At 36.2% G+C, this 144,179-nt stretch overlaps 2 protein-coding genes across 7 annotated transcripts; both read left to right on the top strand.

The window, feature by feature from the left end:
* The first annotated feature begins 31,310 nt into the window (after positions 1-31,310).
* LOC134537946 (4'-phosphopantetheine phosphatase) lies at positions 31,311-142,844 on the top strand. Of its 6 annotated transcripts, none has more exons than XM_063378943.1 (16): positions 31,312-31,522; positions 35,565-35,665; positions 52,285-52,484; positions 58,961-59,144; positions 67,002-67,094; positions 68,125-68,296; positions 89,819-89,925; positions 90,974-91,133; positions 97,604-97,814; positions 98,613-98,765; positions 108,905-108,992; positions 114,413-114,617; positions 115,562-115,716; positions 117,511-117,680; positions 131,802-132,045; positions 141,687-142,844. In XM_063378943.1, the coding sequence occupies exons 1-15, from the start codon at positions 31,417-31,419 to the stop codon at positions 132,037-132,039; spliced, it is 2,343 nt and encodes a 780-aa protein (XP_063235013.1). In that variant the 5' UTR covers positions 31,312-31,416; the 3' UTR covers positions 132,040-132,045; positions 141,687-142,844. The 6 variants fall into 6 exon arrangements, with proteins under 6 accessions (XP_063235014.1, XP_063235013.1, XP_063235010.1 ...); XM_063378940.1 differs by having other exon boundaries at positions 97,601-97,814; XM_063378941.1 differs by having other exon boundaries at positions 97,601-97,814; positions 132,810-142,844.
* LOC134537947 (uncharacterized) lies at positions 117,688-131,781 on the top strand. Its single transcript, XM_063378946.1, has 2 exons — positions 117,688-123,250; positions 123,375-131,781. Exons 1-2 carry the CDS (start codon positions 121,858-121,860, stop codon positions 123,632-123,634), a joined length of 1,653 nt encoding a protein of 550 aa, XP_063235016.1. The 5' UTR covers positions 117,688-121,857; the 3' UTR covers positions 123,635-131,781.
* Positions 142,845-144,179: the final 1,335 nt, after the last annotated feature.

Below are 144,179 nucleotides of genomic sequence, written 5' to 3'. Positions count from 1 at the left end.
TTGGAGCCTTTTGGAGACATTTGGAGCATTTGGAGCCGTTTGGAGCATTTGGAGACATTTGGAGCTTTTGGAGCCGTTTGGAGCATTTGGAGCTGTTTGGAGCATTTGGAGCATTTGGAGCATTTGGAGCCGTTTGGAACATTTGGAGCAATTTGGAGCATTTGGAGCCGTTTGGAGCATTTGAAGCAATTTGGAGACATTTGGAGCATTTGGAGCCGTTTGGAGCAGTCAAGCATTTGGAGGCTGTCAAGCATTTGGAGGCCGTTTGGAGCATTTGAAGCCATTTGGAGCTGTGTTAAGCATTTGGTGGTTATTGGAGCATTTGGAGCCTTTTTTTGGAGCTGTTGGAGCATTTGGAGCCTTTTGAAGCATTTGTAGCCATTTGGAGCTAAGAAGTAGTCGATGCACGTCTATGCAGGGCTAAATGTTTATAAGATTGCTGGCTTTCGCAAGTGATTCTGTAGTAGGATAGAAATTGTGTAATAAATATTATGTTTGTAAAAGACTTTGAGGTGTTTTATTTCTCGAACCTTACACTTTTCTGGTACTTTTTTAAAATTAAAGTTGATTTGTATCGGCCAGGGATCGAACCAAGGACCTTAGTCGATTTAATCAATCAGTATATAGATTACAAATTTATTAAATGAATTTTGAATTTTTTCCCGAATCTCTAGCATTAAAATTACGAATTTCCAATATGGTGGTCTTGATGTCTGATAGGATGGTGGTCGTAGAGGATTTAGAGGTTCTTTAAATATATGATGAACATGGTTTATTGCAATTATTATTTTTTACATAAAATTAAACATTATTGCATCGATCGGGTATCGAACCAAGGACAGGAGCGGATCGAATCAATATGTAAATTAATGAGCTATTTATTTAATGAGTTTTGGAACTTTTCCCGAATTCCTAGCTAAATAATTACGGATTTCCAAGATGGCGGCCGAATTTCAAGATGGCAGGTGTCACAGTAATAAATGATTACTGCACTCTAGCGGATAAGAACTAAACTAACATGTTATCAGCGCACTCTCGCCGACGAATACAAGATGGTGGTCTCCAGCAACGAAGACAAGATGTCGGACATGACGTCATACTGGGTGACGATATATATGCTTTAAGAATAGTGGTGGGAGTCAGTCTGCCAAAAGTCACCACGGGGGGAAGGATCGGTCACCATTTTTATTTTTTTTTGCGCTCGTCGGGTTCGAACCGAGGACTCCGAACTCCGTGTCGTAAATGTATGTTTTTTTTAAATATTTTATTAAAGTTTTATTATTTAATTTTTTTATAATTTTTTAAATTTTTTTCATTAAAATCGTATAATAAATAAAAAAGTTAAAGATGGCGGCCGTAACGAAAATTGCAACGGTGACGTCATCATCCAATATGGCTGCCATGGCATCCTAATTTTCAAGGTCATGACCTCGACGGCTTAGAGCGGCTAGCTCTTAGGAGTTTTAAGCCGCTTTTAGGAATTTGGGTTCTTTCTAGGGTAAAACGACTTTTGAGGATTTTCGAAATCCTGATTTTTGAATTGTGGAATTTTTTGAGATTTTTTGGCGGAATTTTTTTCCACAGAAATGGAAATTTTGGCGAATTTTGAGGAATTTTGGACAATTTTTGCCCAATTTTGGCAAATTTTGGCGATTTTTGAGGATCAAATTCAAGGTCAAGGTCAAAGGTCAAGGTCAAGGTCATCCAAGATGGCCGCCGTGACGTCACAATCCAAGATGGCGGACGTGCCCACACGCTCCACAGCCAGAAGCCATGTTCCAGAACATACATTCGTATACTACTTTTGTTCGTCGTGAAATTAAACGTAGAATTTAATAAAAATGCCCTAGCAGTTAATAAAATAAGTATTAGTAAGTTTAAGAAAGAATTTCGGCTTTAATCTCCAACCCAGACGCTCGTGGAGCGCTGGGGCCGAGATTAAAATTCGTCGAGAATATTTTACGTTTTTATGTCTTCCAGTGCTCAAAATGATATGCAATTGTGGCCCCGGGCACGAAATGTTATTTATAATTCATTAATAATAACGCTTCTCGCGATAAACAAAGGAAAATATGTATTAACGAGTGCCTGGTTACCACGGAAGCGGGTAGATAGCACGATTCGTTCGGTTCGCGTCCGTCACCATAGATGACAGCACCGTAGGGGAATAATTTAATTTCTTTTTTATAATACGATTTTATAAAAAATACGCATCCCAAATACACCAAACTTATTTATAATGTGTTACAATATTTTTTAAACCTTGTGCAAAAGATCCCGGGAGTAATTTGAATTATTATGTGTAACTGTAAAACACCATTATTCGTACAAAAACGTATTTGAAAATTCAATATTACTTTTAAATAACCGTACCGATTGTGCTGAAAATCGGTGGACGATCGTTAAATTACATAATATTAATAATTCAAACGACGAAAACGTGATTGAAAAGTCAAATCGATGGTTGTTCCAATCGAGTGGAAGAGAGATGCGGCACAAGCGTACAATGAGCGTAACGGGACACATCGTAGTGGGACAATGTGCGTTACGGGACACTTTTTCGTGCGTGCAATCGGCGTTCATCGATTTATTAGACGTTTTCACGTCAAAAATTAATCTTACACAGGAGTTCTGGAGATTCTGAAGTCGTTTTGCTAATTTATCAGTCAAATCAGGAAACAAAACATCGCAGTAATCAAAGTGCGGCATAATTAAGAATTGAATAAGGATGGTTTTAATGCTGGGAGGGGTGGAAGGGGGAGGGGAGAAAAATGTATAAGCATCATAAGCAATGCACGAAGATCTCTATTTTCTTGCTAATTTGCATTACCTGATCCTTCCAGGTTAAAGTTGAATTTATCATAACTCCCAGGTTTCTCACAACCTAAGAGAACTGAATATGTATTCCTCCAAGCGTCAAGTTATTACGTTTAAAAGAAGTTACTTTGGATATCATGAGAGCAGAGTCGATTATTATGGCCTGTGTTTTGTCAATATTCAACATGAGTTTATTGGCACTTACCCATCTCAAAATAGAAGCAATATCATAATATACAAAACTAATCGACTGATTAATATCAGTTGCTTTGGTATGAAGATAAATCTGAACATCTAAACATCATCTGTGTGCATGTGATATTGGCAAGTAATGAGGCATTTAGGTAAGTCATTAATAAAAATTGCAAATAAAAGTGGACCAAGAATCGAACCCTGAGGAACTCCCGCTTTTACAAGGAGCCAGCAGGACAATTCACTATCAAGGACGACACATCGGCAAAGAACGTTAAGATGGGATTCGAACCAAGCCAAACTCTATGAGAGAAGTTGTAGAGAACTGAAATTTTACTTAGTAATAGGGCATGGTCTGCCGAATCAAAAGCTTTACTGAGGTCAAGCAGCGTTAAAATCGTTAGTACCCGCTTATCAATAACACGACGTATATTATCCATAGCATTAATTAAAACAGTAGTGGTACTGTGACCAGGTCTGAAACCTGACTGGAAAGTATCTAAAAGATTTCCTTTTAATAGGTATGTACATGTTTACTGATGCACCAGGTGTTCAAGAGCTTTGGAAACAGCAGGTAGGATGCTTATAGGGTGGAAGTCTTTGGATTATTTTGGAGATTTAATTTTTGGAATTGGTTTAATAAACGAGTACTTCCATATAGTCGGATATTGACCTGTAGTAAGTGTTGCATTAAAAATGTGCTCCATAACAGATACAACAAATGGTGACATTATATCCAGCATTTTAATTTTTTTTTTGTCATTACAGACCGCTTCACTTTTAATGCGACGCAGGGCCTTCGCAACATCTAAGCACGACATAACCGCACGTTTTCTGTGTGATGCACAAGGTTTGCAGCAGAAAACTTTTGATATGTTACTAAAAAATGTTGATTCTACCACTGTTGAAAAAGGCAGCGTTTATATATTTTTTCTTACATTAAAAACCTTAGTTTCCTAAGACCGAAATTTGCCCCAACCCGAGCAACTTTAGGTTCCCGCAGTACAATACACACTACGTCGCTCGGAACCTTTCACTGGTCAGATCAATTGAGTCAGAGCAATATACCATTTTAATGCTTAAGAATCATGCAACAATCTTTTCTAACGTCTTTTAAGTCGGTCCATTCAGGTTTATGTTATCTGTATTTTCATTCATTTGATAATTATATTTCATAATATGAAACATTTTTCAATTATATCACGTTGAATAATATATTTAGATAAATTTTGTTTGGTTCACTACAGTAATAATGTTTACGGAATGCAATATTGTGGAGCACTCAAGAAGCTATTATTCAAAGTTTTACTTTACGTTTTTGGTGTAAAGCACAAGGTTTGCGGAGGTTAATTTAACATGTAACTAGAAAAAGATGATATTACAACTGTACCAAATCTCAGTTTGGGGTGAATATTTCATAGGTTACAAAACCTCGATTTCATGGGAGCGAAAGTCACCCCAGCCTTTGCAGCTGTAGCACTGTCGCAATACGTACACAACAATGCTACACTCGGATCGCTCTAGCGATTTAATCAATTACTCAAGCCTCTTCAAATATATATCACATTTTAGCTTACGAAATATGCACAAATTTTTTTTTTTTTAACGTAATTATTACATCGGACCCTTTATTTTAATGTGATTCATATTTTTATGTCATTGACTGAGATAAAGAAAAAAACACTTTTTTTTATTACTTCATCGATTTATATCAAACCTTTTATACTAATATTTGGCACATGTTTTAACATAAATGTGTGAAATAGTGTTTCTAGATTATTTTGATGCATTTATGGAGAGGCTATGTTAAAAACTGCGTAAATAAGAAACATTTTAATGGACTGTTGTGAGTCGCTGTCATCTAGGACGTAACTGCACGTTTTCGGTGATACGCTAAATGACTACAGCGGTAAACATTCAGTATATATTTAGCATAGTTGACTCTACCACTGTGCAAAAATTCATCTTTGGGCAAAGTTTTCACAAACTTTTGTTTCCTGGGATATAGCTTTCCTGTAGCCTTGTCTGAACCCAGTTAACTAGCCCCGGGGGGAAGGTCAGTGGGTGGCCCTGAGTGAATAGGCGATCGTCGCACGAACAATGAGTGACGCGACTACAATGACGGACTGCGAGGCCCCTTCCACGAGCGAACAGCCGGTTACCATGGTCGGGAGGTCTCTACGACAGACAGCCCCCCTCCCTCCCTAGTGACGAGGGGCACCAGTACCCGCGGGTCCCAGGAAACAAAGGTTTCAACCTGTGAAAAATTTGTCCAAAGCTGAATTTTTGCACAGTGGTAGAGTCGACTATGCTTAATAACATACCGAAAGTTTACCACTGTAGACCTTGTGCGTATCACTGAAAATTTGCAGTTAAGTCCTAGATGACAGCGACTTGCAGCAGTTCATTAAAATGCTTCCCATTTTCGCACTTTTAACCGTAGACTGTCGATAGCTATATGAAAATAATCTTAAAGCACTACTACTCACATTTATAATGAATAAAGTTCTAAAAGTTAATATTAAAGGTAAGAAAAAAATGTTAAATTAATGAAATAAGTTTTTTTACATCAGTCAAGGCAATAAAAAGACAATTCACTTAAAAATAAAGGGTCTTACGCAAATATTTCTTCAACAAAAGTTGTTGTATAGTTCTTAAGCTTTACAGGGACATATCTCTCAAAAGTCTAGCTTAATTTATAAGATCACTAGAGACTCCCGAGCTTATCAGTGTCGTCTACGCACTGCGACAGAGTCACAGCCGCAAGCGCTGTGGCCACTCTCACTCCCACGAAATCGAAGATTTTTAATCTTTGTAAAATTTGCTCCTAACTGAAATTTAAAACAGTGGTAACATTCAAGTTTTCTAGCAACATTTGAAATGTTTACCTCCGCAAACCTTGCGCGGAACACCGAAAACGAGAAGTTAAGTCCTAAATAATACTTTATTGACCACTCAACAATATGGCAACATAACGTAATTACTATAGTATACTTTCAGAAAAGCAAACCAAAACTTACTCAAAACATTATTCTCAATGATTAAATTTAAAAATCTTTCACTACGTTTGACTAAATATGATATTTATTCAATAATATTAGAAGAGAGGTGTTCTGAAAAAAAGGGCACAAATGAAAATACGTATAACAAAAACACGTAGAGCCCGAAATGAAAACATTAAATAAAAGTAGTTGCAAAGTTCTTAAACTTTAAATTAGTTTATTTGTTGAGAGCTTGGTACAATGTGTCTGACCGCTAAAGCGATCCGAGCCACGAAGTGTATACTACTGCGAGGTTGTCGAAGTAGGCTCGGGTCGGGACGAATTTCGCCGTAAAGAAACAAAGGTTTTTAATACATGGAAAATTATCCCAAAGAAGAAACTTTGTACAGTTGTAGAATGAACGTTTCTTAGTAACATATCAAAAGTTTACCGATGCAAACCTTGTGCGTCACGCCAAAAACGAGCAGTTAAGCCCAAAATATCAATTTTTTGCAATGATCCACAATAATGGATATTGCAAATGCAGTTTATGGAGTAGACTGACAGTATGGAACCCAAAATAATCTAGAAATATTGCCCTATCTGAGGATAGTGATAAAAAGTACAAAGTTTAAACATCTTTCTATAAAATAGACAATTTAAACCATTAAAGTTAACGAATTCACTTTCGTTCAATTTTTAGGAAATATAAATACATTTTACATAAACTTAAAGAGCCCAAAATGGAAATCGCTTAGAGTAAACGTTGTTGCATATTTATTCATCTTTAAATTGGTATATTTGTTAAGTGTCTCATACAATTAGTCTGACCGCTGAAGCGATCCGAGCCGCGTAGTGTATACTACTGCGATGTTGTCGAAGTAGCCTCGGGTCGGGACGAATTTAGCTGTAAAGAAACAAAGGTTTTTAATACATGGAAAATTATCCCAAAGAAGAAACTTTGTACAGTAGTAGAATGAACGTTTCTTAGTAACATATCAAAAGTTTACCGTTGCAAACCTTGTGCGTCACGCAAAAAACGAGCAGTTAAGCCCAAAATGTCAATTTTTTGCAATGATCCACAATAATGGATATTGCAAATGCAGTTTATGAAGTAGACTGACAGTATGGAACCCAAAATAATCTAGAAACATTTCCCTATCTGAGGATAGTGATAAAAAGTACAAAGTTTAAACATCTTTCTATAAAATAGACAATTTAAATCATGAAAGTTAACGAATTCACTTACATTCAATTTTTAGGAAATATAAATACATTTTACATAAACTTAAAGAGCCCAAAATGGAAATCGCTTAGAGTAAACGTTGTTGCATATTTATTCATCTTTAAATTGGTATATTGTTTAAGTGTCTCATACAATTAGTCTGACCGCTAAAGCGATCCGAGCCGCGTAGTGTATACTACTGCGATGTTGTCGAAGTAGGCTCGGGTCGGGACGAATTTCGCTGTAAAGAAACAAAGGTTTTTAATACATGGAAAATTATCCCAAAGAAGAAACTTTGTACAGTTGTAGAATGAACGTTTCTTAGTAACATATCAAAAGTTTACCGATGCAAACCTTGTGCGTCACGCCAAAAACGAGCAGTTAAGCCCAAAATGACAATTTTTCGCAACGATCAACTATAATGGATATTGCAAATGCAGTTTATGGAGTAGACTGACAGTATGGAACCCAAAATAATCTAGCTACATTGCCCTATCTGAGGATAGTGATAAAAAGTACAAAGTTTAAACATCTTTCTATAAAATAGACGATTTAAATCATTAAAGTTAACGAATTCACTTTCATTCAATTTTTAGGAAATATAAATACATTTTACATAAACTTAATGAGCCCAAAATGGAAATCGCTTGGAGTAAACGTTGTTGCATATTTATTCATCTTTAAATTTGTATATTTTTTAAGTGTCTCATACAATTAGTCTGACCGCTAAAGCGATCCGAGCCGCGTAGTGTATACTATTGCGATGTTGTCGAAGTAGGCTCGGGTCGGGACGAATTTCGCTGTAAAGAAACAAAAGTTTTTAATACATGGAAAATTATCTTAAAGAAGAAACTTTGTACAGTTGTAGAATGAACGTTTCTCAGTAACATATCAAAAGTTTACCGTTGCAAACCTTGTGCGTCACGCAAAAAACGAGCAGTTAAGCCCAAAATGACAATTTTTTGCAACGTTCCACAATAATGGATATTGCAAATGCAGTTTATGGAGTAGACTGACAGTATGGAACCCAAAATAATCTAGAAACATTTCCCTATCTGAGGATAGTAATAAAAAGTACACAATTTTAACATCTTTGTATAAAATATACAATTTAAATCATTAAAGTTGATAAATTCATTTTCATTCAATTTTACGGAAACGTTAATACATCTTACATAAATATAAAGAGCCCTACGTGAAAATCGCTTTCAATAAACGTTGTTGCATATTTATTCTTCTCTAAATGGGTATATTTGTTAAGGGATTCATACAATTTGTTTGACCCCTGAAGCTATCCGAGCCGTGTAGTGTGTACTACTGTGAGGTTGCCGAAGTCGGCTTGTTGTCGGGACGAATTTCGCTGTTAAGAAACATGGAAAATTATCCCAAAGCAGAAACTTTGTACAGTTGTAGAATAAACGTTTCTTAGTAATATACAAAAAGTTTACCGATGATCCCTTGTGATCACACCAATAACGAGCAGTTAAGTCCTAAATGATAATTTCCCAAACGATCCACAAAATTGTGTTTCGTAAATAATTTAATAACTCTATAAATACTTTTTTTAAGTAGGCTCCCAGTATACAGCAAACTTGTTTTGTCCTCAAACGCCATACTACTACGGTAATAGGAATATGAAATCACTATAGACAAGATTTTGTTCCGTTTACTATGGCGAAACCAGAGCTAACCGAGAAATGACCGAACGTCCCGGAAAGTTGTGATATTTGACGATATTGCGCGAGTAGCACACCCGTACGTGACTACAGAGAATGGATAGTTTCCTTAACCGTTAGAATTTCTGGTACGAACACCCTCTCACAGGTAGGGTCATAAAATATGGTCAAACTCTCGCAAAAACATCCACCACCGCTCTTTGCCACTAGCAATCCTACGACGTCAGCTAGGCGCAGCACTCAAATACATTAACTTATTAAAAAAAACTGAATATGTAATGCTACCTATACGTTTTACAACACAACTCGTGTTTTATATATTTTCTGGAAAAAAAAACCTATTATTATAGGAATTATGTTGTAAAAGTGAAAAAAAAAACTTAGTGTGCATTTACGATGTATCGTTTTATTCAATTTTTATGTAGTAAACAGATTTTAAAGAAGTAAATATATAATTTTTCATTTTGTCGAATACAGGCTACATTAAAATTTTGCATTGTTCTGATCGAAAATAAAACGATGTATCAGAAATAAAAAAAAATTTGTTGCTAAAAAAATAATTTTTTATAATAAAATTTTTGAAACAGAATAAGTCCATGCAGATATAAAACCAGAGGTCCTCTAGAGTTTTTCATTTACAAGTTCCAAGCAGAAATCGTTTATTGTTAATTTTATTGTATCTAAAAACATTCATATAAGAAAAAAAAAATGCATATCTCATTACATGTAACATACACCCTCTCATATGAATTAGCTATGTTTTAAGTAATCCCTAAATAAGACCCAGTTGAATGAGTGTCGCAGTACGCAGTGTGTCGCAATGCCGCGGCGGTGGCCGTGAGAGATCAGTACGTCCGCAGTACACTGCAACGCTCGAGCCGCTTTAATGAGCCAACTAATTACGTTAGACTCTTTATAAATATACCGTCTTAAAGCTAAAGGTATAACCAAAAACATTTATTTAGACATTTTTCGCATTGGATTCTTCAAATTGGTGTAAATATTATTTTTATCTGAGTGGCAAAGATAAAAAATAATATGTCATGAATTAATCGCTTAATATCACATCTTTAATATTAACAATTTATGCTTTTTACAACATTAATAACTGTATTAGAGTCTCAAGATTATTTTGGTAGTTTTATGGACAGTCTAAATTAAAAACTGTACAAATGGGTAGCATTTTAATGGACTGATGTAATCACTGTCATCTAGGACTTAAATGCAAATTTTCGGTGATACGCACAAGGTCTACAGCGGTAAACTTTCGGTATGTTATTAAGCATAGTCAAATCTACAACTGTGCAAAAATTCAGCTTTGGACAAATTTTTCACAGGTTTGTGGCTTTTTAAGTCTTGGTTTCCTGGACATTTCATGCGCTCAAAGGAGCACACGTGCCAAAACCGCTTTCGTCACGGCTCCATCGCCGAGTATCACCGCGCGGCCAAGGCGCCCAACACTCGGGCCCCCTGTAGTCCAGGAAACCAAGACTTAAAAAGGCACAAACCTGTGAAAAATTTGTCCAAAGCTGAATTTTTGCACAGTTGTAGAGTCGACTATGCTTAATAACATACCGAAAGTTTACCGCTGTAGACCTTGTGCGTATCACCGAAAATTTGCATTTAAGTCCTAGATGACAGCGACTTACATCAGTCCATTAAAATGCTACCCATTTGTACAGTTTTTAATTTAGACTGTCCATAAAATTACCAAAATAATCTTGAGACTCTAATACAGCCATTAATGTTCTAAAAGCATAAATTGTTAATATTAAAGATATGATATTAAGCGATTAATTCATGACATATTTTTTTTATCTTTGCCACCCAGATAAAAATACTATTTATACCAATTTGAAGAGTCCATTGCGAAAAATGCCCAAATAAATGTTTTTGGTTATACCTTTAGCTTTAAGACAGTATATTTATAAAGAGTCTAACATAATTAGTTGGCTCATTAAAGCGGCCCGAGCGTTGCAGTGTACTGCGGCCGTACTGATCTCTCACGGCCACCGCCGTTCCAGCGCTGAATTGCGACACACTGCGTACTGCGACACTCATTCAACTGGGTCTTATTTAGGGATTACTTAAAACATAGCTAAGTCATATGAGAAAGTGTATTTGTGTTACATGTAATGAGATATGCATTTTTTTCTTATATGAATGTTTTTTGATACAATAAAATTAACAATAAACGATTTCTGCTCGGAACTTGTAAATGAAAAACTCTAGAGGACCTCTGGTTTTATATCTGCATGGATTTATTGTTTCAAAAATTTTATTATAAAAAATTATTTTTTTAGCAACAATTTTTTTTATTTCTGATACATCGTTTTATTTTAGATCAGAACAATGCAAAACTTTTAATGTAGCCTGTATTCGACAAAATAAAAAATTATATATTTACTTCTTTAAAATCAGTTTACTACATAAAAATGGAATAAAACGATACATCGTAAATGTACTCTGAGTTTTTTTTCACTTTTACAACATAATTCCTATAATAATAGGGTTTTTTTTTCCAGAAAATAGATAAAACACGAGTTGTGTTGTAAAATGTATAGGTAGCATTACATATTAATTTTTTTTAATAAGTTAATGTATTTGAGTGCTGCGCCTAGCTGACGTCGTTGGATTGCTAGTGGCAAAGAGCAGTGGTGGATGTTTTTGCAAGATTTTGACCGTATTTTATGACCCTACCTGTGAGAGGGTGTTCGTACTAGAAATCCTAACGGTTAGGGAAACTATCCATTCTCTGTAGTCACGTACAGGTGTGCTACTCGCGCAATATCGTCAAATATCACAACTTTCCGGGACGTTCGGTCATTTCTCGGTTAGCTCTGGTTTCACCATAGTAAACGGAACAAAATCTTGTCTGTAGTGATTTCATATTCCTATTACCGTAGCAGTATGGCGTTTGAGGGCAAACCAAGTTTGCTGTATACTGAGAGCCTACTTAAAAAAAGTATTTATGGAGTTATTAAATTATTTACTAAACACAATTTTGTGGATCGTTTGGGAAATTATCATTTAGGACTTAACTGCTCGTTATTGGTGTGATCACAAGGGTTACATCGGTAAACTTTTGACATGTTACTAAGAAACGTTTATTCTACAACAGTACAAAGTTTCTGCTTTGGGATAATTTTCCATGTTTCTTAACAGCGAAATTCGTCCCGACCCCAAGCCGACTTCGGCAACCTCACAGTAGTACACACTACACGGCTCGGATCGCTTCAGCGGTTAGACGAATTGTATGAGACACTTAAAAAATATACCAATTTAAAGATGAATAAACATGCAACAACTTTTACTTTAAGCGATTTCCATGTTGGGCTCTTTAAGTTTATGTAAAATGTATTTATATTTCCTTAAAATTTAATGAAAGTGAATTCGTTAACTTTTTTGATTTAAATTGTCTATTTTATAGAAAGATGTTTAAACTTTGTACTTTTTATCACTATCCTCAGATAGGGCAATGTTTCTAGATTATTTTGGGTTCCATACTGTCAGTCTACTCCATAAACTGCATTTGCAATATCCATTATTGTGGATCGTTGCAAAAAATGGTCATTTTGGGCTTAACTGCTTTTTTTGGCGTGACGCACAAGGTTTGCATCGGTAAACTTTTGACATGTTACTAAGAAACGTTCATTCTACAACTGTACAAAATTTCTTCTTTGGGATAACTTTCCATGTATTAAAAACCTTTGTTTCTTTACAGCGAAATTCGTCCCGACCCGAGCCTACTTCGACAACCTCGCAGTAGTATACACTACGCGGCTCGGATCGCTTTAGCGGTCATACACATTGTACCAGACTCTCAACAAATAAACTAATTTAAAGTTTAAGAACTTTGCAACTACTTTTATTTAATGTTTTCACATCGTGCTCTTCGTGTTTTTGTAATACGTATTTCCATTTATTCATTTTTTTTTATATATATAACACCTCTCCTCTAATATTATTGAATAAATAGCATATTTAGTCAAACGTAGTGAAAGATTTTTCAATTTAATCATTGAGAATAATGTTTTGAGTAAGTTTTGGTTACGTTATAGTACCATATTGTTGAGTGGTTAATAAAGTATTATTTAGGACTTAACTTCTCGTTTTTCGGTGTTCCGCGCAAGGTTTGCGGAGGTAAACATTTCAAATGTTACTAGAAAACTTTAATGTTACCACTGTTTTAAATTTAAGTTAGGAGCAAATTTTACAAAAATTAAAAATCTTCGATTTCGTGGGAGTGAGAGTGGCCACAGCGCTTGCGGCTGTGACTCTGTCGCAGTGCGTAGACGACACTGATAAGCTCGGGAGTCTCTAGTGATCTTATAAATTAAGCTAGACTTTTGAGAGATATGTCCCTGTAAAGCTTAAGAACTATACAACAACTTTTTTTCAAGAAATATTTGCGTAAGACCCTTTATTTTTAAGTGAATTGTCTTTTTATTGCCTTGACTGATGTAAAAAAACATATTTCATTAATTAAACATTTTTTTCTTACCTTTAATATTAACACTTAGAACTTTATTCATTATAAATGTGAGAATTAGTGCTTTAAGATTATTTTCATATAGCTATCGAGAGTATACGGTAAAAAGTACGTAAATCGGAAGCATTTTAATGAACTGCTGCAAGTCGCTGTCATCTAGGACTTAAATGGTAATTTTCAGTGATACGCACAAGGTCTACAGCGGTAAACTTTCGGTATGTTATTAAGCATAGTCGACTCTACCACTGTGCAAAAATTCAGCTTTGGACAAATTTTTCACAGGTTGAAACCTTTGTTTCCTAAAACCCCGACCGACTTTCTCCAGGAGGAATTCACAGCCCTACGACTATCTGTCCATAACTTGCGGTTTCTGGCAAACCGCGGGACCAGGCAGAAGAGCGAGGGCGCCTCAGGCCTGCGATCCTGAGCGCATCCGCGCCCTACGCGAGCTCGCAGGCGGCTCATAAGAGTAGACGACTACAGGCGTCCGGCGCCACACGCAGTGCAGCAGGTGCCAGCGCTTCGGCCACTCACAATAGAATGGACTCGAGCTAGTTATTATTTCAACCATAACAATACAAACAATTTAAACATAATTTCCAACATGGCCTGCATTCCCTTTCTCTCATGTTTACTGGCGACTCGTTGGCCACTACTCTGGTAACAAAATAAACTCAGTTCAGGCACGAGTAGGAAAAAACCATACACTGCTCCCAGTCCACGACAAATCTCTCTCATACCTTGGCCATAAGATAAACACAACAGGTCTTAAAGAACAATCATCCTCGGTGAGCTATTTATTAAACCTAATGTGTAGCTAGTATTAAAATACATAAACCACATGAAAATTACATTTATAACTAATATATTATTACGACAGGCTGCCCTCTGAACACTAACAGTCCTAATAATACAGGCAGCCTCAGTCCTTTTTAAGTTCGCTAGTTCACGAAGAGACCAGTCAGTCGACGCCAATATAGGTACTCGGGCAGGCAATGGGTACTACTGCCTCTCGGTCCGCGGCTCAGCGATATGGCCGCATCTCCAGGCGATTGTTCATCTCGTCCAGGAATGCCTGAGCTCCGCATCTGGGTCCTGGGCGCAACCCCAGGATCAGCCACGACCAGCGGCCTGGACTGCGACTCGCTCGCGGCTCTGCTACTCGCTGGTGACCCGGTACCAATTCCAAACCTCTCCCTGGACTCCGGGTCTAGGGTACCCACTGCTGATCAGCAAACAGCGCTTTAAGTTGTGGTACTCGCCTTGGTCCTCAGGCGAGTAGGGACTCACTAGGCAGGTGGGTAGTTGGCAGACCTGGTTCCAATCTCCAACACTCGCTCAGTCTTCTCGGTCGCTTTATCACGGCCGTTAGGTGTCACATGAAACCAAGCCTCACGTAGCCAGACCCACCGACGCTCGTGCAATGTAACTTAGCCTCACACTTGAAGCTCAGTGAATCACTCCGACGGCAAGTAACTGTCCAGGGTAATGATGTGACCGTAGTTCAAATCTTACAAGTCTGAAAGAAGACGTAAGTTATAAAAAAAATATTTAATAGCAAAATAATTGGTTAAATTCACTGTTTATTTTACAGTTTATTTTCAGTGGTTGTGCACAATAGATTTCTCTCAAAACCGCTCGCTTGAAAAGAGACTTATTATGAAAGCAATTATTTATTTAGAATCGTTAACTTGCATTAATGACTTCGGTTGTTTCCTAAAAATAGTTACATATAAGTCCAACACTATAATGATTTTCAATATTACACTTTGTGTCTTGCAACTGTCGTTGCTTATAATGTGACGAAAAATACTAAAGAACAGCTGTCGGTATTTATTCAGAAGATCTCACGGCCCAGCTTAAAAATGTGGATGGTACAAATTGTAAAGGATACCTTTAGCTTACATTGGAATAATGTGTTATGTTCGGACAATCCTTAGTTTGACCCCTATGAATTAAAATTTATCATACAAATTTGGAATGCAATGGTCCATGTTTAGCTAGAGATTTTTTAAGTACTTATTTTTCAAACTTAAATATTTTCTAGTTTATTGCAGAGCAGAACTTTCAAATTTGTATACGTATTGTAAAACATTTCTTTCTCGGTTGAGAATGAAGAAAAAAATTATTTTATTTAAACACATTTCGCGCAGGCTACTTCAGTCATTCGGCGCACTTTTTTGTTGGTAAAAGTATATACAGAAGATCTCACGGCCCAGCTTAAAATTGTGAATGGTACATATGGTAAAGGATACCTTTAGCTAACATTGGAATCATGTGTTATGTTCGGACAATCCTTAGTTTGATCCCTATGAATTAAAATTAATCATAAATATTTGGCTGTCGTGGTCCATGTTTAACTAGTGTTTTTTTAAGAACTTATTTTTCAAAAATAAATATTTTCTGGTTTATTTCTGAGTAGAACTTTCAATTTTGTATACTTATTGTAAAACATTTCTTTCTCGATTGAGAATGAAGAAAAAAATTATTTTATTCAAGCCCATTTCGCGCAGGCTACTTCAGTCATTCGGCGCACTTTTTTTGTTGGTAAAAGTATATACAGAAGATCTCACGGCCCAGCTTAAAATTGTGGATGGTACAAATTGTAAAGGATACCTTTAACTTACATTGGAATCATGTGTTATGTTCGGACAATCCTTAGTTTGATCCCTATGAATTAAAATTTATCATAAATATTTGGCTGTCGTGGTCCATGTTTAGCTAGTGTTTTTTTAAGAACTTATTTTTCAAACATAAATATTTTCTGGTTTATTGCTGAGTAGAACTTTCAATTTTGTATACTTATTGTAAAACATTTCTTTCTTGATTGAGAATGAAGAAAAAAATTATTTTATTCAAGCCCATTTCGCGCAGGCTACTTCAGTCATTCGGCACACTTTTTTGTTGGTAAAAGTATATACAGAAGATCTCACGGCCTAGCTACAAATTGTGGCTGGTACAAATTGTAAAGAAAGCCTTTGGCTAACATTGGAATCATGTGTTATGTTCGGACAATCTTTAGTTTGATCCCTATGAATTAAAATGTATAATAAAAATCTCGCTGCAGTGGTCCATGTTCAATAAGTGTTTTTTTTAAGTACTTATATTTAAAACTAAAATATTATCTTGTTTATTGTTGAGCAGAACTTTCAAATTTGTATACGTATTGTAAAACATTTCTTTCTCGGTTAAGAATGAAGAAAAAAATTATTTTATTCAAACACATTTCGCGCAGGCTACTTCAGTCATTCGGCACACTTTTTATTGGTAAAAGTATATACAGAAGATCTCACGGCCCAGCTTAAAATTGTGGATGGTACAAATTGTAAAGGATACCTTTAGCTTACATTGGAATAATGTGTCATGTTCGGACAATCCTTAGTTTGATCCCTATGAATTAAAATGTATCATACAAATTGGGAAGGGAATGGTCGATGTTTAGCTAGAGTTTTTTTTAAGTACTTATTTTTCAAACTTAAATATTTTCTTGTTTATTGCTGAGTAGAACCTTCACTTTCGTAAGCTTATTTGAAATATTTTTTTTTTTCAGATTGAGAATGAAGGAAAAAAGTATTTAATTCGAGCACATTTCGCGCAGGCTACTTCAGTCATTCGGCGCACTTTTTTGTTGGTAAAAGTATATACAGAAGATCTCACGGCCCAGCTTAAAATTGTGGATGGTACATATTGTAAAGGATACCTTTAGCTAACATTGGAATCATGTGTTATGTTCGGACAATCCTTAGTTTGATCCCTATGAATTAAAATTAATCATAAATATTTGGCTGTCGTGGTCCATGTTTAACTAGTGTTTTTTTAAGAACTTATTTTTCAAACATAAATATTTTCTGGTTTATTGCTGAGTAGAACTTTCAATTTTGTATACTTATTGTAAAACATTTCTTTCTCTATTGAGAATGAAGAAAAAAATTATTTTATTCAAGCCCATTTCGCGCAGGCTACTTCAGTCATTCGGCGCACTTTTTTGTTGGTAAAAGTATATACAGAAGATCTCACGGCCCAGCTTAAAATTGTGGATGGTACAAATTGTAAAGGATACCTTTAGCTAACATTGGAATCATGTGTTATGTTCGGACAATCCTTAGTTTGATCCCTATGAATTAAAATTTATCATAAATATTTGGCTGTCGTGGTCCATGTTTAGCTAGTGTTTTTTTAAGAACTTATTTTTCAAACATAAATATTTTCTGGTTTATTGCTGAGTAGAACTTTCAATTTTGTATACTTATTGTAAAACATTTCTTTCTCGATTGAGAATGAAGAAAAAAATTATTTTATTCAAGCCCATTTCGCGCAGGCTACTTCAGTCATTCGGCACACTTTTTTTTTGGTAAAAGTATATACAGAAGATCTCACGGCCTAGCTACAAATTGTGGCTGGTACAAATTGTAAAGAAAGCCTTTGGCTAACCTTGGAATCATGTGTTATGTTCGGACAATCCTTAGTTTGATCCCTATGAATTAAAATGTATAATAAAAATCTCGCTGCAGTGGTCCATGTTCAATAAGTGTTTTTTTTAAGTACTTATTTTTAAAACTAAAATATTATATTGTTTATTGTTGAGCAGAACTTTCAAATTTGTATACGTATTGTAAAACATTTCTTTCTCGGGTGAGAATGAAGAAAAAAATTATTTTATTCAAACACATTTCGCGCAGGCTACTTCAGTCATTCGGCACACTTTTTTGTTGGTAAAAGTATATACAGAAGATCTCACGGCCCAGCTTAAAATTGTGGATGGTACAAATTGTAAAGGATACCTTTAGCTTACATTGGAATAATGTGTCATGTTCGGACAATCCTTAGTTTGATCCCTATGAATTAAAATTTATCATAAAAATTTGGAAGAGAATGGTCGATGTTTAGCTAGAGTTTTTTTTTAAGTACTTATTTTTCAAGCTTAAATATTTTCTGGTTTATTGGTGAGTAGAACCTTCACTTTCGTATGCTTATTTGAAACATTTTTTTTTTTTAGATAGAGAATGAAGGAAAAATATTTAATTCGAGCACATTTCGCGCAGGCTACTTCAGTCATTCGGCGCAATTTTTTGTTGGTAAAAGTATATACAGAAGATCTCACGGCCCAGCTTAAAATTGTGGATGGTACAAATTGTAAAGGATACCTTTAGCTAACATTGGAATCATGTGTTATGTTCGGACAATCCTTAGGTAATTTTTTTCCCATGAATTAATATATTTATATGATTTCATTTTCAAGATTTTTTATTTAGTTTGACCATTATCTCTTAATTATTTTAATAAAAAAATGGTTGCGGGTTTTAGTAATTATACTACGTGCTTATTAAATGATTTGCCATTTTTTTTTTATTTTTTTATCATTTTGCTATGATGGTTTTGGTTGCGGTAGTATTTTTCTCTGCCCATCACCCTGCGCCATCTTGTTTCCGGTGTTGGTGTTGGTATATACAATATAGAACTTTACCGAGCTAAATTTCTAGCACACCGCAAATGTACACAATTGTTTTGTTTTTGGTTTTTGTTTTTTTACTTGTGGTCTCCAGCAGATAGCAAACGACAAGGACTTGAAGAATATAGGATTATTGAAAAATGCACTGAGATACTACTAAATAAATATTCGTACAAATCTAACGCAGTCTGTCGGAATAGAGGTCGAGCGATAAAATTTTCTAAGAAAGCTCCGATGAAAGTAAGGATGACTGAAATGATATGGATATATTGCGACGGTGGAGAAAGTTGGATATAGCGCGGTAAATAGCAAAAGGAGCACCTATTAACATATCTGTAATTTCATTGCGAATGGTAGTCATAACTCTTTTAACTCCTGTAACAAACTTGTTCTATTTGAAAATTGTGGGCATTCGAACAAAAAATTATTAGTATCGGCTGACTGCGCTCCATGATCACATATTGGATTTTGTATAATGTTTATTTTAGCAAGATGGGGAGATGTATAATTATGATTGGAACAGATGTGAAAATAAGTACAATAAGTGTATTGATCTAAAGAGTTGGCCTTTCGGAAGTGTTGAGGGTCAAATGTCGGGTGTAATAAAGTATATAAAGAAGGGTGTGCTTCCCGGTAACTGATACAATCCATTTTCCATTTTTGTAAAATCAAATGTTGAGACATGTGTAAAGACACATGATAGAAATATCATGAGTTAATTGGCCACTCCGCGATGCTATCTTAGCTAGTTTGTCAACAGTTTCATTTCCATGAATATCAATGTGACCGGGAACAAATAATTTTTAAATATACGACCCTAATTATACTGTTGTAAACAAACATTTTGAATCTCCCAAATCAAAGGTTCCGTTGGAGGAGAAAAGAATAAGAGGGATTGAATGAAACTGGGTGAGTCTGTATGACTGTATTCACCAGTTCCTGTTTAACGCAGTATTGAACAGCTTGGTAAATTGCGGTTGTTTCTACCTGGAATATGGGGCTGTAAGAAGGCAATTTGTAGAGTCCCAATTGTTTTTTTGAAGGGAGATGAAAAGGCCGAACCCACTTGTTTGCCATCTATCGAGGCATCTGTGAAAATTCGGTGCAAACCAGGCAATGAGTTTCCGTCGCCCGGGTTCTCGTGTTCGAGACTCGGCGGTGTTCCTAGCGGGAAGGCTGTTCTGTTGCGAGGAAACGTGTCCGGGAGGGCGCCAGGCTAACACGGTGGTTAGCCACGAGGTGGATCGTGAGGTTCGGAAGCCCCTGCGTGGCCCGCTAGGAACGGCGGCGGTGGTGATGATGCTAGGGATCCTTAATGCCTGTTGCCCCACTGGCCCTACACAGCATAGGACGCTGATCCCTAACTGGATTGGTGAGGTTCAGAAATAATATAAACGGCTTTGCACTGTCGTTCACACGTCGCGCACGGAGTGTTCGAAGTGGACTTTTAATTACGATGGCAAATTACACAGCACTTACAATCACACGAATTCCCTAACATAAAGTACATTGTCAATTACACACGAGGTGCTCTGACCCGCCGTCACTAACGTTGTACCCTCACGCCAGTTTCAGTTGAGGGAGAGTGTTTGATTAAAGTCGGCTAATCCCGTAATTGGTAATCTGCGATACGCTGGCCCACCTATGTGGACCGCGGCTCGCTATTAAATTAAGAACACGTTTACTTTTGGATGTAGCCAGTGCCTGTGCACTTGGCAATTAATTAAAGGTCTGTGGTGGCGGGAGTCGGCCCGTACCGTATATGGCACGGCCCCACGTAATGCGTTGACGCCAACCGCCGGTGCTCCCTCTGGTCCGCAAAGGTCGTTATGCCACAACAACACTGGCTCCGAAGTGCGACGAACACGCCCGAGCGTGATCTTCACAAAGTGTAAGAAAGTGCACCGCAACGAACGCCGCGACGACGACAGCGCCCGGCCGGGTGTGGCAATGCGCCTAATTAAACTCTTGATTATTTTGTTAATTAGAACAACCAAATTAATAACAATTTAAAAGAAGGGTTCATGTAAGGGTAATTATGTCTAATTGTCTTATAAGCATATGTCGTGTAATTTGTTTCTAAGTCCAAAACTGGTCGGGTCGGTTTTCCCGCGTTCCACGCGTTTAGGCGCGAGGCCGCCGGGCGGTCTCGAGCAGTCTTCGTCGCGGGCTCTCCGGGGTCGGACGCTCCGCGAACGTCGGGCCAGCACTTCTAGTTTCTCATCAACATTTCAGCAATAGTGTAAGTTTCTACAAACCTTTCAATTAGCTCGGCGCCGACCCCACTTAAGTCGCACGATACTTCGTGCGACATTTAACTTAATATTTAATTCCCTTTAGGGATTTTTAACGTAATACGTAAGGCCATGTCCAGTTTAAGGACCGCGTAATATTGGCACGCAGTTTTCGGCTCCAGTAGCCCATTAATTGTTATCGTCGAGAATCTTGTGAAAGACTGAATAACTTTCATATTGTAACTTTCTTCATGTTTTAGTGTAATTGGCAACGTGTGTTTTAAGTGACTATCTTGCCACGCATTGAGACTTTACGCGTACGTCGCTCACTGACGTGATTGCATAACTTTTCGAGTCTGTAGTTTTGTCGCAGGCTAGGCTGCAAACCACCCTGTTTTCATAATGTTACTATTTTCATAATGCACAGAAAGTTATGACTTATTTTAATGATACTATTATTTATAAAGTCTTATTATTTTGATTGTTATTATTATTATTATTATGAAATTTTATTATTTAATTTGTATATTGTTCGCCCGCAAAAGTTATTTAAATATATTTTTATTAATTATGTATATCTACGAGAGCTATGCTCTATGACCTGAAATGGACTTATAGGGACAGTCAATTGAGTATACCCCTCTAAGGACTAATGAACTTAACGAATTAACGATGATTTTATTCGGGGTATTACTTAAAGAAATTTTCATTGTTGGAAATTTTCGTTTTAAATTTACCGCAATTTTGTGTTTTCAATTGTATTAATGAGTGTTATTTACGGTATTTATATTGTAAATTACGCTAACCGATTTTGGTTTCGGCCAATGAGAGGCCGTGTTTTAGATGTGAGGCGTCTAGAACGTCTTAATTAATAAGAGTTTGGTTGTATGAAGGCGTCTGATGCCGACGCAAAGGCGCGAGGCCTATTTTAAATTTGAAAGTTAGCTAGCTAGATTATGCCATCCGACACTCAGGATGAGCTTAAACGACGTATAAATAAATAATGTGTAAGATTATAAGGGCATATTCTGACGGATATGTTATTAGGAGTGAAAATCTGTAAGTAAAGATCTTGCATTTTGTATCGCCCATAGACATACCCAGCTGTATGTAATTTCGTCGTAAATAACTCCGATTTGACGACAAACTGATTTGTTTTCACATAAAAGGTGTCAATTATCCTGAACTACGTCATGAATTGTTAGTTCCAAGATTTAAATTATTATTTTTATTTTGTGATACCCAGAGGTGAAATGGGAGTACAAGTTTCGTGTCTCTACCATATAAACTGAGTTAAGCCAAGGCAAATACGAACCCAAATATAAACATAAATAGTAATCATACTAATTAATTGTGCTATGATTTCAAACATTTTTCTGTTATGTAAGAATGCGTCCGTAAAAATATCATTTGATTGATTTTCTGAACTTACACTAACGAACTTTTGTGAACGATTCATGTGTGCTACGTATTTTCCTGATGTTTAATTTATATAAGCGCATATCCACGAGTCATGTTCAGTATCGTTAGGATTGTTTTTCTGTGATTTTTATCTAATTATATCAATATTGATTTTTATCTCTACACCTAGGTTAGTTGTCCCTGATGAATAGCAATTTTTTATTATCAATAAAAACCTGAATTCTATCCCTATGTGTTGATACATGTTACCTAGCTGCCTGTGTCCAAGAGTGTGGGTTTTATGATAAATAACATTTTTTTTGCATGTTTCTAATGGTCAGAGTACAAGAGCATAACAGTACCATTGACACATATATATATGTATATATATATTTTGAAAAATAGTGACAGCCAGTGTATATCGTCCCGACAACACACACACAACAAAAGGGTCTATATATAAATAAACGAGTACTATTAATGGTACTGGCACCAGCAGTAAGAACACACCGAAGAAGTTTAGCAGCAGTATAGTATATATTTAATTCCCTTTAGGGATTTTTAACGTAATACGTAAGGCCATGTCCAGTTTAAGGACCGCGTAATATTGGCACGCAGTTTTCGGCTCCAGTAGCCCATTAATTGTTATCGTCGAGAATCTTGTGAAAGACTGAATAACTTTCATATTGTAACTTTCTTCATGTTTTAGTGTAATTGGCAACGTGTGTTTTAAGTGACTATCTTGCCACGCATTGAGACTTTACGCGTACGTCGCTCACTGACGTGATTGCATAACTTTTCGAGTCTGTAGTTTTGTCGCAGACTAGGCTGCAAACCACCCTGATCACAGGGACTCCGCTACTCGTTAACTTTTCTGTATAATTTGTCGCGTCCACAATTCCGTGACTGTATGCTAAATCTTACTCAGAGACACGTAGCCACAGCTTCAGCCCGTCGATTCACTTTGCAACCTATCCTGGTCGTGCGTATTATTCGCCGGCGTTTACGTGTGTCACAGCGGTACGACAACGGACGCGGCCAGTAAAAGGACCATCCAGTGTATCGACGTTGAATAAAGTGCAGTGTTCTGATAATCTGTTTATTAATTATTTTCAAGGCGTCCTGGGTGGCCTAAACAGCCCAGGTAATTTCTGAACGTAATTTTCAAACTCCGAGACGCACTCCTGCCTGCAGCCACGAGGCCGAACCCCCGTTAAAAACCCTGAGATATTTTACAATACTAATAATTAATTAAAAGCTAAAACCAGGCAGCGGGAGTGGCGTCAGAGTTGTGTGGGGCGTGTTAAGTTGATGCGGCTGGGTTAGGCCCTACACCGGTAAAGGACCGGGCGCACACGAGTAGTAATTAAAAAAAAAGGTTTCGGGGTCTGACTATAATTACCAGATTGAAGTTCGACGGAGACAAAGAAATGATGGCTCCCCGTGGGACGTGCGTCCGTCCCAGTCCGCGAGTCGCGCTGTACTGGCGTCTGGCCCTGGCGGGAGGTGTGAGCCCCCTGTCGCGCCAGAGTTTCTAAAATTCTGTTATTCGTAAAAAAATAGATTAATAATAAAAAGCAAGTGGCTCTAAATTCATACAATAAAACTTAATGATTAACTTAATATCTATATATGTTATAGAAATGACATTTAATAAATTGGTATAAAATAAGTTTGAATTATTAGAGTCATACTGGAGACTGTCTTTTTCTTGATAACTACTCCAGTGGCGAATGATAATGCTAATTTGGGGTGGTTTGAGTTATGTCACATATTACACTATTGAATTTAGGCTGAAGGCCGCAAGGGTTGCACTCATAGCTGTTTTAGTAGAAAGCTACACGTTAGTGACCCGGGCACTCCTGCGTCGCACTTGTGTTGCACGGTGTTATTAATTCAAAGTGGCGGATTCATTAAAGTTTAGTGAATTTACTGTGTACATGCCTTGGTTTGTCTTGCCAATTCATGAAGGGTGTTGAAATACCTAAGTTCCGCGGCACTCGCCTGACTCGGGTGGGCCATGGCTAGGGGCGCGTTCCGTTAGCGGGGTCGGATACTGGCGGTTGCAGGTCGGGCTTTAGGGTGGCCTTCAGTCGGACGATGTCAGAGTGGAGGAGTTCAATTTTCTTTGTTATATTTGGGTTATGGAATTTAGCTCCAATATAGATACACTCCAGGGTCTTAAAAAAATCACTTCATATGGTGAATAATACCGATTATGATTAGAGGGAGTGTCCATAGTATAGGTTGGCATTATATAGGCAATTGAAGATGGAAGTGGTAATAATAACTTGTCGATCACTCGAGTAGTGCAGATTTTTAGTTCAAAAATATAAAGGTATGGTCCCTTCCAGCAGAAAGCATGAGATTTGGCATGCATGTAGCCTATATATATGCTATAATGTAGAAGTACAAACACGTCGGGAATTGAATTTCCCCCCCCCCCCCCCTTCATCATTCTATTGGGTCCCAATCGTGATTTTTTCAATATTTAATGAAAATGGTTAAAGATACAATAAAATTTCCCCGAACCAATATGTTCTACATTAAATTATCTAAAGAAAAGTTCTTGGATGTATGTTGATAGGATTTATGGTTTTCAAAATATGACTGCATTTGTTCCAAGGCTCAATAATTTTTTAAAGCCTCGCATCCAAGACGTGCCCGATACATTCATGAAGTCTCGCAGCTGCCTTGCATATTCTATCAATGAACGTGTATGATACATATAAAGCCAAAAAACCAGATACACACATTGACTTCGAAGGATGGAAACAACAATTATCCGAAATTTCAGCCGCATTCTAATACTGGAATATGATTCTCAGTTTAGAACTGACGAGAGCTACGTTTGTGCGTTCTGTCCGCACCTCAAACTTTGACCTATATGTTCAGGCCTTAAAGTCGATGGCTCCATGGTTTTATTGCTGTTAATCATACAAATTATGCCCGATGGATACCAGTGGACATTCGCGATATGGAATTATTACCCATTGTTGCTCCTGAAGTGCACCTTGCATTCTGTTCTGGAAAATTCACTGTCACTAAAACCAATGCGCGTTTTTCCTCGATTGCACTCGACTAGGGCCATGAACAGGAGAACAAATTAGTGAAGAGCACATGAGGAGCAGTAGGACTAACAGAATATGCAGCTGCGTTGAGGCGCTGTATGATTGCTGGGCCTGAGATAACTTACATACTGCGAGAATACGAGCTATCACACGAAAATTCTCTTGAAAATAAGGGAAACATTGAAAAAGACCACCACGAAGAATCAGAGAGCCACCAAAAAATATTTCAGAAAAATGTTAACGCTCTTGTCTCTACAATCTTGGAGATGGATAACTCACTGTTGGATGATGAATTACAATCTTTAGATACTCACATAATTGTTGGAGAAGTTGCTGAAGAACATATGCGATCATTAACAAGTCTTGGAAATACCCAATACACTGAATTCGTGGAGCACCGAATAATTTTAAGGGATGTTTCTATCTTCAATCCTATCAAGAGAAACAATGTCAACATATTTGGCGGTATAGCTTCTTGTAAGTCAAAACAGACCACAAAACTTGCAATGGCAAAAAGTGACGCTGCCATATTTTCCAAAATATATATCACCTGTCAACATAGGCAAGGGGATATGGATGATTTTTTTAAACACAACAACCAACCATTTCCTCCATCCCTCTCGGAGACAGGACATATAAGACCTGTGGCGAAATCTGAACTAATAAAATTTTTAGAAGACAAAAATGAAAATTAAAAAGATGAAAATGAAAGTTGTATAAACGAGACAGATAGCCAAGAACGCGTAGACTGCACTGCATCATTTCTGGATGGGTCTGCTGTCGTTCAAAGGATAAGGCCGGGCACAAACATTACATTTAAAGATTACCGCAAATATTTTATTAGGTACGTTACGAACCAGAAGGGAAATCGAGTAGATGCAGTTTTTGATGCCTATCATGACGACAGTCTCAAGAATTTACACGAGAGAAGCGAGGAACAGGAGTTCGTCAAAGGGTCACATCAGCAGGTAAACTTCCAACAAACTGGCAAAAATTTCTTCGTTCATCGGATAACAAAGTTGAACTATTCAACTTCTTAGCTGACGGGCTCCAGCAGGGGCAACATGAGAAAATGATTGTTGCTACCAAAGGGGAGGAAGTTTTAAGTAATGGTGCCACAGATATGTTTTTCCTGAAGTCGATACAAGAAGAAGCTGATTCCAGACTCTGCCTCCATATCTTACATGCTGTGCAGCATGGTCACACTAGCATTATAATCAGAACTGTGGATACAGATGTAGTCATTATTGCAGTTTCCCTATACGGTGTGCTACAAAAAAGTAAGTTAAAGAAACTTTGGACATCGTTCGGTGTTGTAAAAGCTTCGCGTGTTATTGCTGCCCACCAACTCATGAATACACTTGGTCCAGACAGATGAGTGGCATGTTGTTCTTCCATGCATTTACAGGCTGTGATACTGTATCTGGATTCAGTGGAAAGGGAAAGAAGTCGTTCTGGAAAACATGGAATTCCTTCCCTGAAGTCTATAAAGTAATTCAGGAATTGTCACAGCCTGTAAATACAATTGAACCCCATCAGTTGGATCTTTTGGCGAGATATGTTATCCTTACATATGATAACACAAGCAATGCAGAAGACATCGATCAAACAAGAAAGTTCTTATTTATCAGGGGACGGGCTATGGATAGGCTGCCACCAACATTCGGTGCTCTTCTACAGCACACAAAACGAGCTTGTTTGCAAGCTGGACTGACCTGGGGTCAGAGCTTGATAGCAAAGCCTGAATATCCTAACTTCGAGGATTGGGGATAGGAGAAAGAAGACGGTGTTTGGACTCCATTATGGAGTACGAAAAAAGAAACCTCAGCATCTGTGAAAGCGTTGACGAAGTGTTCCTGTCGCAGCTGCATTACAGGTCGATGTCTATGTAAGAAGTCAGGGCTTCCCTGCACTGACCGCTGTAAGTGCGGAGGAGATTCCTGCGATATGAATTAAAGAATTAATATTTTCTTTGGACGTAGGAGTGCCCAGGTCACTCACGTGTAGCTTTCTACTAAAACAGCTGTGAGTGCAACCCTTGCAGCCTTCAGCCTAAATTCAGTAGTGAAACGTGTGACGTAACGCAAACCGCCGCAAATTAGCATTATCATTCGCCACTGGAGTAGTTATCAAGAAACAGGCAGTCTCCAGCTTGACTCTAATATTCAAACTTATTTTAGACAAACTTATTAAATGTCAATTCTAAAACATATATAGATATTAAGTTAATCATTATGTTTTATTATGTGAATTTAGAGCCACTTAAATTTAGTTAATTATATAGATTTTTACGAATAACGGAACTTTAGAAACTCTGGCGCGACAGGGAGCTCACCCCTCCCCTCGCGCCAGAGCCAGACGCCAGTACAGCGCGACTCGCGGACCGGGACGGACGCACGTCCCACGGGGAGCCAGCATTTCTTTGTTTCACCGAACGTCCATCTGGTAATTATAGTCACAACCAAAACCTTTTTTTAAATACTCCCCGTGTGCGCCCGGTCCTTTTCCGGTGTAGGGCCTAACCCAGCCGCGTCAATTTAACTCGCCCCACACAAAGCATTACGTGGGGCCGTGCAGTATACGGTACGGGCCGTCTCCCGCCGCCCCAGAACTTTAGTTAATCGCCCAGTGCACATGCACAGGCTACATCCAAACTTAAACGTGTTTTTAATTTAATAGCGAGCCGCGGTCCACACAGGTGGGCCCGCGCGCTGCAATTTACTGATTACGAGATTAGCCGACACTAATCGAACGCTCTCCCTCAACTGCGACTGGCGTGAGGGCTTAATAAGTAAACACACGTAGAGCCACCACGCAGGTGTCCCTCTCAGATAACGTGTGGAGTGTAATCGTGTACGTAAGAGCACCACAGGGTGCCGTTTTGTCAAGTGTAATTGTAATAATAGTGTAATCAAAACTTCTACGTGTTCCGACGCCTCATTGGCAGTCATGTACCGCCGAGTAGACCTCGCGCCCAATGTAATGAACCAGTGTAAATCGTGAACAATAAAACGTCCACCCCGCACCTCCCGTGCGCGACGTGCGACCCGTAGAACAACCAGAACAGTGTATGTAAATTAACCTAAACAACCCAACTTAATCAGGAAACAAATTCCATCACCGCCGACGGTTCTAGCGGGCCACGCTGGGGCAACGAACCCACGACCATCACACGGTTAGACCCTGAGCTAGCCTGGCGCCCTCCCGGAACAGAAATCCCTAAGAAAGCCAGCCACCCCGCTAGGACCTGCGCCCGACCTCGAACACGAGACCGCGGCGGACCGCAGATCCTTAATGCACATTTCGCATAATTTTATTACATTTCTAGTGTAATTTGGAAAGAAATCACTGTGTGACATATTATTTTTTTTCTGCAGTATTATATGGAATGAGGCATTAAAAACTTATCCTTTACAGGCTATGTACATTAAGGAATAGAACCTAAAGAAAATAATAATGTTTGGACGTTTAGTTTCTTCACAATTACGAGATTATTTTATCGCGGCATACTGCTTCCTTGGCCAGGCAATACTAGCTATATCTTAATCCTCCAAGTGACGTCAGATGCCTTCAGCCAATGAATGCACATTGAACATTAATGACCTACCTTATATATTCTAAATACCTTGTCGAGTGTCTAGATGGAGTGCTTCCCGTATTCTGTGGAGTGGAGTGACTAGGGATGCAACATCGCTCTTAAAAACATCGATGTTCAAACGAAAAAAGCATCGATGTCAAAAAACATCGTTCTGACAACCGATACATCGATGTTTTAACCGATGTTTTTAAATATCAGGAAAAACATGCCAAAATGAATTAAACTATAGTATGTAGCCAAAAACCATAACTACTACAGATTCCTGACCACAATATCCACAACCTAATTACAATCGAGTCTCGTGCAGAACAAAAACATGTATTAAAAGCAAATTCTGCTACCAAAAACTTAAAAATCCGCATGAACTACTTGACCAGCTCTCAGTAAACTTCAAAGAGTTGTGGACAAATTTAAATGACTACAACTTCACAACATTAGCAGAAGTGAAGGTAAACATTAAAGGGCATGTCCATAATGTAAATGTATGTAAAGCTGGCCGTCTGTTCGGGGTTTATGTGTGTCAGTGAGGCGGGATGATAAGCGCGACGCTCGCTGGTGCTTCTAGCGCAGTGTCTCCTCTGGACTGGCGCGCAGTCTTCTCGTCGTGCACAGGATAACTGAGAGAACTGAGCGGTGACCGTGACATTATATGGCCGAGAAATGAAGATAAATGTGTACTGCACTGCCCTTAAGTGGTTTCAAGATTCTGTATCGGTTGTTTTATCCCTAATAATTACTCCGAAAACACGCCTTTTAGCCATTTTCACTCTACTAAAAACACATTTTAAAAACTTAATCCGAATTCAAAAGTACCTTTCGGCATTCAGCGAACACTTAAATGCTTTTTGTAAACAGACCCCACTCCGATATCTTGAGTAGTTTTCAAATCACGTTGGTTTTCCTGAAGCTCTGCTCACCATGTGTGCCCCCGGGCAGACTGCAGCCTTAAGACACAGGCTTACTTAAAATAAAATTACCCTAGTTTTTTATGTTTTTAGTTATCATTTCATGAATATATTGTAAATAGTACACATCATGAGAGATCTATTTATCCAAAAACCATTGCAATACGACATTTAGTTTTCAAGAAACTTTCTCTTTAATTTTCGATACTTATAAAACTTACATTTTTAAGTATAAATAAATGTAGGTAAATGCTAAACCATTTTTGTTGGTATCCATATCATTTTTTCCCAGTATTTTAAGAAGTCCAAAATCATTTAAAAAATAACTGTTTTTCTACACAATTTATTTTTAATTAAAAAAATAGGGAAAAAGCATGTAGTGTATGTGCAGGTTTAAAATATAACATTAATTTTATCGATAGAGCTAGCGAGACCGTATCAGTACCAGTGGCGTAGCCAGGATTTGTGTATGGGGGGTGTTAAGAAGCATGGCCCCCCCCCCCCCCCCCCCGTATTAAAGCGGGTGGTCCGGGGGTCCTCCCTCGGGAAAATTAGGATTTTAAGGTGTAAAATAGTGCTATTTTAGCAGTTTTCGGTTCTTAAATTTAAATATTGTAATGGTAAAATTTTTATTAATTTTAATATGAAATTTGTTTGAGTGATGAATAATAAATAAATTAAAGATTTGATGCTAAGGGGGGGGGGGGGGTTGAACCCCTACCCCCCCCCCTGGCTACGCCCCTGATGAGTACCAATCATTAGCTTGTATTTACAACAAGCTATGAAATTGTCCATAAAGTCTCGCTGCTTTTTCCCTATATTTTTCAAAATTTTAAAGAAAATTCTTATGTAAACAAATTTTTTTAACGGTATTCATTTTTTCCAAATGATTTTACACATCTTAAAGTACTGGGAAAAATTTATACTGAAATCAACTAAATAGTTCAGTTTTTACAACATTTATGATACCTACCTACTTAAAAATGTATAGAAAGTATAGACAGTTAAAAAAATTGTATCTTAAAAACTAAATGTCGTATCGTAATGTTTTTTTTATATATTCAATAAATATTCATGAAATTATAGCCAAAATATTATAAAAAACTAAGGCAATTTTAATGATGAACGATGTTGATGTTTTTGGACTTTTTCGTCGATGCATCGGCGATGTATCGCTCTTCAAAACATCGATGCTAACATCGATGTTTCATGAACGATACATCGATGTTTTCAAAACATCGATGTATCGTTTGCATCCCTAGGAGTGACGGCTGGCTCGGATGTATGTGACGGATCATTGAGTTTGAGGACACTTCGTATTGGCAAGTTTCGAGTGCGCGGTTTGTTTAGTTTGGGTCTTGGAACGTGCTTTAAAATGATGAGAGAAAGTAAGAAAAGGCACCCGAAAAGTATAAAATTGCCGGATTCTGTTGAGGTGTTTCGTAATTTGAAGAATGCCAAACGATTTGCAATTGATATAGGTAAATGTGCGGAAGCCGTACACAATATTTTTTGCTATTATCTAATATGATTTATTTTTAATGGTTAATTTGTTGCATGTAGATAATACTAAAAAAAGAAAAAAAACCTTAATTTGAAATGTTAATATAACGTAATTATCATTACCTGTAATGTAAGTCAATATGTGATTTTTGCCTATTTGTATTTTAGGTACCTTTAAGATAGTACGAGAGGGGCGTAACCTAAAATAGTTTTTTTTTTAGATCTTGATTCTGTGGGATGGTTTTGTAATATTTCAAGCAGTTTCAGGTAAATCACAGTACATTAAAAATACCTTAAAGTATGTGGGCAGCTGTTGAGGTAAGTTAGAGTTAGAATAATGTAAAATTGTGTTGATGGTTTGTTAGATTTGGTTCAGGCTCGGGACATAATCTTCATAATATCAAAACGCAGATAGTTAAATCGCTAAGCTTTTACACAATTACAAAACCACCACGGCAGCCTGGCTACATTTGCAATTGCATACAAACAACTTATAAATAGCATAATTGCACATTTACAGCTACAGCACATAAGTCTAAGCTACATTCGCACACACCAATTCAGTTTGAATCATTCCAACATATATTATTTTCAGAAGCAGTTTTTACCTTAATCAATTTAATATAGCCATTTTTTTTTTTTTTTTTTTTTTTTTAGCAATTCAAAATAATTGGTTGTTGAAATGCACTTATCAAAACAAGTTAGTTATTGTATGTTGCTGACATAATGTATGCTGATTAGCTGTATACAGAAATCTGCGAACAGCGCAGAGAGAAGTTAGAAAACTTTATGTGCACTGTGTACGTGCAGTTTTACTGTACACTGTAAAATGTAGCTGCTGCTATCTGTTTTCGTACATTCTACTTCCGAGCATATGTGCTTTACACGTGCTGGTGTGAATGTAGCCCAGCCCAGCCTATAAACTTAACCCCATTCTTTTGTTTATTATAGTAATTTTATTCTTATACAAGTTAATGCTGCTGTAGTTGGTTGTGTATAATCATAATCATAATTATATATATATATATATATATATATATATATATATATATATATATATATATATATATAATAGACACACACACACACAAACATGTATATATTTACAGAATAAAATCAAAGTAAAGTAAATGTTGAATATTACTATTTTTCTGTAAAAAGGTTGTTTAAAATTCCAAAATGCATCTGATTACTTTGTAACATGTTTTATAATTTTTCTGTAAAAGTGCATTGCATTTGAACAAGTGGTTCATCCATAGTAACCATTTTAAGTAATGGTTAGTTTAGGGTAGCCACATGCTAAAAAAAGGTATTTTTGGGTTGATGGTTGGTGTAAAACTATTGTGAATATTATGTGTAATGTAAATAGTAACAAAAATTATTTTGTGCTTTAATAGCATGGTTGAAACTGTTTTTCACAAAAAATTGTCTTGATTCTGATGTCACCACCCTACTGTTTTCTTTATATCACCTGAAACTATATGCTGTGGTTCTCCAGTGATCCTTAGGAATATACTGTAGCTGAGACTGTGTTCAAAATTACAGTTAAACCTATGTTAGAAAGTTTATAAATTAGGATGTTAGGATTTACAGTGTGGAAGGCTTTTGCTAAATCCAAATAGCAAGCATCCACCCGAACTCGTGTAATAAATTACACATAAATAGGAATGAGAAATATTAAATTTGTTGCAGTAGTTTTACCACTTCTAAAGCCATGATGACTGTTCAGTAGTCTATATTTTACTTTGATAGCAAGATATTTGAATATAATTTTATCTAAGACTTCAGCAAAAACATTTAGTTTGGATATGGGCCTATAATTGGTTTATAATTTAGTTTACTACCTCTCTTGTGAATAGGAATGACATTAGGAGTTTTCCATTGGCTTTGATGGACACTACTATTAATACTGTAATTGAAGATGTATTTAAGAATGGGAACAAGTAAATCAGAACAACCTTTTATAATAAAATTAGGAATATTGTTAGAACCAGTAGAAATTGTAGACTTAAAGGTTTTAATACTCAAAAGTATATAGGAATAGAGAAATCAGTAACTTGTGGTATTCTGATTATTAGGGTTGTATACAAAACATTAGAGAAATATTCTGCAATGTTATTGGGAATAATTAACCTTTAAGATAGTTGATTTGATAATCTTCTCTGATAATTTTCACATACCACCAGAAATTTTTAGGCATTGGTTTGATTTTGTTGTTAAAATTTTGAAGCCAAAATTTTTTATCTTCAAAATGAGATGTTTCGCCTCAGTGCAATATTGTGATAACAATGTATTAGTAAGGTTCAGATTGCGCTTTTATAATTTATGATTATGTTTTTTGGTTTTTAATGTCCATAGTTTAGAATACCAATCCAGATAGATTGATGGCTTCTTTGTAATAACTGGAATATAGCAATTAATATATTCACACATGGTAAAGGTAACATAATCAACCATACTATTTATGTCACTAAAATTAAATATATCTGACCAATCATTTTTTTGGATTGTGTTATATAAGCTTAGACAAACACCATTCTTGTAGTTTCTAATTGTCGATAAGATTTTCTCCTTTTTAGTGAGTTTGATGTTCATATTTAGTGTTGGATGCGGCAATTCTTCTTTCTCTAATGGATACAGTGCTTCAGTGACTGAGCACAGTTGTAAATTGGTAAAATAATGGTTAATGAGGTGATTTGAGGCCAAAGAGTAATTGAATTGGAATAAACCTAATGCTGATATGAAATTATCCAAAGTCTGTGGTTTGGATCTGATACAAGTGACGTATATTGGATGTATGTCTATATGTCCAGTCCACACCAGGTACATTGAAGTCACCCTTTATTAAAATATTATCTAGATAGGTAGTTCACAGAGATATTCAAAGTAGGAAAGATTAGTTGCAGTAGTAGTATTGGGGGAATATAAATGTTTCAGAGCTTTAAAAATTTACTTTGAGTTATTTTTATGTTGACCCATACAGCTTCAATTCCAGGATAATCATATGTATTTGTTTGGCAAGACCATTATAAATTTACTTTTATATATTGCAATTATTGCACTTCCTCCTCTTTCCTTATTGTTAGAGCAGGATCTCTGTCAGTTCTAAAGATGTGATGGTTTTCATTGATGTTGTGATAATTTATACTATAGTTATTAAACCATGTTTCAGTGAGCCAAATTATATTTTGATCAGAGACCTCTAAATTCAGTAGCTTTGGGTCTTAGGCCTCTATAAGTTTGATTTAGTATATCAAATCCCATTCTAGTTTAACTTTATCATTCATTTCACTAGAAATACTTTTCTATCTCTCTTATTCATCTTGCTTAAATTGTGCCGCACAGAAATTTCTTTCCCCAGCAGGTGTCGGTACTGTAGGAGTTTGTAAATATGAAGGTATTTATTTAACATTTTGATGACAATGGTTTTGCATAACACGAGCACAGTGTTTGTTGGTCGGCAGTTGTACGAGATACAGGAACAACTCTCCTCATCTTAAATATGTTTGTGTGATCACATACAATAGTCGTACATTCTTAGGTATATTTTGTGAGAGATGACTGAAAAGAACAAAAATCAGGTACTTAATCATGTTTTAAACTAAGTTATACATAAAATAGTTAATAATGTCAGACAAGTTAAAAATTACATAATTTTCTGTAGTTTTGATAATGTTTAAGGTCATTGAGTTTGAGTTTGAGTAAAACAATGTGAAAGGTTTTATTAAAGTTATAACTTAAGTTACTATTTTTTCATGGTTTTAAGTTTTAACTGTAAAATGGCAATAGCTGGGAATACAAAATTCATGTTTGGAACAGGATGTAGCCTGTTTCATATGTAAACAGAAAACACTAAATACTTGGTACTGAAAAAGTATCATTTGAGAAGCATAAGTTTAACAGATGATATGGAACTCGGTGCAAGGATCCAAATCACATTTGGCAGATTTATTTGAAATGTTCTGTTGGATTCTGTATTTATTGCCCTGTCTCATGTGTGACACTTTACTCTATTTGCAGGTGGCTCATTAACGAAGATTGCCTATTACTCGACTGTATCACACCGAAAAGTATCGTACGAGGCGGACAAAGAGGATGTCGCTTCTCACTCTGCAGAAGAGGTAAGGCAGGTTTGGATCTGCCCTATTTTGTTTCGATGGACAGAAAATGATTTTGTAAATGGAATTATAATTAAATTCCTTCATAATCATGGTGATAAAATCTTCATTGATTTTAATCAGTGACAAGACTTGTCCACTGTATAAATTCAACATACACAGTGTACAATTAGTGGCCCCAAATTGTGCAAGACCTATCACGAGGTTCAGTACAGTTAATGTTTGATTTTTTTTTACTACCTTGCATATTTAACATGGGCATGTATTTTTTGCCATGTGTGTTAAAAAACTAGCATTGTCTGTGTTTCATAATTAGTTGAATTTCCTTTTGGTACATGTGCACATTGGACACACGGATCACAGCAATGTCTTGTGAATTCAATCGCATCCTAATTGGTCGGATGAAATAAGGCATTGGCTTCTCTCGCAGACGGCCACCAGTTACAAGGAAGAGACCACTGTTGCTGGCATGCCTTATTGCAGTCTAATGAGCTTTTTTTTTTTTTTTTTTTGCGAAAAATATTTGCCACATATCTATATATAAAAATCAATTGCTGTGTGTTAGACTCACTAAAACTAGAAAACAATTCAACCGATTTGAATGATTTTTTTTGTTTTGTTCGTCTCATTACAGGAATGGTCTAGGGGAAAAAAAAAAACATTAGGAAAAATCCCAAAGGAACAGCCGAAAAATAGAAATAATTGAATTTGGTAATTTTGTATGGGAATTGCCACTTTGAATTACTTTTGAATGTTTCTATGTTTATCCTCTATTCGCTCCTAAACCACTGATCTGATAACTCGATGAAATTTTGCACACTTGAACTTGGAAACACGAGGAAGGTCACTGTCTAGGTGAGATTACGATAACGCCAACACTTATAGCAGAATTTAAGGTGGCGCGCGAGTCGTAAGGATAGTTACCTGTAAATATTTTATAGTATTTCCTCTTTGCTATTGCTATATTGGCGGCGAAAAACCAAGATGTCGTTGATCTCAATGCGTCCATTCAAAATTGCATTCCTGGACAGAATTTTTCCTTCAAATTGGTGACACAGTTTTCAACCAGGGTGAGGTAGTCAACTATCCCACGGAATTATTGAATTCGCTGGAATTGCCTGGTTTACCACCTCACAAATTGCAATTGAAAGTAGGCTCAGTCATTATCATGTTACGTAACATAATCAACCTCTACTATGCAATGGAGCTAGACTGGCTGTGAAAAAGCTTATGAACATTATCATAGAGGGAACGATTATCAAGGGAAAGTACAAAGGAGAGGATGTTTTGATTCCACGCATCCCGATGATCCCAACCTTGCCATTCAATTTCAAACGGCTGCAATTCCCCATGCGTCTAGACTTCGCGATGACCATCAACAAATCACAAGGGCAGTCGTAGGAATTTTGCGGAATTAACTTGGGGTTTCCGTGTTTCGCGCATGGACAACTGTATGTAGCGTGTTCGCGTGTCGGAAAGCCATGTTTTAAACCAAATGGATTTTATAAAGAAACCAATGTTTTTTTTAATAATTTATTTCTAAATAGAATATTTTAATTATTTTTATGAAAAGTTTAACTCTACTCTAATAACTACAAAAGTTTGCTCATTAATGTATCTTGCTTTGAATCAATAACAGGGAGAAACAGACGGAAGCAGAGATGCTATTTTGCCCATCAATAAACAGTCAGCACTTTTCCTGTGCTAGTACCACAGTTATTGGACAAGCAAAGAGCCAGTATGAACTTTTTGCAATTACTTACTGATACCAATATCAACATTATCATTGATTCTGTAATTCACTACAAATAATACAGACCTTCTTGTAGCCAGAGACATAAATCCTGAGGGATGGGGGAGCCCGAATTCCTCCCCCCCCCCTCCCCAGAATTGAGAAGCCCCTCATTGGAGGGGCGCCTGCTTGGGTAGGCTTGCAAAATGTTAACTGTGAAAGGGGAAGGATAAACTTAATCCTGCGGGTCCTATCTGGAAATCCAATAGATGTAAAGACATAAGCAGGACTTCTATATTATGTGTAAAGAGTCAAGCATAGAAATGAAGGAACATGTCCTAACATCTAGTCTTTGTGGCATGTATCAAGAGGCTAGAAGATGCTTTGTAAATTAAAGAAATTTGAATTATATCAACTAAAACTTGGTTTAGTAAATTGCTTATAGCTCTTATGGAAACTAAACAATCTCTCGTAGTGACTTTAAATAAAACAAATTAAATTCAAAAAAATATAACAAAGTAAGACCGGCTGTTAGCAGTTTAAAAGTTACTGTACTGATTGCTGGCCGTGGAATCATTCAGTATGAATTAATTATTTTGACTACACTCTGTGGGAAGACATTCACAAGAACTATATAGTAAACAGATTATCCATGATCTGCGTAATGTATCTTTAGTTTTACATTGAGAGTTTGTCTCCATGCACAACATCATGCCATGCATCACAGTGTTTAATTTGTGGGAATTTTTTACAAGCATTAGCAGATTAAGTAATACATTAGGGATTACTTAGTACCCTTAGTATCACTGGTTCCTTCACAGCAGTTGCTCTTGGCGAGACGCCAAAAGGCTGCGTTCACAGCAAACACATCAGTCCATGTTGTGCTCTAGAGCAACCTCGAACCTCGCCTGACCTGCGGGCCTTACCCAGCCACGACTCTTGCAAAGATTCACAACACACGTGGGTACAATGCAGAAAATCTAACCACCAAGCAAGGAAGGCAAAGCGTCATATTTCACACCCACTAGCTCCTGTCCACACGCTGTGCGATTGGGAGACGTGATGCCATCACTGTTTCGCATTTGGCTGCACACATTCTATGGATCATAGAAATCTCTGTTTTCACTGCATTTTCCTAGCCTTATCTAATTCAATCGTGTGTTATCTAAATTTTTTTATTTTTTTATTTTTTTTCATGTTCACAGGGTCTTTAATTTAATAGCAATATCTTTCTGTGGTTACCAAATGAATGATGTAACTTAAAGTGATACCACAACAAATATTTTTGCAAGGGAAGAATATGTTCTCCGACAAAAATATCTTGCCTTCAATTCTTGTGGATAAGAATTAGGTACAGACAAGTTTATTGTAAAATTAGTGTATTTTTTAGGACTTGTGTCTTTATTACTTTTGTACCAACCAGCTGTATATATTTCCTTTCTCTCAGTATTTTAAACTTGGTCTTCAATGCGGTCGTCAGTTGACTATTTTTGTAGTCTTCAACACTATGTATAGATAATATTGCCATTGAATATAAATATCCTTATAGTATTCGTGAAGCCATTACAAAATTTCACTGTACTTTTGAAGCTAGCAGGGCTGCCTACACGAGATGGTATTGTAATTGCATTGTCAAGCTGGTGGCTCTGTTTTGCAGTGGGCAGGGAAAGTAACAATTCGTTCATAGTCCCGAAGTTGTTTTTTTAATCTTAGAAATAACCTTTCCTGGTATGATTGGCCCTTGAGGAATCAGACCACGGAACAAGTCGCCCGTGTTCTCCTCGGGGTATCTGAGGTCGTGTTGACTGGCTTGAGATATGATGGTTTACTTTTTGTAATTTACTTGATACCTATAACAATAACACATAGATAACCTTTATGCTTGTAACCTGCTATTATTACTGTGCTTGTTTTATCCTGACATTGATTCAACCTAACTAATCTATTAACTGGGCAATGAAAACTTTGAGAACAAATTTCATCATGAAGCAGAACAACCAAAACTTTCTACATAGAAATCCAATAAAATATTAAATGAAAATATCTCATTACATTAGTTTTCATTTTAGATTTAAATCTTCTGATTATACAGATTTTGTGGCTGAAGATCTCATTACCTGTAATTCGAGAGTAGAAAATTTGACTTGGCAAACACAATCCAATATCGAACAACTTTTAAAAGTAATTATCTCAGTTATGATTTTCAGTGTAAGAAATTTGTTATCTTGTAAGCTTTATAATTTTAGACAGTTTTGTTGGGTATTGGATGTTATAGCCAGGCACAATAATGCTGACTAAATGTCACAAAAATCTTCTGATAGTCAGACAGAGTTCTCATTTTTTTTTGCGAAAAAATATGAAATTTTTATATGTTTCTCAATACTTTTTTTGCACTAGTTTATTAAGTTTGGAAATATAATTGATAAGAAGGATGTTTCCATTAACGGGAATATCAAGCGTGAAAATGTGAAACATAACATGCCAGAAAAAAGAAAACACTATACTGAAATGAAAACCCAGTAATTATGAACTCTTGAGTATATTAAAAATGCTGGCAGCTATGTCAACAGCCAGAATCGACTGGAAAAATTAGAATGAAAGAAGCTCAATTTGTGCTCGATTGCAGCATTACCTAGCCTAACCATACAATGTGGGATAAAAGCCCTTTCACTCTATTTACTATGCATGAGGTGGTATTATGTTGATTTGTCAATAATGTAATTTTACGGGGTTACACACATAGCCATTATGATGTAATCGTAAGCTGCTCTTTGTTTTATTTGGTGGTTGTGCTATTAATGTAGGACAGTTGGGATGTGAATGAGGAACAGGATTTGAGAGTATGTGGCAGAGTAAACTGGGTTGAGATGACTAGCAGTCTCCTACCCACCGTGGTTGTGGTTAATGCACTGTGTAGAAAACAAAGAATAAAACAATGTCGCTGTTATCTCTACCCAAAGGCATTGTGAAGAATGGAACATTATATGGCGTAATCACTCAATAAAACCTCCCACAGACAATAGTTTGATAGCTTAAGGAATTGAAGGGAAGTACGTTTTTAACACCCACGGTTTTCATCCAAGGCAAATGGAATAATTGAAAGTCTTTGTATATTTTTATGCATATATCTATTCTGTGTGCTCTGGGTACAAATCATAAAATGATAAAATTCATGGAAATACTTGATTTATCAAAATTGCTTTTGCCCGGCAATATACCACCACAGGACAGAGAAGAATTAAAATATTCAGTGAAGATTGAAATGGACTAATATCATACATGTAACATTTAATTATTTTCCTTAAATCTGTATAAGTGTGTCAATTTGTGTTTAGGTAATTGTTTAGTAGCATAAAGAATGCATTCACTTTATAACACTATTCTAACCTTGAATGGGTGATTGACTGACTATAATGTTACGAAACGTAAGCAGGGCCGCGGCGCGCTGGTTGGGAGCTGGCTGGCGGCCCAGCACGGCCACTGACGTCACGTGGCCGCCGCAACGTGAGACCTGCCGCGCGCACCTCATGGATTACAAGGGTCGTCGCTTCCCCCCTCCTTCCCTCCGCTCCCCGCGCGGCGCCGTTAACCCGACACCTTGTAGCTGGGGAGATCCCCGGGCCGACACGCGAGCTGCAGACACCTTTCTCGATAATTCTGACGTCGGGTCGGCGCGGACTAACGCGACTGGCCCCAGCCGCGCTCGTGAATTCTAGAAGTAGCGCCTTTGAATGCCAAATATATTACTATCAACACTTTCTTGCGAATCATTTGCGAATTCAATGATACTGTGATTATAATACTTATCACACTAACGAGCAACCCAATAGTTAAGGGTATGACAGTCTATGCTTTTTTTCTATTGTTTCCATTACAAATGCAATGTCCTTATGTATCTTTACACACTAATGTGGAAAATTTATGTAGATTCGGTAGAGTTTGGATTCTTGGTCGTCAGGACTACTGGTATTTTCCCCAAGATGATCAGGATACAAGCTGTAGAAGGACTTGTAAACTACCACTGCAACTCGGGTTCTGGAACAGGAGCTGGATACTGTAGATTCTCCAGGCAGCTGTGAGGTTGTATATAATGGAACTAGCTCACCGAGTCTGTCTATAAGTATCAACACTGTTTAGATGCATTAATAATAGCACATTTCACCGAATACAAGAATGTATTTTTCACCACAATAAAATGTGAGCAAGAATACACAATCGCCATCTAGCTACACTAACTTTTTTTACCCACAATGAAAAGTACTACAGACAGTTAGTTAGCATGATTAATGAGAAGAAGTGTCTATCTTCAGTAAATATCATGCATATGTGAACATACCACTCATCAGAAAATTTCAACAATTTTCCAAAATTAACATACATAGAAACTTGATACTAAAACCAATTAACAAAAACATAACAATTCAAAAGAGCTCGTGGTTTTGTCCAAAATGTTTAGGGTTTAGGCGAAGGGCAGATTTTTGTCACAAGCCTCACAAGTTCACCACTAGAGGTTTTTAGAGTGACGACTCTTACGACACCATATTTACCTGGATGAGTTTTCGTAACTCGGTCAGTTCTGGAATTTAAAGGTGGCAAGTTTGAGTTCTGCACTAACACTAATGCATTCTCCTCCACATTGGGAACTGCAGTATTCCACTTCGCCCTCTGATGGAGAGTGAGGAGATACTCTGTACTCCAGCATTTCCAGATGCACTGCTTACTTTGGTGATGAGCTGCCATCTATCCAAATGATTTTCTAGAAGGTGGGACAGATCCTGTTCTGGTATGCCAAAAAGAGGAGCACCAATCAGAAAATGCCCAGGAGTCAAAACATCAAATTCTGAGGGATCTGTTGACAGAGGGCACAATGGTCTTGAGTTTAAAACTATTGAGACTAGTAAAAAGTGTGGCCAGTTCCTCAAATTTGAGTGTTTGATTGCCTATAACCCTTTTCATAGACCTTTGCCGACTTGACAGCTGCTTCCTGTAGACCTCCAAACTGTGGGCCAGTGACAGGATTGAAGTGCCACACAATGTAGAGGTCAGCTAGGTGATATTTAGCATCTGCCAGGCAGGCTCGGTAAACAAGGCTTGATGAACCTCCTTCATGTGTTTGTCAACACCAATCCAATGAAGTTTGTACCTTGATCTAAATGTATATCAGATGGTGTTCCCCTCACAGATACAAATCGCTTTATTACAGCTAGGAATGCTTCTGTACATAGTGATGACACAACCTCTAAGTGTACTGCCTTACTTGAAATACACAAAAAACAGACACAGATAACTTTTTCTAACTGGGACTTTACATGCTTTGGTGGTATTGGAAGAAAAAGGTCCAGTAAAGTCCACGCCAACCTTGAAGAAAGGACGGACTTGTGAATATCTTACAACTGGAAGCTTCCCCACGAGAGGTGCAGGAGACTTTTCAGTCAACCTGAAGCATGAAATGCACCAATGAATACAGTGCCGAATTAGGTGTCGAGCAGCCACAATCCAAAATGGCATTTGAATGATGGATTAGCTAGCTTGTTGTCCTGTATGGAAATATGTAATATGATAAAAGCTTACAATAAGCCTTGATAGATGACAATTTTCAGGAAGCAACATTGGGTGTTTCGTCTGTTCAGGCAAACAAGCATGTTGCAAGCATCCGCCCACCCTGATAATTCCTAGGGGGTCAAGAAATGGATGTAAACTCCGAAAAATACTGGGACATTCACGGTGCTCCAGGAGTATTGATTTCTTCCGTAAAATACTGTTGTTGTACTAAATGGATCCAAAACACCAGTGCCGACTGCATCTCCTCACACCTCACAGTGAGGGTGTTTGGTGAACACACTCTTGGCTCTGAGAATCCATGCTGTTACTCGCTTAAGTTTTGAAAGTGATGAAAATGTTTCCAAAAATTCCACCAATTCATTTTTTCTGTCCTTTTGCACTGCGAGGACCTAAATATTGTTACGATTTACCGCGGGTTTGTAAAGGATAGCCCAATTAAAGATTTTATTACACTACACAGTTTTATTTATTGCCACTACTTATGTCACTTACAAAAATCTTCTAAAATGGCAAATAATTAATTATACTTAAAGAAAGGTCTATTCCCCAGTCACTCGTTCCACACACCTCGCTGGGCCGCACCTCTGGCGCAACTCTCGCCGCAGCACCCCTCGTGGACCTCCGTCGCGGGACTCCGTCGCCACACTCCGCCGCTGCCGACGCACTTCCCCTTCGCCAAGGATCCGCTTGACTCCTCGCTCGCAACTTCGCTCGAGACTCCGCCGCGCCCTTGACTCTATCGCCCGGAAACTCCACCACGGGAAAACTCCCGACTCCACTGAACTCTCTCACTCCCTGCCCTGGAACCTTCGTGCAAGGACTTCGCCACTCTGCCGCACCCGCGGCACTATCGCCCGGAAACTCCGCCGTGGGAGAACTCCCGACTGAACACTCCAAACTCACTCAGACTCACTTATATAGCCCTTGGGTTCCCGTCCAGAACAATCGGGCATGTCTCCGAGATATCGCGTGACCTTCGCCGTCGAAATGCCCAGAAACGCGTCGTGAGTCCTGTCGAAGGACGCGGCGGCTGCTCAAAGAACGCCGATAAACGCAACAAGCATCTGGTTCCCACAAAACGCGCCGATAAACATGTCTGAGTCCTTTTATGCAGCAGTGCGGCCTCTTAAGTAACTCGATCTGAGGTAGGTGTGCGCTGCGAAGGTCAGGATGTCGCGAGATAGTATGACACGAGATACCAGGGAGAGGATGCGGGTGGAAGGGGGCGCAGACAGGCCGAATGAGCGCGGCGACGCCAAGCACTGCAGCCAAGCGCGATCGTAACATTATGTACGGTGTTGCATTCTGGGAGATCAGTGAAAGGTGACACCTCAAATTTTTTTACAGGCCATTTTGTGTCTGACTCTGCCAACTAATCTGGACCACGAAACTATAAAGAACGCTTAAACAAATGATCAGGATACAAACCACAGGATGTTAAGTCAGCTGGGTTGCAGTCAGAGGGGACATAGCACCAAATTCTGGGGGGTGTGATGGTCTGAATCTCTGACACACAATTTGCTGCAAAGGCTTTAAACTTGTGGGAAGATTATTTAAGCCATAACAAAACTGTTGTTGAGTTGACCACATGTAAATGATAAAGTTGTACGATTTGCTCTCAAACATTGTGTTCACATACAACCACAATTTTGCAGCATAGCACCAAGTAACTCAAGTCGGGGAATGGACAATCTCCTTAGCAGGGCCACCTTTGACTTGGTGGTTACAAGATGGCTGGAGATCACGCCAGTATTGTCAACAAGTCTTGCATAAATCACTGCAACATATACCTTTTCAGAGGCATCACAGAACCCATGGAACTGAATTCTGCAAGCATGCAGAAAATGAATGTATCGTGGAATCCTCACATTAGTCAGGGAAGAAGGTGATGTTCTGAAGTGTGACCGCCATTGAGCAATCTCTTCAGTGACTGGTTGATCCCATTCTAATCCCAGTGTCAGAGTCTGGAGCAATATTTTAACCAAAATTATAACGGGGGACACCCACCCACATGGATCAAACAACGTAGCAACGGTTGAGAGAACTCCTTGTTTGGTGACTGATAGGTGGGGTACACAAACTTATCAGTGACTAGACACCAATGAATGCCAAGAACCTTAACTGCTGGGCTTGTGTCTTTGTCAAAGCTTGTTAGTCTCTCACTGTGCTGCTACAGGCAGATCATACAACATACTGGAATTGTTGGATGACCATTTACTTAATTGAAAACCTCCGTGAGCTAACAGGGCTTAAATTCACACTTAAGTTGCACTGCCTCTTCTACAGAATTTGATCCAGTCACAATGTCATCAACAAACACATCTCTTAACAATATTTGTGTTGCCTGAGGATACTGCAGGGCTTCATCCAGAGCCAACTGCTGCCAAGTTCTCAATCCTTGGTAGGGAAATGATGCTAAATCATAGGTTTAAATGAAATGATACGTAGGAAGTTGGGGTTTCTCACCGTAACAATTAAATATAATTTTACAATTTATAACACTTAAAAACTTCTATATACATATGTTTTAAAACTAATAATAAAAATGTTCGAAGTATAAAGTCTCGTACATTGAATGAAATGATAAAAAAAAAAGTATTGGTAATAGCCTTTTACATTATTGAATTCTAAAATGTATAGTTTTTAATTTATTTATCTTTTTATGTGCTTGTTCCAGCACCAATTAAAAACTACTTGACAGATTTTGATAGAATTTTTTTTATTAGTAAGGTGTTTTGCTAATTTATAAACTAGGCTGTATATAATTACAATATTCCACCCCTAAGGGGGTGAAAAAGGGGTAAATGTGGTTTTAAGAAAATTAATTATGTCTCTGAAACCAAGCAAGTATAAGAAAATAAATTGGGTACTAATAATAAACATACAAAAACTACCAACTGCAATTTTTACATTTTGCCAAATTCAAGCCCTAATGCTGGAATCACAATGCCCTGTCGGCCCCGACAAAACAGGCCGACAAGTTCAATAGCCAATGAAAAACAAGCTTGCCGTGACGTCAGCCCGACAAAATACGCACCCCGACGGCCCGCAAGGAATATATTCTATTTATAATTCCGTCGTGTCGGGCTGCCCGACAGAAAAGAAAACTGCAACGGAAAGGAAACAGTACAGAACTAAATTTCAAAAATATTTACCTACTTGGTAAATCTTTTTGCTGAAAAGTGAAATTTTGTTTTACGTGTGGGTGAATTGAAAAATTTGTAGCTTTGCCTTAGTCTGTTTGTATAAACATAAACAGATATCATCGTGTTTATGGTTAAAGACGTTATTTTAGAAACCATCTTTTAACATTTCGTTTCTTTTTAATTCTTCGCACAGCTAACATCAGGAGTATTTTTCTGTCCCTCACTGACATATCTTTATCTTGTTTCCTTGTAACTATAATAAACTACTCTTTGATTTACGAATCAACTTAACCTTACTTCGTATCGCAGACAACTAAATTTTTTTTGCACTTCAACTGTCAATAATAAATAAAAGAGCCTACTTTGTTTTTAGCGTATTCTTTAATGCATTTTAATTTAAGTATTTAGCTTGGCACGATTTGCCAAAGGTCAAATTGAAAATCGTCAGGTTATTTTTGTCGTGGTATTGTGACCCTACACTTTTAAATCTGTCGTGCTGAGATCACAGAGTATATATCTCCTCTGTGCTGAGATGCTGCACGACAGTTAGTCGGACCCGTCGGGACATTGTGATTCCAGCTCAAGGGGTGAAAAAGGGGTAAATATGGTTTAAAGACTAATTATATCTATAAATAAATAATAAATAATAAAATAAGCATAATAAATGATTTTGGCTACCAATAATAAACATATGAAACATACCAACCACAATTTTATCATTTTGTGAAATTCAAACCCTAAGTGGGTTATAAAAATGATTATTTTACTATAGCCCGTCCCACTCTTAGATTGCAGTACATGGCTTCTGGCACGCGCTGTTGCCAAATCTCTAACACAGTACGAATTTCAGGAGATGCGTGTCTTTGTAATTTGGATCGAACAAGAAGCATTTTAAGAAATCATATCGTAATTTATAATATTTTATACTATTACACATATAAATTTGTAATAATGCCACTTTTATGTAAATTTAAAAAAAAAAACTACCTATTGTAGACAAAATTTTCTTATAGTTTTCTTTTCTGTTCTAAAAATCCCATATATATCACATTTTCATGGGCCCGATAAATGCCTAATTTTTGGACAAGTCATGTCCAAAATGATAAATAAAATACGGTAATGGAAATTCTCGGTCGAGTAAGTTATAGGAAAAATCCGAACAATTGGTTCGAAATGGGGAAGATTTTTTGAAAAACAGAAAAATCGCAACAACTCCCATAATATGAAAAATATCAGATCCGTTTTAACGTATGATAACTCGGATTACCTAATGCCGAAAAATGTTTTCTAAATACATTTTTGATACGACCAGCCATAACTGCATGGGTTCGAAAAAAATTTTCACAGGACAAAAAAATGTAACTGCCTTAGTAGACACCTTATCAAATCTGTTTAAATTGTTTGTAATGATATCATAATTATTTTCCAAAACTTTGTCTAAAACAATGTTTGATAAGATGCTTGGTGAGAAGGATAGAAAAATAATTCAAAATTTTGTACCATGATCGCTATTAAATTCCTTCGTATTTATTTCATACATTTTACATATTATGTTCAAGAATCGATTATAATATTTTTTGTTGACTAAGGAAGCCATGTATTTGAAATTGCTTGTAGGACAGAACTCCACTTATCTAAACACACGACCCTGTTTCCTCTTACGACGGCAGCGCGCGCTCTTGTACTAATAAGACACATATTTAACAGCTATTTCCACGGAAACTGTAGAAGCAATTGAGATGGAGCTGCTTTTAAAAACTAATTCAATTCATTGTGAACATTTTTCTCGCTTTCGTCCCCCATCTATCTTTAATAGAAAAAAAATTTTTCCGCGGGTCAACTTTTTGATGTGTCAGTTTGTGAGAAAATGCATTTCAATATATTAAAAAAATTATTTAAGTGAAACCTGTACAGTTTGTCTTAACATTTGTTCGGTGGCGTCCTAAGGCATTAATTTACTAATAAAAAATATCTGAATGAAATACACATGTAGGTTTTCTTTTTTTGATGTGAAACATATCGGAATACTTCAAAACAGTTCGCAGCGAATAAGTTATGTTTTTTAATTTTTTCGGACACTTAAAATATTGTTAAGTATTCAAAATAAGCATTGCCTGATGCGTATTTTGATTCCATACAATATGAAAAAAAGCTTGGTCCAAAAATTAAAATTTTAAATTTCGTTTGATTTTTGGCAACAACGCACGAAGAAACAAGGACAGTGCTAACGGCAATCGGCGTGTGTTTGAGAGAGAAAGAATGTGCCCATTTACTTCCACACTGCAATCTAAGAGTGGGATGCTCTATAGTACTTGGCAAGATTCTGGCCGTAAAAGGAGTTTGATTTAAAGAAAAAATGGGTATATCCGAATCTACGTGATCTAAGGGTTAGAAATTCAAAGTGAACAAGCATATAGAGTTTTGAATTGTATTTTTTCAACTTTCCAGATTTTGTCATTTAAGGGTGTGAACAGGAAGTAAGTTTTGTTTTATCATAAAAAGTTTATCTCCATAGCAAATAAAGCCTAATGTAAGAAACTTAGCATGGAATAAATCTTATATCCAAGCAAAATAAGAGCAAGAATAATGTAAAAATTATGATTTTATTGCATGTATTTAACCTTTATCATTTTATATATTTAATCGCAAAAGGGGTGAAAATACATCCTTTTTCTCTTTAATATTAAAGTACTATCTCTGAAGCTAATGAAGCGAGATGTAAGTTATATGGCATGATTTATAAATATGCAAAATCTGCCAACTCTTTTTTACATCTTTCTGAATTCCTACTTTTTAAAAGGTGAACTATTGTAAATATGGTTTGACATTAAAAAATATCATCTTATCAAATTAAACTTATTTAAGATACTGGAAATTATTAATAAACATACCTTATACTGCCTTACTCAAGATTCTCTTACTCAGTGTTTTCTGGAGTATCACCTCTTAAGGTGTAACAAGGTTTAATATTGTAAAAAAAAAGTTTGGAATCCGGGTCATTCCATTGTTACGGACGGGACAGTTAGACCTTAAAAATAATGTTGCACACTGTCTCAAAAATATTATTTAACTATTTTATCAATATCTGCAGTTAGTCACCCTTAGTACGTATTATACAACTTCCAATTATTGATGTACGAGATGATTATTAATTTTGATCCTTGAATTATACATCTTTTTGGTATTGTTACGGGCGGGACACAGTTTGGACAGGACGGCAAAGGTGAGTTTTTCACCGAATATTTTCTGTGAATTATGAAGTGATTTACATCCAGTTATTACAATACATGGTATAGTAGTAGTTAGTTCAAACATGCATAACCTCCTGAAATCAGAACTTAGTTTTAATAACCATCGATAAAATATTTAATTGAGAAAGTGACACGTTACGGACGGGACATTACGGATGGGACAAAAGTCTGAATGACAATAACACTCTTAATTTAGTACTTTGGCTTAATTATTTTTCTTAATGAACAGAACATTTTTTATCCAATTAATTTACTATTTAGTATCTAGATAACGAAAAGTTAAAAGTATACTATATACTGACATAAAAAATTAAGTTTTAAGCAACAGTTAAAATGTTTGTTAGTGAGTGCCCTGTTACGGACGGGACATGACCTGGGACAAAATATAATTTACAATACCACCTTACTGAACATAACAATTTGGTTTAAAAGTTACTCCTTAATGAACACAACAGCAAAAATTCTAACATTATCAGTCATTTCATTATCGTAAATATTTTTTTAAGTTCAGAAAAGCAGATTCTATATAATCGCAGGAATTATCTTTTCAAATTTGTAAAAAATCCTATCTCCAAGCTGTTTTAACTCAGGTTCTGGAAGTAAACCTAACACTTCTGAAAAGTTTCTTCCTCGTATCAGTTTTAAAAAGAATGTCCTGGCATGCATCGCGTACAACCTGCTCCATGTAGAAAATCTCAATGCTGCCATCATCTTCTACTCCGTGGCTCACCACTACATATTTATGTTTACCTACTCTGCCCTACTTGCTCAATGAGTAGGTACTGCCCTCCTTGAACATTGTTCTTGGTAAGCTTCTGCACAACACACACTCTTCATCTGTCTCTGAATCAGTGTACACTTTATGTTAATATGAAATTCTGTTCCTTGGCTTCAACTCTCAAAGTAAAGATTTTTGTACATTACATGCTTCTAAATTTGTTAATATTATTATAGAAATTCTCATATGAATGTTGGTTATTAGCACATGTTTAGGTAAATTTGCAATAATTTACAAAAAAAAAAAAGATTATATATTATAATAAATCTTAAAAAGGTTACAGACAGGACAAATCTTAAAAAAAGTGATTTATTAGTCCAGAAAATTAATAATCAACATTAAACTTTGAGGTTCTGTTAACATCTAGTTGTAGTATCAAGTCATGTATGATAAACAATTACTTGATTAATATTTTATGTGTATAATAAACTTTCTTACTTTTTTGTTACGGATGGGACACCATCAAATAGGTCTTCAAAAACACTAGCTGAAACCTCTGAAAAATAACTTTAAACCACAAACACCATACAGATGGAAGCCAAATGAACTGGTCTTTTCCCTCCAAAAAACAGCTGTTAAAGAAAAAACATATATAGCCAATGTTAAAGGAGCGCCAACTTGACTTGTTTATATCATAATACATGGTAATTATTAGGTACCCATTTTAAAATGAAAAGTTAAGTATGAAAAATTAAAAATAATCGAAAAATGTATACATTTCTGGTTAATTAAGGATATGTTGGGTAGTTATAGTCTTATAAAAACATTTTATGTTATGTTTTAGTTGTACACAATTTGGTCCTTTTTGGCATGGAATGGCCGATCCACTAATTCAATATTGGAAAGAAAAATTTAAACTTAATATAAATGTAAGTTTATTATAATTATTTAGGAGTTAACGTATACGGAAAAAGGAAAAAGGGGATTTATTTGGTTTTTGTTTGGTTAATGGATATAACCATATTTACCTAGTTCTTAATTTCTATATTGGCATTCATGTGGTAAAAGAGGAGAGTGTATAAAAATTGGGGATTTTATTTAAGTAATACCAAACAAACTAAGCATCAACTAATTTGTTGGAAAGTAAGTTTGATATCTGTACTCTTTATTTCAAATAAAGAGGTAACTGTATCAAATATCCTTAAATAATGGGAGGTTTTGTAATAAGGTGAAATTATTTATTATTTAAAGCATATCTTTAGCCATAGTAAATGAAAGTGTTAGTATAAACGATGGCATGAACTTAGTTAAAACGAAATAAATGCATGTTAACAATTTTTTTTTAAATCGCCTACCTTATGAAATGAAAAGCAGGTAGGTGTGGTTTCGTCAAGGTAAAATATATTCTTAAACACTGTAGAACAGAAGTTACAAAATCATATATTTAATCTCTACTAAAACTAAATACACCTACACATAACCACTTTAAAAATTATCATTATTAAATGGTTTTCTTATGAATAATATCTTTTAAGCACCTGAAAATTTATTGTGTTTATTTATTTAGTAGAATTGTTTGGAATTAATCAAATACTTTTCTTTCAATTGTAAGATATCAACAATACTCTGATATTGCATATGAAGGCATGAGGTTATTAACTGGTGTGTGTACTTAAGATGCTGAATTTTGTATTTGGAGTAATATATTTGTAAATAACAAATTTGATTAAATATTTCCATAGTTTGGTTTAAACATACCATAGTACATATCTTAATAAAAAGAAAATTGCCAGAGTATTGTAATTGTTGGGTTTTTATGAATGGCCATGTATTCATTGCCGATAACTGGGTAATCCAAGTTAGCCTCCAGTCCATCATGGATTCCTGCAGAATAAAACTTGGATGTTCCACATGTGTTTCACTGCCTGAAATGACACTCGCGCTGATGTAGCTTACCAGTGGTGACCGGTTGGTGAATTGAGACCAGTGCTTAGAAGTGACTATCTCTATTAATAGAAAGGGATCCTGGAAGTTTCTTCCCGTGGAAAATTTTAAATCCTGTTGCTTAAAATGTGGTAGTTTTACTTACATCATTCTCATAATATTAGCGTATTCAACTGTTAAATAGTTTAAAAGTTTGAATAAAGAATAGCGTAAGGGCGGCCAGAGTGCGGAAGCACGGAGGGAGAAGGAGAGAGTGGTCGGGTGTGCAGGACCACCGCGTGTACGAGGTGTCGGAGGCCGCCCGGCTGCACTTCGTCAAGTTCGAGACCAAGTACATCGAGAGCTGCCTGGACTTTGTGCAGGCCAACCTGGTCGCCAGCCGGGACAAGATGGTGGGGAAGAGCATCAAAGCGACAGGTGGGGGGGCGTACAAGTACACTCAGTTGTTGCAGGAGAAGCTGGGACTGTCGTGAGTTCGTAGTCACTTTATTATCTGTAAGCTAGTGTTGCCCTCGTGCTAGTGTTAAGATCACTCGCCTCGTGCCGAGGAACGCGATTCGGGCTCTTTTTCTGTTGGGGCCAAGCCCGTATTTTTCATTATATCCTCTCACAAGTGCATTTCACCTTTGCTCCATGTCATGGCGGGGCCTCTGTGGCAATCCGGTTTCCATTCCTGGAGAGGTTCGATCTGCACTTTCCACAAGTGGACATGGAAAACTTTGCAGTGAGCTTTTGTATACCCGTGCATTCTGTCGCCTTCTGTGGTGACCCTGATCTCAAAAGGACGTAAAGCCTTTGTTCATTCACAGCAGCAGTGCCCCATGATGCTTGCCGCTTGCGTTGAAACTGAGTGTGAACCTGCTGGGTATCTAGCTCGGATCCCTTGGAATGGAACCTTATACTCTGATTGGTCTGGCTACAATACCGAACCTGCCCCCTATGGTATGTGACAAGGAATGGCAGAAATACCTTAAGCTTAATGCAGAGGCATTGATAGTAACCAACACTATTGTAGATTGTGTTAGTGAATGAAAAAATACAAACTTTTTTTTTTTTTTTTTTTGTTGAGAAAATGCATTAAAAAGCAATCCTATCAACAAATAATGTGTTAATGTTATTCTCGCAAATTTTCGAATGTTTTGAAGTTTTTATTTTTGTGATTTGGATTAATATTTTAGTAAACTAACTTGCATTTAGGTATTATGAGAATTATATTTATTAATTTCCATTTCTCTGCAGTTTTGTATATTAACTCATATTTTGGTGTTATTTATGATTTATTGTAACTCAACACAAAATTTTGTCACTAATTATGACACATTCTTTAGAATATTATGTTTGTAATCATTGAAAAGAGCTTTTCAGAATTTAACATTCATACATACAATCATCATCATCATCATCATCATCCACCATCATCATCATCATCATCCATCATCATCCATCATCACCATCCATCATCATCATCATCCATCATCATCCATCATCATCCATCATTATCATCATCCATCATCATCATCTATCATACATCATCATCATCCATCATCATCATCAATCATCATCATCAATCATCATCATCAATCATCCATCATCATCCATCATCATCATCCATCATCATCCATCATCATCATCCATCAATCATCCATCAATCATCCATCAATCATCATCCATCATCAATCATCATCTATCATCATCATCATCCATCATCATCATCCACCATCTTCTTCTTTTTCATCCAGAACACTGAACTTGCATAGTAAATGATCTTTTTTTCATCTCAGTCCAGCCATATTGATTCCAATAGTCCATGACTTCCCGAAATTACTCCATACAAACACAGGAATAGTTTCTTACTGCAAGCTACGGCTATTTCCTTCCTTTGCTGTCATATTTTCATTTATAATGCCCTCAAATTAAATGAAATATGACAATTCTGGGTCATCTAAAGGTCTACTCAGAACATTAACCCTCTAGCATCTTCTGTCTTCACACAGATGTCATCCCCCCCCCCCCCCCCCCCCTTATTTTCCTTGTATTCCTTAACCATCCTCTTCTTAATTTTGCTTCTTTCTCATTCCCTTTGTTCACCTCTGTCTCATTATTCAGCCTTCTATTTTAATATCCATATCATCTTTTTAATTTCTCACTGTATGCCAGTTTGCAGGGTTGCCAGCGGTCTCTAAAATTCCATAAAAGTTCTTATTTTCAAGTAAGTCCCTAAATGGTCTCTAATTTGCTTTCATGTCCCAAAAAGTCCTTTTTTTTCTTCCAACTTTGTCAATAGTTAATGTTTTTTATTGACCACCTTTATTAAGTTTGTAATAACACATTTATAAAAGACGTGACATTATTTGCTGAAGAACAAACAATTATTTTGGATGGTTGCTGCATTTGGAATAGTGTAACATTCATTGCTTGCAGGCATTAAAATATAAGTAAAAAGTATACAATACATTGAAATTAAAGCAATAGTGTAATTATAAAGCATATGGTGAGGTAAGGATGGGTGAAGGGTAGGAGGCAGTCAGTACTGTCATACATTAATCAAATATTTATTCTAATATGTGTTTTTGTTATATATAATGCGATACATCCTTTACTTAAAATTTTCTTCAAGTATGGATCCACAGACAGGAAAAATTCGGAAAACCGAGAATTTTTTGGAAATGAAAAGGTGCCTTCAAAACCTGGAAAACATAGGGAAATTGACAAAATGTAAGTTATTAATTACCAAACTAGATTAATAAATTGTAATACAAGTGTGCTTAAAATCGGTCTTTTTTTTTTTTTTTTTTTAAATCACAAATTCGTGTGTTACCAAAAACCCATCTTTTCATCATTATTCAAAAGATAAACAATCAATGAATCAATTGTGTTTATTTAATGATATGAAGCACAAATATATGTTTGTCAGTCATTCACTCAGTCCTAATCATTAATGGATTTTTTCAAAGTTTGATCAAATAGAGTGGGTTTACATTACAAACTGATTGCATTGGCTGAGTAGCATTGATTGAAATGATAACAGTAGATACTGCATATACGGTTGTTCAACATGTTATGTATGGTTGAAATGTAATAAAGATTACAGGCTTTCCCGGTCATTCTTGAGTTGCTTGGCTAATGGGTCGTAGCTGCGTCGAAGGGGAACCTACTTTGGTAACTGCTATCCTGATGATTGGTTAAATCTTACGGCTACAACTCAGAAGCCAAGCAACTCCATGGTTGAAATGTGTTGTGATACATGTTTGTATATACATATACATATTTATGATATCTTGCAAGATTGATTGAAGAGGTAGGGATAAAATGTTTGGTTGGACAGGGAAAAAGAAGGAAAACTCAGGGAAATTGTCTAGAGTAAGAGTGTGGGAACCCTGCTCAAGGCTTGTGGGGTCTGCAGTGGAATGCGTCAGGCTGCAAATGCTTCCCACGACAGACTATGTTTGATTCCTGGTGGGAACAACGCTGAGTCTTGCAGAATGCTAGGGACAGTATGCAGGCATTAAGGTGCCTCCCATTTCACGAAATAAAAAAATATATACAGCACATACGTTTTGCATAATTAGCTGCCAAAGTTACATTTTTAACTTTTTTGGGTTGTACAAATAAGGAGAATTTAGTTTATTGCAGAACTGACAATTTTTCGGTTTAACTGCAATGTCACTGGCTACTTCAAAAAATGGTTTGAATTTTTTTCAGAAAATATTAATTAATTTTACCTGGCATTTCAAAATTCTCAAATTTGTTACGATTTTGACAGCCAAGAAACATGAAATGAGTTTTTGTGAGAGAAATGCAAACCATATCATGAAGTAGCCAGTGGCATTGCAGTTAAACCTAAAAAGTTTCAGTTCTGCAATAAATTAAATTCTCCTTATTTGTACAACCCAAAAACGTTAAAAATGTACCTTTGGCAGCTAATTATGCAAAAAGTATGCATTGTAAATATTTTTCATTTCGTGAAAGTTAAACAATTGAAAAAGTCAAAAAGTTGATCAGTGATTAATATAAATATAAAATCATGACATGAAATGGGATCCCCCCCTTTAAGAATTGTATCGCTGCAATACCTCACTAAAGAAGCGGTAGTACCGCTATATTACTCGCACCTTCATATACCGCTGTTTCTTGACCACGACCATTATGTTATTCTGCTCCAGTGTATGTTAACCTTTAAGCTTTTTACACAGAGGTCACAATTTACAGGTAGAAGTGGCTAGAAATCTAGTTTATTAACTCTTTTGGCATTTTTGATTAGTACGGTGTAGTGACACAATGTTTCATTAAATGTATCCTGTTATTAACTATGATGTTTGATTTTTGTATTTAAAACATAATAATGTAACAAACTAAAGTGTTTATTCCTAAGAAAATGATAAAATAAATTTGCCACAAGTAGCTATGAGGACTATCACAGTAAGTTTCAGTTTACTCGGAATGGGTGCCTTATTTTAAGAAACTTGGAAAATTATCTCAAATAATTCAGTTGCGACATTATTAATTATATGTTTTTAGTATTATTTCGTGAACAACGTATTTTATATTCAGTGGTTCACAAAGGTATTTCCAACAGAAAATACAACATATTAAGTTGTAAATAGAGATAGTTTGTGTCAGAAATACTAATGAATCCAAGCATTGCACGATTCTGTCAGTTCCAAAATTAATCTTAAACTGTTAATCTCAAAATATGAAACTTGTATTCTAAAATAAATATAATTGCATGCTCTGGCTTAGCGCAATGCTTGAAGAGCTGCTAAGTCTAAATTACTAAAATTTATTTGTATAATTAAATTAAACAGTGTTTTATTCAACATGTAAGAATAGAATAATCTTGTCAAGTTAAATAGTTATTTTAATCAGTTGGCAATGATTGGTATCAAAAAGATTTGATTCAACCAAGAAGTTAACAAATGACAAATTCATTAGAATTTAAAGACATGAATTTAATTTAACTTGGACATTAGGACAGTAGTGCATAATTACCTTAAGGAAACTGATACCTTTACTGGTACCTTTAACATTTTGATATGGAACAGAACTATTCAATGCTCCTGAAGAATAATGCATGTATCATCAGCTTCCAGCAGCAATTAGTACTCGTCACGAACCACAATCCTATTCCGGTTCCTGGGGTGGTTTCGACTGGTGACTCGACAAACTGGGTTCTAGGTTGGATTCAGCTGTAGATGGCTCTCGAGATGGTCATACAATGTCGCTTCCTTCCTTCCTTCCTTACTTCAGCCCATGTTGTGGCCTCGTTCTTAACTAATGTGCTGAATATCTTGATGTTGTAGTTATTCTTCTAAAACACCATTAATATTAATGTTCCAGGTATTGTATTGCATTTAGTTCACTTGTAGGATAGTAGTTATATCATCTCTTGATTTGAAATATACTATCAAAGTTATATTCTGGTCTTCTCACGAATCCATGCGGTGATTCAAATGTTCAATAATCTTATTACAATCCATGAAATATATTTCTTCATGAATTATCATGGAATTCTTCAGTAAAGTCTTATAGAACATTTATTAAATAATCATGTATTAATTAATCCTTAAATAAGTTTATCACAATTAATTATAATTGTCAAAATAAACTTCTGAACTACAGATGGTTTTTTAGAGAATGCTTTTGTTTTGGAACCTTTTTGTTGATTTCACATCAAACATAACCTATCACAAAATTGTTTCCTTACAGAAACTGTTTTCATTTAATTAAAAATTAATATATACAGTACATATAAATTTTACACCACCACTTCCTCTTCAATCATAGATTTAGAAAACCATATATTTAACTATCCAAAAACAAAAAAAATAAACCATTGAAAATAAACGTTTTACACAATTTTTCATATGTCGTAGAGAACACATGAATAGATGGGAAATGTTACCAATTTTTCATATGTCGTAGAGAACACATGAATAGATGGGAAATGTTACCAGTAAAATTGTTTTGAAAATTTAGCCTTATGTAACAACGGAATATTAAAAAAATATGTAACACTTGCGATTACAAAAAATTAGGTTTTTATAAACATGGGCGAGATAAAAAATCAGAGATAATTATCTGCAGTGATGATGAAAATGATGATGATGATACTAGGTGTTTATTTGTCGTTACTTTTAAGTTTGAACAAATTTTTACAGGATGTCCACATTTTTAAAGCCAGTAAAGATCTGGGCCAAGTCGGGACATTGGATTTGATCAGGAAAAGTCAGGGAATTTACTTGAAAGCATGGGAATTCCCCAGTGATAGTAATTTAATGGGAAGTTATGTTCCAGTCTGCCATCAAACAAAATGTGAAAGTGCGTAAAAATACTCACTATAAAATGGAGTGTGCATGGTTCTGTTTTAATTTTTCCAAATAAAGAAATCCAGAGAGAACTATGCCAGCTATGGGAATGGTGGTGGCTTTTTTTTTTTTTTCCGTTTATTTCTTTCAGGAAATTGAAAAATATGTGAAATTTTTAATAATATTTTTGTCAGGGAAATTTGAAACATTGGTCTGTAAGAATTCATGGATATCTTATTATAGATTTGTGTGAACACCCTGCCAAGTCAGAGAAGTAGAAATTGGTCAGGAAATTTAATTTAAAATCTTGTGAAGTCATGGAAATTTCTCATTGATAGTAATTTGAGGGGGAAATTTCATGCTCCGTCATGCCATCACCCAGACTGTGAACACAATTTCTTTTCCAGATGGTGTTTTTTGTGCATAGTCATACACGCTGTGAAATGGCTTATGCGAGGGTCTGTTTCGAACTAGCACTGCTATAGGGATGGTGAAGGCTCAGTTAGCTTTATTTCAGAAAGTTGCAAAATAGGTAAATAATTATAAAACAGTTTGGCCGGGAATGTGATGGGAAGTGTGGGTATAAGTGGTGGAGACTCCCTCGGCCACCGGTGGATGAGCAGCTGTGATCGTGCCGCAGGGTGGACAAGGAGGACGAGATGGACTGCCTGATCAAGGGCTGCAACTTCCTGCTGAAGAACATCTCGGACGAGGCGTTCGCGTACCAGCGGCACGGGGAGCCCGAGTACCTCTTCCAGTCGGCCGACCCCAACATCTTCCCCTACCTGCTGGTCAACATCGGCTCGGGCGTCAGCATCATGAAGGTCGGCTGCCCCGCATCACCTTGTCGCGTCGTCCTGGAATCACCCCAGGCAACCGCTGCCAGTTCCTTCTCTGATTTTCCTTCGTGTTTGTTGACGATATTAATAAAGGTGACCTGCTATTCACACCTTCATTTCCTTCTCTTATTGATCAGGGTAGGATGGTTCTGCAAACCTGGTGCTTTTCTTTCAGAAGTTAATTTCACATTTTAAGTACTGCATTGAAAACATGTTCTTACAATTCCTGTATTTATATATATATCTTTTTTTAATATTTTCGATTACTAATTCTGTGTGATGTGAAAAGTATTTATTTGTAAAATGTATTTATATTTTAAATATTGAAATACATCAGGAAATATACAACTAAAATCAATTCTTAAACTATGTATTACCATTGTTAAATTTTAATTAAAATTTCAACCAAAATTTGGCTGGTTGCATGAAACTTATTAAGTGTGAAGTAAAAAAAAAAAAAATTCAGTAATCTCAGACATGAAAGCAACAGCCTTAATTAAATTTAATGAATGGAACTAAATAATTATGTACGTATTGCACATTCTGATATGTTGGGACTTATTTAGAACTTGTCATTTACAATAGAACCCAGCTATTACAGTTTTCAAAGTGAAAAGAAATACAGATTTAACCATGGACAAACTTTTCAGAAAATCTCTTGTATTTTATTTTTTATTAATTTTTTAAATATTTATTTTACAGACAATTCTTTAAGAATTTATACTGTTACTGCTTTTCAATCTGTCCAGCTTAATGCATCTAAAAGTGTGTATGTATATGGATCTCTTACAAATTTAATATTTGGTGTCAATTACTAGCAGATCTGTTTATGCTTTGTACGTGTGCATAAAAGTTTTTTTTTAATTGCCAATTGATGGTGACTTTTTTTAGAGTTCAGAAGTAGTATGTAATAGGGGCTCCTGCACCAGGGTTCAGGGTGAGGTGCGAGGTGCCGAGCCACATCTCTGACGTCACGTCAATCTCTGACGTCACGACGGCCATCTTGGATGAGCGTAACGGGACACAGCGTAACGGGACAAGTAGTACCGTGACCATGACCTTGACCTCTGTGGCCATATTGGATCCGCCATCTTTAAATCGAGCGCCCCATTCATTATGATGAAATTTTCTTCTCTGTCGCCATATTTATTTTTTTCTGTTCCACTGGAGGCCGCCATATTGGATACAGTCGGCTTTGTTTCAGCTGTTTGTTCCTAGATAGCACCAGCATCGCTCTTGACTTTTTTCTGTTCCACTGGAGGCCGCCATCTTGGATACCGTCGACTTTGTTTCTGTTGTTTGTTCCTAGATAGCGCCAGCGGCGTTCATGTTTTTTTCTGTTCCGCTGCAGGCCGCCATCTTGGATACCGTCGACTTTGTTTCTGTCGTTTGTTCCTAGAGAGCGCCAGCGTCGCTCTGTCTCATCAAATAAGGTCGATGTTCCATTACCTACCATAGCTATTATGATCCTTATCAACATTTTAAATTTAATTTTTTATGAAAAATATATTGGAAACGCTGTGATTCGAACCATCGTAGCTCTGATCTCTAGGTTGGAAAACATACGCCTTTAACCGCTCGGCCATCGAGACATTTACCAGACTGAAAATTAAGTAAGGTATATATAAAAATAACATGCATATTTGGACTTGTAATTTTTTTAAATTGAAAGTAATAATAGCACCACCTGTTCGAGACAGAACCACCATCTTGTATTAAGATGTAACTATTGTAATTATCGTTATGGTCGCCATCTTGAAAATCATTATTTTTATGCTAGAGATGCGGGAAAAAGTTCAAATTTCATTAAATAAATTGACAATAAATATAATGATTGATTATATCGATTCCCGTCCTTGGTTCGAAACCGGTGAGGGCAAAAATAAAAAAAAAACATCAGATACTTCCTCCACAGAAGCCACCTACAGACTGATCTACCGTCACCAATACCAAGGTTTATATATCGTCAGCTGTTATGACGTCATGTCCGCCATCTTGTCTTGATACGCTGGAGACCACCATCTTGTTTTCGTCTGCTAGAGTGTGCTGATACCATGTTAGTATAATTATCTGGTCACCACACCTTTGACCTTGAACCTTGACCTTGAAATTTGACCTTGAACTCTGACCTTGACCTTGAAATTTGACCTTGACCTTGAAATTTGACTTTGTCCTTGAAATTAGACTTTGTCCTTGTCGACCATCATGGATCCGACATTTTATGTTCAGTACATGCTACCAGGAGCTACCACCTGCTGGAGTACACCATATTGTGTGTGTACTTGTATTATAGAGTACATTTCCATCTGGATAATTTTATTCTAACCCGCTACAGTGCAGTAATAATTTATTACCAAGGTGCCCCCGCAATCTTAAAATTTGAGCGCCATCTTGAAATCATGTAATAATGTAGCTAGAAAAGCGGGAAATAATCCAAAATTCATCAAAAAAATCACTCATTAACTTACATATTGATTCAATCCGCTCCAGTCCTTGGTTCGATACTCGATCGATGCAATAATGTTTAATTTTATGAAAAAAATAATAATTTCAATAAACCACGTTCAACATTCTTAAAGAGACTTTAAATCCTCTACTACCATCATCCTATCAGACATCAAGACCAACATCTTGAAATATTCGTAATAATTAACCTAGAAATTCAGGAAAAAGTTAAAAATTCATTAAATAAATTTGCAAACAATATACTGATTAATTAGGTCGACTAAGGTCCTTGACACGATCCTGGACGAAGCTAAAATAAATTTAATTTAAATACCAGAAAAGTGTAAGGTTCGAGAAATAAAACACCACAAAGTCTTTTACAAACATAATATTTATTACACAATTTCTATCCTACTACAGGATCACTTGCGAAAGCCAGCAATCTTATAAACATTTAGCCCTGCATAGACGTGCAATGACTACTTCTTAGCTCCAACAGCTCCAAATGCTCCAACTGCCTTTTCTTTCAACAGCTCCAATGATATTGGGCTACAATGCTACGAGTCTAAGAGACTACGAGGCTACAAGGCTACGAGTCTAAAAGGATCTAGCTGGTTCCGAGTTATACATGGCTGCGAGACTGCATGACTGAAAGACCGCATGGCTACGAAACTACATGTCTATGAAGCTACATGGATACATGTCTACTCGGCTCCAACACGCAATGTACACACAGTACACACAGGAAACTGAACATACTCACAGTACACACAGGAAACGGAACGTATACACACAGTACACACAGGAAACGGAACGTACACACAGTACACACAGGAAACGGAACGTACACACAGTACACACAGGAAACGGAATGATCACACATACAGTAGCGGAAACACACAGGCTTAGTTGGAAATCAGAATACAAGAAATAAAAACATTAAATTTTTACTTTCGATATTTAATTACTTCTCATCATTACACAAATACAAGTAAAAGAAGCCATTATTGTATGTAGCCCGCTTTCCTCAGTTCTTTGAGTATGAAGGATATTTCTTTGATGCACGAATAGTTTCCTGCACAAAGCGAGCCATGTAGAAGTCTTAGCCGGTCAACCAATATGTTTGGATCTTTCCATGATGTGTAATCAATCTCTTCTACCACCATCTTACTTGCTCGTTTATTATAAATACTTTTAATATCACAATCGTCCCAGTGATCATAATAAGCATTATCATATTTATTTATTATAACACGACTTTTCCATCGTTTCGGTCTCAGGACATCACCACATTCTTCGATCTTGTCAGCTCTAGGTGTTTCATCACAGTCTATGCCATTGTCAACAACCTCAGAGTCACTGTAACAATCACTGTAGAAGACATCCTTTTCACCCAGATTACCGTATGAATTCGCTATCGATGATGTTGAAGTGTCTTCATTGTCTTCATCTTTCCTTTTTAGGAGTCCATCATTTTTACAAGGAATGGAGGATCTACTGAATATAGGCTTGAATGTATTCTCACTTTTCACGGTGTTGATACTTCCATTAGTTTCAGTCTTCCCGAAGCCATTAGCATCCTTCAATTTATGTTCTTCCTCACGATCGGGTGAGCTAATACCATCACGCTCAGGACAAGGAAAATTATTGTCGTAATGCAGATCACTCTTCTTTAGTCTAGTGGATCCATAGGTGTCCTCTATGCCGTAAGTAGTCTTGACTTTACATGTTCTACCATTCCTTTTTAAGCTGTCAATTCGTGTTAACAACCTGCTTCAACGATTACAGCTTAACATGTTGCGTAGTGGGTTTCTAGCACAATCATTCTTCTCATAACGTCTAGCATTCCTTCATATGACAAAATCCTTGCCACAGTATCTACAGCGGCTTCCTTCCGATTCAGCTGCAGATAACAAACCATGATCTATGGTAGCTTCTGTGACTAATGTTAGATACAAACTGTCAGTTTTCTCCAATTGGAACCATTTCTTAAATAGAATTTTTTAAATATTTCATCAGCGAGAGTTAAGTTATCTAATGCAAAACAAATTGATGCAAGTAGTTCTGGCTGTCATCAACAGATGTCGCCACGTGTTGCTTGCAGGTAAATAATATCTATTTCATTAATGCGGGATGCGGAATGCTCACTATCGATCGCAAAGGAAGGTTGGCTTCGCTAGACTCCAAGGAGAAGGAAGTTATTCCTTCCTGTTAGTGCTTCTTAGATTTCTCAGAGATTATTATTATTCGACTTAGTAATTATTTTTTTTTTTAAATTTCCACCTGATAAAAATATTACAAGTGATGATTAAGTAGCAGAAGTTCACTAATTAAATGCAACCTTGAATAAAAATGACATGCCTCATTAAGTAAAAAAATCCTTCATGCAGAGATCAATTCCTCATCAGTAACCAGAAGCACTCGGAGAAAACCATCAGATGTCTAGTCAGGAATAATCAGAAGCACCCAGAGAAAACCATCAAAATATTGTCAAGAATAATCAGGAGCACACTGAGAAAACCACCATAATATTGTCAAGAATAATCGGAAGCACACGGAGAAAACCATCAAAATATTGACAATAATAATCAGGAGCACACGAAGAAAACCACCATAATATTGACAAGAATAATCGGAAGCACACGGAGAAAACAGCCACATGTTTTCTTTGATATCATAAAATTACAAAAAAAAAAAAAAAAAATAATAAAAAAAAAATTCAAAAAATGGTTCTGCCGTACTAGAACTCTACAAGCTTGCAGAATGTTTATACTATCATGGTATCAGTACACTCTAGCAGACGAAAACAAGATGGTGGTCTCCAGCGTATCAAGACAAGATGGCGGACATGACGTCATATCAGCTGACGATATATAAACCTTGGTATTGGTGACGGTAGATCAGTCTGTAGGTGGCTTATGTGGAGGAAGGATCTGATGTTTTTTTTTATTTTTGCCCTCACCGGTTTTGAACCAAGGACGGGAATCGATATAATCAATCATTATATTTATTGTCAATTTATTTAATGAATTTTGATCTTTTTCCCGCATCTCTAGCATAAAAATTACAGATTTTCAAGATGGCGACCATAACGATAATTACAACAGTTACATCTTAATACAAGATGGTGGTTCTGTCTCGAACAGGTGGTGCTATTGTTACTTTAAATTAAAAAAAAATTACAAGTCCAAATATGCATGTTATTTTTATATATACCTTACTTAATTTTCAGTCTGGTAAATGTCTCGATGGCCGAGCGGTTAAAGGCTTATGTTTTCAAACCTAGAGATCAGAGCTACGATGGTTCGAATCACAGCGTTTCCAATATATTTTTCATAAAAAATTAAATTTAAAATGTTGATAAGGATCATAATAGCTATGGTAGGTAATGGAACATCGACCTTATTTGATGAGACAGAGCGACACTGGCGCTCTCTAGGAACAAACGATAGAAACAAAGTCGACGGTATCCAAGATGGCGGCCTCCAGTGGAACAGAAAAAAATCAATATGGCGACAGAGACGAAAATTTCATCATAATGAGTGGGGCGCTCGATTTAAAGATGGCGTATCCAATATGGCCGCCGAGGTCAAGGTCATGGTCACGGTACTACTTGTCCCGTTACGCTGTGTCCCGTTACGCTCATCCAAGATGGCCGACGTGACGTCAGAGATGTGGCTCGGCACCTCGCACCTCACCCTGAACCCTGGCGCAGGAGCCCCTATTACATACTACTTTCAGAGTTCACCTAATCTCCTTCCAAAAGTTACTTCGTATTATTTTATATTTGATTTTGTACTTTGTCTTTTTAAATAATTATTAAATGTAGGTTATTAATGTAAAGTGTCTTCATTCCGGTTGTTGTTATCTTTTCTTCAAGGTGTGAGACTATTTATTCAATTTTAGCTGTCCAAAGTCACTGTCTTATCATTATCTGTTTGTGTTAATATTTGGACTCTGTAAACAAGCTGTTGTATTCAAGGCTTTGTGTTGACACAGTCATTAAATGTATCAGTGAGGCCAAATTTTCTCATTTTAAAACTGTAGAACCAAGCCCTGGTTTATTTTATCAGCTAATTGGTTTATTTTTATCAGATATACAGGATATAGTAATGTGATTCTTTTTCTTTAAATAAACGAAGAAACTTGAACTTTTATGATATTTTACTTGAATAAAAACTTTTATATGTAACAGTAACATCATATTGAACTTACACAATAAATGTAAATCTATTAGAACATGAATCAAGCCTCAATTGATAAGATCTGTCAGATCAATGATTTCCCTGTCTGTGCACTAGACAAACCAAATTGGACAAATTACATTTTGAGTTTTTGAGTAAACTGGATCCTTCAATGAAAATCTGATAAGTAGTTAAAAAAAATTTTGTCTTCCTTATAAGTTAATTGGTCACATGTTATTTGTACCATTATTATAGCACTATGCATTTTCACAATACAGTCTCTTTCCTGAGAAAGTTTTTAGTATTTTACATTTATAGGCATAGCTTCACTGCTGTAACTTCCCTGAATCCCAGTAAGTCATGGAAACAAGTAGAACTTGTGTTTAAAATGCTCTCGTGCACTTCTTTCTTTTTTTAACTTTACAAACAAAATATTTTTTTCAGCCAGATTCAATAAATTCATATTTTCTTCTCAAATTAATTTTACCAGAACAGTTAAACCTTGTCGATCCGGATTAACTGGGACCAAAGGTAATCCAGACAATCAATATAGTCCAGGTACTATGGGTAATAAGCAAAACAAAATCTTTAAATAAGCAGATTTACCATTTGTTACGATAAAAAACTAAGTTTTTTACTTAGACAAGACATTAAAAAATATATAAAAATAACTTTTTACATAATTTCTTAAAGAATTGGTTCACTTCTGTTTCCAACACATATGGCATTTGAATGAAGCACGGTCAAGCAAACGCTGTATCATTAATATTTCAGTTGGAGTGGTGTTGGGCAGACGATGTTTGTCGCTGTTGCGCTTTCGCAAACATTATACTATCATAATAACATCTGTACAGGAACTGTACATTGAATTTAACTAGAAAGTGAATATTTTGGTGTTGTGTAAGCAGCAGAGACATCATCATATAGTTATAGTTTATTTTTTTATTTTTGCAATTGTTGTCTAGCTTCAATCATGCCTCTCAGAAAACATTTTTTGAAACAATTTTGAATATAGTAATTTAATAAATCTTGTTCTTGTATTGCTTGAGCCAGTTTGTGTATGGTTACCAGTTAGTTAATTGAATCAAGTATGAGATGTTTAAGGTTTAACTGTATGATATAGAAACTGAAATATATTGGCGTGATGTGCAATTGATTTAAGTTTTCCAGAGATAAATGCATATATTTTAGACCATTTGTCTCAAATTTGCAGGTGGAGTCTGAAGATTCCTACGAGCGGATTGGTGGAACGGCTACTGGCGGTGGTACCTTTTGGGGCCTGGGTTCGTTACTGACAAAAGCTAAGGTAACACACAAATCTTAACTAAAAAAAAGTTTCAAAAAAAGGGGGGGGGGGGGGGGGGCGGAATTTTTATAATACTATTCACCTATTCAGTGATATTACATTTGAATAATTTTATATTTGAATAACAATAGCTATAGATTAATACTTATGTATACTTGCAAGTAAATAAAGTTTTTTTTATCAGTCATCACTGTATAAAACTAAAATAAGTGTTATCAAGTGTTAAACATATACTTACCACAGTATATTTGTTTTTAAAAATACAATTACATAGCTTATCATCTTATAAAACAATACCTGCTAAGAATATTAAAAATAATTTTCTCTCTCAACTCTGGAAATATTGGTCTTTTAAACCATGAGTCTGTGAGTTTAAATATTGGTCCTGTTGTCCCAAATAATCCTTAGATGCTCTATGAACATTGTCCATATTGCTGATTCTGAAAATTGATTATTAATGAGTTTAAAATTTGGTTTAAATTTTTCAAAGTATAAATGTACTTGCATGTATGTACGTAGTAGTGTATTATTTTATACTGTAATATTTAAAAACATTTTTGACTTGATAACGTCTTATTAATCGATGAACGCCGGCTGCACGCACGAAAGAGCATGACTCATTGTCACGTTCCGCCTGAGCCGAGCTTGCAAGAACCAGCCAACCACCGTGCGAGAAAATCTTCTATAATATCAAACGGGTTAAGGCGGGCTTTTTAAAAGCAGCAATTTAAAAAAAATTTGATTTGTTTGTCCAATTTCGTCATTTAAAATCAACAATTTAGTGACATTGATTTCATTTCAGTTTATTTCTATAGCCAATTGTTCATGATTATATTTAAACAAATTATTGAATTTAAATTTTGCAAAAACTGTAAATAATATTTGAAATTTAAAAAAGTATGAAATTTTTCATCAATGTTTTCTCATGACGTTATCACGTAAAATGATCGTCCGTAGACAGACTTGACAGTATTGTACAGTAATGTGACACGCACGCAACAAGGTGAGAGGATGAAGTACGTGCGTCCAGGGCTTCGACGAGCTGCTGGCGCTGGCGGAGAAGGGCGACCACCGCCACGTGGACATGCTGGTCCGGGACATCTACGGCGGCGACTACGAGATGCTGGGCCTGCCCGGCGACGTGATCGCCTCGTCCTTCGGCAAGGCCATGCTGTCCCGCAACGACCACAACTTGAACCAAGGTGGCGCTGGTGTTCTTATTGCTTCCTACTCTGGAACTGTTGTGGCTGTGGTGGCTCAGTGGTCAGATGACTTGACTCAGTTAGTCTGGCACCATTTTGACATATCATTTCATTTTCTTTTGGTATCATGTAAGAAAACTCAGAAATTAAGTTCTGTTTAAAATCTTTTATTAGAGCACGATTTTTAGTTTATCCATTTCAAATTATTTAAGTATTTTACATATCCTTTTTTGAATTAATTTGCATTTTTCTACAAATTATTAGGCGACTACGTACTTAGTTGGAAGAAAATCATTATCCAAAAATAATGACTTATATTTAGCATTTTCAAGCTTACTTAATGACTTCATAAGCAGTAATCATTAAACAAAGGAAATTAATGCCTTGTTCTTACAAAGAAAATGCTGGGTCTGTAAAATAATGGTGTTACAAGCAAGTAAATGTTACAAGCAGGAACCATGTAACAAGAGTTATAGTGTAATCTGTTTCACTTCCTGCAAAAGTTTTTTTAAAAACTATTAAACATGAAATCTAAACATTTATGAATTTCTACTTGCGAGTAATCATACCAAATCAGTTTGTTTTTGTTAACTAAAAGGGGGAAAAATAACTGTTCAGCTTATTTTTGTTGCATATGCATGAATAATAATGATTTTGCAAAAAAAAAAATTGTTAGTGTCATTATTGTAAAAGATGTATAATTATATTGTGTAGTTATAAACAAATAAAATTTGCATTTTAAATATCTTGAGTACATAGATAGACTTGCAACCAAAATTTTTTTAAGTATGTACCAGTATCAGTTAATTATAATTAAGGATATAAATAACACAATGAATCTGATGTTAAAATTAATTTTTAATTATGCTTAGCTCATATATTTTACCATTAACTACTGTATTGGTCCGAAGATAGGCCGACCCCTTCTACAGCCCACTCAAAATCAGGGAACAATTAATTTTAACAAACTAAAATGATTATCAGCAGCATATTACCACAGTAACACTTCAACTAAGTTAGTATTTATTGAACTGACAAAAATATGTGAGAAATCATATTTCCGTTTATCTTCACATTCATTTGTAGTGGTGCCAACATTTTACATGGCAATGGCTAAATTTTCTAAGTTCATAAAAATTGTGACGTAAAAACATTTACCGTTACGTTTAATTTTGACGTAAAAAACCCAAAATGATTTCATGTAAAACGTGTACGAATCAACCATAAAACAGCCAATATTGCAAATAGGTTTTATTGTTCTTGTTACTGTTGGTATGTAACGGTATTTGTTTATTCGTGTCGCAACTACAAGTTGCCAACGCTGGTGCCATTTTGTTTTTCCTGTGGTAGAAGAGTAAATAAATAAAGCATACTACGGTAAATAACCGTACTGCAAAATTGCTGTATTTACTAACTGTTTACTGTCAATACCACATTTTACAAGCAAATAAAATTACCGCAGCCTGTTAAATACAGTTCAAAAATAACCAGACAAGAGCTTTTAAAAGCTATGTGCTACAAGTGACCATATCTGTGTACTTAACTTAAAATATGATACAGTAGAATCTCATTATAGCGAGCACGGTAATAGCGAGAACACGGCTATAACGAGGTATTTTTGAGGAATTTACGGCGTGATCGCTTGAAGCGCGCTTTTATTTGTCTGCTTTTATCTCCACCCCTCTCGCTCGCCACTAGACATCTTGCCGTTGACGCCTGTCACATTCTTCAGCCTTGTAGTCACCACCTAAGTGCGTGGCTTTAAAAATAGAATCCCGTCCTTTCTTTCTTTTATCAAACTTCCGTTAGTTATCTGTGCCGTGTGTAGACAAAGTTTGAAATTGGAACAGAAAAAACGTAAGAAATTATTTTTTACAAATTAGAAATATGTATGTTTTTGTTTTTATAATCGCGTATTTTCAGGTTTTTTTTGGTTGTTATCTTAAAAGAGATAATATTAAAAAGCTGCTGTAATGAGATTTAATTGTTTCTTGGTTAACAAAAACTATTAATTATGAAATATTGTTAATTGTTTATATTCTATTTATTATTATTTATGCGACGTCATACTGTACGCACGCGTATTCAATACGACTGGATTCGTTGCTGCAACATAACATAGCATGTTATGTGGTATCAGAAGTAACAAGTAACGTAACGATAGTAAAGAGCACTAATTGTTATAGTAACGAATACATACGGGTACACATTTTTTCGTTACTTTTACACCTCTAGTAGGCACTACCGTATTTATTTCCGAATCGCTAGGGCAGTTTTCTTGGAACTTTTGTTTCTGTCAGTTGTTGGGGTATCTGTCCGGGAAAGGGGTGGTGATGGTTTGAGTTTAATCCCAAATTTATTTTCTAAAAAAGTTGACAGGTTTCATTAAATGAAAAAAGTATAGTTTTCCAGCGACTATTTCGTTTGAGGCGTACGCATTTCCCTCCTTGTTCTGTGGGCGTACGTGCGTTGCCGCAGCCGCACTCCTGCTTTTTTGTAAGGAATTAAATTGTCACCTGTTAGCAACATCCCGAACCAACATGGCCACCAGCAGACAGCCCGTGTCGACAATAGATAGCAGGACAATGCTGCGTCGGCCGCGGGCTGAGATGCTATACTTACGTGGCGTGGTAGGGTATTCTGGTGGTTTTGACGCAATCTGTGATCGCATCCGTACTTATGGGGTATCGTTTTAAAGAGAATTCACACATCTGCTCACAGAAATTAAGATTTCGTTAATATAACCTGTTATTTTCCAATTATACAGGTTTAAACACAATTTTTATGCTATTTTCGGTAAATTTTTATTTTTTGGGGGCCAAAATCTGTTCAATTCGGTTATAGCGAGGACACGGTTATAGCGAGGATCAAACCCGGAACCGTGACACCTCGCTATAACGGGACTCTAGTGTACGTTATTGGGGTTAAGTGTGTTTACTAAATTTCCAAGTTGGAAAAATTACTAATTTTACGTAAGTACGGCGTAATTTTAGATCAATGAATTGTATATATGATAACATTTTTATGCTATAAGTGATTCTTCTTGAAATGTATGTGTTTAATTATACTATTTTGGCTAGTGCCCCATTATAGGCCGACTCTAGATTTCAAGGTTGACAAAACTGGCAAAAAAGGTCGGCCTATTTTCGGACCAATACGGTATACTACTTGCTAAAATAATTACCTTTATTGAATTTTAAATGTTAGTGATCTCAGTAAAGTTTTGTCTGTGCTACATTATATTACATGACTTTAGCGTTTGCTCTTTGCAAATTACGGTGCTTTATGTTGTGTTGACTCAAAATTCTATTTTCATTCAATTTTATCTCAGCTGTTATTGATTTCACTGCTGTTACTGAACAACATTGGAGTCAGTGCACTTTGATATTTATTTTCTTTCGTGTATTGGTTATCTCTGTTAATACAGTAATCTGATTGATAGCATGTATGTACATAGCCTTGTGGACTTTAATGATTGTGTGGTTATCTTTCGTAAATAATAATAGTAGTAATAAATCCCACCCCCACTGCCTCCCAATATATTTGTGGCCAAAATGTTTTCGAAATGATTTTTATACTACGTTCTTTTACAACATGTGTATTGTTTCTTTGCCTGCCTTCTCCATTTTGTTGCTTGGATGCTATATTACCAGGAATTTTTGTAGTAGTTTACAAGCATGTGTTTTTTCATGAGAAGGCTGTGAAAGGTTCATTTTACTGCATGGCTGGTATGACATATTCGTCAAGTTTACTGTTCCTTGTGGTTGTTAATTATTATTCAAAGCTTCATTTATTTCATTTCATGATTAGTGCTTTGAATTGGTTCTGACAAACTTGGTATCTAAGGAGTAGCTTATACAAGTTATTTCTAAACTTTGATTCAAATAAAAATTGGCACACTTGCCAAATGGCTTGCCAAGGATGTAAACCCGGAACCTTGTGGTCTGAAGGTCGAATCTTTGACCTTGTGTCTGCCTTGGCTTTGATGGTTGCATGAGTGTTGGTAAGTGTACAAGACCTTTGACTGCCTTGATGTTAACGCAACTAGTCCTGCACACTTTGCACTGAGAGCAAGATGTGTTAAAAACTAAAAACTAAGTATTGTCAAAGTACGTGTGTACTTTTGTCTTGCCCGAAGTAAAGGATCTGAACATTGTTACTTATCGGCCATATATTGTGTGAGTCTTATCATTATCTGGTGTCTAGCAAACATGCAAGATACAATTTAAAGTGTTAGATAAGTACGTGCTTTATTTTACGGTATTGGAAAGCCTTGAGTACAGTGTTTTACTGTTGCACCATGACTAAGTGAAAATTATGTTTGAATTATGGTTCATCTGATATTTATTCAGTACTGATTATGACAGATATGGAAGTAATTGATGCTTACCGTGCATTTTGATTAATTATAATTTTGAACCTGGCCTAACATAAGCAAAACAAATTATGTTTCAGTATGCTTTTCTTAAGACCATATTAGCTTTATATTTCTCTTGTCATTACTATCAATTAATTAAAGGTAATCCCTGTAAATTGATCACAGTACCTTTTTTGCAGTTGTTGTTTAGTAGAAATTATTATTGTTATATATTTACTATACATCATTTGTGATTTGTAAATAGCCCGCTAATAATCATTTAGATGAATACTTGCATGTCTTTCTACTGCATATAGAGTAACACTTAGAAAAATGTCTGGTAACATATGTTGTAATCACATGAATACTAACTGCAAGAGTGTTGTCGTAATAATTTTAAGTAGGGGTGGACGGGAACCCCGAAATTCGGGATAAAAGTCGGGAAAAAAACCATTCCCGAACTTCGGGAAAATAATTTTTCTCTTCGGGATAATACCTCGGGAAAACAAATTTTTTTTAAATAGTAAAAACCGACGTCATACTAATTTTTATATTATAAAAATACGTTATGTATACATACGTCCCGTAGCAACTTCGTATACGTATTAAACAAACAAAGTACAAAGACATCACAAAAAATAAAATACATATTATAAACAATAACATAAATTCAACACTCATTCATAAACATAGTTTAAAATAAATCTCTGACTAAATAAAGAACTCAATGTTGAATATTATTTTTAAGTTTGGCGAATGTTAACATCTTTGCCGTATTTTTAGGTTATAATTTGTCTTGAAAATTAACAAGAGCAACAATAAGCAGTATTGCCAAACGCGTAATATTCGAAACACTAATAAACTGAAAGACGCCATCTTGGTTTCACATGTTTATGCCATTATAAATGTCTTAAATAAACATTAGAGAGTTTTACGTTTTAGTAGTTGGTCATTATGTAAGAATGAAAGTGAACAATTAAAAACAAGTGGTATTTTGAAAATACGCGTGACAATTATTATTTCCGGTAAATTACATTTAATAAAATTGGGTAGTTTATACACTTGTGTGAACGATGGAGCCTGGCATTCCAGGCAGTAGCAAAAGTGAACCAGATGTGTCTTCTGCACCTATTTGGAAGTTCTTTAAGAAATTACCAAATAACAAGTTGCAATGTACTTAAATTAACAAGTGAACATGTTGAAGAGTTGGTGTTTCTTCATGAAAATTTAAAGTAGAGTAGGACACAAAATGTTTGATTTATTACATTTTATGTTATTTATTATTTGTATTTGTGTGTCTTTCCTTTTTTGTGATTTGGACTATAAATATGGATGGTTTATTAAAAAAAAGACTTAAAAATACGCACATTTTAAAAGTAAATATAATTTTCTGTACATCAAGCTAAGAGACAATTTACTACTCTTTCTCCCGATCCCGATCCCGATCCCTAAAATCTGATGTATTTCCCGACCGAATCCCGTCCCGAAGTAAAAATGCTATTCCCGTCCACCTCTAATTTTAAGGATAACTTAATTACAAGGAAATAAAATAAACAACGACCTAGCCTTAAACACCTGTCAAACCGTGCCTTTCGGTTTGAAAATTTGGGATTTTAAGTTAAAATCACTCTTTAGTATCGGTTTGAAAAGTGTACATCTCATGCCTTTGTAAACAGGAATGTAGCTGTGGTGTATTTAACCCATAAAATTGGAAAGGCAGTATAAATTTTTGTAATAAAATTTATTTTTTGTTTCCAAATCTTTGCTTATTGCACATATGCTGCCTCATTCATCAATCTATTTTCCTATAATTAAGAAAAGTTTTTTGTTAAAATTTTGTTCTGAACATCAGTGGAAATTTGTTTTTAAAAATATTATTAAAGTTTGGGAATTAAGTAAAATTTCAATGAAATAGCTTAAAAATGTTTCCAGTAAATAATTTTTTTTTTGTATTTTATCTTTTAACACACAATATGATCCTTGAAATAAGGTATTAAAATTTAGTTAATATTTTTCTGTCCTTGAAACTTAACAGATTTGTTCTACCTATTTATTGAACAGAAAATTTTTATAAATCAGAATTTAACAACAGCATGGTTGCTACAGGACTAGAAAACCGGGAAAACCGGGAAATGTCAGGGAAATTAAAATGGTCAGGGAATTCCAGGAAATGTCAGGGAAAATTCTACGAATTCTGGAAATGTTAAAGTTGCTTATAATTCAAACAAAGCTTTGTTTTGATGCGCTCGTACCGCTACTGAACGACTCCGCTAAAAGGCTGCTGCTTAAGGCACACGGCAACTGCAACTTTTTTTTTTTACTTGGTCTACGATTGTTCGTTGCAATAGGCTGTTACAACCACCCACCATAACTTCTGGCCAATCCAGGCACTCGTTTGTTCACTAGCGAACCCGGTCTTCATTTGTTCGTGTTTTGATCCTTTTTAATTTGCCCTTGAGACTTTGTATTATGTTCCGTTCCATGCAGTGAACTACAGAATGGGCATGGCGTCATTTATCTTTTGAAGGCTATTTTCACGTGGAATAAGATGAGTACAAAGCTTATTACGTGAATTTAAAGGCGTTGTTTCAGGTGAAGTTAGTTTTTTATGCGATCATAAGAAAATAAAGTGCATTTTGATAAAGAAGCAATACCAATTCTCATTTTGAAAACTACCAAGCTGATACGAAAACACGTGGCTTTTGTGTGCGGTTATGTTTTTGCTTTTTTTCTAACTATTTTTTTTAATTACTTTTTTTTCAACCGTTATAATACGTGAGTTCTGTTGCGTGACACTTACATTGTGTATAAAAAAATATGCATAACTGAACATGTTTTCCCCCAAAATCGTTAGTTAACATTGTAAGAATGTAAGAGTAGGCTCTATTGCATGTTGTAATGCTGCTATTGTAATTCTCTAAGTAGGCCCGTTATATTGCTAGGTGTGAATTTGTAATAGTTTTTGTATTTGTGTAGTAATATTTTTTTTAAGAATTCATAAACAATTTTTTAACCTAACCTGAAAATATTAATATGTACTTCTTTTTTTTTGGCTTAGAGATGTCGAAGAAAACTATTTTTAAGGAGAATTGGCTCAAGGAGTCACAGTTTCAGCATATCTAACCCTCTGCTATAAACATAAATTCTGCGTACTGCACTTTGTGCTACAAAAGTATTCACAGCAATATGGGCCGAAGAGCTCTCACCAGCCATGTCGAAGGAAAAAAACACATTCCTTCGCAATTATGCCGTCAAAATAACACAATAAAAGAACCTTATTTTACCTCATGTTGAAATTTTTATATTACATTTAATCATATGCACGTTAATATTTATGGTATGTACTTCATAAGAAAGTCAGGGAATATTTCTCTTAAATTTCTGGAAAACAGGGAAAAGTCAGGGATTTCTAAGATTCTATTTCTGTAGCAACCATGAACAGTGTTTCTCTGTGTATTCAGAAACTATCTTGATATTTTTACTTAGAGCACAATTATTTTATATATTTACCATTATTCATACATTAATGATATACCCAACAATATCCTGCATCATACAATGACAATAGAATGTATTGAAATATGAAGTATTCTTCATATAAATATATATGTACGTGTTTGTGTGTATATATATATAATTTTAGTATGTGTGTGGTTCATGTTCATTAACTATGGCACAGGTTTTAATCATGTAAGTTAACTAAAACAGTGTCCATAAATAGTAGTTAATGATAATAGGTTATTATGTCCGAGTCTTAAAATGTATATTAATGCTCTTCTGAATATCATAGTTCATTCCATCATCAAAATTATATCATAAATATGAGGAAATTTTGCTGGATATGCTGCTTGATTGAAATATTCACAAGATGACATATTAGTCAGCCATACTTTTAAAAGTTCTAATAATTTTTCCAATAAGCTCACTTTCAAAAGCAATGTTTAGCTAGTAAACATCTACTTGGCAACTCGCACAGAAGCTATGTTTACGTTTTGCTGTGACTTACTGAAGTGTTTTCAGAATTTTCCCTTTTCTTCTGTTATTTTTCAGACAGCTCCAAGGATGAGCGACCAAAATTTCAAAAGGGTGTGCCACCGTTGGGTGATCAAAAATTCTATAAGTATTTTCAGAATTACTCTATGGAGTATATTTCCTAAAATGCCAATATCTATAATGTAAAATGTGGTCTAGTTGGGCGCCGTGAAAACTCTATAAAGTACTAGTGCTGTGATTGTGTATGTAGCACAACTACTAACCTCTACAGAATATTAACTAAAATATGTCTTGTTATGTTGATAGTGAAAATAAATTATTCTCAAGTTGTATGTACTGGTGTAGTTTGACTCAGTGTGAATACCAAACAATAAAATGTCGTATAATTCCTTAGCAGTATGTCTCCTTCTCTTTGGTGTAAGTATTCTGACCTTAAAATCAACAAATATAAGTAGTGTGTTTAAAAGCATTAACTCCTCTATGACTGCTGATCTCAGTGTAATAAAAACTAATTATTCTTTCAAGACAATCCAAGCTAAATATTTCTGTCTATCTGGTTTAACATACACATGATATGTAAGTATGGTTATCAATCGGAAAAATAAAATATAATGAAAATTTAACTTTTACTAGGGTCAAAATCATGGTTGTATGGGTGACAATACTCTTTTGCAACATATCCAACTGTAACATGAAAAGTGACAGAGTCAATGATTAGCAAGCAACATACAAATAACTTTGAGACAATTATTCATGTTTAAATAGGTTTTTCATTAAACAAAATTTCAATATCCGTTATACTTAAATGTCTTTCAGAACTAATTACGTTTTACGTAATTGTATCACTGAATAATAGTTTGGTTATCAGTCAATATTTTAAATATTATTGAAACACATTTTAACTGGCAAATTAGTCTTTTCTTTGTTTTTACTAGCTCAGTCTCTTTCGGTAGATCAAACTGTCTCAAGACTTCTGGACCTGGGGCTATTCTTTAAACATTCAAGACAATTAATGACTTTAACAGATTTTAACTTTGATATCGTACATATTACTGATCAATGTCAGTTAACCAGGTCCAGTATGTACAAGCTACAAGTCTTTACGTAGTTAAGTAGTATTAAGTTGTTTTTGCGAGTTTCAAATTAGGTCTTGATCGTAAACATCATAGTTTAAGATATCTTGCCATTAAAATAGGACAGGTAACTTCTCGCTGTTCTTGTTAATTCGGGGATGGGGCAAACAAACCTCGTCGCGTCGTTACAATACCAAGAGGCTGTGGAAAACCTCTCCGAACCCCTGTCTCTCCTCCGATGTTGCTGGTTAGATCTCACTCTCCTCCGATGTCGCTGGTTGGGTCTCCGTCTCGATGCACCTCCTCTCGTGCTGCTGGTACTCCAGCAGGACTGGCGTCGGTCACCTGGAGTCGTCTAGAAGGATGATGTCCTCCGGTACACCGTCTACGATGCCGTCTACCGCTGTCGAACTCCTTCCATCTCGAAGATTGATAGTCCTTTTCTTCTTAATTCGTCGTTGATCCAGTTCTATTTATGCTGTTAGTCAAAACTTATCGTCGTCGTCGATTCTTTAGTAGAGCTTCGAACATCGGTAACTACCTCTTCTTCATTGTGTAGTTCCGGTATTTATTATAAAATCATCAATTTCACGTAGATTCTAGCTATTCAGTCGTCGTACCAATGTTTTACGTGATATTCTTACATTCATTTATGACTAAATCACGGAGCTCTTTCTCTCTAATCCTTCTCCCATGATAGTAGAACAGAAACTCTAGTTCCAATTTGTTTCAAACAGTCAAAGCTTTCTCTATTGAACACTCTCCGAAATCACACTGGAAATACTAAATTCTTTAAATAAAATATATGCGCAGTCGAGCGTCCAATCACATATACTCTTTCCTCAGTAATGATCCAAAAACAATATTAAAAGGTGTAAGCTCATTTCCTATTCGTCGCCGTTTAACAAATGTTTGCAAAGACATTTCATAAAATTATTACTTAGATAAAACATGAAAATACTTAAAGAGTAAAACCAAATTGACCTGACCATAGAGATACAATACTGGTAAATATAATTCATAACAGGACTAAGACAAAGTCATAGAGGTAAGAAGTAAAATAATAAACATAAAATTCATTTCTATTGAGGGCTTCTCTAATACCTCTATAGAATAGTCCCCTTCAGAAATGTGACTAACGAACTATACTCTGATATAGGTCTTAGGACCATTTCTCATCATACAAACATCTCATCTATATTCTAATTATTTGCAGAAAATTTACATTTCATATTATTGACCTTATTTACATACTTACTTGCAAACATAGAGTATTGTCACCGATATATGTCTTCAAACGGACATATGTGTAACAGTGTATACTATTCTACAGGAGTGTAATATTTCCTCAACTGCGTTATATTATAGTGTCCTATTACTTGTTTCGTTTTAATGTCAGACAGTTCGTAACAGTTACTTCTAATAATCTTCGTGATCATATATGGTCCATCGAAGAGTAGAAATAGCTTCTTAGTAACGTACTTCCAAAATTGGCTTACTGGATTCGTTCTCTTGAGTACTAAATCTCCACAATTAAAACTCATCTTGCTGGAATCTTTCTGGTATTTTCTCCGAAGATCCGCCGTGGATGTCAACTTGGCTGCGACCAACTCTTCAGTTTCCTTCTGTATCTCGACTAATTCTTTATCTTCTGCGGCCAGAGCTTCATCGTGATGTCTCGGTAGTAACGATGACGGTATTATCAATGATCTTTTTCCTGTTAACGCTTCATATGGAGTAACACTGGTAGAACTGTGTACAGTATTATTCAAAATGCATTCAATGAACGTTAATTTACTCATCCAGTTCTGCTGTGTATCGTGGCAGAATGTCCGCAACATATTACCAAGTGTGCGCATTTGTCTCTCCACAGGATTACTCTGCGGGTGTCTCACCGAAGACGTGGTGGGTACGATTTGCAGTTTTCTGAGTCCTTCTTGCCAAACTTGACTCATGAATTGTGTGGCATGATCTGAAATAATTTTCTCCGGTCGACCCACTTCCGCGATAAACTGTTTAACTTTCTGGAATACTATCTTGCTGGTGGCATTGACTATGGGATACAACTTGGTGTATTTTGTAAATAAATCTACCATCACGAACACATATTTCACCCCGGCTGTTGATCTAGGTAATGGTCCCAATACATCCACTGATACCAACTGCAGTGGTCTCTCCGGAAGGATAGGTTTAAACTCACCTTCGAGATTTTGTTGGGCATGTTTCGCTTTCTGACACAAGTCGCACGATCGAGTAATGGCGGCGACTGACTTGTGCAGATTCGGAGAGTATAGCTGCCTAATCAATGACTGTGTCAGCTTCTTTGAACCAATATGCCCGCAATTCCTATGAACCTCCCAAATAATCGAGTTGATGTTTCGCTTCGGTATTACCGGCTTCCATGGCTCTTCAAATCTGGCTTTTCCCTTGCTATGATTGAACAATACTCCCTCCGACATGCAGTATCTCTCCTCTAACCTAGTTGGAACCTCTGAACCCTTCAATTTATCTATTATGACCTTGCAGAATTCATCTTCCTGTTGCAGTTGAGCTATCTGGTCAAAAACATTCTTGATTGTTGCGTTATCTTTAAGTTGTTGTGTCACAAGATTAGCTACCAAAAATTCCTTGGAGTTATTCCTCGGTGTCAATTCATCATTCAATACATCGGGTATTCGACTTAGGTAATCGGCGACTACATTCTCTTTCCCTTTAATGTGGCATATTTCCAAGTCAAACTCTTGCATCAGCAAGCACCATCGTGTCAGCCTGCTACCAAAAATTTTGCCTGCTTTTAGACACATCAGGGCTTGATGGTCAGTCATTAGCTTTATATGTTCTCCCAGAAGCAGGTCTCGAAACTTCTGCAGAGCCCATATTATTGCTAGTGTCTCTTTCTCCGTGACCGTGTAATTTCGCTCTGCTGAATTCAATGTTCTACTCGCCATCGCTACGGTACGTTCTACTCCCTCATCGTCCATTTGCGCGAGCTTCGCCCCTAAGGCATAATCAGATGCGTCTGTGTATAGTAGAAATTCCCGACCTAACATGGGATGATAGATGACTCGTTCTTCGAGAAAGACCTTCTTGAGTTCTTCAAAAGCTTCCCGCTGTTCTGCTTCCCATTTCCACAGCTTGTCCTTCTTGAGTAGATCAAACAATGGGACTGCGATCTTGGCTATCTTGTCGCTGTAATTTCGGTAAAACCCGATAACTCCCAGGAATGTACGTAGTTGTTTAACATTCTTTGGTGTAGGGAAGTTGGAAATACTGTTCAATTTTTCAGGATCGGTATGAATTCCGGTCGGTGTCAGAATATGCCCTAGAAATGGTAACTCTTGTCGGCAAAATACGGATTTTCGCAGTTTCACCGTCATTCCTGCGTCACGTAGTTTCGTTAGGACAATGCCGATATGCTCCAGGTGTTCTTCGAATGATGACGATGTAATCAAAATGTCGTCGACATATGCTCGCGCGAATCCTTTGCACTCAGATCCTAGCGTTTCGTCCAGACAACGAGTAAACTCAGCTACCGCATTACATAAGCCGAACGGCATGACTTGGAACACATACTGCGAGTTCTTGAATAGGAATGATGTGTACTGTCTAGATCTTTCTTCTAAGGGTATTTGCCAGTACCCTGCCGACAAATCAAGTGTGGTTAGAAACTTGACACCCTGATATAATCGCAGAATATCATTCGTTGGTCTCGGACTTTCCCGATCTCGAACAGTAATTTTGTTGATCTCCCTCGCGTCAAGGCATAAACGTACTGTTCCGTCTTTCTTTCGCACACAGAGTATCGCATTCGTGAATGGGCTAGGCGCTCGCTTTATTACATTCCATTCCAACATTAAGTCTAGATATTCTTCAGCCTCTTTCAAATATTTCGCCGGGATGGGATACGACTTTTTATGGAATGGTTCACCGGGTATGACCTGAATACTAGCTGTATATAATTTGTTTAACCCAGGTTTTTCGGAAAATATATTTTGAAAATTTCTTAAGACATGAAGAAGATTATTTCTACCGGTTTCATTTACCATGGTAATTCCCTTTACAACTTCTATTAAATCAGCTCCGGTCGCCATCAAATTTATGTCACTATTAATACACGAAGTTTCCTTATGAATGATTGCAATGCATTTTTCCGAAACTTCCCAATTTTCAGTAGTTTTCGTATTTTCTGTGTCATCCATAGCAGTTACCATCCAACCTGCAAAATTCAAAATTATTTTATGGCTAGTTAGAAAGTCTACACCGAAAATTACTGGTTTAGCCAATCCTTTTACGATTAATACATTAATGTACTTGGTGCTACCTAAACCTTCTACTTCCAATAAGGTCTGACGATTAATGATGGGACTAGCCCTTGATGTAACCCCTAGAATCTTTAAACTCGGTACTGGCATTCTCGGTAATGATATTCCGGTGCTCTCTATCATGGCTACGCAGTCTTCGCTGATGCAGGATATCTCTGCGCCGCTGTCTAATAGTACAGGCACTTTAACTCCGTTTAAAGTTAACGATATCTCCGGACATAGTGCTTGTTTCGCTTGAACTTCGGTTTCTGTGGGCTCGCTGAGTAAAAATTCACGCTCGTTTTCTTTGAACATAATGGTGTGTATGCTTCGACAATTATTCTTGTCATTTGCGTCGGGATCCAATTTTATACTAGCCCCGTCTAACTTACAATTAGGGACTGACGTGCGGAGCGGGTTTTCGCCATCCCTAATTAGTTTACCGCACTGTCCTTAAATCCTCTAATTTGCTCTTGTGACAAATTAGCAAATCCATTATTTGCATTCGGTGAAATCAAAAATGTGTTATTACCTCCTTGGTTTGTATCTGAGCGTCTGCTAGATTGCATGCGCGGCCATTCCGTGTTGCTTTGCTCGTGACTTGGCGCTATAGAATATGAATTTCTTTCTCCTTGTCGCGCGTCGTGAATGGTGGTGCTAAAGCTGTTCCCTTTTTCAGACGGTACAAACGTTTGTGCATTTATGCTGTACTGACCTCCGGAATGATTATTGTAATTTGCCGATCGTTCTTTCGTTGTTCGATTTTCGCCTGAATTCTCTCTGAAATTAACTGTCCCCTCCTGACGTTTATTCTCCCACTGTGATTCATTTTCGCGTCTGTCTTGTCGCTTCTCGTTTCTACGACGATAGTACTGTGGTTTATAAAATCCGTTACCATATCGCTGACCTCGATATCCATTGTGATACCAATTACTTCCGCAGTTTTCAACGTTCAGTGTGTGAATTTGAGGTTGTTTGTGTCCGCTGTTCTGCCCTTCATTTCGGTTACGCCAGTTATTGTATAACGGTGTCTGTTGGTTCGTGTTCTTGCGCTCGTTAGTTTCTTTGTGCGTTACCGTTTTATCGAGCTTAACGAGTCGTTCATACGTTAACAGTTGTTCCTTGAAATCTACAATATTACTGTATTGCCGTCCACTAAGTTGTAATTGATAATTGAGTGGTAATTGCGAAATTATCATGGCAATAAACTCTTCGTCTTCCATACGGCAATCAAGATAACGAGTTCTCTCGTACATATCGCTGATATGCGCCTCTAAATTTTGAAATTTACGATTTTCGAATTTTTCAGAATGCAACTGTATTCGCAAATTGCTTTGGATACGAGTATTCCAAAATTGGGATATGAAAGCTTTCTGAAACGATTCGTATGCGTGTACCGAATCTTTCGCCAACTCCCACCAATAATATGCCGTGTTTTTCAAGCAGTGGCTAACGCATTTCAATTTTTCTGCGTCTGTTAACTTAAATGTGTGGCAATATTCTCCAAACTGATTTAAGAATCTTCGAGGGTTTTCATTACTTTTCCCTGAATATGTTGGAACGTCATCCAACCATTTCTTAGAAGGGTGGTGTAGTGTAAGTACCGGATCTGCTGACATAATTGCAGTACTAATATTCGCGGGATTTCGCTCGGCTTCTATCGTTATCGATTTGTTTACCGGCGTGTCTTCCTTGTCGGTATTACATTCGCTAGTGTGGTGAGTCGTTAGTTGGGGCGAGAATGTTGCGATGTGTCTGGATTCTCTTTCTATTTCCCCTATTTTCGCCTCTACCATATCTAACCTTCCTGTTAGACGCTCGCTTAAGTGTACTACTTTATCGTCAGTGCGTTTACTGAATATTTCTACACCTTCAATACGAGTGTGTACACTGGAAAACTTCTGTTGCATCTCGTGCTGTGTTTCAGTTAAGTCATGCCTGATTTCTGCTGTTTCATCTGCAATCCTGCCTAAAGTGTTATTTAAGACTTGCACTAAATTGTCTAGTCTTTCGGCGTTTTCTCGCTCCTTTTGTTCCCTTTCTAACTTCTCCTCCTGTTCTATACGCTCCCGTTCTTGTTTCTCCCGTTCCCGTTCTAGTTTCTCCTCCTGTTCTTTACGCTCCCGTTCTTGTTTCTCCCGTTCCCGTTCTAGTTTCTCCTCCTGTTCTTTACGCTCCCGTTCTTGTTTCTCCCGTTCCCGTTCTAGTTTCTCCTCCTGTTCTTTACGCTCCCGTTCTAGTTTCTCCTCCTGTTCTTTACGCTCCCGTTCTAATTTCTCCTTATTCATGAACTGGAACAGTGCATCTAGGGTAACAGTTGGTGTCGGCGGCGAATGACCCAACTCCATTTCCTGCTGTGACTCCATACCAGTAGTCTCGATGTGCTGTTCTGGTACTACTTCTCTAGGTTCTCGTTCAGGACTAGAGTCAGAAGTGTCATTGCTACCTCTCAAAAAATATGACTTCCTACTTGTGTCTGTCATCTTGACAAAATAAAATTACTGTCTGTATTTTTCAAAGTGTCTTGAGTTGTTCAAAAAAAGATCATAAAATAGTCCCTAACGTTGGCTTACACGTTGTGCGCCAAAAATTCTGAAGTGTTTTCAGAATTTTCCCTTTTCTTCTGTTATTTTTCAGACAGCTCCAAGGATGAGCGACCAAAATTTCAAAAGGGTGTGCCACCGTTGGGTGATCAAAAATTCTATAAGTATTTTCAGAATTACTCTATGGAGTATATTTCCTAAAATGCCAATATCTATAATGTAAAATGTGGTCTAGTTGGGCGCCGTGAAAACTCTATAAAGTACTAGTGCTGTGATTGTGTATGTAGCACAACTACTAACCTCTACAGAATATTAACTAAAATATGTCTTGTTATGTTGATAGTGAAAATAAATTATTCTCAAGTTGTATGTACTGGTGTAGTTTGACTCAGTGTGAATACCAAACAATAAAATGTCGTATAATTCCTTAGCAGTATGTCTCCTTCTCTTTGGTGTAAGTATTCTGACCTTAAAATCAACAAATATAAGTAGTGTGTTTAAAAGCATTAACTCCTCTATGACTGCTGATCTCAGTGTAATAAAAACTAATTATTCTTTCAAGACAATCCAAGCTAAATATTTCTGTCTATCTGGTTTAACATACACATGATATGTAAGTATGGTTATCAATCGGAAAAATAAAATATAATGAAAATTTAACTTTTACTAGGGTCAAAATCATGGTTGTATGGGTGACAATACTCTTTTGCAACATATCCAACTGTAACATGAAAAGTGACAGAGTCAATGATTAGCAAGCAACATACAAATAACTTTGAGACAATTATTCATGTTTAAATAGGTTTTTCATTAAACAAAATTTCAATATCCGTTATACTTAAATGTCTTTCAGAACTAATTACGTTTTACGTAATTGTATCACTGAATAATAGTTTGGTTATCAGTCAATATTTTAAATATTATTGAAACACATTTTAACTGGCAAATTAGTCTTTTCTTTGTTTTTACTAGCTCAGTCTCTTTCGGTAGATCAAACTGTCTCAAGACTTCTGGACCTGGGGCTATTCTTTAAACATTCAAGACAATTAATGACTTTAACAGATTTTAACTTTGATATCGTACATATTACTGATCAATGTCAGTTAACCAGGTCCAGTATGTACAAGCTACAAGTCTTTACGTAGTTAAGTAGTATTAAGTTGTTTTTGCGAGTTTCAAATTAGGTCTTGATCGTAAACATCATAGTTTAAGATATCTTGCCATTAAAATAGGACAGGTAACTTCTCGCTGTTCTTGTTAATTCGGGGATGGGGCAAACAAACCTCGTCGCGTCGTTACAATACCAAGAGGCTGTGGAAAACCTCTCCGAACCCCTGTCTCTCCTCCGATGTTGCTGGTTAGATCTCACTCTCCTCCGATGTCGCTGGTTGGGTCTCCGTCTCGATGCACCTCCTCTCGTGCTGCTGGTACTCCAGCAGGACTGGCGTCGGTCACCTGGAGTCGTCTAGAAGGATGATGTCCTCCGGTACACCGTCTACGATGCCGTCTACCGCTGTCGAACTCCTTCCATCTCGAAGATTGATAGTCCTTTTCTTCTTAATTCGTCGTTGATCCAGTTCTATTTATGCTGTTAGTCAAAACTTATCGTCGTCGTCGATTCTTTAGTAGAGCTTCGAACATCGGTAACTACCTCTTCTTCATTGTGTAGTTCCGGTATTTATTATAAAATCATCAATTTCACGTAGATTCTAGCTATTCAGTCGTCGTACCAATGTTTTACGTGATATTCTTACATTCATTTATGACTAAATCACGGAGCTCTTTCTCTCTAATCCTTCTCCCATGATAGTAGAACAGAAACTCTAGTTCCAATTTGTTTCAAACAGTCAAAGCTTTCTCTATTGAACACTCTCCGAAATCACACTGGAAATACTAAATTCTTTAAATAAAATATATGCGCAGTCGAGCGTCCAATCACATATACTCTTTCCTCAGTAATGACCCAAAAACAATATTAAAAGGTGTAAGCTCATTTCCTATTCGTCGCCGTTTAACAAATGTTTGCAAAGACATTTCATAAAATTATTACTTAGATAAAACATGAAAATACTTAAAGAGTAAAACCAAATTGACCTGACCATAGAGATACAATACTGGTAAATATAATTCATAACAGGACTAAGACAAAGTCATAGAGGTAAGAAGTAAAATAATAAACATAAAATTCATTTCTATTGAGGGCTTCTCAAATACCTCTATATTACTATTCTGAAAGACATATAAAATTTAAATTTACAATACTATCCTTACTATCATTAAACGGTAATACATTATTTACAGTTATCGCTGGTCATGATTTCAGTTAACACAATTTAAACACAGTTTCAATGTGAATAGACTCAACTAAGCACAGATCTCTTAGTTCCAAAGATAAATAAATAGCAGCAAATAAAGTGTTTTACGTCGGCCGGGGCTACGCCCTCCCTAAGCCCGATGTGCCTCCCCCCACCACCACCCTCTATTCAAACCTCCCGCCCCGTGTGCAGGTGTGTGTGTGTGTGTGTTGGGCGCCCGGCAAGAGGGCGCTTAGAAGCAGTGCAGCGACCCCCTAAAGTGTTAAGTTTTAATGTGAATTGTAAACCCTTTTTCATTCATTTTTTTGCCCCAGTGTTTTGTTGCAGTTTACTCATGTATTTCTTTAATTTAAATATTACGTTACTTAAAAAAAACTACAGACGTTGCCCGGGCGGACCCGAATAGGCACGGACTTGGACGAGGGTAGGAATGTTTTTATATAAATTCTCAATAACTACGTAAATATTAATGTACTTTAAATTGCCAGTAGATTTTATATATTTTTTAATGTTGATCTATGATTTGCTTAACTTTCGCCGGGGCACGGAATCGCAGAATGTAATAACGGTAATTGTGTTGGCGCGGGGGCGCCATGTTAGTCGAGACGAGCCAGCTCTCGTGCAGTTCATCTTCATCTCCGACCGAGAGCAGACGCGCCAGCACCCCGGGGATCTCAACCGTTGTAAACCACCGATCAAGTAATTCTGCATCTTTAATTATTCTTAAACCTTATCGTCCGTCAATCCTCGGGGCAGCTCTCGGTCGGCGGACTGTATTAATAATTAATTATCTCATTCGAGTTTTTATACATTGTGTACTAAGCATACTTTATCGCATGGCCACGTGGGTGGACCATGCATTCACTTAAGTCGGTTCGTGCCTCAGGCTTTTTAACCGTTTAAAGTGTAACGTGCGTAGAGGGAGGCGTGTTCGTGGAATTAAATCTGGATATAAGTAAAACCTGAGTACTTTATTTAACCACGTGGTGAGTGAGCCTACTTAGCCTAGGAGTGTGGCGTGCCCGACGCCTAGAGCGGGCCAGGTCTGGATAGATAGGGTAGAAAGGGCTGGTAACTCGTCCCCACCTGGGCTACGTCACGCCCTGAGAGCGAGACTCAGCCGGGTCCACGTGCCCTTACACGTGGTGGCGCCCATTCATAACACCATAAAGTCACCGGGAACGTGCGCGCAGCCCTCATGTTATTAAGTTGACTGTCTTTCCACCTGGTGTAAAAATACAGAAATAAATAAAAATGTTTATTTTGTATGCCTTTTGTATGTCTGTAGTCTCATATTATTTCAACATGTTTGCAAACATACTTATCAGCAAGTCATAGCTAGGAGCCAGGAAATTAATGCATATTGCTATGAATATTTTTTTTCCTTAATTTACAATTTAAATGCTATATTTATTTGCTAATTTTCTACATAAAAGTTTTTTTTCTAAGATAAATTTGTTTAAAATTTTTGCATTTGTATAAAAATACTTTTTAAAATGCCATAAAACTGTTACACTTTTATTAATTATGATTTAATAGTTGCGTTAAAAATGTATAATTTTATGTTTAGACCAGTCTAACATACTTTCATAATCTGACTCACCTTTCCATTAAAAATTCTGTATTTAAGATATACTTGTATTTTCCAGATTATCTGGAACACATGCACATATATGTTTTTTGCTTAAGACTTATTGGCACATCAGTTAATGACACAAACACAACTTGCCCACCATCTTTGCAGCAGGTTGCTGTGTTGTGTGTTTGGTTTTGTGTGAGTGCCAGGTTAATACAGCTGCACTTAGGTGCTTGACTTTCCCCAGTCACCGTTCTCTACACTAGTTCTTGTGACTAGCATGCTTCTTGTTATTCCCATATCTCTGCTGAGTGGCCAAGTTATATTTGTATGAGTTATAAGTCCATCACAATAAATAAATCTAATTGATTTGTAAAGTACTACAAGTTTAACCTGTAACATAATGTTCGCTAGCATATCGCTCTACCAATTTTTAAGTAAAATAAGCATATGAATTTAGTTTTGTTGGGTTTAACCTAGAAAGTCAAGAACAATATGTTTTTGAAATAAGAAAAAACCTGTTATTTGTAAGTGTGTGTACACATGAATGTTTAGTTTTCAAATATTTATAATGCTAACATTTAGTTTTTATTAAACAGCATGAAAAGCTTTTTGGTGGTTAGTTGTTATCAGTGTTTCACCAGACCTTTAGGTAGGTTCTGTAGGGTATAGATGCTAAATTTTTCCAGCCCCTAGCCATATGCCCAAAGCCATTCTCTAGGCAAGAATTTTCGTAATGAAAACACTAATTACATAGATAATATACTACTTTACAAAATTTTTTGTGTCAATAAATTTCAAGTTACATGTAAGATTTTAAAATTAGAATTTTAAATTTTATAATTTAAAAATAGAAAAAAAATTTAAATACAATATAAATAAATTGTTTGTATACTGCAGCTACAGGTAGGTCTTTGTTCTTCTGTTTGTTAGGATATGGATTATAATTTTCTGGACCTACTTTTTTATTAATTACAAACTATGCAGTGCATGTTTTTAGTAGTTTTTTTTTTAGTTCTACAAAGTATTTAATTGTAAATTTCCAGTGAATAAATCATAAGTCCCTTCTTTTTTGTCTGTTTTTGGAAAGAATGGTTTTACAAAGCTAATGACTTGAACTGTTCAAAGTTGACCTGTACTGACCTGTAACCAAATGTTTGATGACCTAACTGAAGAACCACTGAATGTGCTATCCCATACCGTGATTGTGTCCAGACACATCAGGAAAATTGGCCTTTGGGGTTGGGTTACACTGTTGAGGATATTAGTTGTTTTTTTTTTTTTGCAGCCACATATTGTAATGTTAGACAACTTGTTATTTGGTAGAATAGTATTTGAATGTTTGTGTGTTTGTGCTGTGACAGGGGCGCAGTTCTCGGAGGCAGATATCGCGCGCAGTCTGCTGTTCACCATCAGCAACGATGTGGGGCAGATAGCCTGTCTGTACGCCATGATGCACAAGCTCAATAAGGTAGGCCTACTGCTTCATACTGATAACAGTAGTGTATACATACTTAAGTTAAGGCCTTATCACTGGATGTATGTGAAATTAATAATAGCTATTAATAATAAATAGATTTTAAATATTAATTCCTGTGGTAATTAATATCTCTGCTAAATTTGATTCTTGTAAAAATTATAGGATTTTTAAGTAAATTTTTGATTAGCCATGAATTTTTTCAGTTGGCTTGGTTTTGTTACATTTGTACATAATTTACAATTAAATTTAATGGCTCATTTATCAATAAACATAATTTTCATTCATGTAAGTGTATTATTTGGACATTCTTATTTTTAATATTTTGCATTCTCTATTTAAATCCACATTCTGATTATGCTATGAAAAGGGTGGATAACAAAAACAAAAAATAAATGGACAACACCTTGCAGATTAATGTTTTTTTCCGATAATTGATGATGCTTAGTTGACTGGCCATAACATACAAGTTAGTCTGCCACAATCCTTTGGTTGGGTTGAGAACACCTCACTAAGAGATGCGTAGGGAAAGCCAGACGAACAAGAGGCTCAATGGTATCTTATCTTGCAGTGCAGGGTATCGCATAATTGTCACACATTTTATACTAAAGTCAAGTTTGAAAAGTCTCGTCCTGTTGAGTATAAAGAACTTGACAGTCAAGTCGAGCTTAACTACTTGCTTGACGTGGCTGGAGTTTTCGAGTCTCAGCCCATTCCTAATTTTTATGTTGTTTCATGTTAGTTGGATTAACAAACTTAAAATTTTATTTGTTCCAGAAACTTCATTGCCAGGTTTTTTAAAATTTTCTTTCATTTTACACCTCTCTATTATGGTTTCATATTTTTTCTCTCTCTCGTTTTTATTTTTCTTTATTTGGGATCAATTAATTCTTCTTGGACTCCTGTGAAATCGGGATGAAAAAGTTTCACTGTTTTCAAATTTGTTTCCAAAAATATTCTATGTTCGTGAATAATTTGATAGTCTGTATAAAATTTGACTTGAGTGAAAAAACAGTGTTGGCAGAAGTGCACGTGTTGGCAGGTGTACTTCGGGGGCTACTTCCTGCGCAACCACCCCCTCAGCATGCACACGGTGACCTTCTCCATCAAGTACTGGAGCCGCGGGCAGGTGCAGGCGCTGTTCCTGAGGCACGAGGGCTACCTGGGGGCCATCGGAGCCTTCCTCAAGGGCGCGGAGGACGGTGCGTGGCAGCCTGCCGCCTGTCCGCCTCCACCGGCGCCGGCGTGCTGTCCCCGACCCTTGCATCCCCGAACATTCAACTCTTTCATTTGATCAAAGTAGAACCTCCCGTTTCATTTGTTAACACTTTCATGTCTGAAAGAAAACATGTGATAAGAATTGAAAACTTGTCATTATATCTGGAAGTAGTATCTGTGTCAATTTTATAATTCAGCGTGTCCACTCGAAAATCAAGGCATTTTTCTAGACACGGAAATGTCAGTAGGATTGGTTTACCATTGACGGCACAGTTATTTTGTTCGCCCGGGAGCAATCTCATTCCACCCGGAGGACGACGCATTCACTTGCATTGTAGTAAATCATATCTACGGATTGTCCGCACACGAGTCACCACAACGGTCCCGCATCTCGTGGTAACCCATTGTCCTTCACAACATCCCAATTATATAATGTTGTACAAGTGACTAACTCTTTAAGAAAAACTTAGTTACAATGGTGCCAGGTAATTGTATTTTTGAACAGTTAGTGCCACCAAATACTCAAATGTTTAATTTGTTCACATGCACCATTTTCAGCCTAGTGTAATTGGGTTTATACTAGGGATGGGATTTTCGAATCTTGGATTCGTCGAATATACCGAATCCTATGGATTCGAGGATTCGTAGGATCCGAGGTGGGATTCGAGGTGGGATTCGAGGTGGGTTTTTAAGAGTTTTAGGTAGTAATTGAAAATTGTAAAGCTGGGCGAAGTTTGAAAATTTCGAACCGAACCGAACCCTTACGTTTGGTTCGGTTCGAAACCTCTTAAAATATATTCGAAAAACCGAACGTGCGTTTAAAAAAAAAATACGTTTTTCTAATTTTCTAACCCCCATTTGAGACCATTCACAAAACAGCTCAACAAAATTCTATTACTTGTAATATTCCGACTTTTATCGCATAATCGTCGCCTCAACAGTTTCAAGCGCAGACAAAATAAAAATAAAATTATTAATCGTCGCATAACTCGCATAGCATCTTTTCATATGGGCGCGCTTTGTTTTTTGATTACTTTAGAGAATTTTGTATGCATTTGTCGTACTACGTAATATAAACTATCGTACAAATGCCAAAGGTATTGTATATTATACCTTTAGCTATAGTGCGTATACGAGAAGTGTTGTAAAATCACCAAACATTGCGTACCCCATACGTTAAACTAAAGCGCATGTACGAGAACTCTCGTATTTCGGCAAAACTAACGTGATCAAGTTAACACAAGACAAATGCGGTAGGAAATGATTACGTAAATTACGTATTTTAAATTACTGGGATGTATTTATTTTCTTTGGCCTTTTTGGTCATAACAGTCAGGTAGTGAAAATATTAATATAATCTTGTGTATTAAAAGTACTGGTCCAGTAAATGTTACAGTACGGTACTAAGTTGACTAGCGTAGTCGCGGCAGCCATCATTATTTCTCGTGTTTTCTTTTTTCCGACGCAAATTTCTATAACCACACTTTTTACGTTACGTTTACAATATTATTGTTCTTGAGGTGATTTGCGATGAGCAGGCTAACGTCGTTGAAGTTTTACAAATGGAGAAAAGATAATGACGACCCGGATGACCCAGAACCACCCCAAAAAAACCGTCTAAAGTTTCTTCTAACGAGCAGCATTCTTCCAACAAAACAGCAACTGCAGACAGCGGGTTTTGTAATGTAGATAGGTAACTTAATTCACATTCGCCTTTTTTTGATGTCCTATTAAAAAGTTTTACTTATTAAAAATGTTAGGTTATGTCTACCACAAAAATATGTTATGTGGCCTTATGCTGAATGTTCGTCATCTTTATAATATTTTTTTTTAAATGAAGGTTAGTGTACACTTAAAAAGGAATATAGTCTTTTTGAAATTTAGATGTAACTTCTTCACGAATTAAAAGTTGGTATATATATATAAGCTAAGCTATATAATGTTTTAATTTTACATATGGATGGAGAACCTTTCTTTCTCACCACTCAGTTAAAGACCAAAATGCCGGTCATCGGTTCATTTTAATTGAAAACAATTATTTCTGTATGAGGTTCGGTTCGGCTCGGTTCGAAACCAGAGAACTGAGGTTCGTCCAGCTCTAGAAAATTGTAGGTATACCTAAACTATATTATAAAGTTAATGGAAATGGCACAAACATAAGATAAACTACACTGCATTTTGTCAATTAGCATAACTACTCTATCATTTCCAACTTTCAATAATATAACATTGCAGAAAAAAACGTAACTTTTTTTAAATGGTGTCTGTTATACAAACGTATTTTATTGAAAACATAGGAAGGATTAATTTAACAGAGAATTAGACAGATGCAAACTTACGTGTGTGGTTTTTGAAGTTATTTGTCTCTATTTTATATCAGGTGTATACACTATGCACTTATTTTATAATTTTATAAATACACATGTGATTTTTTTTAATACATAGGCCTATGTAATTTTTTAAAATAAATGTGTGATTTTTTTAATAACATGTGGTGAAGTTTAGTGTGGGACTGGGATTCGAGATTCGATGACAAACACTGAGGATTCGAACAAGTAATTCAGATTCGACCAAAATGTGGATTCGTCCCATCCCTAGTTTATACAAAACAGAATTATTCAGTAGTGCGAATGTTTGTATTTGAGAGTGTGAAAATTACCCACTTCATTATTTTCCTGTTCCAAAATCAAACATTGACTTCCGAATACATGATTACAGTCTGGTACTGAGAGTTTTTTTATGTACAAGTTACAAAACTGTAATTTTTGAAGGCATGCACGAACATCCAAGACCAGCAGTGTGCTGTTTACTTTAACAGGTGCCCACAACTGGCTGCTAGGCATCATAACCGTGCATAGTTTGCTTGCTCACACTAGTTATGTTGTACTGTGTGTATACTTATTTGTCTAAACACAATTAGTAGGGCCACGATTATATGGTGAATCGCGAAATCGCAAAATTTTCCGCGAATTTATATGGAAAATGCGAAAAAAGTGATTTTTAAGAAAAAACGCTAAATAACACCGAAATTACACAGTACAAGTCTCTTATATTTTAATGTGAAAAGCTTGATAGTCAAGACTTGCCCGGGTCCTGGTTGATAAGCTGGAAGAATTTCCTGCCTTGCATTTATACGTGCTTCCTCTAATCAGCTTTAGGGCACCGTCTGGTCAGCGTGTGTTAGTGAAGCGGGATGATAAGAGCGACGCTCAATGGTAGTTCTAGCGCGGTAAAATATCTAAGTGCAAGGCTCTGAACTGGCGTGCAGTCATCTCGTTCCCGTCAGATAACTGAAATCTGAGCGGTGACCGTGACATATATGGCGGAAAAATAAAGATAAAGGTGTAATGCATTTCCCTCTGATACTTTCAAGAAATTTGTAACGCTTTTTCACACGTAAAACTTCGAAAACATGTCTTTTAGCCATTTTATCTCCTCTAAATCCTCTTGATCTGATATCAAAAGAACAGTTGGGCATTAACAGATTCTTAAATGCTTTTCGTAAACAGACTCCAGTCGGATATCTAGTGTAGTTTGGAAATCGCATAGGTTTTTCGTGGCTGTGCGCGGCACACGACTGTGGTTGCCATGCGTCACGCGCCGAAAATGTTGTCCGGCAGGAAGGGCGAGTATAGTTCATTTGCGGTAAAAATGAATACTTTTACGGCCCTGCAAAATTTTTCCATCAAAGAAATTTTGAAGTTTCAGTGATTTTCCAGGAGAAATAATGTTGTGTAACTAACAAACACATTGTATCAAAACAATTAACGGTAAATGGCTGTCGCGGGGGGCACTTAAAAATTTTTCATTTTACCAGAAATGGACTATACAAACCTGGCTTTCGTCACACGCAGTTTGGGGAAGGGGAGGAAGGATGTTTACAGTTTCACATGCCAAAGGACGGTGAGGGAGGAGGGGGATAGAGGCACGATGGTTTGTATGCCTGGGAGGGATGAACCTTGAAGTCTAGACAAGGGAAGGAGAGGGAAGCCGTATGACGTTATGCATCCGCCGCCTGTGCAGCCGCCAGCCTGTCTAGACGAGATTCCCGCGCTCCCACTTACGTTGCACAAGCTACTGCTGCCGTATTTTTAAGCAGAATGTCCGATTTTTTTTTCTCTTCTTATACGAACATTAGTACGATTATTATAAATCCACACAAAATATATGCTGTGTGTTAAGTAATGGCTTTTTATAAGTTTTTATTGTGAGTTTTACCATTTTTTCCCCAATTATTTGTTGTTTTGGTGCCAAAATATCAGATATTTTTGACGGTTCCTGAGAATGTATGGTAATTTTTAAGAGAAAATGTTTAACCAAAACATTAAAATGTTGATTACATGTGATTCTAAACAACACAATAGGCCCAACTGCTATTTTTTGTCACAATCGTGAAATATATTGTGTAAGTACGTACCATGAATAGCTTCAAAAACCCATATTTTTTTAAAAGACGAAATAACGACGAAATGTGTGGTTATAAATGACGAAATCAGGTTCAAAATAAAACCATATAATCTTGGCTCTAACAATTAGTATAGTTTGATAAATAAACAAATAAGTATTTCCAGCAAATGATCAATTTATTTAAAAATTTCTTTTTGGTATAAACATATAAATTTAAACCATATAGGAACTATTAAAAGGGGAAATAACACCATTCAATTAGTCATTAAGTAGTGATGCGTCCATTTTTCTCAAATCCCAATGTTGAATCAAAATCTCCAAGAGTGCCTCAAATCCACACCTAGAATCTAGGTCTCAATGGTCCAAAATGAAATAATGTACAAGAAATATTAAAAAAAAAAAACTAACTATCATGATCATCTAATGATTCCTCATAGCACTTGATATTTGTTGAAGGAGGTGGCTACATTTTAAATTGGTAATTCCGAACGTTTTTGTAGTATTTTAAAAGCAGCTAACGTATACTGACCAATTTATTTTATATCACAGTATTATATTTATACCTAACTTAACCATTTAATGAAATGATAATACCCTCTTACAGAATAATTGGAAAACATACAATGGAATTAAAAAGAAAACCTTAAGGTCTACCCTGTTCCCCCCTTCTTCCACAATCTGAAACAAGGCATTTCTTCAGAATTACTGATGGTTTTCATTTTGTAAAAACAGGTTTGGTAGGTATTCAGAATTTATCTAAAAAAAAAATATACATAATATCGTCTCTATAACTTTCATGAATTCAACCATGAAGCAATATACCAACTCTTTATCATTTGGCATAAACAGGGCAGAACCTACACAATTTGTACATTTCTAGATCTTGTAATAACAACTAAATCAAAAGGGACTGGGCTAACTGTATACATTAAACACAGTGTAACATGTCTTCACATAACATTAACAATTATTTCTTGGCCTAACCTATGAAATTTCTAAAACATTAAGTGTAAAAAAACAAGAATATGGGTTAATGTTAATACTGTATTATTTTTCACGTTTGTTGGACGTTTACCGGGAAACAAAGTTTTTCTCCACTTCAAAAACTAAATTGTTGTGTCACATCAAGTTTTGTAAGAAAGTTACCTAAAACCAGGTATAAATATAACATACCTAGCAGCTTATCCTGTAAACAAACCCTTTCTGCTTTTTCAATTAATAACCAAAGATATTAGTGTACAAGATGTATAATTTTGCTTGTATCATACAAACAGCAAAAAGATAAATGTATGTTTGTGGTGTTCATATATAAAATCAATGGGCATTTTAGTAGATAAAAATACTACGTTCAAGATATGTCGAAATACTTTGTTAGGTATTGAAATTTGTTTCCTATGTTAAAGATCTAAGTGGAGTCCCTAAATATGGCAACCTATACATCTATATTTGTTTCATGAACTAAGTTTTCTGATCAGTACATGATGTGTTGGTATTTTATTTACTTAATACATATACTTTAAAATAAGAACATTTTGATGAATGGTAATAGAATAAGTACAAAACTTAAGAGTTGACAGTGTTGAATTTTTGAATTTACTACATTTACTTCAACATTTTTGTTCAAATTTTTTTCCTTGAATCTTGAATCTTTCAAATTCAGTGGGAATCTAGGATTTGACTGGCCCATCCCTATTCATAAGATGTTTGTGTCATGTCATGATGTTTGAGGATTTCAAGCATTTAGTTTTACACCACTCTTTGTTTATCACTTTTTTCTGATCTCATAAAATATGTAGCTAGTTTTATAAGTAGGTACGTATTTGTTTTTGTATAATTTAAAAAACCTGTATGAGGTGTTTGGGGTAGGTTTCATTTTCTGTCGTCAATTAGTTCTTTGTAGTTATTTAAAATTTAAGTATTGATTTTAGATTATTAACTAAAAATAAGTCTTTAATAAAATAAATGAGTAACCATGTGCTGTGGTTTGTGCAGCCTAAATGTTTGTAAAAGGTGCGAGTGGTTGTTGTTGTTGTGGCGTGGACAGCAGACGCGGAGAAGTACTCGTGGCTGGAGAACTACGCGGGCAGCTCGGGGCTGAGCACGCACATCCCCACGCAGATGCCCAACGCCCAGAACGTGCCGGTGGACCAGCTGGAGATCGACCGGGGCGACACGGCGGTGACCTACTGCCCGCTGCTGGCCGACCCCTCCGCCTACGTGCCGGACACCGTCGACCTCACCCGCGACTGCGATGCCAGGTGAGGACCAAGTGGCAATTGTAGTGGAAGTCTCTGTTATTTCTCAATTTACAAGTCAAACTTGTGGTCCTTCGGACATGAGATGTTTTCATTTATCACCAGCACATGGTTAATATTAAACTTGTGTCTGTAATGTGATTGCTAAAGGGGATTGGTTCCAGCCAACTTGAATTTTTCAAATTTTTTTTCTATGTTTTTAATTTTAGGTTATCTATCCAAATTTTTGGAATGAAATGGCACAAGTTCACCTGTTTTGCATTGCTATAACCTAATACAATACTAACAGGTTCCAGTTCGTAACCTCTCTGAGGAAGGTACTGTTTATTTTACGCGTGCATTTCCAACTTTCGATAGAGCACGGATTACATTTCCGACAGCTTGGTTCTCTGCCCTGGCGAGCCGTGAAATGTAATTAGGAAGCTGTATTGCATTTTGAGGTTAAATATGTGGAATGTCGTGCATGGCTGGTACATTGAAAGGTCTTTAATATTAAAGTTCAGGACAATGCTTAATTCTGATTTTTTGCTGGATTGTCAAATGTCAATATGTATAGGGTTTACGGGGAATACCAAAGAAAAATCAGTATGCAGTTCATTGTTATTTAAAATAAGTTGTAAGCTGCTTTATAGATGGAAAAAATACAGCTGAGCGCTTGTTTTCTTCACAAGCTCATCACGGATAGGCACCCATGAAATGTGGACTGCAATCCGCTAGTAAACAGGAAACACGATACTGAAATGAAAACCGACTGCAGTAATACTCGGAGTGCCAGCAGCGGTGCTGGTGTGCTGCTCTCAGGGGGTACTGGCTGCAGTGCTTCGAGGAGACGGCCAACAAGTACGCGAGCCGGGCCATCCAGAGCCAGCCCCACAGCGAGTCGGCGGCCGAGCGCGCCCGCCAGTTCAAGGAGAAGTACGTGTCCCGCCTGCACTACCTCAAGAGCCAGCCATTGTGAGTGAGCCACCGAGATCAGTTCATGAATCTGTGTGAATTGTTTACCATTAGGTTTCACAATAATTGTAACTGTACAATGAAAAAATTAGGTACCTAACCTTCGTAAAAAAATTTCATTTTGAATTTTAAAAAAATTCTGGATTCTCACCTAGCAAACTGTCAGCAGGGTTTATTAATTTATTTGCTAAAATTTTGAAATATAAAGATATAAGATACACTACATAAATACATACACAGAGATGCCAACCTTGTGGAGTGCCTGTCAGTAGTGAGCAACATTTGGAATAATTAAGAGTGATGGTGGAGGGGGTGGTGGTTAGGGGCCCTCCCTCGGGAAAATTTTATTAAAGTAAGTGCAACATGGTGCTATTTAAACCATTTTCCTGGTAGAAATACCAATATTATTTTAAGAAACATTTTCTGAAAAATGAGACTGGGGAGTGTTGATACTGTATTTGAACAAATAATGTCTGCTAAAACAATCAAAACACGGCCTTAAATTAAAGGTAACTTGCAATTTAGAGAAAATAATCACTCAAAATACATATAAGAAAAACATTTAAAGAACTTAATATACTCTTACCTTAAATTAGATAAATGTGTACGCATGATCCGAGCTGAATTGTTAACATAAAACCAGTACTACTTATTTGTCTTGCAGCATATTTTTTGTTGCTTGTTTGGCGCTCATGAGGTCCTTCTTTAAAAAGTGTTTTTGGTAACATAGTTCAGAGCATGACACCATGTTTGTTTTTTCCACCAACAGTGCATTAAGAGTCTTTGTATTCAAGTTGCTTCGGAAGTTTGTATGGTTTTAGCGAACAATGCTGAATATGCGCTCAGTCGCAGCATTGCTGTGTGGTATAACAAGCACTGTAAGCATAACCTTAGGAAGTTCTTTGTACTTGTTACACCCTGATGCATCCTTTAATTTGGACATTTTTGCCCATGCTATATCCATTATTTCTGTCTGCAAAAGTCTTCATTTAGGGGATCTCCCTGGTAGAAAGAAAACTCAACTTCCAATCTATCTTTATCACAGCTAGAAAATACGTTTGGAAATAGTCAACAAAGAAAAGTACTGATGAAAATGAAACAGTTTTTCTTGTTGAAATATCCATAACTTGTGTGTTTCAAAACAGGGTCAGAAATGGGAAACTTGTCGAAAATATATGTGCATGCTGCAGAATAGAAATTTCTCGCACATTTATAAAACTTGTTAATGTCATCAGCAGACAAAGACCCAATTGTACTTGCCTGTTTCATGTACTGCCTTGTTGCAACACCAATCACAAGGTCATCATTATGTTTTTGAATTTTTCTGTTCACAACATTTATATCTGCAAGACATTTAAAACCACTTTCAGACTGATCAGGTTTGATAAACCTCACTAGTAAATCCATGAGCAAAGAATTTAGTAGTCTAGCAACTTTGTGTATGTATGGAGCTTCTTGCTGTAGCATTACATTGTATTTGATGAAAACTGGTAGGATGTTTTTCAAAAACAAAAGATACAGTTTTGAAGGGCCACTTTATATCACAGTTTTCACACCAACAAATCTACTGCCATGGTTTCCACTAGCATTGGCATCTTCCCCAACATGAAACATTATCTTCAGTGCTTCCCATTGCTCTAAAACCCTTTTTACCGATTCAGTGAGAGATAACCACCTAGTGCTAACATGCTTCAGTATCTTATGGCTTTTAAGTTCATGTCCACACATCTCTTGGCAAACTTTCAAATGCATTTTTCTTTTAGAGCTCTTTTCAAGATAAAAATATACATCTACCAAGAATGATTCAACGTTGAAAGCCAATTCCAATGTTTTTGTTGCTTTCTTTGATGCCAAATGAAGCAGATGACACACACAGCCCCGTATTGTCATTGCAGGATGCTGCTGCTTCAGAAATGCAAGAACACCCTTATTCTTACCAATCATGGTGTTGGCATTATCACATCCAAATGACACACAATTTTCCCACTTCAATGACATACTTTTCAACTCTTTGTCTAATATCTTAAATATTCCTTCCCCTGTGTTGTCAAAACACTCAACGAGTGAAAGCTGAAGTGTCATAACCTGTTCCTTTACTCCACAATAATATGTAACCACAAAAGGATACAAATTACAATCATTATTGTCATTGCTGCCGTCTGTTGCCAAAGAAAAGGGTGCGTTCTGAATCCTATTTACGATACCTGCGACCGTTTCATCAGACATGCTCTTCACACTTGCGGTGGTTTTTGTTCTCCCACACGAATATTTGTCTTCTATCTTTGAGTCAGGAAACATTGCTTTAAATAATGGTTTTGCATGATCAGCTGCTGATAACGGAAAATTGTGTTCAATGAGAAATCGTGTGAAATAACACTCTGCACGAATAACTCTCGTGTCTTCAGCAGATGTGTAAAAAGAGGTAAGTGGTTTACACTGACCTCTAAGGCTACCATTTTCTTCATGTTTTTTGGATGCGATATTACGCTTACAATCATCGCATCCACCATGTTTTACAGAAAAATCACACTTGCATGTCTCACAAAACACTTTGTTTGTAGACGTTTTTGAAGGTTGTAGGCATGAATATTCTTCCGTGTAAGATCTCCGATACTGCTGATTCGGTAGCCCGCTAGATTTCTTCGAACTTGAAGGCTCGCACATATTTTCAGTGATAGAACTTTTACGTTTCGACATTTTCTGTCATTATATCGCAAATAACACGCCAAATGTAGTGTAGCATACACATGGAATCAATTACACATAACCTAACCGACACACAGGAAAATAACAAAGCAAAACAAACGGCATAGATGTATTGTCATTATTGGACACTTGAAAATAAAATGTTACGAAACGTGAGTCTAGGGCATTTTGTTTCACAAGTGTGACATCACACATGCATATATCTATGGAACCATGAACACAACATACCGCATATTGCTGCGACGTGATGTAAACAATCCGAAAAACCATAAAATGCATTAAATCCGTAGTGTTAACCTACCATCCGTATTGCCGTAGTCAAGTAACGAAAATCGTAGAAACTACGGAAAATCTGTAGTACTTGGTATCTCTGCATACATCTCTAAATCTGGCCTCCTTAGTGATTTACTCAATATAAATACATACAACTAAAGATATTTACAAGTTCAGAAAGAAGGAATGTATTTAATATCATTCTTTAGATTTTGTGCTCGTCCCCCTCCCCAATCATTGATTTGACATTGACTTAAAATTCTGCAATGCAACATGACATTTAGAATTGGTGATTTCCACTATTTGTTCTCGCAGAAAAAGTTTGCGCATGACCTCTTTGCATCAGTCATTTGGCTGTCTAATTTTATGATGTAGAAACAGATGAAAGAACTACTTTGATAATCAGCTTGTTATATGGCATGATATGTAAAAAAACCCAATCCGATACAGGTTCCGATAATTAATGTTTTACCAATCCGATACCTGATAACCAATAAGCAATATTTTTTATTGTTTAAAAAAATATTTTATCTGTATCTATCAGTAAGTATTTAAAAAAAAAAAAACTAGTGTCAGAAAATTTCTTGTAACTAATGTGTTAAGCTTGAAGACCTATTGAGAATCCTATTTTCAACGATGTGATGTTTCCATTAAGAACTCTCTGAAAGGTCTCTAAATGAAAATTTTATTGGACCTCACAGGTCTGGTTAATAGCAACTGCAGACAAGAGTTTACCAATAATCATTTCCCACCATACATTACTGTTTACTGATAAACTGGACATGAATTGTACAGATAAAGCTAGGTAACAATTCAGTGGAACACTATGTTTAATACATACATATACAGTAGAACCCCTGTCATACACTTTTCAACGGAGGGCACAAAAATGGTGTATGATGCGGGAAAGTGTATGAAAAGGGAATGGCAATAGTAATTTTTTTTTTCAATCTAGCATACAAGCACAATGTCAGATTAAACTTAAATACATAATGTGTAAATAATTGCATTATATGAAAGATATGAATTCATAATTATATATACATATAATAAAACCACCAGAAATGTAAAATACAGTCCATAATCAAGTAAAGCTGACATGAGAAACAGTGGCCTTACAAAATGTTATGAAGTCCTTTCTTGGAGGGCAGGAAAAGTCACCAAGCCTAAATTAGAAATTAAAGAAATTAGGCTATTGTAAAAAGAAAATCAGAAATTTATGCTTGTTTGTTTCTTTTTACAAACAACTTTATGCAACAGAACAATTTTCAATAATATTTTTAACTTGAGAAACGTAAAATACAAAACACTCCGATCGTAAGAAAACAATAACAAACGGGTATATTCAGTTCAAAGATTAATGAATGCACAAAATATGAGATCCGTGCCTTGGTAAAGCGCGTGCACCATTTTCATAATCATTGCTAGTTTGCGCCACTAGTCTCGCTTGGTGCTGGCCATAGATGCTACTAGCGAAGTGCACAGTCTTCCTGATACTATCAATATCTATGGTGGGATAAAGTTATTTTCTTACGTTTGAAAATGTAAACAATGAACGTTTTTCAAAATAAAAGCATTAAAACGTAGTTTATCAAGAGGAATATAACAAAAAAATTTGTGAATTTTGGGCTTTTACGCTTCGTAAAAACGTATGAAACGGGAAATTAATGATTTTATAAGTGTATGTTCCGGGAAAGTAAACCATTGTAAACATAGTACTTTCGGCGGGACCAAAATTAATCGGCGTATGACACGGGAAAATGTATGAAACGGGAACGTATCATCGAGGTTCTACTGTATATATATATGTGTGTGTGTGTAGATATATATGACACACAGGGTAATTATAAAGTCCGTGAAACATTTCAAAAAATTGGTACAGTGAAATGGCCAAGAATTGTGTAACAAATTATATACCACGTGAAAGAAAAACTCTCAAAGTTTTTTTTTCACTAGTTATAAATGTTCTATGTGTCCACCTTGCGTCACACGACACACATCTAATCGATAGTCCAATTCTGCCCATACCCGACCCAGAATATCAGGAGTGATGGTAAGAGCAGCTGCCACGATGCGGTGTCTGAATTCGTCAAGGTTCTGTGGTAGAGGTGGAACATAAACACTATCCTTGATGTATCCCCACAAGAAAAAATCGCGAGGTGTCAAGTCCGGTGATCGTGGTGGCCACGGGAGTAGCACTTGTTCAGCGGCCGCCCCACGGCCCATCCAGCGATGTGGCAACGTCTCATTCAGATAATCTCGTACCACATTGTGGTAATGAGGTGGAGCACCATCTTGTTGGAAGATGAAGTCCCTGCTATCAGCTTCAAGTTGTGGCATAATCCACAATTGCAGCATTTTGAGGTAGGTGATACCAGTGACAGTTCTCTCAGCGAAGAAGAAGGGGCCATAAACTTTCTTGTTTGACATGGCGCGCGAATCTCGGACGTGTTCGAGAGTTGCATGTGGATTCTATGTCCCCCATATGCATGTGTTGTGTTGGTTGACTCTTCCTGAGAGATGAAAAGTGGCTTCGTTACTGAAGATTAATTTGCTTGCAAAGTCATTGTCTTCAAGACGGTTCTGCATGGCAATGCAGAACTGCAGTCGGAGCTATTTGTCATCGTGGCTGATGGCTGATGGCTTGCAGAAGCTGCAATTTGTACGGCTTCACTCTTAATCGCTTACGAAGAATTTTCCACACTGTTGGCTGAGGGATGTTCAATTCTGCAGGGGTGCAGGAAATGTACAGGGACCAATATTTCCCCAGAACACCATAATTTGATTCAAAATTTTCCCCTAAAACTGCGTAAATTTTCGTGTACGGTAATGGACAATTAAATTATGTTTAAAATTATGTACCGTCATTAAAATTTGAGTTTTGTTACATATTTTACACTTAATTTCATTATGAAAAATACATTAAAACATGCACTGTTTTCTTAAGTCAATCATCTCCGAGAAATGGCAGCCTTCCTCTCTCTTTGTGAAGTTTGTCAATCAACTTCGAAGTGTTGTACACCTTGAGACGAGATGCTGAAGAAAATCGTGTAAAATGGTACTTTCCACCATGGAAATGCCTGTCCAAAGATTCTTTTAACAGCTGTGAAGCCTTGTGAACTGGAGGTCCATTCCAAGAAATAAAGACTTCATGGAACAGAGTGTCAAAATGAATATTCCGATTATGGAGGTGGTTCCCAATAACTGATCCTACTGATTCACAAACTGCTTCACTACATATTTTCATACAGTTCTCAAGCAGATTAATTATTTCAGGAATGTGAGCAAACACATCAGGGTTAGTAAATGCTTCTTTTATTACTGTGTTGTCCTGAACGATTAATTTTGGTTTCTGATTTTCTTCTAAAGAATCGACGTTTTTGAAAAATGGTGTGTTTAAAAGGTTGTTTCTCAAACTATTAAGTTGAGAAAAAAGACCCTCACTGTCTAGCTTGCATCCTCTGTTTTCATTGACCCATGCAACAAGAGTTTCTAGAGATTCCTTAGTTGTAGGCACAGCTGATGTATCTGGAGGGCATGTCAAGTATTTGCTGCTAAAACATTTCCTCATATTTTCTACTGTTGGTGGTTCAGTAATTCTAAGTGCAAGTTTTTCAAGAAGTGTTACACAAAAAGTTGCTAATTTTGTTCTGGAAAGTTTGAAACTTTCTTCATCTGATGCTTCGTCCTCCTGATACGAAGTCTGGGAACGGCTTGATCTAAGACAGTCTGGATTAACCAACAGACAGTCTTGATATACATGGCATTTTAAAGAGTCAATTTCCTTTACAAGAGATGGAAAGTTTTTCGCAGTTATGCACCCTTGTTTCAGTTCCATTACCATGTCATTAAGTGTGTTTATCATGCAATTGTAATAATCAAAGATTGTCCAAATGCAAGTGTTTACATTCTGAGAGGTACAGCTGAATTCTGTTACAAGCTCCAATATATCAATAGTCCCAAGCAGTTGATATATAAAACTAGGACTGGAAAAATTATTCAGTTCCAATGAGTAATCCTTGGCTTGAGTATTGTTGCCTTTCTTGATGCATTCAGTGCGCTTCTTTTGTAAGTCTATAAAAAACAACTTGAAGTCTTTTTGGAATGTTTGATAAACTCTTAATTCACTCTGAACAAAACGAGTTTTCTGGAATGATTTTGGATTCAAAACAGCCACTTGTAATTTATCTGCTAAAGCAATTATTTCTTCATAGCCAATACCCCAATTGTAGTGTTTCATTAAATGACCTACAGTTTGAGCTTGATTGTTGAGCCATGATAATGACTGAACTTTACGAACATCATTTAAAACACACTCTAGCCTATGGGCTAAGTCCCACATAGGAAGAAAGAAGTCATGATGGGCATCTTTACAAAGGCTTACTAATTTTTTGTCCACACCAAGATCGAAATATTGGCCATCAAATGCCATTCCATTAAGTTGTTCACTCAACTTAATTTTAAAGTTTTCAAGGGCACACTGCAGTTTTTCAACTAGAACAACACCTTGTTGTGAGGTACCACATGGTGAGATATCAATCACGATGCATGTCTGAACACCCTCTACAAGTGTAACCAAACATGTTATCTGGTATGTTCGGTGTAGTTTGGTGATTTTGTCCGCTGTAACTGTCACAAGGGGAAGATGATTTGTCACTGGATTTTTTGTACTTAAAAAGTCACATATTTTTGCATTCATAGTAAAGAATATATTTTTCCTGTATTCCCTGAAAAATTCGGTGGAATGATTAAGTTCACCAACATCAGCATCATTCAGAACATTTAAACTCAATAAACGTTCAAAAAACTTGCCACCCTTTCCTTCTTTGATTGCACTGTAAGCACTCCTGGCAACCCTAAGTCCCACCTTTTCGTGTTCTTTGTTCACCTTCACATTCATTTTTTCTGTTGTTTCAGAAAACTTTACACACCACTTATGTGCATTTGATTCTAAATGATCAATGATGTGGGTCTTCATATTTCGAAACTCAGTACTCTGAGTTGGTTGCATCAACTGTTTTTCACTTGGAAGAGTAAAAATACCAAAACTGCTGGTTTTTAGAATAGTAACTTCCTTTCTTAGGAATACATTTATAATGTTCTACACATGGAGAACATTGAATTGTTGTTGTACCGCCGACTAAACAAGGCATAATTTGACAAATTTCTGGAACTGTTTTGCAAACTCTAAGTAACTTAATTTTTGTTTCAAATGCTTCATTATTGAGTGTTAACGTTGGAATGACTCGGGCCTTCGTCACAGATTTATTTGGTTTCAATAATACATCAACTTTGTTAGTAAGGCTAGACAATGTTTGGAAAATAGTCGCTAACTGCTTGTTGATCTCGGCAGAGTTTTTTCGTCAACAGCATCGTCATCTTGTGTGCGAGACGAAACTGGTGATTCCCGACTCAGTGTTTCCTCAATTTGAATGACAGACGAGTCTTCTAATTTTCTTACTTTGTTTGAAGGTTCACAGCTACTATTACAGGGGAAATCATTTTCAGTCACATTAATGGTACAAAGTTCTACAGCATCGCCGGTTTTGTTTGTTACAAATGTGGAAATAGGCCTACTACTTTGGTCTTTAGTTTTAGGTTTTTCATTGGGATGTTTACTATAAACGTGCTTTGTGAGCTTATCGCGTCTCCCTCGCCAGTCACAAAATGCACAGTTTACGTCTTGTTTACTTTTGAAAGTATACATTGTTTTCCTTGAAGAAATTCACAACATAGGCCTACATTAAGAATCGGGTCGCGGCAAACAACACACAGTGTAGGCCTAATCACAGAGCGAGTAATATACTGCAAAATATCTCCAGATTTTTCAAATTACTTCGAAAAAACAACAAAACAACTGATTTTACCGTAATGATACGCCAGATACGTCTTTATCTCGAAAAATCGTTGGACAGTTGTTACTTGTTACGGAAATATTATCGATCTCTAAAGCGAATGTCGAGAATATTGAATCGAAATCTCTTGCTTGCATCGTAGCGTCACCGCTCTCTTTTCTCGCACATGTACTAAAGACGCAAGCTGCTAGTTTTTTTTGACCATTCATTACTAGGTAGCTAAAACTGTTTATATATCGGTCACAGAGAAAAGTATTTAAGATTTTACGAAATTTTAATCTCAGAATAAATCCCGGGTGAAATGTATTCTACCGTTGCATTTCACACAGGCAACGATTGTGTGTAGTAACTTTTTTTTATCTACGTGTGTGACAATCAACCAGACGAAACCGAGCGATGTACACGTAATAAAAATAAATAAAAATACAACCTCGGATATATTAATTATTAAACAAGTCAGTGGTAACAAAGATTACCAGACAAACTAATAAGAAGCAAACTAAACACACGCAATACGCTGTTCTATCAAGCGGTAAAATAAACGGTAGGTTATGTACGTTTGTTTATAAGACCAGGTTGGAATCGAGGGACCTAAAGTTTATGTAGTCATGAAAGTGTAATGATTAGATATATTTATTATATGGTAAAACTATGACTGTACTGACGGGTAGTGTGTGATAACACGACCTGAGTGTTCAGCAATAATTTTGCATGTAATGTAAACATGTTCCAGTGTTTTTTCTCAACAAATATTTCCCCCAAGGTGCCCTGATTTCCCCCGAACATTGTTCGCGCGATCGGACATATTCTGCACCCCTGCAATTCTGCACTAGCCCGATAAGTTAACTTCTTGGGACTCCGCACCATCACGTCCCGTACACAATCCACTGTCTGTTGTGACACGCCTGGTCGACCCGACCGTTTTGCGTCGCACAAACAGCCGTCTTCCTCGGATTTCTTGTACCACTATATGGTGCTATTGTAAACTGGTGGTGTTTTGTTAAACTTGCCACGGAAAGCTCTTTGGACACTCACTACCGATTCGCTACAGGCGTATTCAAGCACACAAAAGGCTTTCTTTGCCTGGTTCGCAGCCATTTTCAGCAACTACATGCACTAGCGCCCCTGTAGGTTGTTTTTTAAAATAGCTTTTTGCGCTACATTAAAAAAAAACTTTGAGAGTTGTTCTTTCACGCGGTATATAATTTGTTACGTTATTCTTTTCCATTTTGCTGTACCGATTTTATGAAATGTTTCACAGACTTTATAATTACCCTGTAGATATGAGTATATTTTGTGTTGCAGTGCTTACGGACACCTGACAGTTCGCACACTTCTGGATACCATCGAGCACTGCCTGAAGGAGTTTGACTTCCCAGATGTTTATCTCGAGGTGAGTGTTGCCAGAGCTATATCATTAATAGTGTTCATAGAACAAAGTGGAGCAATGGTGAGTTACGTGTAAGTGTGGGATTCCTCTTCACTCGCCCCTCACTGTTTGAGATGACTCAGAAGCATTGCTTTACTTCACTCAAGTGTGATTGCTGATGTGGGCGGAGAGTGTCCTCTTTCAGATGGTCGCACCGCTTGCCATTTGCATTTAGGGTGGCTGTGTGTCTCATAAATGCAGAGCAGTCATGTTATGTGCCAAATACCGTATGTGATTATTTTTATCAAAACTGCTAAAACTGAAAGTGAGGGTCGCAGTATAATTGCAAAACCTTCATTTTTGCTTCTGGAAGAATGTTTTGAAACTGCGAGGCGCGGCAAGGCAACTGTGTCGAGGTCACGGCCGGCACCAGCAATGCGGCCAAAACGTGAAGTATCAGCGCTACTAGTCAGCGCTTGGATCAGTATTATAAGTGATTGTCGTTTGTTTGGTCACTTGTGCTTTGTTTCTCATTGTAGGAAAGTGAAATTTTTTTATAAATTGGTTAAGTACTGTACAGAGGCGTGGGAGTTCACAATTTTAAATGTCAAAATGACTGAGACGAAGTTACGATGCTAACTTTAATATTATAGTTGCAATTCATGTAATTCAAACCATCAACTGCCAAGCTGCTCGTAAATATGATGTTACTGAAAGCAACGTGCGTAATTGGAGGGCGGATTTGCTTCGTATTAAGAATGCAAATGGTCTGAGAGAAGCATTCACAGGTTCTAAAAAGGAATGGTTCTCTGATATTGAAACCAGTGTGGAAAATTTCATCAAATAGAAGAGACGGAACGAGACGTAATGAAAGTAAAAGTCCAAGATAATGCTCTTGAATTGAACATTCACCGGACTAGCTTCAAGGCAAGTACTGGTTGGTGCATAAGAATGATGCGCCGTTGCAGTTTTTGTTTGCGGTGCAGAAAACAACTAGCGCAAATACATACTGCCATAAGATTTCCAAGAGAAATTTATTAAATTTCAGTGCTATGTGATTGGTTTGCTTAAACAACACAATTAATTGTAAAGCCAAATTGGAAACGCTGATGAAACAGCAGTGTATTTAGACATGCCCAGCAACAGTACCGTTGAAATAAAAGGTGTTAAAACTGTCACAGTGTGCATGACTGGAAATGAGAAGCTGCGAGTCATGGTGATGTTATCTGTTTTGGCAGACTTTCCAAAGAAGCATTTCCGCCGGACATAATGATTTGTTGTCAAGAAAAAGGCTGGATGATTGTTTTAATGCAAGAATGGTTACGACTGGTGTGGAATCGGCGCCCGGGTGCACTTCTGAAGAATAGGGGCATGCTGGTCCTTGATGTGTTTCGGGGACATCTGACACATCAGGTTAAAACTGCGATAAATAATTTTAACACAGACTTGGTTGTTGTACCAGCTGGAATGGCAAGCCAGCTACAAGTTCTCGATGTTGTCGTAAACAAGCCATTTAAGGACCACGTTCGGCAACAGTATAGTGATTGGCTGTTTACAGGTGACTATCCTCTGACATCGACTGGGAAAATTGAAACCGTCAGTTCTTCAGCTAGCAACTTGGATTTCTACAGCCTGACGAAGGATAACTTCAGAATCCATCGTCCATGGCTGTAAGAAGTGTTGCATTTCAAATGCCATGAATGGCACTGAAGACAATCTGTAATGGCAAGATGAGATAAAGGCAGTGTCAGCAGTAGCAGCATTATCAGCAGCATTGCAGACACGGACTGTGAATGATTATTCTTACCAGCATCATAACAAACTTTGTTAATATATCTATGTACAATAAGTATTAATATAAATACTATTGTTTAGTGTAGTGATAAACTCAAATTTAATTTGGCCGAGGTAAGTTTAACTATTTAAATTTTATTACATATTGTATTTTAAAAAAATTAACTGATTTGTCTTTTAACTGTGATTTCCTCTTCATAATTGTGAATTTTAAGTGTGATCACCTCTAAACATTTTTTTTGTAGACTATCAACAAAACATTTGGGGTCACATTATATTCATATTTGCAGTATCCTCTGGTAAATATGGTACAAGCATGTGTAGTAAGGGTGAATGAAGATTGTGTGTGTATGTGTGTGTATCCAGTTTGAATCAAAGTTGAAGCTGAAGTTCTATTTCTTCACCAAAAATGAAGTGAAAATTGAAGATCACTTAAATTTGCTTGCTGCATTAAGAAAATCCACAGATACAACTTTGAGTGTAGGTGTTTTGTAGGCACATCCTGTATATTGCACACTAAATAATAGCGATGTAGGAAGCGTTTAGCATCTGAACTAATTGGCACTGTTTTTAAATAAAACAGAAAAAAAAAACGTAGGGATGGGGCGAATCCTGATTTCCTCGAATCCGAATCCTAACTCAAATCCTCGACTGGAATTGCCGAATCTCGAACCCAAACCCGAATCTTTTAACAGATGATGTCCACATATCTAATGTAAGTGAGATGTATTCTGCTTGCACTAAAAGTCCCTTGACTTTATCACATGTAGTTTGGTACATTTCTGGTATAGCCTAAGTGTGTATAAAGACAAAAAAATTTTCTTGAGAAATTTCAGTTTTAGTACAGGTTAGCGGTTAGGATTTTTTCTATAAATAAGCTAGAGGTCTGCGAGCCTAAGAATTTTACTTCGAGCCGAGCTCGAGCTTTTGTGGTACAGTTACACTTTTGGGAAATAATTTTTATCTTAAACTTAGTATAATGTTTAAATAAAGTATAAAAATGAAGTGGGCTTATTAATTTTGGGTAACTATTTACAGTGTGTGTTTACATTTTGCACTGCTAGAAAAAAATAACATTTTTTTCCATTGAATCTTACCTGTTTCCATTGGTTCATTAGTAACTGATATCATCCAACTAACAACCAAGTATATGTTTGTGTAAATGTAACATATCTTTGGGAAAATTTCATCCTTGTCAATTTTTCTGGAGTTCTTACTGAGCTTCAACAAACTTAGCACCAAAAATCATGTTGTTTGAAAAGTACATTCACATTGTTTCAACATTTCCACTTTTCAGCACAATAATTCTGAGAGAGATTGTCACATAGTATTAAATTCTGTTCTTTAATCTATCACGCAGAACAATAATTTGTTCTGCACGTTCAGGAGTTAAATTAGCTCTATGTACGATTGGAGATAGTGTTTCCAGCAGAAGAGAAGCGTCTCTCGCTGGCAACCTGCTTGGCTGGAATGCTTTAGTAAATTTGCTTAACCTCAAAATTAGTGTCATAAATATCTGTAACTGGTCATTAAAGTTTAATCAATTGAAAGTAATAAAAATAAAAGCATTTTACTTCATTCAATTTACACTTGCAAAAAAAAAAACATAACACACATAAACCTACATGGAAATTAAAGTCTTTTTCAATATCCTGAAGTCTGAAATATGTTTACTCGTGTCATTAAATGTAGAGCTGTATTGAAGAAGCCGATTTTGCCAATATTTAGTTGAATCGGCATTTCTGCCGACTTCCGATACAGTACGCTTGTTAATTTTCGGCCGATATTACTGAAAAACGAAAGACTGCCATAACCTAAAAATTCACGAGTACCATTTTCACTTTTCGTAGTAGTACTGCACTCTTTCACATCGCATTATTTCTTAGCAACATGTGCTAACCGTACATATCAAAGTTTAACATCCTTTTTTTTTCCAACAATGTTCTTTAATTTAATATGTCATAAATAAATAATACATCTCGGTTGTTACGGTAACTATAGTGCAAATATGGTAGCTATCATGCTTCTGTAGTAATTATGGTATCGACATAGAATCTTTAGTTCTTTTTATGGTAATTATCTTAAATTAACTATTGGGTTTGTACTGTAGTTATGGTACATCATCCATATTTCTTCGTATGTTGTTCATTTGTCTTTTCTTCATATTTATGTGCGCCATTATTTGAGACAGGAAGTTTCAGAAAAAATTTTAACGGACATTATAAGGTTTGTTTGACTCGAGGTATCTCGTGCTCCTCGGGAGTTGAAAGAGTTGGGAGCAAGTTGACCTGAGGGCAAAAAGAGTCGGTAACTTTTAACACACGAAGAAAACGCGATTTGTTGTAAAATAATGATGGCGGAAAATATAGCAGACATCGTGATGAGAAATTTGTTTGAAAATGAAGATTCAACTGAAGATGAAGTAGCTATTGATTTACCATATATTGGACTACAAATTATGAGAGAGCTTGAAGGTAAAAAAATATATAAATATTGCTTTTTGACTTTAAACCGCCTGTGGTATGCATAAGCTAACCTGTACTAGGAAACTATTGCAAATCTTTTGATTGTTAAATAAAGGACGCCAAATAAGTTATATTGAAATGTTTTTCCGCTTGAATGTCGTCATCTATTAAAATATTACCGTCATCACCAAATGTAGCTTGATAACATATTGACTCCATCGTGAAAGTCGCGCCAAAGCAACCAGCAGACGACTTGCCCTCGCAACTCTTCCTCGAGAGCATGACCTGAGTGACCTGAGAGCAACTTGCCCCCGCGAGTAAAACGAACATCCGCCATCCTGCTTCCGGAAAAGGGCGCCCCGAGAGTTGACAGGTCAAAAAGAGACCTCGAGTCAAACAAACCTCTTATCACACATTTAATGGCGTAAATGATGAGACCTCGGGCAATTTAAACGCTTTATATGGCAAAACCTACCATGCGGGACCTCGTAAGCGAGTTTTACTGTATTTTATTTCCGTAAATAGTAAAAAACCGAATCCTTTGACGAATCCTATATCAGACCCGCCGAATCTTCGAATCCCTAGGATTCGGCGGATATTGGATTCGGTCGCCCCATCCTTAAAAAAAAATTTTATAATAGCAAAATTAATGTACGTACCAACATTTGAAACTTATAAGAATTATGATTATTCCCTTTAATTGAGTATTTAAAAAGAAAATTGATAACCAGGATGTAGTGAAGTTTATAAAACACCAGAACAGAAAGTCTTAAATTTGATAAAAAGAATCTTGCTGTCTCTCCTCTCCCACTCATTTTGTATGTACAACATTAATTGATGTTAATACATTAATTAAACAATGTATACTTAATAAATATAATCTTACTCTTCTATACTTAAGCTTGCAAGTGCTAGCTAATTTTAACAAAGCCTTAATAATATGCACAAAAATAGATGCTGTGCAAGGTTTCCCCTTGTTGCAGTGCCGGGGAAAGGTTTAGCTCTTAAGCTTTCCGTGGAACTGTGATACTATTTAATGTTAATGGCTTTTGTGTGCCGGTTAATTTGCCGAGGACGTGTGTAACAGAGAAGCGGTACAAATACACTTGAAATGTTGGATGAAACATCAAAAGAATTAGAACTTCTCAAATACATACTTGTAAAAGGAAACTGATCCACTGGTAGCAAAAGAAGCTGGAGAACGAGCAGGCGCTGGGCCTGCTGGGCCGACGGCTGCAGTGGCTGGACGGCCTGGAGTGGGGGCCGCGGCAGGAGACGCTGGTCACCTCGGTGCTCGCCGGCAACATGGTGGACTGGGGCGCCTCCGAGGTGGTGCAGCTCATGGAGAGCACCGACTTCGGCTTCTACGAGGCGCGCTCCACCATACAGGGTGAGCATAAGCTTCTTCCAGTCATTTCACTACAAACAACCATGTATGATGACTTAGATTTTGAAATATATGTGAAATAATTTAGGTGTAGTTGCACAAGAATTTAATTATAAGCATAACCAAATATCTGTCATTTGAAAGTACTAATTAAACCCATTTTAAGAGACAGTTTTGAATTTGATTATTTATTTTTATCAACGAATTCATCGCTGGGCATATAGAAGTGTATGAGGTTTGAAAATTAAGTAATGAGACTTGCAACGTAGCATTCGATCTGGCAACACTGGGGATGCGAGACTTGGAGGGGCAGCAGGTGAATATGTGATACGCTTTCAGTATGAGTTGGAACTTGCTTGAGACATTTTGTTGTCCATAGTGTTTTTTTTTTTTCTTCTGAAAAGCATATCAATACACCATATAACACCGAAGTTCATTTAGTACACCACAAAGCACCGTAATGCAATTTAAATTATGAAACTGATCAGCATTTTCAATTAAAACTTTCCTGTAATGACAAATATCAAAATTTTATCTTTTAAAAATTAAATTCAAGGAAAGTAGTTAATTTAGCATAAAGATTATACCATATTTTAAGCAAAAAAATTGGAAAGTTTAACTTTTTTTAATCCTGCAACATTTATTACTAGTTAATGATAGTTTCATTACAACATTAGTACATTATTCAAACACAAAAATGCTTAATAAATTAATTTTATTTGTTTCGAAAAGTAAGACATGCTTATTACAAATCATTATATTGTAAAAATGCTTGTGTTGGAGAAAATAGTATCATGGAACATTTAAGTGTCATATTTGTTTTAATAAACAGCTTGCAGAATAGCACGGAAATCCCCTGTTTTAAAAATGAAGTTGGCCTGAAAATAAAACCATAAGATGTTGTGTCTAGTAATACGTAGTGCCAGTGTACGCGGGTGTGCCCGCAGCCCGCCCGTGGTTGGTAGACTGCCTGGACGAGTGGATGGACCGGCTGAGGGGCCCCGCCCACAAGTGTGCGGCCATCTTCGTGGACAACAGCGGCATCGACCTGGTGCTGGGCGTGCTGCCGTTCGCCCGGGAGCTGCTGCAGCGAGGCACCGAGGTGAGGCTGTCCAGTTCCGTTTCCTGGCTCACCTACCAGAAAAAATAATTCATTTTGTAAAGGTTAACAAGTATAATTTTTGATCCTGTTTTGCTATAATTGGCTCTTGAAGAATCTGCTATAACTTAGTGTAACACCATATGCTCTAGGGGTATGCGTCAATTGTCATGTTGGAATTTTTAATATAAATATTTTATATTTTGCTAATCCAGGTCTTTATGAAGACATATTTTAAAATGGTACTTTTAAGTTGCATGCATTTACAACTTACAAATTCAGAAAAAGATTTTTAGTGAGTTACCATAATTCAATAGGCATGGTTAAAATTTTAATTTGGAATTCTCAATTTTACACATTCTATAGTACTAATGTTTCTAACAAACGCCTACATGATAAAAGTATGTTTGTGCTTCAAGGTAAAATGGTTTGGTTAAAACAGTTTATTTTTAACGTAACCTCAGTTATTCATTTTACTAATTTTATAAGTAAGTATTTCTGAAACAAAGCAGTTTGAACATTTAAATGTGTTGTTGAAAAAATGGCGATATTTTTGATAAGTGTTTAAAAATAGTGTGTTAAATAGTATTTACCCATAGAAGAGTTACACCTGCGTATGGGTTACAGCTATAATTTGTCTCATAAAAATACATTTTTTTTTGCCTCAAGTAAGAGTCGGACGATATATCTGTCTACAGTTGAGTACAAGTGAAGTCTTGTCTCAGTGTATTGGTGGTAAGAAATACAGCACTGGTGTTAACCCTCATTCTCGTTTTGCCTACTTTCTATACTTCTTTAGTACTGTATAGAAGGCAGTGAGGCCATCCCATTATTCTCCCTCTCCCCTTCTTATTCACAACCCCTCCTAATAACAAAAGACAGCTGTGTATCCCTTTTTTAAAAAAAAAAAAAAAAATAAGCTACCCTTTCATGCCAGGTTCTTTTATAAGAGCTAACATGCAGGTTACAGTCAGCGAGAAATTTCACACGGACGTTTACAAGTTTGGAGGGAGGGAGGGAGGAAGGGTGAACCGTCAACACCACTACATGGCCTCACGCACTTACAGAACCTTACAGACCGTGCACATGCAAGCTAGCTGGTTTATTTTTGGATTGCCCTTCCTCCAGCTGACGGCCGGGCAGACAAGTACAATGGTGCCATTCATAGTGCTTCTCACGCACTGCTCAGATATTTTAAACAAACAATTTATAACTACTCCTAACGTACTTATTAAAAACCAACGCACTGCAATTATAAAAAATCTTTTACCCAAAGTTATAAATTTGCAGAACAATCGGACTACACTTTTTTAAACTTAAAATCACCATAAAATATGTGATCCATATGCGGGTAAATACAGCAACTTGTTTATTTTTCTGAGTAGTTAATATTAGATAGTTGCATACAGTTTTTTGCTGTTGTTTGTTAGTTATTGCCAAATGCCACTATAACATAGTGTCTACAGATCACAAAAAATCTGCAAGTCACGAAAAGATAAGAAAACTGAGGGGCTGTTCTCGAAAGTCACAATAAAGCCTCGAAAAAACTGTTACATTGCTAGAAGTCATAAAACTGAAATATCTGCTGCCTTTTGCTAACTTGCATTTTGTTTTTTGATGCCTCATTTCAGTTAAAAAATAGTCGGAAACTTACCGTTTCAATCATGTGGAAATTGCCTGTGAAAAGGTTTTAACTCAATAATCTAAAAATTGGCATGTTCCTGCAGATAGTATATGTATTTAATGTAGCTTATTGTATAGAGGAAGGTGTACAAGGGCAAGAGTGTCGCTCGCCAGGTGATCCTGTGCGCCAACTCGGCCCCGGCGCTCAACGACGTGACGCACTCGGAGCTGGTGCGGGTGCTGTGGCAGGCGGCGAGCGTGTGCTGCGTGATCCGGCGCGGCCTGGAGGAGGGGCGTCTGCTCGCCCTGGAGACCGGCCAGACGGGGCCGTGCCTCGACCTCAGGTACCTTCACTTGGGTATCTTACACACGCACTCACACAGACATACATACACAGAGAGAGAGAGAGATCGAGAGAAAGAGGGGGATATATATGTGTGTGTGTGTGTGTGTGTGTGTGTGTGTGTGTATATATATATATATATATTTCTTGTGTGCGTGTGTATGTCACTGAACTCCTCCTAGACGGCTGGACCGATTTTGATGAAATTTTTTGTGTGAGTTCACGGGGATTCGAGGATGGTTTAGATTCACAATTGGATATTTTATCTCGATTCTGAGTTAAGAAAAAACTAAAAAGTGTAATGTGTGTCATAGATATAAAAACTGTTAGTGTCATTCCTGTATGTCTGCCGAGCAATAGCTTTCAAGCTATTACGTTACGTTTTGCTATTGTAAGGAACTAAGTAGAGAGTAAGAAAAAAAAAGCTCTTGACAGTTTGTAGTGTCGCCATATTTGTTTCAATTTTCAATACAGTTTTTGTATATTACAATTTAAATTGCAGAAAAAAATCATGTTTATTAGACACATAAATAGTGAGTGTGCCATTTCTCTATGTCCACGAGGTCTCGCCGCGTTATTTTCTCCTTGGGGCGAACCCGTCCGCTTAATTAAATAAACAGCTTTTATCGTTGAATGATTTCATCATATATTTCATGAAAATCTGCTCTCATAAAAAAGTTAGTTTTATAGACATTCAATAGGTGTCTCTCTCTCTGAAGATCAATCTATGAATCGTTATAAATTTATTTCCTTTATTTTTTTAGTTTGATTTGATACAATATGATTTCACTAAAAATCAATTTCTACCCCTTCCTATTTTCATTTCCACATTACGAAGTTTCACTTCTTCCATGCGGAGGGACTTCACGCAATATTTTTGCATGCAATTAAAAACTATTTTTTAATGATGCCAAAGAAGTATAACTTCTCATGCGCGTACCTAAGTACACGCACCCATTTTTTTAATTTAATTTCTTCTATATAAAAATTTTTCCTCCCTACCTAGGGCACTCATAATTCTTTTAAATTTCACGTGTATGTTTTCAATGTCATTCGAGTTGTACAATTTTTTTTTGTCAAATTGGTCATTATTTATACTTTGTTTCATTTTGGAAACATACGTATTTTAGGTATTATGACAAATAAAAAAAATTAGTTTCACTAACATTCTTAGGTTTTTATTGTTTGGATAGTTTCAAGTTTAATATTATGTAAGTACATAAATTCTTAAACTTATAAATTTCTTCGAAATTTATTCATAGGTTGGTAGGGCCTACTAATATTTTCTGTTTGTCCATATTGTTATTTTTTTTTACATTACTTACTTATTTGCAAGGAGTTTGGTTTAGTGTTTATAATTTATCTGCTGAGCGTCAAGAGTCGTAAGGCTGCTGAGACCGAAGACCAGAAATATTTATCAATTATGTAATATATTGTTGAAAAATTTGAATTTAACTATTTGAGGAAAGTTGATTTTTTTTATTAATTAGAATAGTTACGTGTAATTGCCATCTTCCTTTATTTCATATTAAACATTATGTTTGGTTGAGTGTGAGATAATTTTATTTATGTATGTTTTAATTTCATTTAATTTCTTATATATATATTCTTACCTACCTACTTCTATTAAATTTCAGGTGGATGTTAACATTGTCATTCCAGTTGTATAATTTTTTTGTCAAATTAGTTGTTATTTATACTTTTTGTTTCATTTTGGACTTTGTTTTTTTTATACTTAATTCAAAGATTTGTGGTGTGTACAGGGAGTGATGTCTTTATTAATTTCTATACTCCTTTGGATAAGCGGAATATTGCCACCACAGTTTTACATATAAAGAAATCCTACAAATGTTTTAAACATTATGACAAATAAATATAGTTTCACAAACATCCTTAGTTTTTTTTTGGTGTGTATAGTTTGAAGTTTAATATTATGTATGTACGTAAATTCTTAAACATAGAGTTATTTATTAATTTATTTAGATAATTATTCATAGGTAGGTAATAAGCTTTCTATTTGTCAATATTGTTATTATGGTAGAAGGAGTACAGCAAATACCTACATTCTTATATTCCTTTATATCTCTTTCGATTTGGAGTGTTTCCGAGCCATTCGGGGTCCTCAACATCACCCCCCCCCCCCCCCCAGGTGGTTAAAGCCCCAAAATTTCGACAATTTCAGGAATTTCAACTATCTATTCTTTCGAGATGGAGTGTTCCAAACAATTCGAGGTCCTGAACATCCACTGTCCGCAAAAGTGAAAGCCCCAAAATTTCGAAATATAAGAATATCTGGGTGAATCTCAGATTACGGGAAATAATTGGTCTCTAGTGAATTGCTAAGAGTCCAGGGACAGTTCTACTACTTTTAATCAATTTCCTTACAGCTACAGATGACCTCTAAATGAGTCGTGTGTGTGTTCTAAGATTTATTTCAAAATATAAAAATATAAAAATTAAAAACATTGTAAAATGTCATTAGCATGGCTGTCCCAAAACACAGTATACAAAGCTGTAGGTTGACTTGTGAACCAAATTGCTTAAGTTTGAAAGTTATCTACAGATTTTTGAAAAATGTATACTTTATTGACTGATTTCTGAATATAAGTTTTATTTCAGTTTTGAAAATGCTCAGAGTACTTTGGATCAAAGTTGGTCCCTAGTGTTTTGTGTCATTAGCATGGTCAAAGTTTGTAAGCTCCTGGAAGATAAAAAAAGGTTTTGTTGTTATTCTTTTACTGACAAGGATATTTAGTTTCCATTAGGTTGGCAGAACTAACTTGGTTTTGGAGGGAACTACAAGCCTAAGTTGATGTTATCATATATTGTGTGGACTTTTTATGGTGAGTATGAAAATTGATTGTCATTAGCATGGATGTTGTAATTGCTATAAGTAGTAATTATTAAAAAATATTTTTGTTCAGTATGATTGTTATCTATGTTTACTTCTTCATGGCTTAGTGAAAGTTTAATGGGTCTTCAAATATTAATGTGAGGTTAGGTTAAAGTAAACATTTTCATTAGCATGGACAAATTCATTGTCATTGGCATGGGCATTTCTGAAATTGCTGACCATGCTAATGACACCAGTCCATGCTAATGAAATATTTTTCTTTTACAGTTGGATAGGATACATAATTTCACTAAAACTCGAGTTATAAACATCAAGTTAAATATTTTGCTTTGAGGTTTTTGTATATGTTTGTGTGTTTGTATATATATGTATATGCTTAAAATTTAGATTTGTTCATTTCAATTTGAAAATCCAAACTAAGTTTTGAATGATACGGAGTACATTTGTTATGTTTATATGGTTACAGATTAACTGGTAGTATGGCTAGAAAGAAAGCTGCAATGAGTACAGCAGAAAGATTGAAGAAAAAAAAAGAATGTGAAAAAAGAAGAAGAGAGAGGCTCAAAAAAGACCCTGAAAAACTCAAAGCTCTCCAAGAAAAGAAACACAAAATATACTTGAAAGCAAAAGTTACCGGCAAGGTGAAACTTGTTGCTGATTTTAATGAAAGACAAAAAAGACAAAAACGAAAAGAATGGAGGCAAGCAACTAAAAAATACAGAAATAAGAAGAAAGAGGAAGAAGAAATGCAGGCGTATTTACAAGAAAATGTACAAAATGTGTGTGATTCAGAAAGAGTCAATCAAGAAGGTAATGAAAACATACCATGCACATCGTCATATTCTGAAAGAGAAAGAGTCAGCACACAAAAAAAAAAGGGAAGAAAACAAATTCGACGAAACAAAACAAAATCTTACCGGCAAATTAAAAAATTGGAAGCAGTAAACAGTGCCCTTATGAAAAAGTACCACAAATACAAGAAAAGGTATCAGAGATTGCTGAAAGGGAAAGAAAAGACTCCAACATTGACTCCAAATACAAAAGTGAAGAAAAATCTCCGCGGAAGAAAAGTGCCTGATGATGTTCGCCGTAAACTGGTGTTTGCAGAAGTAATTACAAAGGAACTGGAAAGCAAATTTGATAGCATTAAAAAAAGTGAAAGAGAGAAACAAATTTTTACAAAGGTGATCTCTGGAAGAATTTAAAAAAAGTATAGAATGCTGACTCACACTAAGCATTTTCTCCCCTTAAAACTGCATCTTGCAAACAAAGGCGTTCACATGAATTAATTTATGAAAGGCAAAAGAAAGCAAGTATTGAATTTATGAAGAGGAAGGTAAGTGATTTTTTAGAACATGAGGGTAATTCTACTTTATGCCCAGGTAAAAAAGATGTGGTTTCAAGAAATGGGAAGCAACAGCAGAAACGCTATTTGAACAACACATTAAAAAATCTGCATGCAAAGTTTCTACAGGCAGAGAACTTCAGGATCAGCTATAGTTCATTCTGTAGATACAAGCCTTCTTGGATTGTTCCCAGGAAAGTACATGAAAGAGATACGTGCCTCTGTGCTAAGCACGAAAACATGAAGCTTCTTGTTCAAAAACTACATTTCTTAGAAATTATTAAGGAAAGAAATATTGATGATTTTTTAAAAGCTCTTACATGTGAGAAAACTAGTGAAGAATGTCTAGCCAGAAGGTGCCCGCTTTGTACAAACAAGCATATCACATTCACAGAGAAGGAATTTGACTTTGACGAACAAACCAATGTAAAACAATGGTGTCACAAAAAGGAAAAAGTACTAAGCAACAAAACAAAACAAATGATTACCATTCAGAAAACTACTAAAGAAGAAATTTCCTGCACAGTCGGTGAATTAATTCAAATGCTAGAAAACAGAATAGTACCTTTTATGGAGCACATTTTGAATATCAAACACCAGCTCGAAGTTATGCGAAATCTAAAAACTCATTTAGATGATTCACAACTTGTAATGCACGTTGACTTCTCAGAAAACTATGCATGCAAATATGCTTCAGAAACCCAATCTGTTCACTTTGGTGCTTCGAAGGAACAAATAACATTACATACAGGTGTTATGTATACTGCTGGTGGTATCAAGGAATCATTTTGCACTCTATCCAAGTCATTGAGACACGACCCATATGCCATTGCAGCTCATCTTACACCCATTCTTGATAAGTACTTGAAACAATTTCCAACTGTTTCCAGAATTCATTTCCTTTCAGACAGTCCAAGCACTCAATATAGAAATAAGACCATGTATGCTCTGATAAGCTACTACATCCCCAAAACATTTCTGCAAATAGACTCTATTACTTGGAACTATTCCGAGGCAGGGCATGGGAAGGGAGCACCCGATGGTGTTGGCGCTGTTTTGAAACGAACTGCTGACCGTAATGTAGCAGAAGGAATTGATATCAGTGACATTGACACCCTGGTTGCGAGTTTAGGAGAACATATTTCTGGAGTACACGTTCAGGTAGTGCTAGAAGAAAGTATCAAAGACGTTGAATTAGTAATGGAAGATGTTGAGATAATGTCCTTCCCTGGGTCCATGAAAGTTCACCAATTGAAGTGGAGCAGAAACTCTTGTAAAGTTCATTTCCGGAAACTTAGCTGTTTCATCTGTCATACTGACATTTGTTCACATTATCATATGGGAGTTCTTACTACAAGCACAATGACAAAAGGTGAGACACATTTTTTTACTCTCTATCTCATTTGTCACCTTATTGCCTCAACTGTTAATCCTCATACAAGCATACATCTAACATCTATGAATAGTACTAATTTAGTTTTGTTTTAACTTTATAGATCCTGTACACCTCACAGATTTTAAAATTGGAGATTGGGTACTGGTTACTTATGATGGAAAACAGAATCCAGGTGAAATAATCGGTATTCTTCAGCATGCAATAGAAGTGACTGTGATGTACCCAACAATTGGAAGGAAGTACAGATGGCCTGTGCATAAGGACCAGCACACATATGGACTGAGTGACATTGTGAAGAAGATAGACAGTCCAACACCATCTGGCTCAAGAGCTGCTTTCTTTGTTTTTAAAGATCTCTAGAGCCAAATGACATTGTGTGTGATGTTTAACCTTACCATATTGGTGCACTTAAATTTTTACTTGTTTTCAAATAACTATGGCAAAGTGAACTAGGCCTATAATTTTAATGTTTAAATATGCATGTTAGTTTTTTAAGATAAGAAGTAGACTTTGTAATTTTTTTCATATTTCAATACCAAATTATACAGTTCTATTATTAAAAACACTGTTTTCCTTCTAAATAAGCCTAATTGTTATTTAATATTAAAAGAATAAATTAACAGGTTCCTTTTTTAATTTCATTTATCTATGTATTTTATCTGGACAGAATTGCCTACTGACTATCTACACTTTTTGTATGCTTAATCATTTGCATGGTGTCATATGTCATTAGCATGGATGCTTTTGTCATTAGCATGGTTGCCTGAATTTTGAAGTTTTAAAAAAAGTTGAAATTTTACATTTTCAGCTCTGCTGACAGGATACATCTCTTCATCTACCTTTGAGTAGTAGCTCATAATTTTTTTTTAATTTTTAAAACTCATTGTGAAAATAAAAAAACAGCACAGTAAAATGGCCTGTAATCTGAGATTCACCCATATATAAATTGGATGTTGGCATGTATGTCGTCGATAAACTCTTACACCGTTTGACCGATCGCCATGAAAGTTGGCACATCGAAGTGTTTTTATCATGGAGAAGGTTTTTATGCTAACAATTTTTTTGTAACTCGCCGCTAGATGGCGCTGTAGCGCATCAACTTCTAAACCTTTCAACCGATCGCCATGGGTAAACAGAAAACCATAGGTCACAGATACACAAACAGTAATTATGTGTCATTTCTTAATGTCCACCACACTGGACATATCGCTATCCATTTTGCTGTAACTCGCGGACAATATATCACCCGGTGATCAGCCCGGGCAAAGCCGGGTACTGCAGCTAGTATATATATTAGGGATGGGGCGAATCCTGATTTCCTCGAATCCGAATCCTAACTCAAATCCTCGACTGGAATTGCCGAATCTCGAACCCAAACCCGAATCTTATAACAGATGATGTCCACATATCTAATGTAAGTGAGATGTATTCTGCTTGCACTAAAAGTCCCTTGACTTTATCACATGTAGTTTGGTACATTTCTGGTATAGCCTAAGTGTGAATAAAGACAAAAAATTTTTCTTGTGAAATTTCAGTTTTAGTACAGATTAGCGGTTAGATTTTTTCTATAAATAAGCTAGAGGTCTGCGAGCCTAAGAATTTTACTTCGAGCCGAGCTCGAGCTTTTGTGGTACAGTTACACTTTTGGGAAATAATTTTTATCTTAAACTTAGTATAATGTTTGAATAAAGTATAAAAATGAAGTGGGCTTATTAATTTTGGGTAACTATTTACAGTGTGTGTTTACATTTTGGACTGCTAAAAAAAAATAACATTTTTTTCCCATTGAATCTTACCTGTTTCCATTGGTTCATTAGTAACTGATATCATCCAACTAACATAACCAAGTATATGTTTGTGTAAATGTAACATATCTTGGGAAAATTTCATCCTTGTCAATTTTTCTGGAGTCCTTACTGAGCTTCAACAAACTTAGCACCAAAAATCATGTTGTTTGAAAAGTACATTCACATTGTTTCAACATTTCCACTTTTCAGCACAATAATTCTGAGAGAGATTGTCACAGAGTATTAAATTCTGTTCTTTAATCTATCACGCAGAACAATAATTTGTTCTGCACGTTCAGGAGTTAAATTAGCTCTACGATTGGAGATAGTGTTTCCAGCAGAAGAGAAGCGTCTCTCGCTGGCAACCTGCTTGGCTGGAATGCTTTAGTAAATTTGCTTAACCTCAAAATTAGTGTCATAAATATCTGTAACTGGTCATTAAAGTTTAATCAATTGAAAGTAATAAAAATAAAAGCATTTTACTTCATTCAATTTACACTTGCAAAAAAAAACATAACACACATAAACCTACATGGAAATTAAAGTCTTTTTCAATATCCTGAAGTCTGAAATATGTTTACTCATGTCATTAAATGTATTGAAGAAGCTGATTTTGCCAATATTTAGTTGAATCGGCATTTCTGCCGACTTCCGATACAGTACGCTTGTTAATTTTCGGCCGATATTACTGAAAAACGAAAGAGACTGCCATAACCTAAAAATCCATGAGTACCATTTTCACTTTTCGTAGTAGTACTGCATTCTTTCACATCGCATTATTTCTTAGCAACGTGTGCCAACTGTACATATCAAAGTTTAAAATCCTTTTTTTTTTTCAACAATGTTCTTTAATTTAATATGTCATAAATAAATAATACATTACTAGAGCTGTAGCAAACCGTATGTATTCGTTACTGAGTAACGGGTGCGGCATCTAGTAACGAGTAACGAAACGTTACACACGAATGCATTTCGTTACTCGCATCTTTTGTATGTTTCACGCATGCGCGCGCTTATTCGTTACAAAGAACGATGTTTGTTTATTAATAAAAGTATAATTTGGAAATTCGTCGTCCAAGTTTTTTACTGTTTATTAAAGGTATTGTGTGTGTAGACAAAGTTTTAGATTCGAACAGAAACAACGTAAGAAAGTATTTTTTACAAATTATAAATATGTATGTTTTTGTTTTTTATAATCGCGTATTTTCACGTTTTATGTTCTAATCTTAAAAGATATATTATAATAAAGCCGCTCTAATGAGAGTTAATTGTTTCTTGGTTAACAAAAGCTGTTCATTATCAAATATTTTTAATTGTTTATATTCGATTTATTTTTATTTACGCGACGTCATACTGTACGCGTACGAAATACGACTCGATTCGATGCTGTTACATAAGATAGCATGTGCCATGACATGCGGTATCAGAAGTAACGAGTAACGATACGAAAGTAACGAGTACTAATTGTTATAGTAACGAATACATACGGGTACACATTTTTTCGTTACTTTTACACCTCTATACATTACTATCACGGTAAATATACATCTCGGTTGTTACGGTAACTATAGTGCAAATATGGTAGCTATCTTGCTTCTGTAGTAATTATGGTATTCTACAAAGAATCTTTAGTTCTTATTGTGGTATTTATCTTAAAATAACTATGTATTGGGTTTGTACTGTAGTTATGGTACATCATCCATATTTCTTTGTATGTTGTTGTTCATTTGTCTTTTCTTTATATTTACGTGAGCCATTATTTGAGACAGGAAGTTTCAGAAAACATGTTAATGGACTTTATATCACACATTTAATGGCGTAAATGATGCGACCTCGGGCAATTTAAACGCTTTATACGGAAAAACCTACCATGCGGAACCTCGTAAGCGAGTTTTACTGTATTTTTTTTTCCGTAAATAGTAAAAAACCGAATCCTTTGACGAATCCTATATCAGACTCGCCGAATCTTCGAATCCCTAGGATTCGGCGGATTCGGCGGATATTGGATTCGGTCGCCCCATCCCTAATATATATATATATATATAGAGAGAGCGAGACAGAGAGAGACAAAGAAACTGAAGAGTCAAAATGGCTTTCGGTATCAGTGTCTTTTAGTGGTCGGTGTCACCAAAACGCAAAAGTTTAATTTGTTCATACACAACATTTTCAACCTAGTTTTTGGTATTTATACAACACATCATGCTTCAAAATTGCTTATTTCATTTGAGACACACAGTTTAGCACGCGTTAAGAAATTTTGTTACTCTGTAAATTAAGTTGATATGAAAATATAGTTAAAGTTATAGTCATTGTTGAGACAAGGCCTAACCAATCAAAGAACTATATTCTCAGAGAGAATGGTCAGCAGGCAGTTTATGGTCCTTGCCCAAATCCAACAAAATACAGTAGAACCTCATTTTTACATATTTCAAGGGACCAGGAAAAAAATATGTAAAAACCGGGAAAACGCAAACAGAGGGAAATGTTCAAATTTTTTTTATCATCTCACTATATGGGAAACAATAAGAAAATATATACCACATAAGTAAGTCACGAATAAGGGTTTCCCCCCCTTTTCTTTGATAACCCAGCGCTCTTAGCCAATCAGCCCTGCTGCCCTGGGGTCCCCACGGGCGTGGATGCGGATACGCCGCATACACAACCGGGAAGAGCGTTAGAGCTTTTGGCTATGCAAAGGGACTGAGGCTACCCATCTCAGTTTATGCACCACCTCCGGCCCCCTACTCCACTCAGCTCACCAGCAAGTTGGATGCTCCCAAAGCCCTCTGGAGTCATCACTTCTGGCGCCTGCCCCAGTCTCCCGCTCTCACACTGGGACCCCTCAATCACCCAGCGAACCCGCGGTCTAAACAAATCTCGATAGGCGACAGCGTAAATAAAGCAAACAAGCTTGAAAGTGCAGGAAACAAGAATTTGTTTCTGATTTTGTTAATATGATGCTGTAGGTTAACATTCCTTTGTAAAAAGCTGATCATCCAGCTATGAGGGAATGGTTTAACACCCATGTTGAAGGTTAGCCTTATTTATTTAGAAATGTTTTCCCCCTCTAATAAAAGTTCATAAGCATATGTAGGCCTACAATATTATCAATTAACTTACCTTTAGGCCGAACTTACCTTTACTTCAAATAAATATGCAAGTACCTCAGATTAACAAACACTTAAATAGGATGGATTGCATTGTGAAATGGTGAGCACACCACAAGATATTTTTGACTGATTGATGGTTTGACTCTGTAATCCAGCAGTAATCTTGAAAAGGTTAGGTTAGGTTTGGCTTGGCATAGAATTGTTTTGAGTAAATTAGCCCATTAATATTTTCAGTGATAACCTTATAAATGCTACCTATTTATAAGTATATTGTAAGTTATGTATACATTTAAGGTGCAGGGGATTTGCCATCAGCCAACACTCTTGGAGAAACTTATGTCCCAAAAATTGGCCAGGCAAATAAGGAAGCAGTAAGGCACGCTGTAGAAGACAAACAGATTGTATTCTTGTGTGATGAAACGACAGACAAAGTGGGCAGATGTAAGGCAGAGTCTGCTACTTTGTAGTGCCTATACGCTATGAGGTTTTTTTTACACCGCCAATGGCATAATTTTTTCACCATTTTTTAGGGTCTCTACCAATTGCTTATTTTTACACCAATTTTTTGCACGGCTTGCTTATTTTTACACCGATTTTTTGCACCGCTTTTGTCATTTTTTTACACCGAAATGAGCCAGTTTTATTTACCATTTTCTGGGGTCCCTATCTATAGTCCTTTATATCTATGTATCTCTCTATCTGTATTTATCTCTTTATATCTACATATATACCTCACACTATCTCTATGTATTCTATATGAGGGTACTGATTGCTTCTTTGTTAATATCACACGGGTGTTTTTTACTTGTATGGGAAAATTAACAATGATAAGGCATTTAGTGCGTGGCAACTTCTAGCGCCTGCGGCATCGTCAACACACACTTCGTACGTGTACTGCATGTTGTATCTAACCCCCTCCAACGCATTTGATTCTAAATTGGACTTTTAGTAAGGATCCCTAATGTTATTGATAATATAATATAGCCTATATCCTTCCTCGATAAATGTACTATCCAACACTGAAATAATTTTTCAAATCGTACCAGTGGTTCCTGAGATTAGCGCGTTCAAACAAACAAACTCTTCAGCTTTATAATATTTCATGACGCATAAGCCCACCCCTCCCTCCCCTCTCGTTAACATTCTTCAAGGCTAGCTCATCCCTCCCAGACACACAAACCATCTAGTGTCCCTTATAACACCCCAACTTCGCTCCCCTTTGAAAAACCTTGACGTCAGCCGGGGCTTCGCCCCACGAGCCTGATCATCCTCCGTTCCCTTTCCCACCACCTTTCCTACCCGGCATTTGTGTCGTGACGTACGTAACCGTGTGAGATTCAAACTGCGCGCCACGAACTACAGCAAGAGGGCGCTTAGCTGCAGTGCGCCGCACCCCTAATATATATTAATTAATATTGTAATCCTTTTCTTTTCGCCCCAAAATAGTGTCACGACGGCTATGCATGTGAGTGTCTTTTGTTTAATTAAATCATGATGTTTTGTAATTTAATACGTGCAAACACGGACAAGGACGCTCCCTAGCGGGCGGCGGAGGAACTAGCACGTAACTTGATTTAAACTGTTTTCTATCATATAAGTAATTATTACAGACGGTCTGGGTATGGATGTGATGTGCTGATTTTTGTAAAGAGTTTATGTAATTTTCAATACTAACCCGGGGCACGCAATAGATAAGTTGTTAACGGTAATTGTGTTTGGCGCGAAGGGCGCCATGTTGCCTTCCGCAAGCCCTGATCTCTGCCCAGTCTCCTTCAGCCGGCCGAGAGCGGACGTCTCTGCAGACACCCCGAGGACATCACTGTTGTTTCACCGAGAAGTAGTTCTGTTAATTAATTTATTCAAATCGTTTTCTTTTTATCCTTCGGGGCCTCTCTCGGTCGGAAAAACTGCTTAATTAATAATTATTTACTCACCGGAGTTTTCTATCATCTGTGTATTAAGTAATGGCTTGAGGCGACCATGTGCGTGGTTCGCCTCCTCACCTAATTCGATTCGTGCCTCGGGCGTTTTATAACAGTATCAAGGGAGGATTGTGTAAGGGCGTGTAACGTGAGTAATAAAAACCAACTTAATTGAGTCACGTGTCTTTGTGTTCGGGGGGGCCACATGGGTCCTTAACCTGGTCAGCGGCGTGTGGGACGCTCTGAGAGCCCACTGCGGTAATTAGAAGCGTGCCCGACGCTGAGAGCGGGCTTAGTTAGGGACAGGCGTTGCGTTAAAAGTCAGGAGGGCTAATATCTCGCCGCACACGGGCCACGTAACGCCCTGCGTTAGAGTTTCCAGCCGGGTCCACGTGCCCACTCACGTGGTGGCGCCCATTAATTTCCACCAATATTCCAACCTCAAAAACCGGTACGCCCTCAACCTTCAGTGAGAAAATGCTCATTTCACCCTCCCTTCTCCCGTAAAATTGGGCTATTATGAATGGGGTACTAAAGCGGCGAGGGAGGGGTCAAAATATGTCACTTTTCACACCAAGTTCGAGTTAAGTCATCTCTGGCAAGGAATTTACAAGCTTTCAAACTTAAATAAATGTATTTTAATAGCAAGGGTCCTATGAAAAGGAATATACCTAATAGAATCAAGCTGCTGTCACCAAACAAAGCATAAAACGGCCCAATGCGTGGTCGCTTCGTTATTGCTCGCGCGAGAGTTGAGACGTGGAATGTTAGAAGAAAGATAAATGCGAGGGAGACAGACGGCAGCCAGTGTGTTTCCTGCGTGGGGAATATGTGGCGTAGCCTTTTTTTTATGCTGGGTGAAGTGACTTTTTTCTGTCAACCCACGGGAAAAGATAATTGCTTGAGCTGTCAAAATAAACATCGCTGCGGCAGTTAAAACAAGTCGATGCGGGCGTGATCCAGTCGGTTGCTGTGTATTGTCAACCGATAGTAATCAAAATCAAGAGAAATTCAACAGGTAGCTTTCTTTGCCTTAACTGCATACCACACTAGACACTCGCAAAAAGCTGAACGTAAACACGTTGCTACAAAAACCTTTATCTGCACCCTGCCGGCAAAGGGACATGGAATGGGGGTTGTTAAGCGCTGACAGTGGTCGTAAACACGTTGCCACTAAAACCTTTATCTGCACCCTGCTGGCAAAGGGACGTGGAATGGGGGTTGTCAAGCGCTGACAGCGGTCGACAGGAAGTGGTATATATTTTTAGATATGCGCTGCCTACGGCAGTACAGCACTCGGCAAGAGAAACGCAGTAACACACTACTCATCACAAGAAACTTATTTTCTGCCCGATTTTCTTTGGATTTTCGGCAATTTTTCACGGTTCCTCGAAATCGGGTTGTAATAGAGAGGTGGTCGCAATAAATGGGGTCGCAACAAAAAGGTTTTACTGTATATTTACACATCAAATCTTCAAAATGTGGGGAATGTTAATAGGATAGGAATGAAAAAAAAAAAAAAAATAGACCTAGTAAACTTATGACTCGTCAGTGTTGAATTCTTAGTTTACTACATTTTCTTAAAAAATTTTCTCAAATATTTTTTTTCCCCTTTAATGTGATATGTTTAGAATACTGAGTATTGAACTGCATGCTTGGCCCATCGCAGGTGTGTGTGTGTGTGTGGCATAAGGCAGTGTGCCCGCAGCCGCCTGAGCGAGCCGCTGGCGCACGCCATGACGGCCCGCCGCGTGGACCTGGTGGTGGTCGAGGGCATGGGGCGCGCGCTGCACACCAACCTGGACGCTGCCTTCAGCTGCGAGTGCCTCAAGCTGGCCGTGGTGAAGAACCGCTGGCTGGCCCGGCGGCTGGGCGGCGACCTCTACGCCGTGCTGTGCAAGTACGAGCGGCCCCGCTCCCCCAGTTTACAACTTTCTGAGGGTTAAATAAAGGTGGGTGTGATAAGGAATTTTGGTTCCATAAAATTTTGAAAGGTGAAAAAAAAATCCCGCAGGAAACAAGACAGGATCAAGTATTATTTGATGATACAGATTTCAAAAATTTCTGATCTATTACATAGGGAAATGGTTTCTTTTTAATTGTGTAGGCTTAAATATAACGATTATACTTTAATAAAGGCACATCATTTTAAAGGATTGGAAAATAATAAGGAATAAGGCAAACCTAATTTAATTTTATTGTAACCTTCAAATTAAAACAAGTCTAATTTGTGAAATACTGAAAAAAATTAGATCATATTTACACTTTTAACTCAAGATATTAACTCGTTCAGTTTATTTGCAATGACCATGTACCCATTCTGCAATATTTCAAACACATTTACAGCAAATTTTTACATGGTTCTGGCACTTATTTACAATACATTTGTTTACATTGCTTTCAAGGTGCAAGGTCTATAGATTCATAGATAAATGCAGCAAGAAAACTACTGCTGTGTGAACATCGTAACTATGTATCGTTTCAACTACGGTGTTCACATTTTGTCAGTAGCATAACAGTTGTCTTGTTTTGTGTTGTAGTCCATGATCATGGACAATTTTTTTTGATGATGGATATACAAGTATGTGATACAAAACAATCAAATAATAGTTTCTTACATTTTTAAATGTAAATGTCTTATTCATATAGAAATTGAGTTTCGCTAGCGTTTGGCGACAGTAGTGAAATAACTGTGAATTTTTGGTGTATGTTTTAGATGCTGAATAAAGTACTTGTGAACATTGGTTGTTATGAACGTTGGTTATGCCACTGTTAATAGTTTCAGTTTTATATTGCGGCAAGTTGCATTTTGGATCGCCTGCACATATTGGATTAGGTTAAAGTGCCTTGCTTAACTTGAAAATAGTTCATCAAAAACAAGTTTGGCACATGGCTATGTTTACCTCTGGAATAAAATAGGGAAGTGAGAAAAAGTAATTTCCTGCTGACGTGTCTGGAAAAATACCATTCCGGTTTTTCAGGGAAAACTGGGATCCCGCCCAGCTCTGGATTTAATGTACTTTCTAATTTTATGAATATGTACTACACTATGACATAGGTTACATTTGCCCCATGAAATAATGCCCTATTTTATTTCAAGAAAATAATGGCCCTTATCAAAACAGTACTAAACAGTGAACCTTTGATTAACCATCATTCATTTAACCGTTGATGTCTGTTATACGTAAAATGTGTAAAAAATGTATCAACTAACAAACCAACAATCAAACAAATGGACATCTTTAAAATACGTTTATAGTAGTAGTAAATATGTATGTATAGTGTACATTCAGTACATTTTTGTAAATTACTACTATTATATGAATTGAAGTTCATATTGATTTTTTTATAAAATTATATGCAGTGTATGTATTATTTACTTAGGAAAATTTAATTTTATTTTTGTCCCAAATGCGCAGTGAAATCACGTTACTGTACATATGTATTAAGAGATTTCTGTTTGTCTATTCGGTTATCCATCATACCATTGGTCTAGATGGTAATGGTTAATCAAATTTTTACTTATGTTTAAATAAATGTTAGTAAAAATATTTTGTTTTGCAACCACTGAAGTGTGTGTATTGCCTACCATTTAAAAAAACACACTGCTGCCATTAAAATAAAATTTAAATATTAAATATAGTTAAATAAAATTATAAAAAAAACATATACGTATTTAAATTATATTTTGAAAATAATCATACTAAAATAAAAATTAAATGGAAAAAAAAAAACTACAGCTGCATTGTTTGACTTAATAGGCTTTGTGATGAATAAGTAATCAAATTATTAATTTGGAAGCTGTGTTTAAATTGTTTATTAGATTAAAGAAACCATAAACTTTACATTTTCTATTAGCAAGAAAGTTAATGTTATTTTACACTCTTTGGTTTACTAAAAGTACAACACTAAATTGCTAACCACATGATGCCACTAGTGGCCTGGAAGCTTCTGGCATCTCACCATAGCTGCTGCTAACTCGTGGAATGGCATACTGTGTAACAATTGATAAAACACACAAGGGGAGCTAGAAATATTTGTGTGGTGTCTAAATCAATCAGCTATTTTAATTGGGCACTATTAGATAAGTAACAAATTGAAGGAAGTTAATAGATATTAGGAATGGGTAAGCTATGATTTTTAGATCTGTCGTATTATTCATTTGATGCATTGCGTTTAACATTACACAAATGCTGTTGACATTGTACGCTTACAGAATTATACGTAGATGGAAAAGAGCTTTTAGCATATGCCCATGCTACTTCAAATCATGCAGTAATTCATTGGCGGGTGTAGTTTTGAAATTGACTTCTGATTTAATCTGTGAACTGTTTCTTCTTATTATTGTGATGGTACTGTATTAACCATTTAAAAAATTTACAAAAGTTTGAAATTACCACAAATGGGTTAGCTGTTATGACTAATATTTTTAAAACAGGTGTATTTACAATACTGGCTTTATATATTTACTGTCTTCTGTCATGATTATTTTTAAATTGGTTCATTGCTTTTCGCAAAATACCGTCACAGGCTGGTTGTAGCCTAAATGCTGTATGACTGTAGTTAATTCCAGTGTGTTACCCTTCTTGGTTCAAATGGTGCTGTCATGGAAATAAAGTTTAGCCTGTACATAGTCTGTCGTTTGTAATTTATAATTATTTAACTGTTAATTTTTATTGCTATCCAAATTTTGTTGTAAAACTGTTATGGTGGCATGTTGTTTTAATAATTAGATTCATATTTAGTTTTTATCAATCAGCTCGGCACTTTTTTCCTTGTGTTTTTCCATTAAGCTGTATTTTAGGGTTTAAATTGGTTTTTTTGAATAATAATTTCTTTTTATTATGTTAGTATGTTGAACCAAATAAAATGCTTGTGATACTTAGAGTGAGGAGCTGTTATGTAAAAGCAACAAATATTTATATCTTATTTTTATGCTTGCAGTGGTTTTCACTCTTCAGTATTCAAACTTTGGTGTAAGCAGTATTGCTGTATTAATTTTAATTGAAAGTTTTGAACTGTGAAGTTTAAGTATTTGGAATTGCAGTATGGTAGATATGTGTGTGATAATATCTTTCTTCTTTCACATGGCCACTGTATTTCTTGAGCTGATAGTTTTTTTGTCATTTATTACCTTTTAAGTTCATACAGCCTGACAGTCAAATTTAGCTCTTTGTATTGTTAGCCAACTTCAGTCTTTTGTCTCTTAAAATGCATACATGTTAAACTAACTAATAAATGGGGAGTGTCACTTGGAGTTACTTTTAAATTTTATAGAGAAAAAAATTTTTTTAGCCCCATTAAAATATTTGATCTTAAAATATGTTTTGAGAACTGTTTTCATGATTGCTGATGTTACTTTGTGCATGACCTGAAATAGCAGCATTTGTCAATAATACTACAATGTTATTGATACAGAAAACAGATTTTTCATTCTTATTGTATATTTGATATTTTGTCTGCGACTGTGTTTTGCAACAAGAAATTGAATTCCTGTGTATTGTATAGTTGAGATCATAACACTTCTGTTAAACCATTATTCATTAATGAAAAAAATTTGTACCTGCAAAAGTATCAAGTACAATAGGTCTGCACTGTACGAATGTTGCATCTGTGGTTGTGATAGTTTCGACAAACTACAGCAGTGAACTATCACCAGGCATCTAATAAACACTGTATTTTGTCATATGATTCTATACATAAGTCTTATTTATAGGCCTGTGCGAATATTACAATTTTCGTATCCAAATATGAATAAAATAAATTATTCGTTTTCATTTTGACCTCGAATACTAACATTTCATAATAACGAATATTTGTTTGCTTACAAATACTTCACATGGTATATACGTATACCTCATGAGCTTGTCATATACCAATGTTCACTGGTTAGATTAAGTCGTTTGTGCAATATAAATATCCTTTATTGATGTGTAATAGGTAGAGACATGCATATTTCGCGATTGCGATAAAACGAATTTTCCGTGAATTTGAGTACATTTTTAAGAATAACGCGAATTTCTCACATTTTGGATAATAACGCGAAATCCTTGAATTTTCGGCGAACAGTCAGAATATTTTCCTCATTCTAACACGGCAATTCAATTTGTAAATACAGTAACAAACGTGAAACAACAAAAAACCAAAGATAACTACCCACACAGTGTATTTTATAACATGAAAAGTTGCTTTTATTTCTAAACATGTAACAATTTAAGCCTAGGCGTGTAAAAGTCCGAGTAATTACAGCAGGAGACAATCTAAACTGTACTAGGGAAAAACGTAAACTCACGAATATAGAAACGTAACGGAAATGTCGGAAATATTACGTGGCTGATCGTAACATTGTAAGTGCTGATACTGTATTTATGTCACAACTTAGCCGAAATACTGGTACGAGACATGAACTTCACAAGATAAAATGAGTGGAATCTTGGTAACTGTTTTATACGTATTATATAATTTCGGAAGTATTATACTGTTGACGCATATTTTTTAAACTAACCATTTATTTGTGGGGATCGTAAATAATTAATTATTGGTATCAAGACATCAAGATGAACGTAAACTTGAACATGTCACGGCAGCGAGTAAGCGGGTGCGTATACCAATAAACTGGTATTAGAACTGGACAAAACTGGTACACGGGAGGTGGAGCTTATATTTTTTTCCGCTAAGCTCGCTTCTATTGGCTGGCTGCTGATGGAAGGTCACGAGTCTGGGCGGAGCATTGAATGAGTTATACTGCGCATGCGCAGCTCAGAGAACAGACGCCGCAGGCCGCACTGTAACAACAGATGATCGAGTACAATGACCTTTCTCCGAGCAAGGCGCGCAATTGACGGTAAATTTTCATCAATTTGCACCCCTTTTTTATTTATTTTTACTGTGTAATGTAGCCCGTTCTGAACGCTGCAGGATGCGACTGTATTTTAATTAACTTTAACGTATTTCTTACTTTTCCCTTTATTTACACTTTCCCGCTTTTTACACTTTTTTACTTTGTCCCCATGAAAAGTGCAAATAAGGGGTTTTGCTGTATTTTGATATTCGGCTCGCCTGGACAGTCGATTATCACGGTGTTTACAGCAGGTTGTTTCTCGAAGCGTTGTTCTCTTATATAGTCTTTAGCGTTGTTTGTCCATTGCGTCCATTTTTATTAACCAAATACCAAATTTAAAATGCAAACACGGTGACGATTCGTAACATTCTGTTGTGCGCAAGTTAAAGTTTAACGGGTCGAATTTTGTTACAGATAGTTTTCAACGTCTGTGAAATAAATTAAAGGTGTACAATTTAAAGGTCGGCTAAAACATTAGGCCTATTAAAATGCCTAAAGTGCCGGTAACTGCAAAACAGCGAGCCTCTGAATTTTCTCAACACGGACTTTATGCTAGTGATTCAACCACACTTTTTTGTCGTCACTGTAATGTCACCGTCTCTTGGGATAGGAAAGACTCATGTGAAAAACATGTAGGCAGTGAAAAGCACAAGAAGCGTCTCTCTTCATTGCAAGGCTCATCTAGTGCGCCTGAACGCCAGTCGTCAATATCTTCAGCGTTTCAGACAGCAAAAAATAATGTCCAAAAAGACAAAAAGTTGGAATTTATAAAGGAAACAGCAGAGACCTTTATAAAGGCAAATATACCCCTTGAAAAGCTTGATGATCCTAATATCAGGGCATGGCTGAACAAATACATCGAAGGTGCTGGAGACATGCCACTTGCGAGAACAGTCCGTGAGAAATATGTAGGGGACATAGCCAAATGCAGAATTGAAGATGCCAAAACTGCATTAAAGGACAAAAAAATTGACATACTGTGCGACGAAACAACAGATAAAATGGGTAGGTGTGTATTTGTTGTTTTATTTAGAATTCTGAATCTTCAACAGGATAAACCAGAAATATTTGTTGCAGGAGTTCACTTTCTTGAAGCTGCTAATGCCACAAACTGTGTGAGGGCAATTTTAGATTCACTCAAAATGTACAATGTACAGTATGGTGATGTGCTCTCAGTAGTAACCGATGCTGCTCGTTCTATGACCAAGGCTGTTAGTACTCTCGAAGTAATCCTTGGAGACCAGTTAACGCATGTCCAGTGCTGGGCACATAAGTTAAATCTTGTTGGCAATGTCTGGGTGAAAGAGTTGCCTGAGTTGAACAATGCTATGAGCAAAATAAAAAATGTGTTCAACAACACCAGGAAAAGAAGGCACCTGTATGCTAGCTTTCTTGAAGAAAAGCATGGAGAGAAACGTCCATTGTTCCCACTTCCTGTTGTTACTAGATGGAATTCCTGGTTCAACAGTGTTTTTTATGTAGCAGACTACATACATGACATTGTTGATTTCTGCAAAACAGATGAACTAAAGGCAACACAAAATTCAGGGGTTGAGTTTCTGTGTTCACTCACAGAAAATGACATTTCTCTCATTCTTTGTCAAGCTGTCTTTGTGAAAGAGCATGCCAAGAGCCTTGTAGAGCTAATACAGAAACTTGAAGGTTCTTTGTATCCAACTGCCCATTCACTATATGGGGACTTGCAAGGTATAAAAAAAAAATTTGAAAACATCACTCGTGGCATTTATTTTGAGGCAACCAGTAGAGCTTTGTCTAACATGCCCCCCGCTAAAGCTGCTGAAGCTAAAGTGTCCATCACAAGAACAGCAACACAAGCCCTTTCCAAACTGAACTCTCTCATGACAACTGATCCAAGTAGAAAGAGATTTGAAGCAATTCAAATTTTTAGTCAGGAAAGTTTGTTGCTTACTAAATTAAACCCAGAAATGGTGCAGAAACTGAAAACTGTCCATAGTCTCTACTCCATAAGCACTGAAGAATTAACAGCTGGTTTTGGTCAGCTTCAGGACATTGTTACAAAACAAATGGAAACAGACAATTCAGTGGACGTAGTGAAGTCATTGAATGTAGTAAAGCTGTCACAGCCATTGTTTGCTTCCAGCTGCCTTGAAGCCATCTGGATGCCTTCTGCAAACGTTGACTGTGAACGATTTTTGTCCTCATATAACACAGTCTTAACAGACCGCAGGACAAATTTAAGTGAGGCTAATTTGTGTATCATGGCTACTTTTGCTTTCGAGAGCTAAAGTTTGAGGATTTTGTTCCATGTGTTTATGTCACTATTTTAGAGACTTCATATTTATTCTTGCTGGTTTAGGTACTAAAATATTTTCAATTACTGTATGTAAAAAGTGATGTGTAAATTCGATTGTAAATTACTGCTGCTAGTGCAACTGTACAATGCAAGAATGTGTCCAAAATTTCAAGGTATGCTTAGCTTAATTTTTTAAATTTATAGTGCTAAAACTATTTAAAAAATAACACCGCTTTTGATGTATGATAACACCACTTTTAAGGGTAAATAACAACGAATTTTGCTATAAAATAAACCCCAAAACTGCATGTCTCTAGTAATAGGACTTCATAATCAAAAACATGAACAATGAGTGATGTTTTAAACATGCAAAACGTAGTCTCGCTAAAAAGTAATGCAATAATGCATGTAAACAATTCAAAATATAGCATATTTTGTCATTTAAAACTTGAAAGCCAATTATTATTTATATTATTTTCATCACACGCACCATAAGTGGGGGAAAAAAAAGTAAATCATGGACTACACCACCACAAAACATGGAAACTCCATTGAGATGGGCATTAAAAGAAGTAAGCATCATAGTTTCAACGGCGTATAAATTGATAGTCACAATCAAACACCATGTGATACAGAAGCAGCTTACCTAATTGCTACATATGTCTATGATGAAACAGACTTTCCATCTCAAAAGTACATAAATATGTAACTGTAAATAATGGTTTAAGATGCAAGATGAAAATAGCAAAAATTTTGTTTATACGTATTATTGCTGAACTTGAATACAATTTACCCGGCTGCCATTAACAACGAAAACTTGTGAATAACTATAGTTTAAATATGTAAATATGAGCTCATTCAATCACTCATTTGCGAATACAAAATTAACAAAAAAAAATTGTTTTTCGTAAAATAGATTGCAATGGATTTCACGGTATTTTGCTGTTGGTGAAAAATTTTTGAATCAATATGTAGCGAAGCAGGTTGTGGAAAATAAGTCGAATTGGAACTGAAATGAAAGGTTGGTTGGTTAGTTGGTTGGTTTGGTTAAGTTTTTTTAGCTGCATATTTAAAAAAAGTTATTTCATAATTTAAATATTTGTACAAACATTTTCCTTTTAATTATTGTAGCTTTCTTGACTAAACTAACTTTCGGCTTTAGTAATATTTGTCTAATTTTCTGAAGTTATATGTCGTGAAAAATTTTTTTTGGTGGATTATAATTGTCATTCGTACTATTCAAATTTGATACTGGTATTAGCAAATAATTTGATAATCGTATTCGTTTTCAATTTTTATTAAACAACTGATATTCACACAGGCATTCTTATTTATTTAATATTTAATTGGTGGTAATAAATAGTTCCTTGTACATATTAATGTGTATAGGCTGTTAATAATAATAATAATTGTAAATAGTGTGAGATGTGAAAATAATAGAATGCTGTTAAAACATTTTCCAGGTTGAAAAGAGAATAAAAAAGGTTTTGTGCAGTCAACTTAAACAACCAGAAATTCATTACATTTTCAGAACTTCTATTTAATTTATTAATCTTTTTGATATTTATTTTCAGGAAAGCTATTAAGAATATTGTTCATACAGTATTTTTATTTATTCCAGAATATTATTTATATTGATTTTTTTCTGGAATCATTTATATACTTTTATTTAATTTATAGTAGCCATAATTTGAGAAGCATCACAATTATTATTGGTTCTGTTGAAGCTTTATGCTTTTTTTGGAGCATAATTTTCAGTGTATTTACTTTAAATTAGGTAAAGTTAGTTTTTACGAACCCTATATTGATTTAATTTACTGTTTTGACACTATGTACTTTAATGACAATCACTGCACAAAAATAATGAATAGTTTTACCATTTTAAAGTTTATTTGTTGATTTTATAAGCAGGAAATATAGTGTTATGTACGTTAAATTTATGCCTCTTTCTTATGAATAAAATGGCAGTACTGTAAAATAATAGTGGAACAAGCTGGAAAATGTTATTAGCAAAAACCTTACATAAATCAGGGCTCTAATGCATTTTACTGTGTTGCATTGTCAGTTAAATGCAATTAAGGATGATTCTTGCAATTGTGAATTATGGCTGTTCATAGAAAAAGATTTTATTATTGAATTAAAAAAAAATTGATTCTAACTATGTTGAGTTCTTGAAGACTTGTCCAAGGTTATGTGATATCTTATGCTAAGCAAGTGATCTCATGTGAGTGATCCGTTACATTAAGTGTTTGAATGGGAGAAACTGTATGATGTGACATAATTGTCTATAAATTACATTGTATTATTTTTTAATATTCTTTTAGGAAATGCGCAATTAATTTTTTCATTTTATAAATTATTTTTGTGGCTATTTTGATTTTGAAATATTAGGATATGGAATTTTGTGAATTGTGGTGTGTACTTATCTAGAATAATAAGTGTATACTTACGATTAATGGACTTTATTTGTATTACAGTAGAATTACGATAGTCTGGCATCCAATGGTCCGGAATGCTGGATGGTCTGGCACCAGCAAGTGATGTACGGATTTGAGTCGACTAAGTGAACCTAAACATAAGTGAAGCAAAACACTTGTAATATTTGGCTAATGTTGATAAACTTTTACAGTACGCACATAAGTGGTCGTCAGGAACGCTCATGCGACCAGGGAGAAGAACAATTTATATGTTGGTAAAATTTTACGAATCTAATCTATATACAGTGAAATATTTTTTTTACGCTTCACAAGAATCCAAGAAAAATTCATGAAAATATGGTTTAAATGAAAACGAGACAAATATATGTATGGAACCATAATATAGTGGTGTAAAATACAAGGAAATAAATAATAACTGGGAATGCATTTGATCCTTCTGATAATAGAATGAGAAAAAAGATTAATTTTAATTATAATCACAGATTATTTGATACATATAAAAAACATAGAACTACTACATTGCTAAAACAAATGCATATTTTTTTAATAAATCAGCTTGGCTTCATACATGTTACGCTCTTCTCTTTTAAATATTTTTTTTTTTTTTTTTTTGGAATAAGTTCCACTTTATGTATTTTGTCGGTAAGGAATAGTTTAAAAAAAGTACTCAATTTTAACTGTTGAATCATATATCAAATAATTCACGAATATCAAATAAATTTCAAACACGTGCATTCGGCACAGTTCGGGTTAGTTCAGAAGTCATCTGAGCGTGTTCTTTCAGAACTCTGTAGTCATTGACAGCAGGTTTAGTTTGGCTTGTACCATAGCTACCTGAATAAAGTATAAAGAGAAGCACACATTTTTTGTAAAATGCATGCTGAAAAAGCCTCGCAGCAATGTTGGATGTCACAAATTCCGTCAAGCTCTAAGGTTGGTTAGTCTGCTGTTGATTATTGGATTACTGAGGTTTGTTAGTATGTGGTTTTGTGAGAAAAACATTGCAAAGAGTACTGAAGGTTTGCATTTGCATTTTCCTGCAATTGCTGAAAAACTTAAAATGATTAAAGAACCTGGAAATGTGAAATTGTGCTGCGAGAAAAAATACATTTATGCGGAAAGTCACGTATGGGCTAGAAAGGAAAAAAAAATGGTTTTCGAATTTTGGTGATATTACAATAAATATTTTATTTGAAATGTGATATTTTATTGTTTTGTTCCTTCAGCAATAATTTATTTAGTTTTTAATCTTTGTAACATAGTATTGATTTTGTTTATTCGTGGCTGAGATGACTGTGGTCGGTAACCATTTTTTCCTAGCATCAAGTTAAACATGTTATCATTCACAGTTTATCCTTAAGTAAAATATTTATTGCTTGATAGATGTTTAAGTATATAAAGTAAATTACTGGAAATATTCATACCTGTATTTAATTATACTCCTTGATAAAATAGAACATGCTGACAAAGAATGGCAGACTTCAGTACTGAATACAAAGAATGTAATTTGTTTTACAGAAATACTTAGTCTGTTTATAATTTTCTATAAATGCTTTCAAAATAATCATTTAATAGAAGCTTAAAAATATGGTTACAAGTTCTGTTTTCAAAATTTTTTTGCGAGGCTTATTCTAAACGTAAAATATTTCAGGTTATTAGGGACAAGATTTTACAGTTTAATTTTAAGGTCTATCTCTTTTATCTTAAAACAGAAGTTTTTGGTGTTGTTATTTTTATGCATTTCAGACTTTGCGTCACTTCCTGACTGGATCCAAACCCATTATCTACATATTCACTTGTAGAAATTTTCACCTTAATCGGAAACCTCATCTGACACTCATCACAAACGCCCTTAAAAGACATGCTCGAGCACCATCCTTCAATGACGCATGCAAAGTGATCCTCACCGCAACATGCAAATTTTCGGCAATCTTGGACTCTTCCGATCCTAGGTAGCCCTAACAAGCACACCATCAAGAACCCAAGAGCTGGTGACAATGACAACAGGTGGGTATGTCACTACTACTGTGGAACACCAACTCTCTAACATACTGTTGTGATGAAATGGCAGACATACTGGACCACCATAAGCCTGACATCGCTTTTATCACAGGGACCTGGCTGAAAAGAAAACAAAATTAGCCCCAGAGGGGGCTAGGCATTGATCAAGAAAGGAGTGCGCCAGTCATTGCCCGCTACCTGTCCTACAGACGTTGGAGACTGTATTCTTGCACCCAGTCCCAAGCATGTACTGCCCACCCAGGGGATTCCAACTGCTGCCACGTGGACTGGGGAAGGCCCACTAACTCACAAGGACAGTGGCTGATGGCACTGCTCTCCAGGACTACACGTCTACAGAGCCTACTCAATACCTACCACTGTGCACGAACGACCCATGACACCTGACATGTTCCCGGCAACTTGGAATCTTGACTATAACCGGAGTACTGGGTTGAACGAGCTCACCTCTGAACACCTGCTGGTGCTTGCGAATCTACATGGAAGGTTGCCCGAGGTGGTGTCGTGGTTGAC

The sequence above is a fragment of the Bacillus rossius genome, chromosome 12 (genome assembly GCF_032445375.1).
Source record: "Bacillus rossius redtenbacheri isolate Brsri chromosome 12, Brsri_v3, whole genome shotgun sequence".
NCBI classification, from domain to species: domain Eukaryota; kingdom Metazoa; phylum Arthropoda; class Insecta; order Phasmatodea; family Bacillidae; genus Bacillus; species Bacillus rossius.
This window is presented reverse-complemented; position numbering and strand designations above follow the sequence as displayed.

What these genes read in the sequence shown, in the direction of transcription:
- LOC134537947 (XM_063378946.1), top strand. Translation starts at nt 121,858, where the DNA reads ATGAAGAGGAAGGTAAGTGATTTTTTAGAACATGAGGGTAATTCTACT. An exon ending in TACAAGCACAATGACAAAAG is followed by an intron (nt 123,251 to 123,374) that starts GTGAGACACATT and finishes TTAACTTTATAG; the next exon opens with ATCCTGTACACCTCACAGAT.
- LOC134537946 (XM_063378940.1), top strand. Translation starts at nt 31,417, where the DNA reads ATGATGAGAGAAAGTAAGAAAAGGCACCCGAAAAGTATAAAATTGCCG. An exon ending in CTTCTCACTCTGCAGAAGAG is followed by an intron (nt 35,666 to 52,284) that starts GTAAGGCAGGTT and finishes TCGGGTGTGCAG; the next exon opens with GACCACCGCGTGTACGAGGT. An exon ending in TCCCAGATGTTTATCTCGAG is followed by an intron (nt 108,993 to 114,412) that starts GTGAGTGTTGCC and finishes ATCCACTGGTAG; the next exon opens with CAAAAGAAGCTGGAGAACGA.